Source organism: Hemiscyllium ocellatum, chromosome 15, assembly GCF_020745735.1.
Source record: "Hemiscyllium ocellatum isolate sHemOce1 chromosome 15, sHemOce1.pat.X.cur, whole genome shotgun sequence".
Taxonomy (NCBI): Eukaryota; Metazoa; Chordata; class Chondrichthyes; order Orectolobiformes; family Hemiscylliidae; genus Hemiscyllium; species Hemiscyllium ocellatum.
In genome coordinates, this window is record NC_083415.1 from 27,877,074 (window position 1) to 28,010,758 (window position 133,685).

Sequence of the window (133,685 nt, forward strand, 5' to 3'; positions counted from 1 at the left end):
AATGTTTTATAATGCAAACTATGAATGAGCAGCTCCTGTACCTTATACAGATATTAGGAATTTGGCAGGTGTTTGTAACTTTCACAATGTGAGTGAATCTTTCCAGACAGCAATATATTGCTTGTGCTTCACAGCCAGTAGTAGGATTGCTTCCTGATACTGCACTATGTAGTCAAGAGTGTCTAGGCCAGAATTTGTACTCCACGTGGTAGGTGAATGCCTAAGGTTTAAATAAGCTCAGAGGTAAGGGTCAGAGGTGTCTCTCACCAGTATTATGTGAGCATCTGTTTAATGCTATTGCCCAATGGAGGGCCTCCCATCACTTGAAAGCAGCATCCTCTCTCACAGAAGGAAACACTTAGCCTGCCTTCTCCATGTGTATGGCAGCCATTTCCATTCCATTTGAGCATTTGCTTAATGCAGTGAGTCTCAGGCTCAGCCTCTTATCCTTGGTGAACCCCCAAATCTACACGTTCCCTTTTTTGTAGCTATTCATATTCACCCTTTGGCTTTGAACTTTCCTATATTCCCAACCAATCCATCGATCTAATGTTCGTCTCTCTACTTTACCCCCTGAGCCCTAGGTACATCAAGTCAATGTGCCTTGTATAATTGTGTACTGTCTCCCCATTTGAAGTCAGGGTAGCTTGTTGACCATCAGTGATCCCCACTCCTCTCTAAATTACTCCTTTCCCTCCCATGCTGCACTGTCTCCCCTCCATATGTGTTGAGCTATTGCTTCTGCTTCTCAGAGGCTGCCTCCAATCACCACAATTCAGTTCCCCGGTTTCCTTCCCACACTTCTCTTGATGACTAGTCCCTTTAAAATTTGAGGCATGATCACTTGTTTGAAGCACATTGTGTGTTTGCTGCATAAGCTGTTGACACATGCAGCAGGTGTGACATGCATGTAGCACATTGCTGTACAGTAACATGTCTATACCCTTGAACAATCTCTGCTGACAACCAAGTCAAGCTGCCTGGCTTTGTGTCTATGTGTTTAACAGCTTAGCAAAACAGATGTACTGTAAACATTTAAGTTCTGGCGGAGGGAGCAAAGTGAAAAAGACAAGGGAAGGCATGGATGCTGTGAATATCAAAGCAGGTACACATTGAATGAGAGCTAAGAGAGCAATCAACAATTTGCGTGTCTGTTCTTGCGTACAAAGCACCCTGGTAGCAATGTTGTAATGAAAGGTACCAGTGCACTCCAATGTGCAACATAAAAGTTCAGAACCATCTTGGAAGTGGGTTGGGAATATGTTATAAGGGTATGGTGAGGTTGGTAAATGTTAAATGCCAGCATTTATGGATATGGAGTGCAGACAGTCACTACCCTTTGAGAAAATCCTGGGATTCGGTGACTAGTATCTGTGATAATGGTCAAGAAAAGCAAGTGGTAAACTGGATCATCAAGTAACTGCTCAGACTTCCATTCAGAATTGTCACCATCTCATCTCTATCCAGTGTATGGGAGAATTGAAAACTGCATTTAAATAAGGCACAATTGGGTGATAATGAGACTGTCATGTAGTAAACGGGCCTATAGCTGCTCATAGGAAAAATTCACCTCTCGTTCAAAGCTTGGTTGGAAAGTAGAACATTTTGCTTGATCTTGAAAAAATTCTTGCTGGCCATCTCACCTGATCTTCCTTCCTACGCACCAGTGCCCAGATTGTTCAGTCCCTAGGAAGATTTGACACATTTGTTTAGTTCTTGGCACAACAGCTTAGAAATATAATGATCCTGGCTGATTTCATCATGAATTTCCAAAGCAAACTGGATAATTACCAGAAGAGAGGAAAAATGCCAGACAACAGGTGAAACAAATATCAGTCAGTCTGGCTAAGTTGTGTTTGCTGTGAGCTAGAATGAAGAACCTGGTGGACTGAATGGGCCTCCAGCACTGAAACCATTCTTTGATTCTAATGGAGGGACACCCCAAATTTCAGCAATATCTTCAGTAGCAAATCTATGAGAATTGCAAAGATGTACCCAATAGAGAAGCAGGATATCCATAAAACTAACTTCCAGATTGTTATGTTTAGTTCTGCATGTGCAAATGACAAAGGTGTAGCCTGAATTACCCTGTTATAAATATTATATACGCTTGGAGCTCATTATTCTTCTTATCACAAAATTTGCATCATGATATTTTATGAAAGGTTGGTGTGAAACGTAAACTCAGGATGATTGCAATATTCTTTGGTATGCCAACAGTTAAAAGGTCAAACAGCAATATTGCTGTTGGACCTTTAGTTACACAATAATGTTGCTCTTGGAGTTCGATACTTTGCAAGTAGATAATGGAAGTAAGGTATCACCTGACCTTAAACCAGTATAAGTGATTTTCTGGTGTCTGAGTAAATTATATGCTGATCAAGTTGCTTTGCCAACCTTGTTGCGTTAAAACCTAAGTAGGACTTGAGTAAAGTGCAATTGGTGATATAGTAATCTAAGAAAATGTTTAATCATCAGAAACATGATTCCCTACCTGCAAAGTCACTGAAACCGGAAGGTCACCTAAATAAATCAATGTTCAAAATATTTAAATGAGGATGCGTGTGTAATAAAGTAGATTAGATTACCTACAGTGTGGAAACAGGCCCTTCTGCCCAACGAGAAACCCGTCCCCTATATTTATGCCTGACTAATCCACCTAATACTACAGGCAATTTAGCATGGCCAATTCATCTAACCTGCACATCTTTGGACTGTGGGAGGAAACTGGAGCACTCGGAGGAAACCCACGCAGACATAGTGAGAATGTGCCAACTCTACACAGACAGTTGCCCGAGGTGGGAATTGAACCTGGGTCCCTGGTGCTATGAGGCAGCAGTGCTAATCATTGAGCCACTATGCCACCCCCATTGCAAAATAGACTAGTAGGATGCATGGGCAGATTGGAGACAGTTATTCAAAGTCCATGAAAGAATGCATCCTGCACAAGTCATAACAGTCAGAAGCAGAAATTCTGCTAAAAGAGATTGATGCAGCAGTCATGCCTAGTAGACATGCCTACACCTTCTACAAGTGACTGAGAGCTGAACATTTCTAGACTCTAGGACTCTAAGATGGAGGTGGATATTGAAAATGAATAATGCATATCAACATTGATATGAAGACACTAACAACAGTAGAAAATAAATTTCAATCAAGTTGATCAGCCTGCAACACTAATGTAAAGAACAATCTTTTACAGCAACAAAGAGGCAGGCCAGATGAAAAATTCATGAGGAACGAACCAGGATTTGTCAGCAATTTGATAACAAGGGAACACCTTGCAAATAATGGCCACAAACTGGTTGGATAAACAAATGTAGCTACGTCAAACAAATGTAGCTGATAAAAATGATCTAGGAACTAATTAAATTATAAAATAAAGTCAGGACTGAATTGTTAATTTTTCTGCTTCAAATGAGGATTTTGAGCCATAAATCAAATTTAGATTTAAGTGAAGCAGTTTCAAATGAATGAGAAATAAATTGATCACCTAGCTACTCTGTTAATGTTGTGTCCAATTGAGGAATCTGAATTGGCTTCCTCATGTTTTAATCACCCTCTTGGTCAGTCACAACCCTTTTTTCTAGCATACAGCCATCCCACGTCTTGCTAATCAAAATTAAGAAGATAATTACAAAGTTTTTTTCAGTGTTGGGAAGAAGTTTTATTAACTACTGACTTAGAAGATAAAAGTAATGAAAATGGGACATTAACTACATAGTCGAGAGTGCGGTGCTGGAAAAGCACAGCAGGTGAGGTAGCCTCTGAGGAGCAGGGGAATCATCATTTCAGGCTAAGCCCTCCATCAGGGCTGATGAATGGCTTATGTCCAAAACATTGATTCCCCTGTTCCTTAAATGCTGCCTGACCTGCTGTGCTTTTCCAGCCCCACGCTCTAGGCTCTGATCTCCAGCATCTTCAGCTGTCCATCAAATACATACACAATCACAGGTTATAGGTTTAAGAAAGACAGAAGAAAAGATGGGGCAAAATTTGGCCACACAACTTATAAGTTCATAGAATCTTTGATACCACCATTGTTTAATTGTTGCCTTGTAGATGAAACACAGCATAATCTACACATATCATTGCGTTTCATTAAATAGTTGTTTTCCCAAACATTTTTTTCCAGTGCTATTTTTCAAGACAAGGGGGAACAGAGACAGAGAGAAACCACATTCTGCTGTTATAAATCTATGGGCTGAATTTTACCAAAAATTGGTAAATGTCTATTTCGAGGAGTTTTATGAAAGTTTTCTCTCCATGATGTCTACTATGTAATTTCATGCAATTCTCTGCTGCTCACCCATTATCAATGCAACATACCTTTCAGGTGCTGCTCTGAGCTTTCATGAACTCCTCAAGTATTGGAAGTACTCTATGCTGCTGGAACTTTTGGGGTTTTCATGGCAGATGCCAGACATTTAAAGCCAGGCTACAAACCAGGTTATCCACTGTCAGCTATGAATAGCCATTCATAGTACATGTAGTCAGAGAAAACCAGAAAAACACAGTTTCTGAGAGAACATGTGTGGCACAAGTGACACTACATTGGAAATAGAAGCTCATATTTGTGAGTGTATTGTTACTTCACATTATCATCTGTCTGATTGGCTGTCATTATAATTGCAGCTACAAGAATGAAGCTGGATTGGGTACCCATTCACAACAACATACGATTGTAGAATCCTGTCTAAGAGAGGTCTACTCTTTTCGTAATGCTCAGTGTATCATGACATCTTATCTTTGTTCAATGTTGAAGACAGATTCAAATGTTAACTGTTTTTGAACAACAGGAAAAAAAGTGAAGGGAAAGGATCCACAAAAAGCTTTGTTTGCTCCTGAGATCAAACAGGACCTGCTTGCCTTTTGGCAATAACAAATTTACAGTCAATAAATGATCACACAGCTCCCATCTGCAAATATTACAAACGCACTATATGTGCATCAAACAAATGACTATGTTTCAACATCTCAGGGGAGTAGTCCTCAGTCAATTCATAGGAAGCACCCTTCAATTGTGGGGGGTCCTGCCACAATAACTCAAGGGCATCACCACTGGTCAATCCAGAGCTTGGACATCATCAGCAGGTGGCTGAAAGTGGTCAAGGTCAGGGAGTATGTATCATGACACTCTGGAGAATGGTCCACGGTCAGTCCTGCAGGTTCAGTTCAACCCATTTATTGCAAATTAAGCTATTAGGAGATCAGTTCTGTATCCTTGTGCAGCTTTTGGGATCTTGCATTATCTTTGTGGTTTGTGGCCCAGAGGTACCACTTTTAAGGTCACCTTAATCCAGTCTGCTTTATATCAATCTACAAAGACCAGTGATTTGAGGCTGAGTGTAGATACGATGCAGCCCTTCCTTCCATGAGAGCCTTCACGGAGTAACTGGTTCCAGTAGATGTCAGCTGGGTGCAGTGATCACTCATAGTTGTATGTTTATTGATGTTCGAAAAGTAAGCAGACCCTATCTGTTCCCAGAGGCAATGCAGATTCTGTCTGTTTTAGCTGTTGCTGAATACCCAGAGAAAAGTTGAACATAAGTCAGTATAAAGAGTGAGATCAAGACCCATGGTGACACAGGACTTTAACGATTAGGCTTAAGAAGAGAAGGTACTCAATATAGCAGTATGTCTAGTGAAACATAAAAAGTGCAATGATGCACTAAAGGAAATGAGGAAAGCAAAGGGAGTGTAAAAGAAAACATTAGTGGGTACAATAAAGGAAAACCCAAAACAAGAAAATGACTCAGGAAAGAGTAGGAAACATGAAAGATCTTCGAATTAATCTGCATGTTGACCTGGAAGGCATGTGGACAATACTCAATGAATAAGCTACAATGATCTTCACAATAGAAAAGGACAATTCGGTACAGACATCATGTGGAGGATTGCAAAATACTTTTAAAAAAATAATGGAGAGAGTGAGCGAGAGGAGAAACTAGAAGACCTTCTCTTCTTTCACATTGGCAATCTAGTTTTACTGATTGTGTCATACTTTCTCAACTGGCTAGCCATTGCCTATGGAATTCAAGGGCTGGGAACATTCTATCCCATGTTCTTCTCTTTGCTCTCTTTCTCAAAATTCAGAAATTCAAATATAATTCAATGTGTATTCTGGTGTCTATCTCCTTTGAAGCTGGCTAGCTGTCAAATGAGTCTCTCATCTCCAAATAATATGAGATTATCATACACATGTATGGAAAAGGAGATTCAAATTGCTTGACACTCACTCAATTATCTGGTTTCATTGTCTTTTGATACAAATCATAATTTCAATGCAGACAGCATTATTTATTCCATATGGGTGACCTGGAGATTGCCTCAATTTGTGTTCTGGTGACCATGGCAGCCATTTTAAATGGTCCACATTTCTTCCTCTTTTTAATGGAAACTTCTTAGTGTTTGAAAATTCTGAGATATGACAATCAGATGATGGAAGTTGAAATTTGATTGTCCACATTTATCACTGTTGTATAATGGATTAATGTATAAACTGTGGGAAATATTTAAGAAAATATTTGGCTCAATACAAATCCAGAACCTGACACAAAAAGACAAAGGCTCCACCTTCGAAGTTCAGTAACAATAGACAACAAATGAGGTTAGAGAAGGTGTCAGCTAAAAGGCAAGTCTTACATCAAGGCACAGAAAGTTTGAAATCTTGGAAGAGAGATACAAAGAACAAAATAATAAAAAAAACGAATTAGCTGTAAACAGGAATATGGAGGATAAAACTTAATACGTCATTCACGGGATATAGGCATCACTGGCTAGGCCCGCATTTATTGCCAATACCTAATTTTACAGAGAGTACTTAATAGTCACCCACATTGCTGTGAGCCTACAGTCACATGTAGACCAGAGGAGGTAAAAATGTTAGATTTACTTCTATAATGGACGTTAGTGAACCAGTTTGTATTTTTCAACAACGGTTTGATGTTCATTATTAAACTGTTTATTGAATTCAAATACAACCATTTGCTATGGTGAGATTTGAATCCAGGTTTGAGTAAGAGTACAGTACTATTGCCACTAGGAAACTGTGTCTCCTAAGGATAGCAAAGCCAACAGCATCAATTGTTAATACTTTGAGAACAGTAGTAAAGTGGATACTGACAAAATGGTAATGACTAATAAGAAAGAGCAGTTTTTAAAACAAATACTTACATTATAAAAAAATAGGCAAATTAGTAGCATTATAAAGTAGTAGCACTACAAATGAACTTGAAGTAAGTCATGGAGAGAAACTTAGCAAATTTAATGCAATATTTTAAATTACTAATGAAAAATATTCAGGACATCATGATTGTCATATCAGGATATTAAGGACATGAGAAATTGAACATTATTAATCAAATTTTTGGAATTGGGAAACTAGAAATACAACTATATTATTTTTAAAAGAGTGAACATACTGAATCACTCTGCCTGATTAACATCAAATGTAGGAAAGATGCTGGAATCCATCAGCATAGGATAAACATAAACTGATCAAAGACAATTACCACTTATTTATTAAACATCGGTCTGTGATTAATGTCTTTGATTAAAATGTAATGCAAGGGGTCATGTGTTCTGAATTCTGTCTGACAGCAAGCCCAGCTTGAATTTTAGAGATTAAATGGGGGCCCAGATTATTTTATTAGGAGGAAGGTGCAATATATTTGCATATAGTGACAGTGGCATCAGCCTGTGTGGTAGAAAAGTGTTGAGAATGTGTTTCAGGTTGTAAATAATGCTGCTTTAAGCTGCATCCCGGATACTTACTGAGCATTGAAATCTAAATCCAAGGTCCATATGATGCATGTTCCCACAGATAATTGGCTTTGAGAGGGGATATGTCTAGGATAGAGTCATGCAATATAAAAACAGACCCTTCGGTCCAACCAGTCCATGCTGAGTATAATCCCAAACTAAACTAGTCTCACATGCCTGGTCCTGGCCCATATCCTTCCATGCCTTCCTTATTCATGTAATGATCTAAGTGTCTTTTAAATGGTGTAATTATGTCTGCATCCACCATTTCCTCAGGAAGTTTATTCCCCACGTGAATCACCCTCTGTGTAAAACATGTGCCCCTCATGTCTTTTTTAAACTCTCGCTCCTCTTACCTTAAACATATGCCCCCTTGTCTTGAATTTCCCCTTCCTAAGGAAAAAAGACACCTCCTATTAACCCTACCTCTACCCCTCATGATTTTATATATCTCTCCAACCTCCCATACTGCAGTGAGAAAGGTCCCAGTCTATTCAGCCTGTCTTTCCAACTCAAACCTTCCATACTTGGCAATACCCTGGTGAATCTCTCCTGAACTCTCTCTAGCTGAATTATATCTCAAAAACTCACAAATAAGGGCTATCTTTCAGGATCCAGGAAAGGGAGCGTGGTTATAGGTAGTAAGATATCATCCTTTGTCATTGGTTCATGGATGGGAGCACACACTTGGATTGAAAAGACCAAATTTGTGAACATTTGTAACAAAGCTGTAACATTCATTTAACTTAGTCTGGAGCGAGAACTACCAGGAAAAATCTGCACCATGAAAGACAACTTTTAGTTCCACGCAGTGAAAGAAAAAAAACAGAAGTATCATTGGTAGCTAAAAATAATTTGGATTTGGTTCCAGGAAAAATGAATGTCTGCTTTTAGGACAGTATAGCATTTGTCTATGAGGTTTCTTTTTCCATTGTGATACAGGGGAATGTTCTGTTTGTAATCTAAAGTATAGGTTTTGTATAAATAATAATAATAATTTTATATACTGTAATAATAGTCATTGGCAATTTTCATCTCTTGCAATCATAGTCTTCAAAAGTGGAATTTTGTTGGGTCAAGCTTACCAACTGCAAATTCTGATTCCTTTCTTTAAAGTTATCAGTCACAATGGAAAATGTAATATTAATCTTGTTGAATATTTTGAGGTGATCGCATGCATAACTAATAGGAGATTACCTATGTTCAAATTTGATAATTAGTAAAGAATGAAAATACATAGAATTAGAGATAACTTTGATATGCGATTTGGTAATTGATTGACAGATGAATGAGGCAAATGGATAAAGGGAGTCATATTTGGGATATGTTAATTGATGTTCCTAGTGATCTGTACTGGACCTTCACCGTGCAGGTTAATGATAAATTATTTACAGATAACACTGAGGTAGAAGATGCAGTTAGTTGTGTGGATGTGAGCCGTGAATTACAAAGAGACAGACAGAGTAATTAGTAGGTGGACAATATTATTACATTGAGATCAATTTAGGAAAATGTAATTTTATTCATGTAAGATACATTGGAAAATCAAGAATGAGACATCAGGAGCTGCAGAGGAACAACAGAATTTAGATGGTTAAAAAGCTAGCAGATAGATGAAATAGGTAATCAGAAAGGCTAATGGAGTATTGGCCTTTATCTCAAATGGTTTGTAGTAAGAAGTGAGGAGTAATATTTCATTTCTAGACTTAAGGTTATATCCCATCTGCTTATTGATCAGGTGATCTAACTGGCGCAACTGATTTGAGGAACTGAATTCATTTCTGTTTGTGTATTTGAATACTCTGAGGAGATTATTGTACAGTCAGAAGTCTTCTTTATTGTACACATGATTGGAAACTTTTCTCAGGCTTTGGGCTAAAAGAATTGGACTGTACTGAGAAAGCTGCAAAACAATGTGCAGCGCCACAACCCCACAATCTTAAGATACATTCTGCCATCTGCTGGTGAGTCTTATTATAGTTTCATATTTACTTGAGAATATGTTGTCTTAGTTTTCAGTTCACAGTTTTTCAGACCCTATAACAGCAATACTTTAGTCGCTTCTTTTTTGACCACAAAATTTGGGGGAATGCTATTTTGAGCATTGATTCTCAAATCCAGTATCCATGAGAGCAAGTTGCTCCAGAAATGGTGATATAGTAACAAAAAAAAGCGGCAGATAGAGTCTAATCAACCCCTTGAGCATGCTACACCATTCATTATGATCATGGCTGATCATGAAGCTCAAAAATTGAATCCTGTCCTCCCCTGAATCCCTTTAGCCGCAGGAGCTATATCTACCTCCTTCTTGAAAGGACTTTATGTTTTGGCCTCAACAACGTTCTGTGGTAGTGAATTCCACAGGTTCACTACTCTCTGGATCAAGAAATGTTTTCTCATCTCCATCCTAAAAGATTTAACCCTCATCCTTAAGCAACGCCAAATGGTTCTGGACCCACCCAAACATCAGGAACTTCCTTCATGCATCTAGTCTGCCTGGTCCTGATAGAGTTTTAGAGTTTTAGAGGTTTTTATAAGAAGCCCACCCTCATTCCTCTAAACACCCATGAATACAATTCTAACTGACTCAATCTCTCCTCATGTCAGTTCTGCCATCCCAGGAATCAATTTGGTAAACCTTCGCTGCATTCTCTCTATTGTAATAACATCCAAAACTGCACACAGGAGTTTTAGAATACTGTCTGCTGAACCTGCATGCCTACATGCAGAGGCTGGTGCACAAGGGCACCTAGATATTATTGAACATTCCCCTCTCTCAATTCACAACTGTTCGAAAATTAACCAGCCTTCCTATTCTTGCTACCAAAGTTGATAACCTCACATTTATCCACATTATACCGCATCTGTCTTGTGTTTGCCCACTCCCTCAGCCAAACGTTGCAATATTACATTTAACTTGCTCACCTAAACCATTAACAATATTGGAAGATGATCACTAATGCATCCATTATTTATAGAGCCATTTCCTTTAATACTTTGGGATGTAGATTACATTTATCAGTCTTCTATCCCATCAATTTCACCAACATTATTTCTCTACTAATACAGATTTGCTTCAGTTCCTCCCACTTACGAAATCTTGTGTTATCATTTCTGGTAAGTTATTTATGTTGATCTTTCAGCAGGCAGAAGTGAAGTGTAAATTTAGTTAGTCAGCTATTTCTTTGTTCTCCAATTTCTGACTGTAAGTGGTTTACATTAGTTTTCACCAATCATTTTTTCTTTAAATACCTAGAGAGATTTTTACAGTTAATTCTTACATTTTCTGCAAGCTTACTCTCCTTCTCTATTTTCTCTCCTTAATCAATCCCTTGGTCCTTATTCTCAATCCTCAGGTCTATTGCTGTTACTTGCTAATTTGAATGTCTTTTTTTGCATCCCATATGATCTCTAACTTTGTTCATAAGTCATGGTTTGCCCACTGTTCTCTTTGCATTCTTGCACCAGACATTCACTTTTTTAATGCTTGCCATTGCCTATTCAATTGTTCCTTTCAGTAACATTATCTAATCCATCAGAACCAACTAATGCCTCATACTATTGTAGTTTCCCTCAAGACCCTGGTCTCAGACACTTTCACTCTCCAGCTTGATGAAGAATTCTATCATACTATAGTCACTCAACCCCAAGAGGTCTCTCACAACTATGATATCAGTTATTCCTTTCTCACTGCATCATACCCAGTCGATAATGACCTGGTTCCTCAATGCATTGGTCTAGAAAACAATTCTGTATACACTCTAGGAATTCTTCTTCTATGGTGTTGTGACTAACTTGATTCACCCAATCTATATGCAGAATGAGGTCAGCCATAATTACACATATTTCTTTACTACATGCATCTCTGATTTCCTGTTTAATACCATTCCGAACATCACCACGACAATTTGGTGGTCTGTGTAGGAGCAGATATAGGCCATTACATCCCTATGAGTGATTTTTGCCTTTTGATATTTCTCAATTCTACTTACACAGATTCTACATTTCCTGAGCTGATACCTTTCCTCAATATTCTGTTTATTGCCTTTTTAACCAGGAATGTAACTCCACCACCTTTTCCTTCTTTCTCTGCCCTTCATAAATACCAAATATATCTGAATGTTCAGCACCCATCCCTGATCACTCTGCAGCCATGTCTTTGTAATCCCAACCTATATCATACTTAATTACATCAATTTGCATGATTAATTCACCAACTTTATTTTGAATGCTCTATGCATTCAGGCACAAAGTCTTTAGGTCTGTCTTTATAATGTTCCTCGTCCTATTCCACTATTTCTTAGAGTCATAGAGTCGTAGAGATGTACAGCATGGTAACCCATCCATGCCGACCAGACATCTTAACCCAATCTAGTCCCACCTGCCAGCACCCGGCCCATATCCCTCTAAACCCTTCCTATTCATATACCCATCCAAATGCCTCGTAAACGTTGCAATTGTACCAGCCTCCTGAACCCTTTCAAGTTTCACAACATCTTTCCAATAGGAAGACCAGAATTGCACGCAATATTTCAACAGTGGCCTTACCAATGTCCTGTACAGCCGCAACATGACCTCCCAACTTCTGTACTCAATACTTTGACCAATAAAGGAAAGCATACCAAACACCTTCTTCACTATCCTACCTACCTACGACTCCACTTTCAAGGAGCTATGAACCTGCACTCCAAGGTCTCTTTGTTCAGCAACACTCCCTAGGACCTTACCATTAAGTGTATAAATCCTGCTAAGATTTGCTTTCCCAAAATGCAGCACCTCGTATTTATCTGAATTAAACTCCATCTGCCACTTCTCAGCCCATTGGCTCATCTGGTCAAGATCCTTTTGTAATCTGAGGTAACTTTCTTCACTGTCCACTACACCTCCAATTTTGGTGTCATCTCCAAACTTTCTCACTGTACCTCTTATAATCGCTTCCAAATCAGTTATGTAAATGCCAAAAGATAGAGGACCCAGCACAGATCCTTGTGGCACTGCACTGGTCACAGGCCTCCAGTCTGAAAACAACCATTCACCACCACCCTCTGTCTTCTACCTTTGAGCCAGTTCTGTATCCAAATGGCTAGTTCTCCCTGTATTCCATGAGATCTAACCTTGCTAATCAGTCTCCCAAGGGGAACCTTGTCAAACGCCTTACTGAAGTCCATATAGATCACATCTACTGCTCTGCCCTCATCAATCTTCTGTTACTTCTTTAAAAAACTCAATCAAGTTTGTGAGAATTGATTTCCCATGCACAAAGCCATGTTGACTATTCCTAATCAGTCCTTGCCTTTCCAAATACATGTGCATCCTGTCCCTCAGGATTCCCTCCAACAACTTGCCCACCACTGAGGTCAGGCTCACTGGTCTATAGTTCCCTGGCTTGTCTTTACCACCCTTCTTAAACAGCGGCACCACATTTGCCAACCTCCAGTCTTCCGGCACCTCACCTGTGACTATCACTGATACAAATATCTCAGCAAGACGCCCAGCAATCAATTTTCTAGATTCCCACAGAGTTCTCGGGTACACCTGATCAGGTCCTGGGGATTTATCCACTTTTAACCATTTCAAGACATCCAGCACTTCCTCCTCTGTAATCTGGACATTTTGCAAGATGTCACCATCTATTTTCATACAGTCTACATCTTCCATATCCTTTTCCACAGTAAATACTGATGCAAAATATTCATTTAGTATCTCCCCCATTTTTTGTGGATCCACACAAAGGCCACCTTGAGGGGGCCTATTCTCTCCCTAGTTACCCTTTTGTCCTTAATATATTTGTAAAAATCCTTTGGATTTTCCTTAATTCTATTTGCCAAAGCTATCTCTTGTCCACAATTTGCCCTCCTGATTTCCCTCTTAAGAATACTCCTACTTTCTTTATACTCTTCTAAGGATTCACTCAATCTATCCAGTCTATACCTGACATATGCTTCCTTCTTTTTCTTAACCAAACCCTCAATTAGTCTTACTGTGGGTCTGTTTGATTCTAGCATTTGATTCCTCTGATCACTTCTGTTATTGCCTTTAATTTGTTCTTTCCCTTGATTCCTCTTCCTCTGACTTCTTGTATAGATCCCATTCTCTGTCAAGTTAGTTTAAAAATTCCCCTACCTCTCAAACTCTTAGTCCAAGTCCTGCCCAGGTATAACTGCCCAGTTTGTACTCATCCTCCCTTTTCCAGAACTGGTCTCAATGTCCAGGAATCTGAAACTCTCCCTCTTACACCCTCTCTTTAGTCACATGTTCATTTGACATATCCTGCTTTTTCGACTCTGATGAGCATGTAGCACGGGTAGTAATCCTGAGTTCACTTTGTTTACCGACCTACTTTTCAGTTTGCTTCCTAACTCCTTTTATTCTACTTTCAGTACCTTGTTCCTTTTTTCACCTACATTGTTCATATCAATGTACACATGATCACAGGCTGTTCTCCCTCTCCCTCCAGAATGTCCTGTAGCTGCACTGAGACATCTTTGACACTTGCATGAGCAAAGGCAACATGTCATCCTGAAGTCTCCACCGGAAAAATAGAAATGCATATCTATTGCCCTACAATTGAAACTCCAACGACTATTGCATTTCCACACTTTTTTCTCCTCCCCTGTGCAGCAGAGCCAACTATAATGCCACTGTTCCTGACTGTTGCTGTTTTCCCTGAGAGGCCATTCCCCTTGACAGCAGCCAAGGTAGGATATCTGTTTTTCATGGGAAAGGTCACATGGAGTTCCTGCGCTGCCTGCCTAGTCGTCTTACTCTGCCTGAACTGGGTCAGAATGACTGATATCCCAATTTTTGCTTTTTTAATTTTGATTAGATTAGATTATATTAGATCACTTAAAGTGTGGAAACAGACCCTTCGGCCCAACAAGTCCACACCGACCCTCCGAAGAGTAACCCACCCAGATCCATTCCTCTCCCTTTTATCCCTTCATTTATCCCTTCACCTAATACTACGGGCAATTTAGCATGGCCAATTCATCTAACCTGCACATTTTTGGACTGTGGGAGGAAACCGGAGACCCAGAGGAAACCCACGCAGACACGGGATGAATGTGCAAACTCCACACAGACAGTTGCCTGAGGCGGGAATTGCACCTGGGTCTCTGGCGCTAACCACTGTGCCACCGTAGAGAGTAGAATAAAAGGAGTTAGGAAGCTAGCTGAAAAGTAGGTCGGCAAACAAAGTGAACTCAGGATTACTACCCATGCTACATGCTCATCAGAGTCGAAAAAGCAGGATATATCAAATGAACATGTGACTAAAGAGAGGGTGTAAGGGGGAGAGTTTCAGATTCCTGGGCATTGAGACTGGTTCTGGAAGCGGGAGGATGAGTACAAACTGGGCAGGTTATACCTGGGCAGGACTTGGACTGATGCCCTAAGAGGTTGAGAGGTAGGTGAATGTTTATTCCAATGATCTATAATGCTGGACTATTTATTTCTTTACTTTTCTAATTTTTTTCTTTGTTTCCTAAGTATTTGATTATTATAAATAACTGCACCTGGCTAACTCTCTACCTAAGATGTAATGCAGCGACTGTGGATTTTTCATTGTTCTCATTTGAGTACATGTGACAATAAAGCTAATTCAATTCATTGGTGGTTGCCCATTCCTTTATTTGCCTGCGGTGTCTTAAACTGCAGTGTGATCATCTCTCTGTATGTGCTATCCGCACTGCTCTCAGCTTTGGAGATGGTCCACTGTGCTTCTAGGCATTGCACCATCTCTGAAACTGGGGCTTCCAGGAGCTGCAGTTGGACATATTTTCTGGACACATGCTGCCCCTGAGCACTCCGACATAAAGCAAGAGGAGCGTGAGATCATGGCTTTGAGCTGTCCTGCCATAACTTGCCCCTTTCAGGTGATGCTTAATATCAAATAACATCAATTTCTTAAGGAGTCTTCATTCCTATTCCTTGTTACTATAGAATAATGCCCTTAGAGACTATCAACCATAAAACACTTTTACATTATTAGCAATAAAGTTTCTAAATATTAATATTTCATTATCTAGTACTTACCAATCAACACTAACCCTTAGAACCTCTACTACTGAAGTAAGGTTAAACCACTCCAATTTTCCTGTGAGACCACTCTCTGTACACACTTCCCAGAATGCTTCACTGTGACACCGACTGTGAGGACACTCTTCCCAGACTGCTTCACTGTGATGCTGATTGCGAAAACACTTTTTCCAGAGGAAGTAGGTGGAGGCTGGTACAATTACAACATTACATCTTGATGCATTCATGAATAGGAAGGGCTATTCATGAATGGGCCAAGAGCTGGCAAATGGGACTAGATTAATTTCGGACATCTGGTTGGCATGGATGAGTTGGACTGAAAGGCCGGTTTCTGTGCTGTGCTTTTCTATGACTCTATAACTCTTTAAGAAATTTAGCATTGGAATACAGCAACAATATTTTGGACTAAGTTTGGGGACTAGCATGCAGAAAGATTTGCATTTTGTAAGAAATATTAATAATGTAAATCTCTTTATGGTATATATGAATCAGCGTGGTCATGATCCTTCTCTTTTTATTGTCACTTCCTCCTTCTTTTTGAACAATCAATAGGCTCAGAAGTTCAAACAATGGGCAACTAAGTTCAAGGAAGTGTTGTTTTGATTCCATGTTAAATGTTGAAGTTTTCCATGGCGTATTGGATAGAATGGCTCAGGTACTCACAAGGTGGTCATTGATGATAGAGTTAGCATGAAACCAGAAAGAAAAATCAGTCAAAGAAAAACAGCAATATTTGAAAATGAATGCGTTAGTCATACTGGAGCATTGTCCTGAGCTATACAGAACAAGTCAGACAAGTATGAGTCATTCATCAGTTTTACTGGATTTTCCTGCTGGGAGAATAATTTTGACAGGCTTGAAATAAGTTATTGTTTTGATTTTGATTTTTCTGTTACCCATGGTCTTAGAATCATAGAGATGTACAGCATGGAAACAGACCCCACGTTACAACTTGTCCATGCCCCTCATGAGTTTATAAACCTTTGTAAGGTCACCCCCCAGCCTCAGACTCTCAAAGGAAAATATTCCCAGCCTATTCAGCCTCTCCCTATAGCTCAAACCCTCCAACCCTGGTTCTTGAAAATCTTTTCTGAATGCTTTTGAGTTTCACAGCATCCAACTTGGGAAATAGCCCACCCTTGCTTGTCTGAAATCAGAATGAACAATGTAGCCCTTACACTTTGTGGGCTGCACCCATTGCAGTTATATTAGCTTTGCAACTATTGGAACATTTGAGTCCTCTAATGCTAACACTCTTTTATTAGCAGTTCATACATGGCCTGGTAAGTACCCATCACTAAGAATACATTTGATGCTCCATATCAACAATACAATGAATGTCTGACTGGCATGAGGAGAAGTGCTGAAACCCCATTGCATTTCCATGAGGTACAATGCATTCCATCCTCCCTTAACCATCCCATTTCATTGAGAATGATACATACTATTAAAAACAAAGAAACATTATTGCTCTCATGTAGTGTCCAAGCTGCTTCCCTTGCAAGCACTGCTTAAATAAAGGGCACTTCTTTTAATTTCAAAAATATACTTTATTCATAAAAATATTTTGATATCTGTACAATTGGTGATGCCATTCATATGTGTACATTGCATTTCTTTACATTCAGAGATCAGACTGAATCGTTTGTATATACAAGTCTTTATGTTAACCATCCAGGTGTTTAGCTGACACGTCACTTCTGGGAATAGACCAGACCTGTGTCACGTATAATAGCAATGACAGTGCCTCACACCTGATGATACTATACAGATAGTTGATTTCAATTTCTCTGGAGGAGTAATCTTTAAATCTAAGGTGTTTATTTTTCTTTTGACTCAAATAAATCCATTCCCAAGCAATTCCATGGCTTTTGTGATAATGAAGAGAGTAACAGTGGTTCCTTCAGGCTCGTAATTACCCACTGCAGAAGGTATGCAATTTGAAATTATTTTCTACACAATGAGTAATACCTGACCACCAGAATGATCATTGTGCCCTTTTGCATGAGACTTTTTTTTATTCTTAAATAACTTTGATGAAGTTGTTAAATCTCAAACTGAACTCTTGGTGTGACTGGTCTCATGAAGAAGACTAATGAGTCATCAGTAATAGTTTGAGCTGTTCAAAATCTTGGAGGACTATTGGATCCTGGGTGTCTAGTCTGGTCATCCTTCTAGACAATGTTTTCTGGATTTGAAGACATTCTTTATCCTCTTTTTGGACTTGTTTTCTCTTGCAACATCCTCTCAGTAGCTGATAAGTGCGAAGCGACTTAGCATGCAAGCATTTCAACTTTCTTGATGAAGTCTAAGTCCTCCTGCTCAGTTTTACTTGATGGTATTCCTGATAGTGTGTTTGTTGTTGTGTAGTACTTTTGTTTTACCAGTTTGGTGGAGTTATAGCTTGTGAATCTTAACCTGAATGAGGTTAAGATTGAGTGATGATTTGTGATCCGTTTCAATTTTGAATCGTAATGCTATCATGTAACCTAAAAAATGTTAATAATCTCACATTACTCGCGAAACCTGTTTCCTTATCATTGTCTGGTATTGTTCTGTGCTTTTTTACTGGTATAGATATGTAGTAGTCTGGTCTGCACTTACTGTTTCACTGCTTTTGAAATACTATTGCTGCTAGTTCTGTAGGTGATACATCTGCAGTCACTACAGTTGTTAAGTGTGAGTGCAATTTGCTAAGAGTTGTGAAGAGATTAAGAATTGTTTCAGAGTAGTTTGCTCGACCAAGTTCCAACACTATTATTGAGCTTGACTCAAAGGCTGTCTCACTGGCTTGATGACCTCTGTTAAATTCATTGAAACTTGCCAATGTGATTGACTAGACCAATGGGGAATTATACTTTTACTGTGCAGTTAAAAATATTTGAATTTATGTTATAACTTGGCTTATTCTACTTTATCTTCATTTCATTTGGTAAGTAACCTTCCATTTTATTGTTAAAATAAAATCTGCAACATTGCATACGTATGTTTCAAAAAGGGAACATCTCATTTAAACCAAAACAAACACAACATGATCTATCAAGCCAGGTTTCTGAATGGAATTTAAGTAGTCCATTAGTAAAATCAGCTGGGATCATAACAGTGAGGCAGCAGAAAGAAAGCGATTCCACTTGTCTTTGTGGAGCCTAAAAGGTCATTAATCTCTGGACAACATTGCTGAGCATCTGTCCAGACCACAGATATTGCACTGATCTGGATGGCTGTCTCTAACCAATCTGGCAGAGTTTGGAGAGATGTGCCCTTTTAGAGATCTGAAGGCTTCTTTTCCACTGGGACCTCCAGGTCCCTGTGGTGAAGTAGGCTGTTAACTTCACTCCTTCTTGCATCACCTCCTTCTGAAATGTGATATTGCAAATGATTTCCAATGGTAGGTCCTGGCTTGCAATGCTTGAACTGTTGACTCTGTGAGCATATATGGCTCATTGATTGGATGAGCCATATATGATTGTGTGAGAGGTGTCACCAGGCTCACAAAAGGAGATCCTCCATAAAACTTCCTGAAATTGTCATTTAGTCAAATATGAGAAGATGGAGCCCTATATCACTTCCCTCTTTTTGCATGACAGATGAAATATAAATTAAGCTTAAAAATACTGTGAATGTTGTAATAAACATATTTCTTATAGCATCATGACACATCTGTGCCAGCTTCCAGGCAAACACATCATGCTAAATGGAAGCTGCCACTTTTTGAAACCCAAACTTCAATTTCATTAACACCATTGTTACTATGAAACCCATTTATACAACCCATGAACATAAAGACATGCTAGGAATTGAGGTTAACATAATCTATTTTTTCCTAATCGTGGAACCCAGCTCACCAGTTAATTACAGTGTTAAATATTAACCTGTGGCAAGTCGCTTCTACAATTTTGAGATATGTTAGTCAGTCATGACATGGCAGCACATTTCAGGAAAACAGTACCTGACTGTTTCTGCAGTTCTACCATTTCAGAATTGAGATACTGCCGTATTATCTATAGTCTTTTGAAGGTTTTATTAATTGAGCTGAACATAAAGACTTTTTCCCTTTCTGGCATGTTAACTTAAACATACTTGACCCAATGATGGAAATATTATTGAAGTTTTCAGGCTGGTCAAATAGTTTAGGAAGTAAAACCACGTAACAAGCTACATATTCAAAATAAATTTCAATAACTGGAACACTTGTTAACCTTTTTATTTCATTTTGATTGCTTGATAATCTTTTTTTAAAAAACCGTTGACGCCTTTTTTTGGCGAAATGGTTGCATAGATAACTGAATCGCACTGATTCTCAATTGTAAGATGTAATAACCTATTTCCTTGAATTTCGCATAACTCATGCTGTCAGGTGCTTTCTTGTTCAGACAATGGTTTGAAAACATTATAATCCTGGTTTGATGTCAAGTCTAAGATATAATCTAAGATACCATCAAGATATGGTTGCAGTTAGTGTTGAGATGGGGGATGATGTTGTTGGGGAGGTAAAATAATGAAAGAACATGCCAGAATGGCTCTCTGATGTTTTTCGTCACTGGTCAAACTTCTAATCGCTGCCCAGAATGGGAATGGAAGCCCAATGGATGATATCCTGTTGAGAGTGTAAACAGACTCTTTAACAATGATTTTTAGATTAGATTCGATTACTTACAGTGTGGAAACAGGCCCTTCGACCCAACAAGTCCACACCGACCCGCCGAAGCGCAACCCACCCATTCCCCTACATCTACCCCTTTACCTAACACTACGGGCAATTTAGCATGGCCAATTCACCTGACCTGCACATCTTTGTGACTGTGGGAGGAAACCGGAGCACCCGAAGGAAACCCACGCAGACACGGGATAATGTGCAAACTCCACACAGTCAGTCGCCTGAGTCGGGAATTGAACCCGGGTCTCTGGTGCTGTGAGGCAGCAGTGCTAACCACTGTGCCACCCTTAAATATTTTTTAAATTAGATTCCCTACAACGTGGAAACAGGCCCTTCGGCCCAACAAGTCCAGACCGACTCTCCAAAGAGTAACCCATCCAGACCCATTTCCCTTTGACTAATGCACTTAACACTATGGGCAATTTTACATAGCCAATTCACCTTACCTGCACATCTTTGGACTATGGGAGGAAGCCCACACAGACACAGGGAGAACATGCAAATTCCAAACAGACAGTCACCCTGGAATTGAACCTGGGACCCTGATGCTGTGAGGCAGCAATGCTAACCACTGAGCCATCATAACATACTATTTTGAGCAGTTTTAGGCATTCGCTTGAAGATACATATCTCCCATAAGGCTTAAAAGGTCACTAGCTATAGTGGGGGAGAGCACCATGATTATTCCCAGAAGCAAAAGAAGTGGAGACGTCACCATCCAAAGCAGTCCTTCTGATATCATGCTCTTCCATTATTTTCCCACCTTACCACCCACCCCCCTCCTCAGCCCCACTGAGTTCAACCCAACTTTGACCCAATCAAGGGTGATGTCACAAATAATATCTTAGAAGTCACATCAAGTCAAAGATTGTCATTGTACCAATCTCAAGGGGACATTGCCTCAGCAAGAAAAGACATGTCAACACCACTGTTTCTCAAATGTATAATGCAAATAATGTGAGTCACTCATTCCATACAATAAAGATCACAACTATCATTGGAAGGAAGGACAATTTAAAGAAATTACAGCTGTGGGAACCAGTAACTGGTTCTTTTATTCCAGTATCCCTGTAGCAAAGCCAGTCAAGGGTTAAAAGGTACAAAGGGAGGTCTGTACCCTACATTCAGCAGCTGCCTTTCCCACTCAGGAAGAGAATGAAAGCAGAGGAACGTCAGCAGTTGTGTGGTGCGAAGCTATGCTACTACACATATAACATGCAGGAAATAATCCTGGGGGTTGGGGGTTGGGCGGGGGGAGCACTAAGACAGATGAATGCTCAAAGAAGGCACAGGGTATATAGATAATGGACAAACTGGTGACCAAAGTCTTGTTTTTGTGAGCAGCGCAGTATATAGGATTCTAGTCCAATAGTGCAAGTAAGGTCAGAGGGTCATCAGCTTTGCCATCATGGATAGATTCCCTCAGGTTTGAGGCTTATTGGCTGTGGCCATCTAGTATCTCTCAGCAGCCAGATGTTTATATCCCTCTCTCAGTGTTCAGCTCATATGTAATTGCTGCAAATGGATCCTCTGAGTGTGTGCTAGGTCTCCTGAAAACTATCATGATATTTTCATTCTGAGACAGTCCCAGGCACCAGGATGGTTTATCCCAGTGGAAAGCCATGATGGACGGATCCTAGCTGAGGTAGAGTAATGAGTTTAACACCAGAAGCATGTGTCATGTCAATGTAATAATCATGTCAAAGTCACACAAGTACATAGAAAGTCTGGAAGGGAGAAGAAACTCTAACTTGGTGCAAAGATATAGTGTTTGTGTAAAGGGCCCTTGGGACACAGTGGTAGAGCTGGAAGGCCTGAGTGCTCCAGGGGTGTGTCATATCCCAATTTTGAACAGCCTGAATAAACTTCTATAATGCTTGCATTGATCAAGTGATCTTGTATTTAAGACCAGGGATTTAAGCAGCATACTTTTCAGAAACCAAATATACCTGAACTTGGCTACACAGCAAACCAGGCAATGAGGGTTATCCACAGTTGGCGTGGATTACTGTGGAGCCTCATCTCTGAGACTCTTTTCATGAAAGAGGACATGAACTTAAAAGTGAGAGTCATTGTGCACTGCATGCAATTGGTAGACTCCTCAGTTGTTGTATGTTTGGGAGCAAACTCTAACAAATGTCCATACACTTCCCATTGCTTACTCTAAACTTCCTTGCCTCACTGATAAACATTTCCACAACCATTACCCATCCCAACTTAGCATCTACATGGAATTGAGCAGTCCTGGGCCTATCCTCAGTCCTCCAATAATGACTGCCTTCAGCTTTCAATATCTCCATCACCCTCTCCTGCACTAGTGTATGGCTTTGACCAATTTTCAGGGGCCAAATTCTTCTCTTACCTCAATACTAAATATAGACTTTGGTCATTACATTAAGCCAGGGAATATTAAGCAGTCACCATTTTCAGAAGACCACTTGGAAGACTACTCTACAGTTAAAATGTTAGTCAATATCTAATCCAACAGTTTTTGGCAAGAAATACAAAAAAATGTGTCTGTATGCATTGCCTATGACTTTACAATAACGTGATGGTGGTAACTTGCTGTGAAAGGCTTTATTTCAATAGCAGGAAGTGCCAGGCGAATATAAGTCAAACCAATTTCTTTGCTCCTGCATATTTAGGTTGCGGATTCTGTCCCAACCTAGGAAATGTTGAAGACACAATACAAAGCAGCAATACTTTGGATTCTTTCATTTCTTAGCATCATACATTCTGAACGTTTCCTTAAGCTAAAGAAAGAAACCTCTCCTGCGTTTTGAAACTGGAGTTTATTTATCTTGTTTGGTTATAAAGCTCCATCGATTTATAAGACCACATTCCTGTCTCACCTCTTCAAAATGTGTGGCAAATGCCTGAACAGGCTGCGTAAAAATATCTACAAAACTCCATTAATTCCAAAGCTAAGCCTCAAAGATTGTTTTAAACGAAATCACCATGGTTGCTAAAATACTTTCATGTTAATTATTAAATTAGCAGCACGGTGGCTCAGTGATTAGCACTGCTGTCTCATAGCACCGGGGTCCCAGGTTTGATTCCAGCCTCGTCAGCGTGAGTGTGCTCCAGTTTCCTCCCACATCCAAAGATTTGCAAGTTAGGTGAATTGGTCATGCTAAATTGCCTGAAGTGTTAGGTACATTAGTCAGGGGTAAAGGTAGGGGAATGGGTCTGGGTGGGTTGCTCTTCGGAGGGACGGTGTGGACTTGTCGGGCCGAAGAGCCTGTTTCCACACTGTAGGGAAGCTACATTTAGGCCCACAGAAAACCTACTGATTAGCAACATTCCAGAAACCCAAACTTACAATAGTAATATGAGAACAAATGAATCCCACAGTTTACATGACAAATTTATTACAGATAAGTTACAATTCTTTATTTGCACTGCTTAGAGCTTATTATTTAGAAGGCTATTTGAAGATGAACTCTCAGTCTTTGTTTTTTCAGTTGAAGACTGTTTCAATCAGAAATCCTTTCAATTCCATAATCACTTTTCATTCGAGATTTAAATGAGCACCTTTCTTCTGCTGAGTACCATAATCCCACTCCCTCCTGCATTACAATAACCTGGCGGAAATTCAAAGTTTACTGTACAAGAAATCATGGACATTAAGAACATACATTGCTACAAGTATCAGTGTGATAATACAATTATTCCATTATTTCAAAGGAGAGAAATTTTAAGGAGAAAGAAGAAAATAGTACTTTAAATATGTACTACATTATTCAATATTAACTTTTTAATAGTTGGGAGTAATTTCTAAAAAAAAATCAAATTGTACCAGTGTTAAGACTGTAAAATCCAGAATGAGGAAGCATTAAATTGATCTTATGAAGTGTATGAAGCAACAACAATATATAAGCATTACATAAATCACTCCAGATTTGAATGTTAATTTATTTCCATGTAATTGACTATTTCTACAAACTTCTGTTCTATGTTGTTGGAGTTATACAATTATTTGCGCATTCTACAGTTAGCTAAGATAGCAGCTGTGAATTGTTGACCATACCTTGAGCACATTAAAAAAAATACATTGTGATGAAATGGAAGTTGCCAACTGTTTGTACGTATTATATTATAATTTCTAAAGTTGCTTTTGTCATCTTGTTTTTGATGTCTGCATGTTTGAACAGATTGCAGAACAAACAAATCTTTGTTACATGTTCTAAACTCTATGATGACCTTTTTTAAAAAAAGCTCAGCTCACAGGTTGTATTGTTTACGATTTTAAATAACTCCCATTATGAACATATTTTGTAGAATTGCTCGTATAAGTATAGGGTGATGAAAGAAGTGACAAATGTTTCCGAGCAAACACACCTATATACATTTGAAGAGTTTAAAGATTATAAAGGAAATTTGATGCAATACTTTTCTCAGGTCTTTTAAAGTTCATGAATGAATGGATTTTATATGATCTCTAGAAGGATTGTCTGGATAGTTGTTTTACACACATTTTAAATGTTTTTTTATGCGACATGTAAACACTTGTGAATTCTGCTTATCGATGAGATATGTTATCCAAAATGTATATTAGCAGGAAAGATAAAAGTAGAGAAGTTTTAATGTAATCAATCATAATCATAGAAGAAAAAAGCCATCATAGTTAGTGCTTATTTTGTGATACTGCAATAGACAAAAATGATTGAAATATCCTAAGACCAGAAGTTGAATGGGCCTAAGAAAAGCATGATGGCTATCTTTGTTGATCCATCCTGAAAATATCTGCAGATTCATCACCGTGGTAGCCAAAGTTTCTGAAATTATTCTATTATGTTATTCATTTTTCCACTTGGAAGTTGCTGTCTTAATACAAAATTGCATTCAGAATTGTAGGTCGCAGAAACAACAAATGAGTTCATACAAACCAAAATGACTTTAATCTCCTCACTGTCCCTCTTGTCTCTACAGAGGGAGGTAATCAGTCACAGGACAGTCTTCCAGTTGGTCACTTTGGCTCTGTTAGGTGCTGGGATGTATCTAGGCCAAAGTGAGGGCAGCAGATTCTGGAGATCAGAGTCAAGATTAGAGTGGTGCTGGAAAAGCACAGTAGGTCAGGCAGCATCCAAGAAGCAGGAAAATTGACATTTCTGGCAGGAGCCCTTGTTGTGATGTACCCATCCACCTATTAACTATGTCAGAGCTTTGCTGGAGCGGCCTGTAGTTTCACCTTGTAGCACGGTGGTAATTAATGCAGACGTAGATGTAGAAATTTTTGGCAAGCTGGTTGCTAAAGGTTGGATAGTTTCATATTGCGCAATGTATTGTAATATGTCAATGTATAATATGCAAACTCTAATAATTAGATACAGAATGTTCCAATGTCAATCATTGTGTGGGACAGAGCGCTTAATTTCAGATTTGGACTTGTCTTTGATCTGTTTAAATGTCTGTCCTCTTGCACGATTTTTATGTTAGGATGGATTCTGAGTTGAGAACCCAAAAGTGGCTGTAGCAGATGCTTTGCCATTGGTGCTAATTAAGAAGTTGCCTTTGGGAGCACCAAGTGGCTAGGTTACCCCCTGTGGGCAGACTCATAGGTATCTTCACATTAAGGACAAAACTGAGCACCAGCAGGGGTGATAGCTATACCCTGATGGCACGTTGATTGGGAAAAAACTGCCATTGAAACACAATAATCAGACCTAAGCTTCCACGAACAAACACAGTAGATGCTGGGGAAACTCAGCAAGTTTGGTAGCATCTATGGAGAGTGGAAAACAAAATTAATGTTTCAAGTCCAGTATGACTCTTCGTCAGAACTGAACAGGGTTGGAAAATGTTTTTTTTAATGCTTTTCACAGAGGTGGAGGTGGAGGTGGAGGTGGAGGTGGAGGTGGAGGTGGAGGGGGAGGTGGAGTGGAGGTGGAGGTGGAGTGGAGGTGGAGGTGGGGTGAAGTGAACAGTTGGCTTGGAAGCCCAGTGCAAAAAGTAAAAGTGGTATTAATTATGGTGAAATAGAAATAGAGATGTAAAATTAAGATATGGAAGGTGGAAAATATGTTCTTTCTGTAAACAACATACAAGTAAAGACTGTAAGAGAAATGGAGATCATGTGTTCAAGCTCTGAAATTGTGAAATTCAATGTTGAGACTTTGAGGCTGTAAAGTGTCCAAGTGGAAAATGAGGTGTTGTCCCATGAGCTTGTGTTGTGCTTTGTTGAAATACTGCATCCTGCCCTGGACAGAAATATCAGCATGAGAGCAAGGGGATTTATTGTAATAGCGAGCAGCTGGAAGGTCAGGGTTATTACTATGGACAGAGCGGAGATGTTCTGCAAAGTGTTCACTCAGTTTGCTTTTGGCCTTGCCATTATAAAGGAAACCACATTATGAGAAATGATTACATAAGGGAATACTAATAAAAGCTTGCTTCCACTGTAAGGTGTGTTTAGGACTTTGGACAATAAGGAAGGAGCAGGTGAATGCATTTTATTTTTATGATTGCATGGGAAAATGCCACAGGGGAGTGAGAAAATGTTAGGAGTGATGGAGGTGTGGTCTAGGGTGTCACAGAGGGAATAGTTCTTATGAAATACTGGAGGGGAGGGGGGGTGTTTGACTGTGGCAGGAATGGCAGAATCCCTTATCATTATTCTGGGAAGGATGGAAGGTAATAAGGACAGAGAAGTGGGAGATGGGTTGGACATGGCTCAGGACCTTATCAATCACAGTCAGGCAGAATCTGCTTTTGATGAAATAGGAGGTCATGTTGGAATCAGCTCAGTGGAGTTGACATCATCAAAACAGATGTGATAGTGACAGAGAACCTGACAGAATAGAATAGAATCCTTCAAAGAAACGCCATGAGGAGGTGTACTTGAGGTAAATGTCAGAGTCATAGATATGCCTCTCCAGACAACCAGCCAGAGTTGCCATAGTTCCGGCTAAGATTCTGCCATTGGCAGCTGGACATTCTAGGTCCAGAGATATGTGAAATCACATTCCAAGATCATATGCATGCTATTTACCACATGCATGATCTAAAGCAAATAGCAAACAGTCACTAAAGTGACTGAGAAAAGATCTTGTGGAATCATTAGGACAGGCAAAGGTAACATTATTTCTGCCTGAATCATGGAATTAATTTATAAAATTAATTTTTTTGGATTGTCTGTTATTTTTGTGATAAGGCATCTTAGTTGATGTCATAGCTACTGACAAAGAAAAAGCAAATAATTTAGGACTATTAGTGAATGAGGAGTTAGCATTGATACCATTTTTCATAAATTATTTATTCACACACAATTTAGAGACAATGCAGCTTTCCAGGTTGCAGCCTCCCTTCCCCTTGTTTCTTCTGGCATCTTGTTTGAGCTCGCCAGTCCTCTGCACATTTGAAGGAGCAGAGATTAGCTTTGCTCCCACCACAGCCCTACCCCACTTCACTGATACCACAAAATGATGCTCCCCAGAAGGAATTACTCATTCCACTATGTTTAAGTAGTCTTTTTGGAAGAACTATGCATTCCATCTGTTGCTATTTTCCCATAGCCCTTCAAATTCCTCCTGCCAATTTTTATCTAATTAATTTTAAATGCTATTGTTGAATGTACTTCCACTATTCAAGCAGTACTTCCGTACAACCAGGTGATGAATACATTTTAAAGTTTCAGAAGGCAGCTCACCACCATCTTTTCAAGGAAAACTAGCGAAAGGCAAAAATACCCGATAAAAAACCAGAAGAGCTGTAGATGCTGTAATCCAGAAACATAGACTGAAGTTGCTGGAAAGGCCCAGAATGTCTGGCAGCACCTGTGAAGAGAAATTAGAGTTAATGTTTTGGTTCTGATGATCCTTTCTTAGAACTGCTGGTAACTAGGAAAATATCGGCTTGTATAAACTGATGATTTATGGTTAGCTTTTCTTAGAACTTTATAAGAACATAGGTAAAGACTATATCAGAACCTTTGACCGATTGTCATTGATAAGCTATCAGTAAAACATTTAAATATTTGCAATCATTGCTAAAGTATGTTTCCACCCACTTCTTTGTTAAAACATATTGAGACTTGTTGAACTGCATTTGTTTTGCAAATGAAGTCAAAACATCCTCCATAAAACTGTGTTAAGCTTAACTGATTTTCATAGTCCGGTTTGCATTCTTGCAGTATGGACACAACAATCTTGCTGGTTTTCCTTCTAACAGTAAGTAAAATATTGTGATTTTGTATTGCGATCTTAACAGGCAAGGAACAAGTGTAGAAGTAAATAAGTTCAATGCAAATATAGCAGAAATATCTTTTGTCATACTATTAGAATCTCCACTGTAGCTGAACTCCTGCTTGCTAGATCACCATTTTATTCATTGGTTTATGTCATTGGTTCTCCCATGGTACTGTTCTTGATGTGTCTGCAATAATTGTAATGCTGAAATGAAGCAGGATTAGCGACTATAGAAGTCAGCAGATGTAATTCAGTCCTTGTTTTAATTTTATGCACGTTTGTTATCCTACACCTGTATTTAATGGAAGCTATCTATGTAAATTTAACTGGCCATAAGATAAGTTTTCTGTTAGTAGCTGTGATTAAGCTTCCATTTGAAGAAACAATGTAATTATACTGTGATGAGTTCAGAGCATTAGTTACTCACATAAATATTGATATAGGAACACATATTGGAAATTTTTTTAAAAATCCATTCATACTTAAGCTTTCTCATATTTAAAATGGATGACATCATACCTTTAGTTGTTTCCTGCTCTCCTAGTTCTGTAGTATTTGCCTGGATGCATTAAAAAAAATAACCAACTGTCATTCATCTGTTGGAGCTAGGCCCTTAAATGGCTCAGGTAGAAAACCTCAACATTAAATGGAAAAGCTTTTGTTGTTTCTTATGCATTTGGTTTCCAGTTATGTTTTCATTTTTATTTCAGCTGTCCATTCCTAGTAACAACTGAACTACACATTTTTTACATTTTTCAATTTCAGCACTTATGCTTCAGATGCTAAATTATAAGAAGTGAGTACAGAATGCTTCCAATATCAGAGTGTATGCCAAGAGCAATTAAAATGCCGTGTTGCTGTCCACTTAAGAAAGTTGCAAACTGACTGACATATTTTTATTTTGCCTGGTGACTGGTTAACAATTCAAATGTTTGGATAGAGCCATCCGAATTATTTCTCTCTCTTTTCAAGTTTGGTAGCACATTTGGTTGAATTAAATAGTGGATCTCAAATTCTGTAACTTTTACTGTGCTTTCAACCACTGCATGCATCTCTGCTAGTTCACTAGCCTGGTAACACATTTCCCCCATTAGTAACTTAATGTCGATGGTCAATTTGCTGAATTCCCTCTCTATCTTGCTACTTTCTGGCATTGTTTTCTCTGTTTCAAAACTTTTATTTCATTTGTATTGTTGTGTTCTATCCATAATAGTTAAATTGCATTTGAAACTCAGAAACTCAATCCTTTACTTTTTAATACTTACTCAGGGGTCGTTGGGCATATTAGATTAGATTACTTACAGTGTGGAAACAGGCCCTTCGGCCCAACAAGTCCACACCGACCCGCCGAAGCGCAACCCACCCATACCCCTACATTTACCCCTTACCTAACACTACGGGCAATTTAGCATGGCCAATTCACCTGACCCGCACATCTTTGGACTGTGGGAGGAAACCGGAGCACCCGGAGGAAACCCACGCAGACACGGGGAGAACGTGCAAACTCCACACAGTCAGTCGCCTGAGTCGGGAATTGAACCCAGGTCTCTGGCGCTGTGAGGCTGCAGTGCTAACCACTGTGCCACCATGCCGCCCGACAGTAGCTGGCCAGCATTCATTACCTGTCCCTAATTGCCCTTGAGAGCTTAGTAGTGATCTGCTTTCATGAACAGCCAACAATACTATTAGGGAGGGAATTTCAGGACATTGAAGGAACAGCAAAATATTTCAAAGTCAGGAGGGAGAGTGGCTTGGACGTGTTCCCATGTATCTGCTGTCCCTGTCTTTTCAGATGTTAGTGGCATGGTATTGAAAAGAGCTGTCTAAAAATATTTTTTGAATTTCTGCAGCATGTCTTGTAGACCATAGGATCCCTACAGTGCAGATAGATGCTATTTGGCCCAGTGCATCTATACTAATCCTTTGAAGAACATCCCACTCTATCACGGTAACTCCACATTTACCATAGTCAACCCACCTAGCCTACACGTCCCTGAACACAATGTGACAATTTAGCAATCTAAATTGTCAATTTACTTAGTAGTCAATCTACCTAAACTGTTCGTCTTTGGACTAGCTCACTCACTCTCTTGGACGTGAACAGTGTGAGTCTTGCAGCTGCTCCTGAGATTGCAGCCTTACTTACACATTGGTTATGGTTTTATTGCAGTTATTATACTTCACTAATACAAGATTTTTATTCATTTTGTTTCTTTGAAATTCAAAAACACAAGTAAACTAAACAGAAACGATCACTTTCTTTACAAACTGACATTTTTTGTTATATGCATATCAGAAGCCTATGGTGAACAGCTGAAGTTTTTTTCTAAATGTAGAAACATAAAATGAAATTTTTTTTAAGGAAAGTGTATTTTTTTACTTTGCAAGAGTGTTTTTTGAACAGCGGAAGAGTTTTCCTTTTAAAATGGAATTGTGTTTTTGTTTTGGAGAACCTGATAAACAGTTGGCTCCAGAGAAGATCTTTATTTAATAGCCGAGGAATTTATCGAATCCACTAAGTGGTTGATTTTATTTGAGATTTATATGTCTGATTTCTTTTTATTTTGCATTTTCACATTATTTTCTGTGTAATGAAAGGTGGTTTATTTTATTGAAAGTTGATTTATTTTTAGGCTGACTGTTATTGAAGGCATAAAAGAGGTAAAGAGTGAGATGGCTAGTAAATTTAGAAAAGATTTTAGCAAGCAACCTGTCTGAAGGTGCTGGTCAAAGAAAGCTGCTGTGGGAGTTCCCGATTCATCAGGGATTTTCTGGCTGACTCTCTGTAATTTCTCTCCTGTAAGAATCAAATTCACTTTTTGTCAAGAGGTGTGTTGTGGGATGTTGCAGGAAATCGGAGCAGCTCTTTGTTTAGTTACGTTTTCGTGTTAGGTGGATTTTCAAATAGTTCTGTTATTCTAAATTTGATTTTCTTTTGTTTGTGTGTCAATAAATTCTGTTTGACATCAGGCTGAGTGGTTTGACCAGCTGCACCACTCCTGGGACATCCATTCCACATCTTCTTAAAACAACGAGAAAAGTTAGGTTTTGGGCTGCCTTCCTGAAATGTTTTGAGGGGGGTCTGTCCACAGTTTTACAGGTAAGGCTGTTGAACTCAGGGCATGTTTTGGAACTTGGGATTGGGGCATCATAGCAATTATAGATACTTGGCTGAGGCATACACAGGACTAGCAGCTCAATGCTCTGGGTTTTAGATTGTAATAATGGGAGATTTTAATTTTCCAAACATTGACTGGTGTTAAAGGTTTGGATGGTAAATTGTTTGTCAAACGTGTTCAATAAAATTTTCTTTATCAATATGTGGATCTTCCTACTAGAGATGGAGCAAAACTTGACCTTCTTTTGGACAATAAGGCAGGGCAGATGATCGAAGCGTAAATAGAGGAACACTTTGGGTCTAGTGATCATAATTCCATAAGTTTTAAAATGGTTATTGAAAAGAATAAGTCTTCCATGAAAGTTAAAGTTTTTAATTGGAGTAAGACAAATTTTAATGGTATGAGACAAGAACTTCCAGAAGTTGATTGGAGGTAAAAGGTAAAAGGATGTCTGACAAGTGGGAAGCCTTCAAGGTTTTGATCATATGAGTTCAGAAGCATTTTGTTCCTGTTTGAGTGAGGGTAAGGCTGGTAAGATTAAAGAACAATGGATGAATAAAGATATTGAGGTTCGAGTCAAGAATAAAAGAGAATCTTGTATCATATACAAACAACTGGGTTCAAATTAATCTCTTAATCAATTTAAAGAGTGCAGGGACATTCTTAAGAAAAAAACTTAGAAAAGCAAAGAAGGAATATGAGATAGCATTGGCAGATAAGGGTAATCCAAAGAGATTCTACAAGTACATTAAGAGTAAATAACTAGAGAGAGGGTAGGGCCCTTAAATGATCAAAGAGGTCATCTTTGTGTTGAACCCTTGTAGATGGGAGAGATATTAAATTAATGTTTCACATCAGTTTTTACTGTGAAGAAAGAAATGGAGGCTAGAGAGCTCAGAGAAATAACTATTATTTTTTAAAAACAGTTCTTAGAGAATATATAAGTAGATAAATCTCCAGGACCTGATCTCACATATTCCTGAATGCTATGGGAAGTAAGGGAGGAAATTGAAAAAGAAGAGAAAGAGAGAGAGCGAGAGAGAGGGTGGAGAGATTTATGGAGGAAATAGCTAGCAGTAATGGAGCAGCTCAAATTGAACACATTCCCGGAACAATGTGGGAGGTAAAGGAGGAAATTGAGAGACCCCTTGCAGAAATATTTGCATGACCTATAACTCTGGGTGAGGTGCCTGATTCCTGGAGGATGGCTAATGTTGTGCTTTGGTTTAAGAATGGTCATAAGGAGAATCTGGGGAACTATAGACCTATGAGTCTGACTTCAGTTGTGGGTAATTTGTTGAACGTGATTTTAAAAGATGGAATTTATAAACATTTAGAGAGGCAAAAATTGATTAAAGATAGTCAGCATGGTTTTCTGTGCGGAAAATCATGTCTCACAAACTTGACTGAATTTTTTGAGCAAGTTACCAAAAAGATTGATCAGGGCAGAGCAGCAGGTGTTGTTTACTTAAACTTCAATAAGTCTTTGACAAGATTCTGCTTGGTAGCCTAATTAGTAACATTAGATCATATGGGATTCAGGGTGAGTTTGCCAAATAGATGCATAATTGACTTAACAGCAGGAGACAGAGAGTAGTTGCGGAGGGTTGTTTTTCAGACTGGAAGCCTGATATCAGCGGTGTTCCACAGGGATCAGTGCTGGGTTTGTCCTTTATATAAATGATTTGGATGAGAATATAGAAGGCATGGTTAGTAAGTTTGTGGATGACTCCGAAACTGGTGGCATCGTAGACAGTGAAGAAGGTTTTCAAGATTACAAAAGGGTCTTGATCAAATGGGTCAATGGGATGATGAATGACAGATGGAGTTCAATTTAGATAACTGTGAGGTATTGGATTTTAGTACAACAACCAAGGGCAGAATACATAGTTAATGGTAAGGCCTAGGGTAGTGTTGTAGAAGAGAGAGGCCTAGGGTTCAGGCACATAATTCTTTGTTGTTTACGTCACATATAGACAGGGTGGTTAATAAGATCAGCAGTGTAGGGGTCAGTGCACCAAACTATCACTAACCACAACAAGGACAGAACCACCCTGGCCATCAGCCACTACCCCACCAACCTCCGCATAAACCGTATCATCTGCCGACATTTCTGCCACCTACAAACAGACCCCACCACCAGGCATATATTTCCCTCCGCATCCCTATCTACTTTCCACAATGGCCATTCCCTCCATGACTACCTGGTCAGGTCCACGGCCCCAATAACCCACCCTCCCCTCCTGGCACCTTCCCATGCTACTGCAGGAATTGCAAAACCTGTGCCCACATCTCCCCCTCACCTCCACCCAAAGCCTCAAAGAAGCCTTCCACATCCATCAAAGTTTCACCTGCACATCCACCAATGTCATTTATTGTATCCATTGCTCCCAATGCGGTCTCCTTTACATTGGGGAGACTGGACGCCTCCTAGCAGAGCGCTTTACGGAACATCTCCGGGACACCCGCACTAATCAACCGCACCACCCTGAGGCCGAACATTTCAACTCTCCCTCCCACTCTGCTGAGGACATGGAGGTCCTGGGCCTCCTCCATCGCTACTCCCTCACCGCCCAAGGAAGAACGCCTCATCTTCCGTGTCAGAACACTTCAACCCCAGGGCATCAATGTGGACTTCACCAGTTTCCTCATTTCCCCTCCCCCCACCTTATCCCATTTCCAAGCTGAAGAGATAGTGGAGGCATTAAGGTGACCTTTCACGACTGACTAGAATTAGGGAGGGTACCAGAGGACTGGAAAATTGTAACACCCCTGTTTAAAGAGGGAGTAAGGCAAAAAGGCAGAAAATTACAGACTGATTAGCTCAACCTTGGTCATGGGTAAGATCCTGGAATCCATTGTGAAGGATGAGATTTCTGAATACTTGCAAGTGTGTGGTAAAATTGGGCAAAGTCAACATGGTTTCATCAAGGGGAAGTCATGCCTGACAAATCTGCTAGAATTCTTTGAGGAAGAAATGAGCAAATTAGACCAAGGAGAGCCAATGGATGTTATCTACCTAGACTTCAAGAAGACCTTTGACAAAGTGGCACACAGGAGGCTACTGAGTGAGATAAGAGACCATAGTATCAGAGGCAAAATACTCACATGGATAGAAGATTGGCTGTCTGGCAGAAAGCAGAGAGTGGGGATATAAGGAACCTTCTCAGGATGGCAGCTGGTGACAAATGGAGTTCTGTAAGGCTCAGTGTTGGGACCACAACTTTTCACTTTATACATTAACAATGTAGCTGAAGGAACCAAGGACATTCTGGCTACATTTGCAGTCAATACAAAGATAGGTAGATGAACAGGTAGCATTGAGGAGGCAGGGAGGCTGCAGAAGGATTTGGTCGGGGATCATGGGTTACAGGGAGAAAGTGGGAGAATGGCATTGAGAAACATATCAGCCATGATTGAATGATGATGCAGACTTGATGGGCTGAATAGCCTAATTTCCGCTCCTGTGTTTTATGGTCTTATGATGTGTGGTGATCACTGGATTGATTGCACTGACCTGTACAGCTAACTGTGGGCTGGAGTGCAGGGACTTGGATCTCTGGATTTTGATTGGACCAAACTGACTGTAAGCATCACCCTGGCCTGGTATTGGATGAGCTCCTTGATTATATGTAACTGTACCTCCTGACCTCACTAAGGACTGCTGGCCTTCAACTTTTAGATGTGGCCATTTTGAGTCAAAGAATCAGAGAGATATACAGCACTGAAACAGACCCTTCAGTCCAATTTGTCCATGATGACCAGATATTTCAAATAAATCTAGTCTCATTTGCCAGCATTTGGCCCATATCCCTCTAAACCCTTCCTGTTCAAATCCCCATCCAAATGCTTTTTAAATGTTGCAATTGTACCAGCCTCCCCACTTCCTCTGGCAGCTCATTCCATACATGCACCACCCTCTGTGTGAAAAAGTCACCCTTTAGGTCCATTTAAAATTTTCCCCCTCTTATCCTAACCCTATGCCCTCTAGTTTTGGACTCACCCACCCTGGAGAAAAGACCTTGCCTATTTACCCTATCCATGCCCCTCAGGATTTTATAAACCTCTGACATGTCACCCCTCAGCCTCCAAAGCTCCAGGGACAGCAGCCCAAGCCTATATGGCCTCTCCCTATAACTCAGATCCTCCAACCCTGGCAATATCCTTGTAAATCTTTTCATAATGCTTTCTAGTTTCACAACAGTTTCCAGTTTCACATCTTGCTTGACGTACATGCAGTGGAAGTTGCTTGCTGCAGATCTGATTTTGACATTGTCCTGTACAGTGTGTTGTGGATAAATCACAAGTTACCTTTAATTCAGCTATTTGTTAAGAAATTTCACTGACTATCAAGTACTGAAACAATTATTTAAACTTTACTGCATGTAGCCACCAAGATAAGACCTCTCAAGTAAGCAAGTTTATGCTTCACCATTGTTATGGAGCAGAGCAGGTCTCCTAAAAATATATGAAGTGGATGGTCTATGCCCTGACTTTTCTTATTTTAAAGGCAAGTGCCAGAGATTTCATTTTGAATGCAATTTGATTGGTCAAGCTACCAGATTTGAAGCAAAACACACTTTATTCATACACTGTATGTAAAATACAGCAAAAGAGCAAGGACATTTGAATAACTTAACTCTATTAGAAAGATTAACCGAATAATAGATTATTTAACTACTAATCAGAAATGGTTCCAATATTGGAACATTTCATAAAGACACTCCCTGGCAAAGGCAAAATCAATAAACTAGAATGTCTCACATGCAATTCTAGCAGCTCAGGAGGAAAAATGTCAAGAGAAAACTCAGAGTGTGGCAGGGAGAGGTATACTGCAGCTTTTTTAACCCTGTTATGACCCCAGGAACAATTCCTACTGAAAATCTCAAAAAACCTAAACATCCTGGTTCTGTGGATGCTTGACCACACCAATGCAGGCTGCTTCTATTGTTGCAACTTTAAAAAAAGACAAGGCCTCACAAGCTGTTTATGAGTTTTTAAATTTTTCTTCTTTCTCCTTAAAAATAGGTGACCCCCTAGTTGTGCAATCCCCCACTCTAGAGAAAAGACACTTGCCATTTACCTTATTGATAACACTCATGATTTTATAAACCTCTACAAGTTCAGCCTTCAGTCTCCTATGCTCCAGTGAAAAAAGTTCCCAGCCTATTTAGCTTTCGCCCATAACTCAAACACTCCATTCCTGGTAACATCCTGGTAAATCTCTTCTGAACCTTTTCCAGCTTAATAATATCCTTCCTATAACAGAGTGACCAGAACTGGACACAGGGCTTCAGATGAGTCCTCACCAATCAACATGACTTCCCAACTCTTATACTCAAAGTCTGAGCAATGATGCCAAGCATGCTAAATGTTTTCTTAACCATCCTGTCAATCTGTGACACAATGTTTGAAGAATTATGTATCTGAACCCCTTGGTCTCTCTGTTCTTCAACTTTCCCCAAGGTTCTACTTATAATCGTATAAGTCCTGCCTTTGTTTGTTTTACCAAAGAACAATACCTGGCATTTATCCGAATTAAACTCCACCTGGCACTCCTCAGACCATTGACCCAACTGATCAAGATCTCTTTGTAATCTTAGATAAACTCATCCACTGTCCACTATTTACAAGGATGTTGCCAGGGTTGGAGGATCTGAGCTGCAGGGAGAGGCTGAACAGGCTGGGATTGTTTTCCCTGGAGCGTCGGAGGCTGAGGGGTGACCTTATAGAGGTTTACAAAATTATGAGGGGCATGGATAGGATAAATAGGCAAAGTATTTTCCCTAGGGTCAGGGAGTCCAGAACTAGAGGGCATAGGTTTAGAGTGAGAGGGGAAAGATATAAAAGAGACCTAAGGGGCAACTTTTTCACACAGAGGGTGGTACGTGTATGGAATGAGCTGCCAGAGGATGTGGTGGAGGCTGGTATAATTGCAACATTTAAGAGGCATTTGGATAGGTATATGATTAGGAAGGGTTTGGAGGGATATGGGCTGGGTGCTGGCAGGTGGAACTAGATTGGGTTGGGATATCTGGTTGGCATGGACGGGTTGGACCGAAGGGTCTGTTTCCATGCTGTACATCTCTATGACTCTATACCACCAAATTAACTTCTTGAGTTCTTCTGCAGGGTAATCCTTGTCCTTTGCAGCAATAAAGCATTCAGTTTCTCAAACAGGTGTCAAAGCAGTAAACTTGGCTCCCTGATATGGCTAATTGCTTCCAATTACTGTATTGTTTATTCTTGTCTTTAATAGTTTAATACAGACAGAGTTGTTGCTGTTTCTTTCCACGTACAACAGTTTATCTTTTATTAATTCATTCAATCCATGAACAATTATTAAGGTTCTGAAGTCTATCATATCACAAGTAACAAGTTCACCCCTTAACATTTAATTGCTCGCTACCTGCCCCTCCCTGGCACTATAATTAGACAATGTAGGCTGGCAGCCTCCAAGTAAATGCAAAGTGCTAAGAAAGCAAGTTAAAAGACACAAGATGAATTCTGTATCGATATGTCTGTCCCTGCAGGAAAACAAAATGGCAGAAGCATGCATGTGTAGGTAAACCTGAGCTCCAACATCAAGAATATGATTTGGTTTGAGAGCCATCATGATAGTATGGAGAGGCTGTGACTTGACAATGTCAACTTGGACAAAAGTTCGAGGAGCATGTTCACATTGTAGCATGAAGTACCAGGGTGCCTACATTGACTTTCATGTTTAGCATTTGCACCAGCTAGTTTCTCACAGAAGAAGAGAAATGGAAGTGGCATTAAAAAAAAGACAGGATAGGCTAATATGTGTTTCAAATGAGTGGAAATAAGGTAGTTACTATTTAACAGCAAGATTCTTAATTTGCTACTTAAAATCTGAGGAGAAAATCACAAATCTTCACAAGACAATCCTGATGCTTACTTACTGTATATCTTCAACAATCTGACCATTACTGAAGCCACACCAGGAAGGGCCATCATCTGTTCACCATCTCTGACTCTTTGTAAGTAACTTACCCTTGAAGCTGCCTGTGTTTTGGTGTGTGCCGATTCAGTAATCTCTTCCACTTCCAGAAGTCACTGCTGAGCATGGAGTTTTCAGAGGTCTGTACAGAGTGTGAGGATATGTGAGACTTTTGGCAGACAATTTGTTCTAACATTAGATAATGCTCAGTTTGGTTTACTTCATTACAAAGGTGTTTTGTTTGTACTTGTCTGACTTGAATGCTTAGCTTACAGAAGGAAAATTGTTAATGAATTTGAAAAGTAATTAAAATTAGTACAGGCCATACTGAAGAGAGTGTGGTGCTGGAAAAGCACAGCAGATTGAGCAGGAGAATTGATGTTTCGAGCATAAGCCCTTCATCAGGAAGAGTTTCCTGATGAAGAGCTTATGCCCGAAACATCGATTCTCCTGCTCCTTGGATGCTGCCTGACCTGCTGTGCTTTTCCAGCACCACATTCTTGACTCTTATCACCAGCATCTGCAGTCCTCACTTTTTCCTAGGCCTTACAGAAGGCCCAATAGCCAAATTTTCTTTTTTCACTTGTGAATCTATTTGTAAAAATATGAATCTTTCTTGTTAGAACATAGAACAAAGAACATAGCACATGACAGCTCTTTGGCCTTCGATATTGCATTGACCTGTGGAACCAACCTGAAGCCCATCTAATCTACACTATTCCATTCTCATCCGTATGCCTATCCAATGACCATTTAAATGTCCTTAAAGTTGGCAAGTCTACTACTGTTGCAGGCAGTAAAGGAACTACCTCTGAGTAAAGAAATTACCTCTGACATCTGTCCTTTATCTAGCACCCCTCAATTTAAAGCTATGTTCCCTTGTGTTATCCATCATCATCTGAGGAAAAAGACTCTCCCTGTCCACCCTATCCAACCCTCTGATTATCATATATGTCTCAATTAAGTCTCCTCTCAACCTTCTTCTCTCAAGTCCCTCAGCCTTTCCTGTAAGGCCTTCCCTCCATACCAGGCAACAACCTAGTAAATCTCCTCTGAACTTTTTCCAAAGCTTCCACATCCTTATAATGCGGTGACCACAACTGTAAGCAATACTCCAAATGTGGCCACACCAGAGTTTTGTACAGTTGTAGCATGAACTCATGGTTCTGAAACTCAATCCATTTACCAATAAAAGCTCCAATATGCCTCTTTAACAACCCTATCAACTTGGATGGCAACTTTCAAGGATATATGTACCTGGACATCTTTCTGCTCATCTACACTCCAAGAATCTTACCAATAGCCCAGTACTCTGCATTCCTGTTACTCCTTCCAAAGTGAATCACCTCACACTTTTTTGCATTAAACTCCATTTGCCACCTCTCAGCCCAGCTCTGCAGCTTATCTGTGTCTTTCTGTAACCTACAACATTCTTCATCACTATCCACAACTCTACCGACCTTAGTGTCACCCACAAATTTACTAACCCACTCTTCTATGCCCTCATTCAGGTCATTTTTATAAATGACAAACAACTGAGGACCCAAAACAGATCCTTGCAGTACCCCACTAGTGACTGAACTCCGGGATGAATATTTCCCATCAACCACCAACCTCTGTTTTCTTTCAGCTCGCCATTTTCTGATCTAAATTGCTAAATCACCCTCAATCCCTGCCTCCATATTTTGTGCATTAGTCAATCATGGAGAACTTTAGCAAAAGTCTTACTGAAATCAATATACACCACATCAACCACTTTACCCTCATCCACATGTTTTGTCACCTTCTCAAAGAACTCAGCAAGGTTTGTGAGTCACGACCTACCCTTCACAAAACATGTTAACTATCCCTAATCAACTTATTCCTCTCTAGATGATTGTAAATCCTATCTCTTATAACCCTTTCCAACATTTCACCCACAACTGAAGTGAGGCTCATAGATTCATAATTTCTAGGGTTGTCTCTACTCCCCTTCTTGAACAAAGGAACAACATTTTCTATCCTCCAGTCTTCTGGCACTATTCCTGTAGACAATGATGACATAAAGATTAAAACCAAAGGCTCTGCAATCTCCTCCCTAGCTTCCCAGAGAACCCAAGGATAAATCCCATCTAGTCCAGGGAACTTATCTATTTTTACATTTTCCAGAATTGCCAACACCTCCTCCTTGTGCACCTCATTCCCATCTAATCTAGGAGCCTGTATCTCAGTATTCTACTCAGCCCCATTGACTTTTTCTAGTGTGAATACTGACGAAAAGTATTCATTTAGTGTTTCCCATATTTCCTCTGACTCCACGCACAACTTCCCACTAATATGCTTGATTGGTCCTAATCTTACTCTAGTAATTCTTTTATTCCTGATATACCTGTAGAAAGCCTTAGGGCTTTCCTTGATCCTATCCGCCAATGACTTCACATGTCCCCTCCTGGCTCTTCTTAGATCTCTCTTTAGGTCTTTCCTGGCTAACTTGTAACTCTCAAGCTCTCTAACTGAGCCATCACATCTCATCCTAACCTAAGCCTTCTTCTTCCACTTGAAGAGAGATTCAACTTCTTTAGTATGTCACGGTTCCTAAAATAACAAGGTGAATTCACAGAAAATTACTGTGCTCGACCACTTCCTCCCTGCCTGACTGGTACATATTTATCAAGGACTTGCAGTACTGGTCTTTGAGTAAGCTCCACATTTCAATTGTGCCCATTCCCTGCAGTTTCCTTCCCTATCCTATGCATCTTAAATCTTGCCTAATCACATCATAATTGCCTTTCCCCCAGCAACAACTCTTGCCCTGCAGTATATACCTATCCCTTGCTATCACAAAAGTAAATATAACCGAATTGTGGTCATTATCACCAAAGTGCTCACCTATCTCCAAATCTAACACCTGGCCAGGTTCATTACCCAGTACCAAATCTAATGTTCTCCTTTTATTTCCTCAAGTTATTATCAAAGAGAATTTTCACCTCTCAGATCACTGTATTTGTCTGTCCATTACACACTGCAGCCATTCTGTGGTGCCCCCAAGCTTGCCAATGTATGCATACTGAATCTGACTGCATCACTATGTATGTATAACAACATTTGATTCCTGGTCCATCAGTAAAGACTAACCACCCAATTATTCCCTTCCAATAAAGTTACTGTGTGAGGATATATCTTGTGAGACCACGGTGATTTGTGTTTTTATAGCCGAAGTAACTTCTCAAGAATTTCATTGTATCCATTATAATATCATTTGTTTTACTCTAAAGCTCCATGAATTCATTTTCTCTTGGATATATTTCTCTTTTCAGTAAAAAAAATGCCTTGCATTGGGTATTCTGCCTTTCAAAATCTCAGGTTGCCTGAAAATGTGGTACAGCCAACAATGGACTTTAAAGTGTGTTAAAGTTGTAATGTAGAAAACAATTACAAGTTATTATCAAAATGTCTGTTATTTCTCTTCATAATTGGCAAATTAACATACAATTCCTTTTCCTGAACAAACAGGAATACCTAGAGTCAATTTTCCCCCATCTTAAACATTGAATGTTGGTCTTTTATTTCAAATGTTAAAGTCTTGTACACAAACACTGAGGAGCTATCTCATAACTTATCAAGAAAAATGCCATAGTAAAAAGGCTATTTGATTACAAATTCAAAAGGATTGTGATTGCTCTTCTAGTTTGCATTCCTTTTATTTTGTTCTAAAATAACAAGGTGAATTCACAGAAAATTATAATAGCCAATATTAATTATGAATAACAGTTCAATAACAAGGTGATTTATTTCAGAACTTTGGCTCTCAAGAGGCTAAAGAAGTAGAGCCGGTTGTACTGCACCGTCAGAAGAGAATGTGGGTTTTAGGTACTATCAATGTTGTGGAAGAAGATGAAGGACCTTTCCCTAAATTTGCTGTGCGAGTAAGTCACTGTTTTCCACAAATTTCTTTTTGGTTGATAGGTAGAGCTAAATGTAAAAGAATACAGTCACCTTATGTAATGTAGCTGTATGTGAAGATAAATTATTGGTATGCTTAAATATTTTTATAATATTTTTGTGGTGTTTTAAAAAAAAACTTCAACCCGTAACTATGCTATTTCTGTAACTAAAATGGTTGGTCAAATCCAATAATTGTGGAGACAGGTAACATATCTGTGGCTTGAATAATTGATTGGCTTGAAGATAAAGAATTGTATCTGCTCAAACTTTTGTTGACACCCAACACAGTTGAGATGGTATAACATGAAATGGCATTAAAAAGAAGGATTTGCTTACCATTTGAGATTATCTTCATGACTGAACTATGTTGCAAAACATTTGGAAAGAGATGGGAAAAGAGAGAAGAGAATTTAACTAATTTACACAGAGTTAAATTGGACCAGGGGAGGTAGAGCTGACTGTTAAAGCTGTTGAGAGTACCAATACCAGACATGTTGGCTCCAGTTGTTCTTGCACAGCTCCACATTCATCTTTCTGCCTCTCTGAACCTTCTCACTGGTACATCCAAACTACTCCTGGAGAATATTTTATGTAATGCAAAGACTCAATTTGAGAATTGAAAACCATGGTCAACCATGATCAGATAAGAGTCAGCATGAAATTAAAATAAAATTAAAAATAAAAGTATGTGCAAAATCGTGTTGCACCTTTGGCTGGATAGAATAACAACTCTGTCTTCTCCTAATGTTGTTCCTTCAATTCTCAATCATGAATATATGTTTCTTTTAATTCATTGCCTTTGTGTCTTCCTGTGTATTATTTGACCAGCCTGTGGTTCAACTTTTGCAGCTCCACTCTTTCACCTTTCTCCTTTGTTTCCCTTGCACTTTAATCTAGATGAAAACCAACTTAATTAATATGCAACAAGTCATTGAATTGTGTAAAGATTATGATCCCACCATCTATATCCTCTTGATCATTGCCCTCATTCTGAGATTGAAGAGCCAATGGCTGTGTATTGTGATCAAATGACCCTCTTATTTGTACCTCACATAATTTGATCAAATAACATTTAGTTTACTGTTATTTCAGACAAAATCGATTCTGTCATCGATGTCACCTAAAACTTACATTATCATGACATTGAGTCCACCGAAACATTACAATTGTTTGCTTGCTCCAGGCTGCCTTGTTAAATGTGGGTCCATACTTTAACCTATTTCTTTACACTACTCTTGGAATCAAACTTAGTATCAAAGTCTAAATTGTTCACTTTTACTATGTATTTTATCATTAACTTATACATGTTATTGCTGTTTTTGTTAATTGAATATTAATTACATAATTATACAAAATGATACAAAACATGAGTTAACATAAAATGACCTGATATCTACTGTGTTTTAACTAGTTTCCACCCATTAGCTTTGAGGCCAGACTGATCATTTGGTATTGTATGATAGCAAAGCAATGAGTTTAATTTATAGCAGTTTTATTTTGTTTTCACAGATCAATAATGACAAGACAGTTACAGAGAATATTGTATTCAGACTGAGTGGCAGTGGAGTTGACATCCCACCGGAGATGGGCTTGTTTTATTTAAACAGAAGCTTGGGATCAATAATGATTACTCGCAAAGTTGACCGTGAGAAAACACCACTGTTTGCAGTATGGTTCAATATTTTTGTAACTTTTCAGGATTCCCAAATCCACATCATAAAATTGTTGCCATAACCAAATATTTAAATGAATAATGTGGGTTAAGATTATGGGATGACTATACCTGCAACATTTCACCTGAACAATGTTTTTATTATCGATTGGGTTTTCAATTCATCATGATTGGAAAATATCTTTTTGATATTATTCAGACAGTGTTTTATACCATATTGTCTTGGCTTTCAGTGTACTATTACATTTTCTGATTTCTTAACTACAACTCTCCCTCAGCGTTTCTTGAACTCATCAAACGTTTGCACACTCAGTCTATTCTAAGACAAGATGCTAATCCTTCAATGAATGGTGCTCAGTGCGTCTTTCGTGGTTACATGTTAAAAGGTTTATGTTTTAGAAAGACAGCAGTTGGAAATATTATGAGGATGAATGAATAAATAATTTTTTTCTCAGACAAATTAACAATCAGTTATTTCTTTCTCTCCTGTAATTACCTTTAAAAGTAATCTACATTTAGATGGTCAACTTCACATCCTCAAGCAACTGAAGTGTTTTAAAGCTAATTGATTTGAAGTGTTGTTGTTTGAGTAAACATGACAGTTCATTCAAGCAAATCATCGCACTGTATTGTTCAAATCAATGATTTTAGTTTGCTGATTCTGAGCAATGCCAGCCTGGACAATATGGGAAATCTCTTTGTTCAGGTGTGATGTTTTAGCTCCACTTGGTCAGTTGGATGTGTTCTCAGTTTAAAAATTCACCTGAGAAAATCGCCTTCAGTCGCATTCTTGGCATCCTACACAGTCCATCTTTATTAAATACAAAGCATGGAAGTGGGCCTTGGATTTGTAACATTGCATCTCAGAATTAATGATCTTGCCTTACCTTGATGCTCTTCTTTAAGTTGTAAAATCCTTACACTTCTCTTCAGCTTTTCACAGTATTTATTGTAAAATTTACACAGATTATTGATTGAGTCTTGCAACATTATATTCAAAACATTACATTGAAATATGCTTTTGGGTCACCCTAAATGAAAGCTGTGCATTAATTCTTTAATTTGCAGACAAAAGAGACTTGGTAGCCCCAAACAGCACAATGGGCTTTATAAATTCTTCATGGAATTGACTTGGAAAATTCATTGCACTCCACTCCTGCATTCCTGAATTTTGAGTCATAGTCATAGAGGTCTGCAGAACAGCAAAAGACCCGTTGGCCCATCGAGTGTAGCCAGTCAAAAACAACCACCTAACTATTCTAAATCCCATTTTCCAATGATTGGAAACATTTTAACATTTCTTCAATATTATGAGGCTTTCTGCACCCACCATTCTTACAGACAGTGAGATCAAGATTCCCACCACCCTCTGAGTTAGAAACAATTTCCTCACATCACCTGTAATCCTTTCACCCCTCGCCTGAAATCTATGTCATCAATCCTCCATTAAGGGAGAAAGCTTCTTCCTCTCTATTCTAGCTGTGCTGCTCATAATTGTATCGATCTCAATCATGTACTCCATTGTTCCCCACTTCTCCAAGAAAAACAACTCCAGTCTATCCCATCTTTTTCATAATTTGTCATCATTTATGTTGGTTAGATTGCTTGTTACTTCCTTCTGAACCAGTGAAGTATCAGTAGTTACAAATGTGTTCACACTTCTCAAGTGGCTGATCTCAAACCTAATTAGTAATGAAATGGTGTGTTCTGAAATTACCATAGCAAAATTGTACAGTCCTGTCATTTTGCTTGGATGTTGTAAAAGTCTATGAAAAATGTAGTTGTTAATTTTCTGATAAAGCCTGGAAGTAGATTTCTAGGCTACAATGTACAGTATAGAAGACTTGGCTCAGGATAGTTTTACAACCTTCAAAAAGATCATGCTATGTTCCAACATTGCAAACAATTAAAACAGAAATTTAATCCAAAGTGTTGTGGTATAGGAATGAAAAATTAACTCATTAAGTTCATTATTCGAGAAAATTTTTCATAATATTTACATCAACTGTGTGCTAATATAAGTTTCTTCACCCCAATTTTTGTTTTTATTCAGTTGAATGTTGATGCTTTGAATGCAAAAACCTTAAAGAAAGTGGATCAAACCTTGAAGTATAGGATTAAAGTGAAAGATATCAATGACAATGCACCAATATTCAGTCGTTCAGTATATAAAGTAAATGTATCTGAAAACACTGCAGAAGGTAAGATGTTACTTTGTGGTGATCCTTTCAAATGTATAACTAAAATCAAATAAGCAAAAGTTTTAGAATAATGGAATTTTTAGTGTATAATAATGTGGCTTAATAGGCACCAAACACATTGTCTGGTTTTTTGCAGTTGTTCGCAATCTTGACATTAATCCAATTTTACGCTAGGAATTCAGAAGTAGCTGTGGTGGGATGTTGCTTGTGAACTTGCCGATAAAACTGTTCAAAAGTTGTGCCTGAGAACACAGTCCAATTAAGGATGGTTGGGGGATGATAGAAAGAGGAAGCAGAATGGGAGGCCTAAGAGCGATGTCTGACTAGCAGCATGACTGCATATATATATCTATATCTATATCTATATCTATATATATATATATATATATATACACACACACACAATCCCTACAGTGTAGAAGCAGGCAATTTGACCCATCAAGTCCACAAAAATCATCCAAAGAGCATCCCATCCAGACCTCCCTTATCCCTGTATTTCCCATGGGTAATCACTCTAAACTGTACATCCTGGACACTATGGACAATTTAACAAGGCTAATCCACTTAACCTGTACATCTATGGCCTGTGGAAGGAAACCAGGGCACCCAGAGGAAACCCATGCAAGCACCACACAGACAGTCACCTAGGACCTAGGCACTGTGAGGCAGCAGTGCTAACTACTGAGCCAAAGTGCCGTCCCTGGAGGTACTCCAGGTATGGGTCCACTAGAGGTAGGCAAGAGGCAATGGTTATGGTTAGATTAGATTAGATTCCCTACAGTGTGGAAACAGGCCCTTCGACCCAACAAGTCCACACCGACCTTCCAAAGAACAACCCACCCAGACCCATTCCCCTACACTTACCCCTTCATCTAACACTATGGGCAATTTAGCATGGCCAATTCACCTAATCTGCACATTTTTGGACTGAAACCGGAGCACCCGGAGGAAACCCACGCAGACATGGGGGGGGGAAATGTGCAAACTCCACAGATACAGTTGCCTGAGGCGGGAATTGAATCCGAGTCTCTGGCACTGTGAGGCAGCAGTGCTAACCACTGAGCCATTGTACTGCAATGAGGGAACTTCAAAGTGGAGGTGCTATCTGTAAATTGCAAAATGTTAAAACTTGATGCTGGGGAACAATTCTGCAGGATGGCCTGTGGATGATCTGAGGTGGGTGATGGCGAAGAAGAATTGATAGCTACCTGGTCTCCTAAATGACAGATTTGGCTTCAACAGGTACCTGACCACCATTTGAAAGACTAAAACAGCAGCAGCATGTCACCCCCACTTGGCCCAATGATGAGTATAACTGACTACTTGTTGCTGCTTGGTGGGTAGCTTCTGTAAGTGTCATTTCATGTTTGATAAAATGCTGGGAAGGAAGAGCCTGGTGAATGGCTAACCCAGTGTGTTCTTTTTCCATTTTGCTACTGGTACAGGCCCCTAACTGGGAATCTTTTCAGCCCACTGACCAGGTTCACAAATATGGAATAGCCAACACAACATACAAGAAGATATCAATGAAATTTGGGAGCTGACTTGGTTTACTGCCCATTTTTCTTCCCAAATCATGGCCAAGCTAAAGCCTGGGTGCGGGAGGGGTGGGGTGGGGTGGGGGGGGAGGGGAAATGGGGGACATAGAGAAACAAGTTTTCTCTCATCAGCCTTCTTATTAATCTGCGATGTTCAAAAACATTCAACTCAGTTTTGAACCACGTAGAGTTACAGGTCAAGCCCAAGATAATAAGAGAAAGTGAGGACCGCAGATGCTGGAGATCAGAGCTGAAAAATGTGTTGCTGGAAAAGCGCAGCAGGTCAGGCAGCATCCAAGGAGCAGGAGAATAGATTTTTCAGGCATAAGCCCTTCTTCAGGAAGAAGGGCTTATGCCCAAAATGTCAATTCACCTGCCCCTTGGATGCTGCCTGATCTGCTGCGCTTTTCCAGCAACACATTTTTCAAGCCCAAAATAATGTTGACCAAGGAATTTAATGTTAATAATATTTTAGAATAATTTAAATTACATCAGCTAGATGCTCTCCTGTCAAAACTGTGTCACAAATCTTAAGCTACACATGTATTTACAGTATCGGTTTAAACTACTTCTGCATTGACTTCAATAGTACAAGTTTTAAGGATATAAATAATAAGGTGCAAAATCTTTCATAGAATCGACACAATAAGCACAGAAAATATTTTAGTGCTGTTTAATCATAAAGACAGGAAAGCATGGATCTGGAATAGTGAAGAACAGGTTTAGGGCAGACATCAAGAAGAGCTTATTTAAACAGAGGGTAATCAAGAGTTGGATAGGTTGAAAGGAATAATTTTGAAAGCTAGGGCACTCATTTCAAACAGTTGATAGTCATGAAAAATGCCAGACTTGGCAATTATAGAAGCATGAAATCAATTAGATTAAAAATGTCTACCTTACACAAATATATCTTGTGATCATTAAAATCAGTATTGTCCCTTGATATCCATATCATTTTCATACACAGTGAAGAATGATATAGGGAAGTTCTGAGACCTAGAACAATCAGTAATTGTTTAAATAAACATAAATCTACTGCAATGAGGTTTCATGGACATGTGAAAGTAAATATTGACATCACAAAGCCTATAGTATATTCTTGAAATGCTCAACATAACATACTGTTATTAATGATAAATATGACTGAATTTCATACCAGCAACTGTTTTATAAAATCAATTGTGCTTTTTTTAGGCAAAGAAATTTTCAGGGTTAGTGCCACAGATGCGGATGAGAAAGACAATGACAATTCACTTATTTCATACTCACTGATTTCTCAGAAGCCCTCAAAAGATCTCAATCATTTTCACGTCAATAATACAAATGGAGCAATAAGTTTTACAGGATGCCTGAATTATGAGGTATGCTAATATTAAGTGAGTAATAAATGATTATTAAGTGAGGAAATGACATTGTTTAATATACTTGGTGAAGAGTATCCACATGATAGATCTACATGATTATAGAAAGATTGAGAAGAGTAAAGAAGATATAGCAATTTGGATTATATTCATCTTGGGGTTTAGGAGCTTGAAGATTGCATTGCTTGGGGGAGCTAAGGAATGCTTAATATTTCATTATGGGCAAGGCAAGTAAAGAGCTGCTTGAAATTACATGGACAAAAAGATAAAAATGCTCTTAAAAATGTAATCCAGACAAGAAAATGACAGCATTTTGGTATTTGATATACTATATCAGCAGATCTATATGAGCAGCTGCAAACAGAACAGGACAGAAGGAATTACACATGCAAAAAAGAGATTATTCTTGATGTTGGCATCACAGAAAAAAAAAAGATTTAATGAGATATAGTATAAAAGTTACAATATTCCTGTGGCATCTTTGACCTACTCAGAGAGTTTATGATTCAGAGGTTCAGGGATAGGTCACCTTTAATACTCCTACACTTTGATGCCAACGGTCACAGGTCTAATCATGAGGAACAGCAAAATTATATTTTTGGATAACATATTGCAAATTCCTCAATTGGTAACTCTTGGGAAATAAAATATTTGCAAAAGACATCAAAATAGGACTGAAAACCTTCCTATTTTAATCCATTTACATGGAAGGTCAATATACAAATTGCCTTCCTAACCGCTTATTGTGTCTGCATATTAACTTTTATCAGTATATCCAAGCCCTTCTGAAGGTCAGCATTTAGAAGTTTGACACCTTAAAAAAAGGTCAGCTTTTCTGTTTGTACTATTAAAGTAAATAACCACACCGCCCCATATCATACACTACCTGCTGTCTGTCGTTCACTATCAAATTTAACCTTGTTAATATCTTTATGTAGCTGCTTTGTGTTTTCCTCACAGCTGATATTCCCACCTATCTTTACATTGAAAATTGGATCATTATTTTCCAACTCTTTGTCTTGGTCTTTAATATTAATTGTAAATAGCCAAGGCATCAGCTCTGATCTTTGTAATAAACCATTAGTTTATCCTGCAAAATTGAAAATGCATTGCTCATTCCTAGTTGCTACTTCCTGTCCATTCACTATTCTCCATCTGTGAACCTTTATCTTGTATATTAACATGATTTATGGCCCCATATTGAATGACTTTTGGACATCCAAATATGCTCCATCTATTGGCTCCTATTTATCCACCTTATTGGTTGCATTCTCAAATCTAATACATACGAACATCAAAACATAAGGCGCATGTGATAAATTTGTCAAGCATTGTCTCCTTTTCATCTTTGTCCGATTATGCCATAATTTTCAAAAAGCATTGATAAAATGTGCTTAATGATAGTTTCTGGAATTTTCCTGAAGACTGCTGTATGAGAACAGTGTGCATGCAACTCAGTCCATCAGTTCATGTGTTTTCTTTAGCCATCGTTGCTGTCCACATTTTGTTCATCTGTTTACTTACAACTATCAGCTAACTCTTTGCCACGTCATTGTATCATCCCTGTGCAGACCTTCCCCAGCCTCTCCTGTGTTGGTCATTTGGCACACTGGGTGGCCAGTGAGGTGATGAGATATTGAGTCGGGGTGATGAGGGGTTGTTCAGGAAATGGACAAAAAGAGGTCGAGGTGACAGTGATAACTGAGAGGTATGAATTAAGGGAAGGTATGGAGAAAGCTTGGGATGTGATGTCCAGGGCTCAGGAGGATGTTTTGGATAGCTGAGGAGAGGGTGATGAGGGATTGGGAGATGAATAGGTTGAGCTTGGGAGTCAGACTAGGGTGGGGCAAGAGAATGGGAGAGCATGATGAGCATTCAGGAGAGAAGCAGTAAGGCATTAGGAGAAAGGTGTCAAAGCAGAAAGGGATTGTGTAGGGCATGGGAACGTGTCAGAGAGGGGTAGGGGGAGTATGAACTAGGATCTGGGAGGGGGTGGTAGGAGTTCAGAAGAAGACAGCAGGGCTTCAAAAGATGGCTGGCAATGGGACACAAGGGTTTGGAAAGGAGATAGTGGATTCTTAGGAGTGAGCAGTGAAGGGTCAGCTGAGGGACAGTGAGTCAAAGGAGGTGAATGGTGACAAACACACAGTAATATCATTACAGTGGAGAAACCATGCATGTGCTGATGACCAGATGAGTGCCAGCTGAACTGATGTAATGAGGCAGCTGTTAATGTTCATGACGAACAATGCTAACACTTGCAAACTTCCAATGCATTCTAGAATCCAGGGAAATCACAACCAGTATTTTCAATAATATCTGTGCAAATTGCAACCCTCTTAGTGAAGTAACTTCACCTGACTTCATTCCTCAATGGCCACCCTTATCCTGATAATATTGTCCCTAATTGTAAATCTCACCAGGGGAAATGACCTCTTGCTATACATCCAATAAGACTCTATGAGAATTTTATTCATTTTAACAAGATCATCCTGCATCCTTCAAAACTCCAAAAAATGTAGGCTTGTTGTGCTCACTCACTCCTAATCGGATAATATTCACGTCTCAGACACAAAGTCAGAAATGACTGGAAAAGCTCAGTAAGTCTGGCAACATCTGTGGAGAAAAATTAGAGTTAATGTTTTGGGTTGAGTGACCCTCCCTCAGAACACTTACACCTCATCAATTAGTGCAATGGTTATTCATTGCAACCCCTCTAAGGCAAGTATATCCATCCTTAGACTAGGAGGCCAAAACCATATGCAATTCTACCTATGCTGCATGGCTGTGAATCCATTCAGAACCTTTTCCATGCTCAGGTCATCTTCAAGTTACTCCAACATGTGAATTATGCAAAAGCCTTGAAGGACCCACATACTTAACTAAACTGGCTGCAGACTACAAAACAAAAGGATATATTGCATGTCAACAAAGGACTATGTATTTTGTATTTGTACTCATTCTATTTTCAATTCTGTGGATTTGTGGTTTGTCTTTTGATTGTGAATTTATCTTTTTTGAACAGGGGTATGTGAAAACATTTTTCAAAGTATAACACAAACACTGAGAATGCTGAAGAAACTTGAAGTATCATCATACTGGATTAGTTTCTCTCTCTACAGATTCTGCCAATCCTGCTGAGTTTCTCAAGAATTCTCAGTGCTGGTTTCAAATTTCTAGTATCTGCAGTATTTTATTCTTATTCAAAATATAAAACATTCTTTTGATTATTTGTATAACTTGTCTCTTTTAGAGGCTTAAATCCTACACTCTGACTGTTAAAGCAAGAGACAATGGCGTGAACATCCTCAGCAGCACGGCAATCGTGAAGATTAGTGTCACTGATGCTAATAGCTATCTCCCTACTTTTATCAAAACGGGCAAAGTAAGTAAAGTTTGTCAAGGAAGTGTGGCACTGGAAAAGCATAGCAGGTCAGGCAGCATCTGCGGAGCAGGAGAATCGACATTTCAGGCATAAGCCCTTCATCAGGAATGTAGTGGGGGAGGAGGAAGCTGAGAGATAAATGGGGTGGTAGGGCTGGGGAGAAGGTAGCTGGAAAGGCGATAGGTAGATGCAGGTGAGGGGTGATGGTAATAGGTTGGAGGGGAGGGTGGGGTGGAGTGGAAGGAAGATGGACAGGTGGGACAGATCACGAGGGTGGTGTCAGGTCGGAGGGCCTGGTTCTGGGATGAAGTGGGGGGAGGGGAGATGAGGAAATTGGTGCAATCGACATTGATGCCGTGTGGTTGGAGTGTCCCAAGGCCGAAGAAAAGGTGTTCTCATCTCTCTCATCTCCTCATTCTCCCCTCCCCCCACCTTATCCTAGATTTGACCCTCTAATTCAGCACTACCCTCTTGAACTATCCTGTCTATTTTCCTTCCCATCTATCTGCTCTACGCTTTCCTCCGCCCTTCATCATCACCACTCACCTGCATCCAACTATCGCCTTCCTAGCTCTTCCCCCAGCCCCACACCACCCTCCTATTTATCTTGCAGCTCTCTGCTTCACCCCCCCGCGCACCACACACACACACACACTCCTGATGAAGGGTTTATGCCCAAAATGGTGATTCTCCTGCTCCTCGGATGCTGCCTGACCTGCTGTGGTTTTCCAGCACCACGCCTTTTGACTCTGATCTTCAGCATCTGCAGTCGTCCCTTTCTCCTAGGTAAGGTTTGTGTCAAACGTGCAGTTATGACTTTGTCAGGATGTTTAATTAATGTTAGCATTTCTTATGATTAATTGATTAAAGAGAAATTATATGTTGAAATGATTTAATTGAACCAGGTGAGAGCTGATTTTTGTTCCCCTCCTCTACCTAAGTACATATCAAATTGCACCAAAATAATTTCCACTTGATCTGATCCTAGCCTGCTTGTATTTCTGGACTCAGGTCAATATTTTACTATGGCAGCTGCAAATGTGTTGCTGGTCAAAGCACAGCAGGCCAGGCAGCATCTCAGGAATAGAGAATTCGACGTTTCGAGCATAAGCCCTTCATCAGGAATAAGAGAGAGAGAGAGAGCCAAGCAGGCTAAGATAAAGGGTAGGGAGGAGGGACTAGGGGGAGGGGCGATGGAGGTGGGATAGGTGGAAGGAGGTCAAGGTGAGGGTGATAGGCCGGAGTGGGGTGGGGGCGGAGAGGTCAGGAAGAGGATTGCAGGTTAGGAGGGCGGTGCTGAGTTGAGGGAACCGACTGAGACAAGGTGGGGGGAGGGGAAATGAGGAAACTGGAGAAATCTGAATTCATACCTTGTGGTTGGAGGGTTCCCAGGCGGAAGATGAGGCGCTCCTCCTCCAGCCGTCGTGTTGTTGTGTTCTGCCGGTGGAGGAGTCCAAGGACCTGCATGTCCTCGGTGGAGTGGGAGGGAGAGTTAAAGTGTTGAGCCACGGGGTGATTGGGTTGGTTGGTTCGGGCGGCCCGGAGGTGTTCTCTGAAGCGTTCCGCAAGTAAGCGGCCTGTTTCACCAATATAGAGGAGGCCACATCGGGTGCAGCGGATGCAGTAGATGATGTGTGTGGAGGTACAGGTGAACTTGTGGCGGATATGGAAGGATCCCTTGGGGCCTTGGAGGGAAGTGAGTGTGGAAGTGTGGGCGCAAGTTTTACATTTCCTGCGGTTGCAGGGGAAGGTGCCGGGGGTGGAGGTTGGGTTGGTGGGGGGTGTGGATCTGACGAGGGAGTCACGAAGGGAGTGGTCCTTGCGGAACGCTGATAGGGGAGGGGAGGGAAATATATCCTTGGTGGTGGGGTCCGTTTGGAGGTGGCGGAAATGGCGGCGGATGATACGTTGTATGCGGAGGTTGGTGGGGTGGTAGGTGAGAACCAGTGGTCCAACCACAAGGTATGAATTCAGATTTCTCCAGTTTCCTCATTTCCCCTCCCCTCACCTTGTCTCAGTCGGTTCCCTCAACTCAGCACCGCCCTCCTAACCTGCAATCCTCTTCCTGACCTCTCCGCCCCCACCCCACTCCGGCCTATCACCCTCACCTTGACCTCCTTCCACCTATCCCACCTCCATCGCCCCTCCCCCTAGTCCCTCCTCCCTACCCTTTATCTTAGCCTGCTTGGCTCTCTCTCTCTCTCTTATTCCTGATGAAGGGCTTATGCTCGAAACGTCGAATTCTCTATTCCTGAGATGCTGCCTGGCCTGCTGTGCTTTGACCAGCAACACATTTGCAGCTGTGATCTCCAGCATCTGCAGACCTCATTTTTTATTCGAAGATTTTACCATGGCAGGCCAGGCAGCATCTCAGGAATAGAGAATTCGACATTTCGAGCATAAGCCCTTCATCAGGCTTATGCTCGAAACGTCGAATTCTCTATTCCTGAGATGCTGCCTGGCCTGCTGTGCTTTGACCAGCAACACATTTGCAGCTCTGATCTCCAGCATCTGCAGACCTAATTTTTTACTCAATATTTTACCATGCCCATTCCTCCAGGGTAAGTTCACATGTTGCCAGGAAAAGGAGCAAAAATCACTGAAGGCAAAATGGCAATGTCACTGCACTATAAATCGTGTATGCTAAGGGCTGTTCTGGCGCAATGCTAATGGCCCCTACCTCTGAGCCAGAAAGTCTGAGTTCAAATCCCACCTACTCCCGCCCACCCTCTGACGACCCCTTCTCCCGCCTCCAACACACCCCATCCACCTGGACACCCCGTGCTGGCCTCCTACCCGCCCTCGACCTCTTTATAGCCAACTGCCGCCGTGACATTAACCGACTCAACCTGTCCACCCCTCTCACCCACTCCAACCTCTCACCCTCAGAACGTGCAGCCCTCCACTCCCTCCGCTCCAATCCCAACCTCACCATCAAACCCGTAGACAAGGGAGGCGCGGTGGTAGTTTGGCGCACTGACCTGTATACCGCTGAAGCCAAACGCCAGCTCGCGGACGCCTCCTCTTATCGCCCCCTTGACCACGACCCCACCTCCCACCACCAAACCATCATCTCCCAGACCATCCAGGACCTCATCACCTCAGGGGATCTCCCATCCACCGCCTCCAACCTCATAGTCCCACAACCCCGCACTGCCCGTTTCTACCTCCTGCCCAAAATCCACAAACCTGCCTGCCCCGGCCGACCCATTGTCTCAGCCTGCTCCTGCCCCACCGAACTCATCTCCCAATACCTCGACACGGTCCTGTCCCCTTTAGTTCAAGAACTCCCCACCTACGTTCGGGACACCACCCACGCCCTCCACCTCCTCCAGGATTTTCGCTTCCCCGGTCCCCAACGCCTTATTTTCACTATGGACATCCAGTCCCTGTACACCTCCATCCCCCATCACGAAGGACTCAAAGCCCTCCGCTTCTTCCTTTCCCGCCGCACCAACCAGTACCCTTCCACTGACACCCTCCTTCGACTGACTGAACTGGTCCTCACCCTGAATAACTTCTCTTTTCAATCCTCCCACTTCCTCCAAACTAAAGGAGTTGCCATGGGCACCCGCATGGGCCCCAGCTATGCCTGCCTCTTCGTAGGATATGTGGAACAGTCCATCTTCCGCAACTACACTGGCACCACCCCCCACCTTTTCCTCCGCTACATCGATGACTGTATCGGCGCTGCCTCGTGCTCCCACGAGGAGGTTGAACAGTTCATCAACTTTACTAACACCTTCCATCCCGACCTGAAATTCACCTGGACTGTCTCAGACTCCTCCCTCCCCTTCCTAGACCTTTCCATTTCTATCTCGGGCGACGGACTCAACACAGACAGCTATTATAAACTGACTGACTCCCACAGCTACCTGGACTACACCTCCTCCCACCCTGCCCCCTGTAAAAACGTCATCCCATATTCCCAATTCCTTCGTCTCTGCCGCATCTGCTCCCAGGAGGACCAATTCCAACACCGCACAGCCCAGATGGCCTCCTTCTTCAAGGACCGCAGATTCCCCCCAGACGTGATCGACGATGCCCTCCACCGCATCTCCTCCACTTCCCGCTCCTCCGCCCTTGAGCCCCGCTCCTCCAACCGCCACCAAGACAGAACCCCACTGGTTCTCACCTATCACCCCACCAACCTCTGCATACAACGTATCATCCGCCGCCATTTCCGCCACCTCCAAACGGACCCCACCACCAAGGATATATTTCCCTCCCCTCCCCTATCAGCGTTCCGCAAGGACCACTCCCTTCGTGACTCCCTCGTCAGATCCACACCCCCCACCAACCCAACCTCCACCCCCGGCACCTTCCCCTGCAACCGCAAGAAGTGTAAAACTTGCGCCCACACTTCCACACTCACTTCCCTCCAAGGCCCCAAGGGATCCTTCCATATCCGCCACAAGTTCACCTGTACCTCCACACACATCATCTATTGCATCCGCTGCACCCGATGTGGCCTCCTCTATATTGGTGAGACAGGCCGCTTACTTGCGGAACGCTTCAGAGAACACCTCCGGGCCGCCCGAACCAACCAACCCAATCACCCCATGGCTCAACACTTTAACTCTCCCTCCCACTCCACCGAGGACATGCAGGTCCTTGGACTCCTCCACCGGCAGAACACAACAACACGACGGCTGGAGGAGGAGCGCCTCATCTTCCGCCTGGGAACCCTCCAACCACAAGGTATGAATTCAGATTTCTCCAGTTTCCTCATTTCCCCTCCCCCCACCTTGTCTCAGTCGGTTCCCTCAACTCAGCACCGCCCTCCTAACCTGCAATCCTCTTCCTGACCTCTCCGCCCCCACCCCACTCCGGCCTATCACCCTCACCTTGACCTCCTCCCACCTATCCCACCTCCATCGCCCCTTGCCCTAGTCCCTCCTCCCTACCTTTTATCTTAGCCTGCTTGGCTCTGTCTCTCTTATTCCTGATGAAGGGCTTATGCTCGAAACGTCGAATCCTCTATTCCTGAGATGCTGCCTGACCTGCTGTGCTTTGACCAGCAACACATTTGCAGCTGTGATCTCCAGCATCTGCAGACCTCATTTTTTACTATAAATCGTGCATGTCATGTTCAGTCTTGAGAATGATTCAGCCAAGTTTCTTTGGTCAAATCATGTCTTACATGTCTTACAAACTTGATTGAGTTTTTTGAGGAAGTAACCAAGGAGATTGACGAGGGCAGAGCCGTAGACATTGTTTACTTTAACAAGGCTCAAAGTAGTAGACTGAAGTGAGATCACATGGGATTCAGAGTGAGCTCGCAATTGGATACAAAATTGGCTTAATGCAGGAGACAGAGGTTGATGGTAGAGGATTGTTTTCCAGACCAGAGACTTATGACCAGCAGTGTTTCATAGGGCTTGGTTATAAAGATTGAATCATGAGGGGTATAGGTAAGGTGAATAGCAAGTGTCTTTTCCCTAGGGTGGGGGATTTCAAGAATTGGGAGCATATTTTTAAGGTGAAAAGACAAAGATTTGAAAAAGACAATGGGCAATTTTTTTTACACACTGTGGTTCTTGTGTGGAATAAACTTCCAAAGGAAGTGGCGATTGCAGATAAAGTTACAACATTTAAAAGACATTTAGATAAGCACATGACTAAGAAATGTTTGGAGGTATATGAGTCAACCGAGGGAAGGTGGGGCTAGTTTAGTTTGGGATTGTGGTTTGTTTCTGTGCTGTGTGACTCTATGATTACCACAAAACGATCAACTCAAAAAAATGCAATGATTATTGATGAAAATTTGGATTATGTAAAATAAAATAAAATTAACATGGATAGAAGCAGATGTGTCTGAGTAAAAATCAAACATTAAAACTCTGTAGATTGTTGACTTTAAGGTACTTTTATGAATTAATAGTTTTTCTCATGAAAAAGAAACTATAAGTCATGAATTGCCCCAAATGGCAATCTAATCCTGGAGGTATACTGTATACACAAGCTGCTGGTACTGGGTTACCTTCCAAGAACAGTTGCAGCTAACAAAATTCCCTTGACTGGAAACTATCAAATTTCAATACATCACCTCCAGGAATATTCCATAAGTGGTGAAGATGACTTCAGGAGTGTTTTCAGCTCTCACATTTTGCTGAGAACAGTTACAAAAAAAGACAAAGGAAGCATTGGGCTGTTGCTCTTCACTGAGTTCAAACATTTAAGACTCTTATTCCAAAAACTAAACAATGTGACCACTCTCTGAAACTCTTCCAAATTATATGACTCCATATCAGCTTTTTGCTGCTTGCAGGTATAAGGTTGTTGCAATTGATGTTTTGTTCAGTACACCAAGTACATCTTTAAGAGACATGCACATGATATCATTGTGATACAATAACAGTCATAGAGTCATGGAGATGTGCAACACAGAAACAGATCAATCATTCCAACTTGTCCATGCCATCCAGATAACCTAAGTTAATCTCGTCCCATTTGGCCCATATACCTCTAAACCCTTCCTATTTATATACCCATCCAAATGCCTTTTAAATGTTGCAATTGCACCAACTTCCACCACTTCCTCTGGCAGCTCATTCCATACATGTACCTCCCACTGTATGAAAACATTGCCCCTTAGGTCCCTTTTAAATCTTTTCCTTCTCCCCCTAAACCTATGCCCTCTAGTTCTGGACTGCCCCAACCCAGGGAAAGGACCATGTCTATTTACCCTATCTATGCTCCTCATGATTTTATAAAAGTCTGTGATGTCACCCTTTCGCATCTGACGCTCCAGGGAAAACAGCCTCTCCTTATAGCTCAAATCCTCCAACCCTGGCAACATCATTGTAAATCTTTTCTGAACCTTTATAAATTTCACAACATCCTTCCAATAGGAGGAAGACTAGAATTGTATGCAATATTCCAAAAATAGCTAAACAAATGTCCTGTAAAGCTGCAACATAACCTCCCAAATCCTGGAAACAATACTCTGACCAATAAAGGAAAGCATACTAAACGCCTTCTTCACTATCCTGCCTACCTGTGATACCACTTTCAAGGAGCTATGAACCTGTACTCTAAGGTCTCTTTGCTCAGCAACACTCCCCAGGACCTATCCATTAAATATAGCAGTTCTGCCCTGATTTGCCTTTCCAAAATGCAGCAGCTCACATTTATCTAAATTAATCTCCATCTGCCACTCCTCAACACATTGGCCCATCTGATCAAGATCCCATTGTACTCTGAGGCAACCTTCTTTGCTGTCTACGACACCTCCAATTTTGGTGTCATCTGCAAACTTACTAACTATACCTCCTATGTTCACACCCAAATCATACATATAAACAATAAAAAAATTGGACCAAGCACCGTTCCTTGCAACACTCCACTGGTCGCAGACCTCCAGTCTGAAAAGCAACCCTCCACTACCACCCTCTGATTTCTCCCTTTGAGTCAGTTCTGTATTCAAATGGCTAGCTTTAACTGTATTCCATGTGATAATGTGTGACCTGTGGATATAAAAGTCTCATATGACATCTTACAGGACTTTTAGTATGCACAAATCTTGGTATGGTTGCTAGTCATGAACTTTAAACCACATCTGCTGTGGCAAAACAGACCACATGTTGCAATTTAATTAGTTTATGATGTCCAATAATAAAACCTATCCTCACAAAGACCACATATCCTTTTTGATTTACATGTTGATGATATCGATTGTGAGGCTGAATATATTCTCAAGGTTGATCGTTACACTTTGGCCAAAGTCCGTTTGAACAGTTTCAATCTGGAACTGTCAAAGATGAGCAACTGCAAGATTTGCAAAAGATCATTATCTGGGGATGACCTAACTGTTTTAAAGAACTCCCAGGGAAGATTTGTTCATTTTGGGCATATATAGATAAAGGATATATATCACAGATAGTCATTTATAATAGAAAAGATGTTCTAATACTAAGATACCATATACTGTACACCAGGGACACGTGAGTATTGAATGCATCAGACTACTGGCACGTGACACTGTGTACTGACCAGCGGTGAATCAGGATTTTAAACAATTCATGTTTGCAAATGAGATATGCCAAATGTACCAACCCTAGAAACAAAGGAAACCACTACGTTTACATGATATTCACATTGGATGGGCGTAGCAACAGATCTATTCACAGTGCATGGAGAAAATTGTATCCTTATGACAAATTGCTTCTTTAAATTTTACATTGTTCACTGATTTAGCAACACAAAGAGTAAAACCATTATCTTTTCAGAATCCAGATTAGATACTTTCTGACAATAGACTGTGGTACAGTGGTAAATGGTTTTAAAAAAATCTGTATTAAGCAGCAAGTGACCAATATTACATCATCACCCCACAATCCTTGTTGAAATCATTTAACAGAATGGATAGTTTGCAATGACAAATGAATGCTCTTTCAGTGTCAAGGAGCAAAACAAGATTTTCATATTGTATTGCTACATTTTTGTGAAATTTTAAGCAAGAAGAGATTTCCATCCACCGCATAATTTATGCTAGGAAGGCCATTCTGAATATTCTTGTCCCACAGCAGGAATGGGTGGCTAAGAAATGTAATGTTTGTATAAAGCTAGCTGGAATAAATGTTTATGGATTCTTCAAAATTATGATATCTAATTCAAGTTTCTTATTTTATGAGGATAACAGTTATTTCTACAAATGGTAAAATACGCTGCTAGAGGTAAAATTACATCAGTTGTATCCAGTGCCTTTTCCTTAGCAGTGACCTTTGTTTGAATACACAGGGCTTATACATGTGAGTCCACATTGACATTAAAATAAATAATATTGTAATTACAAAAAATTACAATTCATTTTGTAATTGAACAATAACAATGCTAACAGACTCTCTGGTGCCATTACTGGGAATTGTTAATATCTAGCCAGCTTTTATGGTGGAAAATCCTTCAGAAGCTTTGTAAACATGGTAAATGGATCATGCTGTTAGAAAGAACACATGAGATGAACATGTGCCCGTGTTGTCTACTTGGCTATCCTAATCAAAATATTATCAAATGTATTCACTTCTACATTTACAAGCCAATGATTTGGGGGTCTGTTTTCTCTACATCAGCAGAAAGGCATAAAGTGGTGATGGCTTTAACTCTTCCAAAGTTTTCTGAATTTTTGAGCCCTATTAGAATGCACATTATAAATTGTTGTCTGCTTAAATTTCACTTGAATGTTAGCTTTACTCAGCCATCACATATCACCAGATACATAAAAGAAAAACACCAGATACTTCTGAGTTTACACCTGGAATGATGCAAATAGTTTTCTGTTTGAAAATTGAGTAGTAATTTTTTTGAGAGTTGCAGTTAATATTCACATTTGAATATCAAAATTGTGTTGAACAGATTCAGGTCTGAAGAGAAAGGTTTGATGAATAAATCTGATGTATAAATATTTGACAAATGTTTATTGCAATCTTCAGTTTTCAGGTAAAGTCAATGAAAATGATGAACAAGTAGATATTCTTAGAGTAAGTGTTACTGACAAAGATGTTCCCTATACACCAGCCTGGAGAGCAAAGTATAAAATTGTAGAAGGGAATGAACGTGGGAACTACAAGATAGAAACGGACCCTGAAACAAACGATGGAATTCTGTCTCTTGTTAAGGTAAACAATTAACATTATTTAACAGCGATGATATTTGCTAATGTCTATTATCAATGCTCGCCTCAACTGGGAATGGTTAAGGCTGGGCAAACAATGAACCTGGTCTCACCGAATTGCTTTGGAGCCCTCAGTCGGAACTTAGACCTGGAGTTTTGCTCTGAACAAGAGCACAAACTAGGGATGTTTGCTGACTTTGCAAACTTGAGTCAGGGAAAAGTTGCCAGGGAGTTGGATTTTAGTTCTGGAGTGCTTGGGTTCCCTAGGAATCCGGCTGAACAATGCTGAAACAAGAATGGAAAATGCTGGGCGCAGGAGAAGGCTGAACGCCGATCTATGTGCGCGGGCACTTACTGCATTTCTTTAACAAAAAGTGAATAAGACAAAAAAAAAGCTCCAACATTCATTCCTCATGGACTTGATGTTCTCCATACCCAATAAAAAACCAGCTTACACCACTTTATGTCCCCATCTATCAAACCCCTCATGCATTCAACACCAACCTATGCTCCTATACTTATTTCACATTTAATCCCGATGCCAATATACACTCATTTACTCAACCTCCATGGCCCAGAAGAGACCTATGTTGAATTAGTGCCAGGTCTTGCCACCCACACATCTATGTTCCCTCTAACATTTTTCTTCTCTGTGGAATTCTGAGATCTGTCTGCAGCAGTGACATCCAAAACCTGGTGCACTGATTGATGTGTGTGGACCCTCAGAACGGACTCATAGCTTAAGGGAAATGTTGCCACCCATGCCTCTTTGTCCTTACATTTGCCAAGTTATCCAGTATCCATCATGGGTAGACCTCAGGAACCATCAGGGATGAAATAAGTTATTAGCGACTATTGCAAACTTCACTATATTGAAAAAAAAAGCTCATTCACGCAACAAATTTAATACATTTTTATTATTTGCTTTCCCTCAACTACATAATGTCTTAGGATAACAAAAAAGTCAGGTTCATATTCCCTAATAACACCAGTTACTGGCATTCATAACCCATTTTAAGAAGCCTTAAACTACTTGTTACTGTCAATATAAACTGAAATGTCAGGCATCTATTGTGACAAAGGATGGAGTTATGGAGCATTAATCAAATCTTGACACCTCACAAACCTATTCGCAACACACACAATGAAATATCAAACAATGTTTTTATTAAAAATAACCTCGTGATATTTATTTCAAAGATTTAAAGGGCGGGATTTTTAAATGTCTTGACAACTTTGACAGCTCCTTTTGATATTTTGACAGTTCTAATGAGCATCACAGTTCTTTGAGTTTATGCACTTTTCACACATTTATGGCATCTTTTAGCAATCCTAAAGAGCACTGATCTTCCCCAACGGTGTTCTGGGACAATATCCAAAGGGATACCTTGGCTATCCAACAAAATATCTTGGCTATCCAAACAAATTCACTAAGTTCAGACCTCTACTGTCTAGTGACTAAATTTCAGATCCCAAAAATGGAGCCAGCTGCTAATTCCTATGGGTGGCTGCCTCTACGAAACACACTCGTGCAAATTTTGACCTGCTCCCATGAATATGGTAGGTACCTTGCTTGAGGGTTGGTCCAATATTTAGACTTGGCCACCAATTTCTCCAGAAATTTCAGGCACAAGTCTTCAAGATGCTTTGTGTGAAAAGTTCTTTTGATTCCTCTTTCCTCCAGAACATAGCTGTCCAAATGCACTTCATAGCCCATTAATCACTTAAAAAATATAATCAGTTATCATATTGTAGAGAAAGTGACAGCTAAAGTTTGCATAACGGGTTTTCGCAAACTTGAATCTGAAAGTGAGCAGAACAACTAGATTTAGTTATAAATTGAGTTATAAATTTTGGCCAGAATTTCCTCTATTCCTCTTGAAAGTACTACCAGGGAAATTTATATGTCTACCAGTTGTAAGTTAACTTATCATCCCATCAGAAAAATGGGACCACAAGAAATGTAGCATTCTCTTGTTAATACACTGGGGTATGCACGTGAGTTACAGGCTTGGATCTACAACCTTCTGGCTAAGATGTGAGAGAGCTCAGTTTTTTTTTATTCATTCACAAGATGAGGGTGCCACTGGCTAGGCATTTTATGTTTCCTAATTGCCCACAGGGGCAGTTAAGAGGCAACCATGTTGCTGTGGGTCTGGAGTCACAAGCAGTTTAGAGCAGGTAAGAATGGCAGGTTCCTACTTCAAGGACCTCAGTGAACCAGATGGGTTTTTTCCTAACAGTCAACAATGGATTCATGGTCATCATTAGAATCTTTGAGTTAATTTTATTGAATTCAAATTCCACCATCTGCCATGGTAGGATTTAATCCTGGGTCCCCAGAACATTATCTGGGTCTCTGGATTAATAGTCCAGTGATAATACCATTACATCATGACTTCCTTTAACTAGTAGATATAGGGAGGCAGCACTGTAATGGTAAAGTTACTGGACTAGCAAACCAGAACCGCAGTTAATGTTCTAGAGACAAGTGTTTGAATCCTACCATTGAAGTTGGTGAAATTTGAATTAAATAATGCCCTTTAAATAATGCTCTTTAAGGAAATAAATGTCCTTTAAAGGGCCCTTTAAAGCCCTTTCCAAAACTGGCACATATATGATGGGTCAAATGGCTGCCCAGTATGCTGTACCCAGTCAATGAGTCTATGATTATAAACTTCATTTGACATGGTTAATTATCCTTACCTTCAGTTTGAAGCTTGGTGCTGTGCAATCTGAAATATTATTTGGTGTATGAGGAACAAGACCATCACCCAACATTTCAGTTTATCTCGTTGGCTAAATACGTACTCTGCTGCCACAACAAGAAATCTGAGAAATCTTATAATGCCTAATATTCACATTAGATGCTACACTCAAAAATCTTCATGTGCAGATATCTTAGAGTTACTTGAACAGATATTGTTTAGTGAATTTGTTACCTCATGTTTACAGCATTTGGATTATGAAGGGGGTTCAAAGAGACAGCTGAAAATCCTTGTTGAAAATGAAGAACCATTTTTTACCTGTAAAGAAATGACTGACGAACAGAAAGCTGAGGCACTGGACAGTGTATATGTTGTTATCAATGTTCATGATACGAACGATGCTCCTGTGATTGACCCTTCAGAAGTAACTGTTCATCTTTTAGAAGGTCAAAAGGCAAATGTTATATTGGTGAAATTCAATGCTACTGATCCTGATAAGTACAACATAAATAATATCAGGTAAGAAGGAACTAACTCTAAGCTATACAATATGGCAAAGTTAACATTTGAGAAGTAAATATTTTACCTCTTTTTTTAGTGTTTTATCTCATTTTTTTCCCATTCCTTCCTTGTTAAACTTACCACAGCTGTAAATTCTTCCATCTGAATCAGAACCCAAGTTCCTGTACTGCTTGTTTTTAAATGTAATTAATCAATCACAGATCAGTGAACAAAATTATTGGTTATCCGATTGGTAATCATATATAAAAATTAACGCATTCCCATAGAAATGTAGGGAGAGTTTGCTTCAGTTATACAGGACACTGGTGGGACCACACCTGGAGCACAGTGTACAGCATTGATGTCTTATTTAAGGAAGGATATAAATAAATTAGTAGCTGTGAAGAGTTTTACTCGACGCATATCTAGAATGTGCAGATTGTCTTATGAGGAAAAGTTGTATATAGTGGATAGAAATGTAAAAGGCAATGTGGTACTTTGATAGGGCGAATGTGGAAAGGATATTTCTTCTGAAGAAGAAGTTAAGAACTAGGGCTCTCAGTTAAAAATAAGGGTATTATCCAATTAAGACAGAGCTAATTATTTTCTCTGATGTTGGAATTCTGTTCTTCAATAGGCAGTGGAAACAGAGGATTTGAATATTTTGGAGACAGGGCTAGATAGATTCTTGATCAGCAAGCAGGTGGAAGGCTATTGGGGTATGTGGTAATGTGGGGTAATCAGATAAACCAAGATATTAGTGAATGGCGGAGTAGGCTGCACCTCCTGCTGCCAATTTGTACGCTAGTAATTGGCTGCACAAAATATGTTTTTTGAGTGCTAAATTATTTTATCAGAACTGCAATATATTGGGGCAAGAAATATGTGCATATTTCTGGCCAGACGTATACATCCCTTCACAAATTAGGATATGATAGGGGCACAAATCAGGATATGATAGGGGCACAAATCAGGAATATTTTTAACACAAAATAATTTGGACAGCAAAGCAATTATGAATTTATGCATACCCAAGTAGCATAAATTCATAATTCCTGAAGCCCATGATCTTTAACCATCCTGTGGAGATTGCAGAGGTACAGAAATTTTCGACCATGAGAGCTGACATATTTTCCCATATACAATACACAACTGCTCTTGATTTTCTGTTGCAGTTCAATATTTCACTGATCTGCAGACGAGTGTAGTTCCTGAGCACACTGTATCAAATGTAGCTCCAATCTAATACTTCTAGCCTGTTCAAGTTCAGTCAATGACTTGTAAGAAATTCCTGTACTAGTAATTGCCACCATATCATTCAATGTGTTTTGAAAGCTCTCTGATAGGTAGTTCAATATTTTCAGAAATTACAATTGAGAACAGAACTCACCCTTTTATTTAAATATTAGGTCATGATGTTTCTAACTCTGCTGTGTTCAATGGGATATGAACTGGATTTCTGCTGTGTTCTTCTTTTGGTCTTTCTTAACACCCATGTTTAGTGAATTGTCATTATGCTAAATTATATGGGTGACAATTTGTGGGCGGCACGGTGGCACAGTGGTTAGCTGTCACAGCACCTGTAGACCCGGGTTCAATTCCCGACTCAGGCGACTGACTGTGTGGAGTTTGCACGTTCTCCCCGTGTCTGCGTGGGTTTCCTCCGGGTGCTCCGGTTTCCTCCCACAGTCACAAAGATGTGCGGGTCAGGTGAATTGGCCAAGCTAAATTGCCCATAGTCTTAGGTAAGAGGTAAATGTAGGGGTATGGGTGGGTTGCGCTTCGGCGGGTCGGTGTGGACTTGTTGGGCCGAAGGGCCTGTTTCCACACTGTAAGTCTAGTCTAATTTAATCTAAAAAAATTTCCGTGTTGGTACTCAGCATAGTCAATATGAATAACGTTGCATCACGTATTAGACTCTAATTTTCACTTTGTTAAGTTTCTAGTTTGTCTAGCAGACATCAAAAGTGGTAGAAGGTGAAATAATTAAGTTGTGATGTCACTGTCAATTCAACGGTTTGCATGGGGTTGTTCTGTTCAGGAGATGATTGAGAATCAAGCAGCAACAGAGAAGATAGGAACAAATACACCAAATACTGATTTCTACAAAACTGAATGCCCTGTCTCTGCCAAACGTCACTGTAGAATGGGAGTCCAATAAACTGTACTAGTTGTCTCCCTCCTTTGTGTGCTGCCTTCTCCTGCAAAATGATTTGAAGTTGTTAAATGTGTGCTCCGAACAAGGGCATTTTCCTTGCAGCACATAAACTAGTCTATCATCAAGTACATGTTGCCAGAAAAAGGCAGCCAAATGGGAGTCACATTTATGAATGGAGTATCGGCTTTCATCAGTTGAAGAAATGGGATATGAAGTTTTCCCAGTTGATATATTGACAATCATGGAAGTAGAGAAAGAAAGGATGAATATGCAGTGACTAAGGTGTGTTCAATGGGGTCAAACAGACTAAGTAAGAAATGTGAAGAAATATATTACATTGTTTGCCTTGGTGAGACTATTCAATTTCTTCCTGCAGCAAGGTACTAATGTATATATTGATCCCATTCACATGTTGTAACACTTCTTGGCAGACCCATGTACCAATCATGTTGCAACTTGCTGAGGGAGACAAAATACCTTATTCGCTCGTGAAATTGCTCCACAAGCATCTCCGAAATTCAAAAACTCATGGAATGCATAGAAACATAGAAAAAATATAAAGCAAAAGAAACCATTTGGCCTTTCAAATCTGTTCTGTCTTTCTGCAAGAACAACACACCAAATCCAACACTTCCCCTTTTCAATCTATCCCTTTAAATTTCTTTATTCTTTAACAGGATGAGGGCATCACTGGCTAGGCAGCATTTATTGCCCATCCCTAATTCCCAGGGGGCAGTTGAGAGTCAACCACTTTTCTGTGGGCCTGGAGTAACATGTAGGCCAGACCAGTTAAGAATGGCAGTTACCTTCCCTAAATTGCGTTAGTAAACCAAATGAGTTTTTCTGACAATTGGCAGTAGATTTATAGTAGTCATTAGACTATTATAATGTATTCTCTTAGGATTTTAATCCAGTTTTCTGTTAAAATGAATGACCCAATCTACATTCATCAGATACTAAATCAGTACATTGCAGATCTTAACGCAATGTAAAAACAATTTTCTTCATTTTGTCATTGTTTCTTTTTGGCAATCATTTTAATTCAGCGCACTCTGATTCTCAATCTTTCTGCCTGTCAATGGGAACAGTTTTTTTGTCTGCACTCTGTCCAGTTTCATGAGACATCATCCTGCAGCAGCAAAATGTCCTCCCTCCCCACACTTTGATCAGAAAACACGGACTTTACCTTTGTATTGCTGTAGGTCTCTAAGGCTCTGCACTGACACTTAATTTACCATTCTTAATTGGTGAATTTGGAGGAGCTTGTGTTGTTTTGGCTTGACAAATAGGCAATGTCTGACTCCATTTACCAGCATTAAATTTGCTTATTCTTCCTTGGGAGAGTAAAATCAAATCCTAAGTTTCTTTGCATGCGTAGTCTTCCCCAGTTATCATGTTGGACACGGGTAGCACGTACTTACTGTTTTAATGGTAGATATGATCAGCCAACATTGTGTCTGTTAATACATTCTATCTTGATAGGGGAGGGGAGATGAAACAGAGGAAATTGCAAAACTTTGATTATATAATTCATAATTTTATAATTCAGAACATCATAATTCATTTAATTCTGTCAGTATTTTTTCGTTCTCTTGCTTGCATGAATCTTTTTTTGTCTGCTTTACGATTGTAAGTGTAAATAACGGTTTTATTAGAATGCAAAAACAAGAATGCATCTATTGCATTTGATCCACTCTATCCCCAAATCAGTGAGCTGTCTGCAGTATTCATATTGCTGACAATATTTGATGGAGGCCTAATTACACATGGTAATCAAGCTTCACACTAACTCCACGGGGCTCACAATTCCTTCTACACATCAAAGTAGTTCATAAAAAGTTATTGTCTTAACTTGCTTTAGGAAAACAATCCTCACTAATTGGTGAATTCTCCATGGCAAAATTTACCAACCAGAGTTCACTGGGCAACCATTCAACACACCCCTTTTGTGCAGTATGAGTGTTGGTTTTCTCTGATATTTGATATTTTTGTGAATTGTCCTGAGGAGTGGAAGCCAAAAAGCTTTGACATAGAGTCATACAGCATGGAAACAACACTTCAGTCCAACCAGTTCATGTTGAATGTAATTTCAACCTAAACTAGTCCCACCTGCCTGGTCCTGGCCCATATCCCTCCAAAGATTTCCTATTCATGGACCTATCCAAATGTAAACAAAATGAATAAAAATCCTATATTAGTGGAATATCATAACTGCAATAACTGTAGTAAAACTATAATAAATCTTTAACTAAGCTTGCAATCCCAGGAACAGCTGCAAGATCCACATAATGTCTCTTGTCAGTTATACTTAAATTCTATGCTCCTAGAACATAGAACATAGAACTGTACAGCACAGTACAGGGCCTTCATCCCCTGATGTTGTGCTGGCCTTTTATCCTCCTCTAAGATCAGACTAACCTGCATTCTCATCAATTTACTATCATTTATGTGCCTATCTAAGAGTCACTTAAATGTCCGTAATGTATCTGACTCTATGACCACCGCTGGAAGTGCATTGCACACACCTACCACTCTCTGTGTAAAGAACCAACCTCTGACATCTCCCCTAAACCTCCTTTTAATTACCTTAAAATTATGCCCCCCTGTGATAGCCATTTCTGCCCTGGAAAAAGTCTCCAAATATTCACTCTATCTATGCCTCTCAATATCTTGCACACTTCTATCAAGTTGCCTCTCATCCTTCTTTACTCCAATGAGAAAAGCCTTATCTCCCTCAATACTCTTCAGCAAAATAAGTTGTAGCCAACATTATTTTCCAAACTGAATGGCTGTGCCTCAGATTTTTTTAGATTTAGGTTTAGATTTATTGTCATACGTATAAAAAATACAGTGAAAAGTGTTTTTTTTATGTGGTATATACAAAATATTGCCAAGCTCCAATGCCGTCTTAAAACACTGAATATAATGAATTGTTTTATTATAATTGAGTTAATCTTTCTCTCTTCTTCTTGTCCCTCCTCTGCCGACCCTCCAGTTACTGCTTGACATCAGCTGGTGTCTCTGAAATGGGCTCCTGAGTTTCTGTAACAGACTCTGGGTTCTTGGTTATGGGCCTCTGCTGCCGACACAATCAGGATTGCTGAGCCCAATCTGGATCCTTGACCCAGGGGATGCATGGGTTCCGCACTGATAGCTATCAATGTGTGGCACCTGGGTGCCATGTATGGAATCCAAGGGCAGAGACTGGAAGATGTTTGAGCAAACTGACACAGGGAAGGACAAGGTGCGGATGATCCAGAGGACTGGAGAACAGCTAATGTGGTTCTGATTTTTAACAATGGTTGTCCAGATAAGCCAGAGAACTACAGACCAGTGAGTAGGGAAACTATTGAAGAAAATCCTGAAGGAGAGCATCTATCTCCACTTGCCAAAGCAAGCATTTATCAGAGATAGTCAACATGGCTTCATCAAACTTGATAGAATTTGACAGAACTTTTTGAGATGGTGACCAGTTGTGTTTGACGAGGGTAATGGATTTATGCCATTTATATGGATTTCAGCAAAGCCTTTGACAAGATCCCACATTAGAGATATATCAAGAATGCAATATATGGGGGCATTGGGTAATTTGATAAAGTGGATTCAACATTAGCTCTGGTATGGAAAACAGAGGGTGATGATAGAAGACTGTTTTACTGACTGGAAGCGAGTGCCAAGTGGCATAACATAAGGATCAGTGCTGGGTCTCCTATTTATCATCATTTATATAAGTGACATAGATGATTGTGTCAGGATTGGATTAGTAATGAGTGGACTGTAAGAATATTTCAACAGGATGGTCAAAATTACAGATAAGTGGCAGATGGAATTTAACCTTGAAAAGTGTGAGGTGGTACTCTTTGGAAAGAGTAAATTGACAATGAAGTTTTCTATGAATGGCATATCATAGGGATTTCTGTGGAACAAAGTGACCTTGAAGTGTTTGTCATAGAGTCATAGAGATGTACAGCATGGAAACAGGCCCTTCAGTCCAACCCGTCCATGCCGACCAGATATCCCAGCCCAATCTAGTCCCACCTGCCAGCACCCAGCCCATATTCCTCCAAATGCTTCCTATTCATATACCTATCCAAATGCCTCTTAAATGTTGCAATTGTACTAGCCTCCACCACATCCTCTGGCAGATCATTCCATACATGTACCACCCTCTGTGTGAAAAGGTTGCCCCTAAGGTCTCTTTTATATTTTTCCCCTCTCACCCTAAACCTATGGCCTCTAGTTCTGATCTCCCCGATGGATCTCTGAAGGTCAAAGGGCATGTTAGTAGGGAGATGAGAAAGGCACATGGGATATTTGCTTCAAAGCAGAGATTACAAAAGCAGGTAAGTCATATCAGAGTTCTATAGAACTTTGGTGACATAACAGTAGAGTCATGTGTGCAGTTCTGGTTGCCACATTACAGGAAGAATGTGATTGCATTGGAGAGGGTGCAGAGGAAATTCACCAGGATGCTGTCTGGGATTTCAAAATTAAATTATGAAGAAAAGTTGGATAGGCTTGGGTTGCTTTCATTAGAGTAGAGAAGACTGAAGGCTGATCTGATTGAGGTGTACAAGGTTATAAGGGGCATGGGCAAAGCTGTTCCCCTTAGTCAGTGACAATGGGACATAGGCGAAAGTGAGGACTGCAGATGCTGGAGATCAGAGTCAGTATCAGAGTGGAGCTGGAAAAGCACAGCAGGTCAGGCAGCTTCCAAGGAGCAGGAAAATTAACATCTCAGGCAAAAGTCCTTCATCAGGAATGAGGTTGGGAACCTCTGGGGTGGAGAGATAAATGGGAGGGATGTGGGGCTGGGGAGAAGGTGGCTAACAGTGCAATAGGTGGATGGAGGTGCGGTAAAGGTGATAAGTCGGAGAGGAGGGTGGAGCGGATAGGGTGGGAAGGAAGATTAGCAGGTAGGACAGGTTATGAGGATTGGTGTTGAGCTGGCCTGATGAAGGGCTTTTGCCCAAAACGTTGATTTTCCTGCTCCTCGGATGCTGCTTGACCTGCTGTGCTTTTCCAGCACCATTCTAATCCTGACTCTGATCTCCAGCATCTGCAATCCTCATTTTCACCTAGTCAGAAATTGAATTCTATTCACATGCAATGATTGCTTGCAATTTTGAGGCAATTGGAACATAGATGATCTTTACCACTTAACTCAAATAGCTGGAAATTCTGAGAAAGTAATCAAAACAAATTTGCTGATCCTTCGGTTCATGGTCTTTCAGGCTTTCATTTCTTCCAATTTTCCATGAATAATTGCAGTCTTAGGAATAACATAAAATTTCACTGCAGGAGAAAGAATATTTCACTCTTCCTTATAGTCAAGGAAATCAAGTCTGATGATCAGTGCATTTTAATACTGCAGTATTGAAGAATTCATTCTGTTCACACCTTTGTCTAAAAGGTTTGTCAAGGCATATGATCCAGAAGGTTGGGTTACAGTAAATGAGGAAACTGGTGTCGTTACAACTGTCCATGAATTAGATCGTGAATCTCCTTATGTGAAAGAGAACATTTATAAAGTTATTGTTCATGCCATTGATGATGGTAAGTGTGTAATTACCAAATGTCCTGCAATATGTGTTACAATATTTAATCCTGTCTTTCGTCTTTCACTGCAGAAAAGTCTCTGCCCATTTCTGTGAAGATAGCCATTATTACATTTAACTTTCCCACAATTATATTAGTTTATATTACTAGGTGTATCATGTGCTCATTACAGTGTGAGATGTCAGCAATAAGGATCAGATCGCTTTTATATTATCACGGTCTTATTTTCTCAACAACATTGGTTATTCTTAATAGTAGTTCTGACTCTGCCAGTGTGACATTATTTTTCATGGTATTTTGTTGTTCTCTGGGACCTCAGTTTCTGCAGAATGGTTGGCAATTTGAACAGTTGAATTTTATTACTTGATATTTATTAAATTTTACAAGGCCTTACCTGATTTGATGTAAATCAATGCAATTTTATCCCACCTGAAGTCCATATATCTTCCCAATCAATATTCTTTTATTTTCCACATTTCTACCTCAGGAATTACACCTCAAACTTTGGAGTTTATTTATTATAGGTTGAAATGTGGTGTGACGATGCTGTGTTTCAAGAAGTTATTTTGAGCTGTTTTTTTAAAAAGAGAGATTGAACAAGAGGTTTCGAGCAGTCTATAAGAAAATAAACAGCTTGTGAGACCTTGGGTTTATTTTGAGTTGGAACAATAGAAGCAGCCTGAATAGGTATGGTCAAACTCTCACAAAACCTGGGTTTTTAGTTTAGATTTCAGCACTTACTGTTAGGGTCTGGAAGAAGTGAAAGCTATTTTTTCCTTCTCTTGGTGACAGCCAAAGGTAGGGAATTCTCTGCTGGCTACAGGAGTTGCATGTGAGACAATGTTTTCTGAAGAGGACTTTTGCCAAGGATGAGTTCATGTTACTATATTAGAACGGTTAATTAGTAATAGTTACTGTATCTATTATTCTGTTATGTTTTCCAATAGTGTTAAATTATTCCAATTTTGTCCTTTGTTTTGTTTATTAACGATAGTCAATGAAGAAACCGTGTTTTGCTTTAAATCCAGTAATTTGACTCATTGAATTGTATCTGGATGAAATACCTTAAATTTACCTCAGATAAGAAAAGGTTAGGGTCCAGGTTATCTTTGGAATATTTTGAGGGGGTTATGTCTGATCCATAACAGTGGGTTGTTTTCTTTATTTTTAGATCTGCTATTAGATAACAACATTTTTAGTGCTCAGATTTAGCTTCTTGCAATGTTTTTTTTCTCCATTCCTATTATGTTTGACACTTGGAGTCATGATGTGTATTTCTCATTTTATGTCAGAATAGGGAATCATGGGAATTTATTAGTGGATTCTAGTTTTAGATGTAGAAAATAATGTTTCTATAGTGGGATAATACAGACAGTGGGATTATAGCTGAGACACTTGTCACTGACATTCTATTCACTCTTGACCAGAGGCTTCACATCAAGGAATAAATTCCTGAGTGCATCTGGAGAAACCTTTACATTTCAACAGGACCAATATTTGTCTTTAAACCTGGCCCGTGGATAGATTTCACTGTAGAAAAGACTCTGCCCAATGCTGTGGATGTGACCATTATTACTTTTCACTTTGCCACTATTTCCCTCCAAATCAATCAGACATTCTCATTATGTACATCAAAAAGTGATGGAGCCAGCAAGTAGCAATGGCAGGGCATCTCAAAAGAAGTTGTCCTATTGTACAGGCACAGCATGGGTTCATGAAGGGCAGGTTATGCTTTACAAATCTTTTGGAATTCTATGAAGACATTTCAAGTAAGGTGGACAATGGGGACCCAGAGGATGTGTTGTACCTAGATTTCTAAAAAGCCTTTGACAAGGTGCCGTACATGAGGCTGCTGCATAAGGTAAGGATGCATGATGTTAGGGGTAGAGTATTAGCATGAGTATAGGATTGGTTGACTGACAGGAAGCAAACAGTGGGGATATATGAGTGCTAATCTGGCTGGCAATCAGTGACTAGTGTTGTGCCTCAGGGATCGGTGTTGGGACCACAATTATTTACAATTTGTATAGATAATTTGGAGTCGGGGATCACATGTACAGTGTCAAGATTTGCTCGATGAGATGAAGACGAATGGCAGAGCAAAGTGTACAGACGACTATCAAACTTTGCAGAGGAACATAAATACATTTAGTGAGTGGGCAAAGGACTGGCAGGTGGAATGCAATATTAGAAAACGTGAAGTTATACATTTTAATAGGAGAAACAGCAAAATTGATTATTACTTGAATGGTAACAAGTTGCAGCATGCTGATTTACAGAGGGATCTGGGTGTCCTTGTACATGAATCACAAATGATTGGTCTGCAGGTACAACAAATTAATTAGGAAGGCAAATGGAATTTTGAACTTTGTTGCTAAATGGGTTGAGTGTAAAAACAGAGAGGTAATGTTACAGCTGTACAAGGTGCTGGTGAGGCCACAACTGGAGTATTATGTGCAGATTTGGTCTCCTTACTTAAGAAAGGATGTACTGGCACTGTAGGAGGTGCAGAGGAGGTTCACTAGGTTGATTCTGGAGTTGAGGGTGTTGGCTTATGAGGAGAGACTGAGTAGATTGGGATTATATTAGTGGAATTCAGAAGAATGAGGGGGGATCTTATTGAAACATATATAATTATGAAGGGAATCAATAAAATAGAAATAGATAGTGTGTTTTCATTGGTAGGTGAGACTAGGACAAGAGGGCGTGGCCTCAAGATTCAAGGAAGAGGTTTAGAACTGAACTGAGAAGGAACTTGTTCACCCAGAGAGTTGTTAATCTGTAGAATTCCATGTCCAAGGGCGTTGTTGACGCTACTTCAGTAATCACTTTTAAAGCTAAGGTAGATACTTTTTTGAAAAATAAAAAGAATTAAAGGATATGGTGAAAATGCGGGTAAGTGAAACAGAGTCCATGAAAAGATTAGCCATGATCTTATTAGTGACAGAGCAGACTCGAAGGGCTGGACGGCCTGCTCCTGCTCCTAGTTCTTATATTCTTACGTTCAAATGCATTGCTACCTCATTGAAAAGTGGCAACAGGGTTAGAGAGCCTGGACCATCTGGAAGATTTCCTGAATTCTGATCCACATTGATTGCATAAATGATCACCTTGAGCTGCAGAAAGAGGATATAAGCTCTGGTTTTTTTTATGATGTATAGTATTGCAGCCAACTGAGCCAAGGTTGACAACAACCCTATCATCACTTACTGGGATTGTTAGGTATTTCCAATTTATCAGTAATATACTAATGATACTGTAGACATGGATAGGACAGTTCTGCAGTTTTTGGAACTTGAGTAGTGTCATCTAATACTGGAAACATGAAACTTCAACATAACATTGGCTGAGGTTTTCTAGCTCCATTCTGACAGGTATAAAGGTGAGGGCAACAAAATTAGAAGCGAGTATCGATGGGTTGGCTTTCTAACACAATCCTGTCACCTGAGAAGTATTGGCCACTTCGCGTATGGAAGTGGGATGCCTAATTATGTATGTCAAGCCCAATTTGGGGTAATGTTGCACCATTGTTATCAGTTTGCCAGTGTGCTTTGCCAGATTGGGAAGCTTTGATGTGGAGGTGCTGGTGTTGAACTGGAGTAGATGAGTCAGACGTCACATGATACCAAGTTATAGTCCAACAGGTGTATTTGAAATCACAAGCTTTTTGGAACACTGCTCCTCCATCAGGTGAAGTGAAGGGAAATACACACGCTCAGAATTTATAGGCAGAGAAATGGAAAGATAGCACAAATAGTGTAAGTGAAGAGTCAACAGGCTGAATAACAAGTTTCTGCAGGTAATCAAAAGTGTCAGGTGGTGACTCATATCTATCATGTTATTCCAGTCATTTGGTTTGTCTCCAGCACCATCTTATTTTTAATTCATTGTAATTATCACCCTGCCTCAATTAATTAGATCACTGGTCTTCCCTTCACTTGCTATTTAGTTGTTGACACTTTACTTACACTGTGTCACTTTTGGAGATGTAGTGGACAGTGAAGAAGGTTACCACAAAGTACAATGGGACTTTGATCAGATGGGCTAATGGGCTGAGGAGTGGCAGGTGGAGTTTAATTTAGGTAAATGTGAGGTGCTGCATGTTGGTAAGGCAAAATAGGACTTATACACTGAATGATAAGATTTTGGAGAATGTTGCTGAACAGAAACATTGGAGTGCAAGTTCATAGTTCCTTGAAAGTGGAGTCACAGGTAGACAGGATAGTGAATAAGGCATTTGGTATGCTTGCCTTTATTGGTCAGTGCATTGAGTGTAAGAGTTGGGAGGTTATGTTGCAGCTGTACATGACATTGGGGGATTAGGCCACTTTTGGAATACGGTGTTCAAGTCTGGTCTCCCTGCTATAAGAAGGATGTTGCGAAACTTGAAAGGATTCAGAAAAGATTTACAAGGATGTTGCCAGGGTTGGAGGTTTTGAGCTATTAGGAGATACTGAATAGGTTGGGGCAGTTTTCCCTGGAGCATCGGAGGCTGAGTAGTGTCCTTTTGGGGGTTTACAAAATCATGAGGGACATAGGTAGGATAAATTGATAAGGTCTTTTCCCCAGGGTGGGGAAGTCTAAAACTAGAGGGCATACATTTAGTGTGAGAGGGGTGTTATGAAGTTGAAGGCGTGTACTATAACTTTAAGAGAGAATGAAGGCTGTTTTGTATTGAGAACTTGCAGGCACCTGTTATGAGATTGACTAGCAGTTTCAGAGTGTACTGGAAAATTGAAAATACATTACATTTGGCTGTGAAACAAATACCTCAATTTTTGTTGTTATGTTTTCCCAACATTTCACATTTAATCAATCTGTTTAAATTATGCCCCAAGATATTAAAACCCAATCAAATTTGAATATATTGTTTTGGACAACATCGAACCAATGAGATGATCCAATGTTTGGGGTTTTGAAGCTGGCATTTTGAGTGTTAGTCAGAGAACGTGACCAACTGCCATCATCAGAGAAGCTGCTAGCAAAACACTCTTTGTCAAAGGTACCTTTTCATATGAAATATCTTTGCAGCAAAAGACCTAAGATGACCCAGGAAGATCTATAGCTGAGGAAGACAGATACCAGAGATGCCAGCTGCTGTGCATTTTTGAAAATTATGTGGATGTAATTTTAAACAGGCATTTATTGAAACAGTACATTGTTACAGAGTTGGAGGCAGATAACAAGCAACTAGGAGAAATGAGGCCTAGAGTTGTAAATAGTTGTTGTTTAATGTTCACTTTTAGAGTTAAACAATACATTGATATTTTTTCTTTCAATAGTGGAAGTTGGGAGTTCTCTGTCACTCATACTTTAACAGATTGCAAGGTGAGGTGAGCTTTTCTGGGTGTTTGCTTTAATTAACAGAATGGTTTACCACCGTGTTGTAACAGGGGAAAAATTTAAGGGACAACTTTTTCACATAAAGGGCGTTGTGTGTATGGAGTGAGATATCAGAGCCAGTGATGGAAGCTGGTACAATTATAACATTTAAAAGGCATCCTGATGAGTATATGAATAGGAAGTGTTTAGGGGGACATGGGCCAAATGCTGGCAAATGGGACAAGATTAATTCAGGATATCTGGTCAGCATGGACGAGTTGGACCGAACTTTATTTGCATGCATCTCTATGACTCCATGACTCTACATTCATTACCCCATTTCAGGTGGCCCAGTGGTTAGCACTGCTGCCTCACAGCACCAGGAAACAATGGGGAATCCAGCTTATCAATGTTAAAGATAAGACCAAAGCATTTGTACCAACATTCAGCCAGCAGTACCAAATAAATAATCCATCTTGGCTTCCAACTCAGGTCTCCAGCATCACATATATCGCTCTTCAACCAAATTCATTCAATCCATACAAAATCAAGAAATGTTTAGAGGCACTGGATCTGTAAAGCCTATAGTTCTGACAGTATTCCACTAGTATTATGGGTGGCACAATGGCTCAGTGGTTAGCACTGTTGCCTCATAGCACCAGGGTCCCAGGTTTGATTCCAGCCTCGGGTGACTGTCTGTGTGGAGTTTGCACAATCTCCCAGTGTCTGCATGGGTTTCCTCCGGGTGCACTGGTTTCCTCCCACAGTCCAAAGATGTGCAGGTCAGGTGAATTGGCCATGCTAAATTGCCCATAGTGTTAGGTTCATTAGTCAGAGGGAAATGGGTCTGGGTGGGTTACTCTTCGGAGGGTTGGTGTGGACAAATTGGGCCGAAGGGCCTGTTTCCACGCTGTCGGGAATCTAATCAGAATAGTACTAAAGACATATGCTTCAGAAATTGCCACACCATTAACCAAGCTTTTCTAGTACAATTAACAACATTGGCTTTCTTCTGCCAATGTGGAGAATTGACCAGGTATATCCTGTGCACTAAAAGCAGGACAAATCCAACCCGACCAATTACCGCCCCATCAGTTTACTCTCAATGATCAGTAAAGTGGTGGAAGTTGCTATCAAGCAACATCTACTCAGCAATAATCTGCTCAGTGATGCTCAGGTATGATCACTCAGCTCCTACCTCCATTACAGACTTGGTTCAAACATGGACAAAACAGCTGTATTCCAAAGGTGAGGTGAGAATGAGTGCCCTTGACATCAAGACTGCAATTGACCTGAGTGTAATATCAAGAAGGCAAAACAAAATTGGAGCCAAGAGGTATTGGAGGAAAATTCTCGGCTGTTTGAAGTCATACTTGGCACAAAGGAAAATGGTTGTAATAGATGGTGGTCAGTCATCTCAGTGCATAGAGTCATAGAGATGTACAGCATGGCAATAGACCCTTCAGTCCAACCCGTCCATGCCGACCAGATATCCCAACTCAATCAAATCCCACCTGCCAGCACGTTCCATACATGTACCACCCTCTGTGTGAAAAAGTTGCCCCGTAGGTCTCTTTTATATCTTTCCCCTCTTACCCTCAACCTATGCCCTCTAGTTCTGGATTCCATAGCCCCAGGAAAAAGACTTTGCCCATTTACCCTATCCATGCCCCTCATAATTTTGTAAACCTCTATAAGGTCACCCCTCAACCTCCGACACTCTAGGGAAAACAGCCCTAGCCTGTTCAGCCTCTCCCTACAGCTCAAATCCTCCAACACTCGCAACATCTTTGTAAATCTTTTCTGAACCCTTTCAAGTTTCACAACATCTTTCCGATAGGAAGGAGACCAGAATTGCATGCAATATTATAGCAGTGGCCTAACCAATGTCCTGTAGAGCAGCAACATGACTTCCCAACTCCTGTACTCAATACTCTGACCAATAAAGGAAAGCATGCCAAACACCTTCTTTACTATCGTATCTACCTGCGGCTCCACTTTTCAAGTAGCTATGAACCTGCACTCCAAGGTCTCTTTGTTCAGCAACACTCCCTAGGACCTTACCATTAAGTGTATAAGTCCTGCTAAGATTTGCTTTCTCAGAATGCAGCACCTCACATTTATCTGAATTAAACTCCATCTGCCACTTTTCTGCCCATTTGCCCATTTGGTCAAGATCCTTTTGTAATCTGAGGTAACTCGCTTCACTGACCACTACTCCTCCAATTTTGGTGTCTTCTGCAAATTTACTAACTGTACCTCTTATGCTCTCATCCAAATCATTTATGTAAATGGCAAAAAGTAGTGCTGCCAGCACTGATCCTTGTGGCACTCCACTGGTCACAGGTCTCCAGTCTGATAAACAACTCTCCACCACCACCATCCTCTGCCTTCTACCTTTGAGCCAGTTCTGTATCTAAATGGCTAGTTCTCCCTGTATTCCATGAGATCTAACCTTGCTAATCAGTCTCCCATGGGGAACCTTGTTGAACGCCTTACTGAAGTCCATATAGATCACATCTACTGCACTGCCCTCATCAATCTTCTTTGTTACTTCTTCAAAAAGCTCTATCAAGTTTCGAGACATGATTTCCCACGCACAAAGCCATGTTGACTATCCCTAATCAGTCCTTGCCTTTTCAAATATATCTACATCCTGTCCCTCAGGATCCCCTCAACAACTTGACCACCACTGACATCAGACCCACTGGTCTATAGTTCTCTGTCTTGTCCTTATCACCCTTGTTAAAGAGTGGCACCACATTAGCCAACCTCCAATCTTCCGGCACCTCACCTGTGACTGTCGATGATACAAATATCTCAGCAAGAAGGATTTTTTCAGGATAATGTCCTTGGCTCAACAATCTTCAGCTGCTTCATCAATGACCCTCCCTCTCTCATAAGGTCAGAATTTCAGTGTTTTATTGATGATTACAGAAGGTTGAGCACAATTCACAACTTCTCAGATATCGAGGCAGTCCATGTCCAAATGCAGAAAGACCTCGATAATATCCAGGTTTGAGATGACAAGTGGTACGTAACATCTGTTCTAAAGAGTGACTATCTCCAACAAGAGAGAATTGAACTGCTTCCCCTTGATATTCACTGGCATTGCTATCGATATTCTAAATGTCACCATTCACCAGAACTGAACAACGTAATCCATAAAAATGCTAAGGATACAAGAACAGTTCAGGAGGTAGGAATTCTGCAGTGAGTTACTTGTTTCTTGACATTTTGTAATTCATTCATAGGACATAGGAATGCTGGCTGGGCCAGCATTTAAACCTACCCCAAGTTGTCTTTGAGAACAGTGGTGGTGAACTGCTTATTTGAACCATGCAAGTCTATGTGCTGTAGACATCCCAAAGTCTATCCACCATCAACAAAACATAAGTCAGGAATATAATAGAATACCTCCCGCTTGCCTGGATGAGTACAGCTCCAACATCACTCAGCAAGCTAGACATCATTCAAAGCAAAGCAGCTAGCTTGTTTGGCACTATATCCATAAACATTCACTCCCTCCACCACTAACATATAGTAGCTGCAGTGTGTACTATCTATAAATGCAATGCAAAATTTCACCAAGACTCCTTAGACAGCACCTTTGAAATTCATAACCCTTACTATCTAAAAGGACAAAGGCAGCAAATGCATGGGAAAATCATCACCTGCAAGTTCCTCTCCAAGTCACTCATTATCCTGACTTGGAAATATGTCCAGTTCCTTCAGTATTGCTGGATCAAAATCCTGGAACTCCATTCTGAAGGTCAATGAGAGTAAACCTGCTCAAAATTGACTGGAATCGTTCAAGAAGGCAACTCCCTGCTGTCCCCGTAAGTCACTAGTGACAGGCAACAAATGCTGGCTGAACTGATGATGCCCATGCATCATACATGAATAAAAGAATTGTGAAAATTGATTTCCTTAGCACAACCCCGCACCGCCCGTTTCTACCTCCTGCCCAAAATCCACAAACCTGCCTGCCCCGGCCGACCCATTGTCTCAGCCTGCTCCTGCCCCACCGAACTCATCTCCCAATACCTCGACACGGTCCTGTCCCCTTTAGTCCAAGAACTCCCCACCTACGTTCGGGACACCACCCACGCCCTCCACCTCCTCCAGGATTTTCGCTTCCCCGGTCCCCAACGCCTTATTTTCACTATGGACATCCAGTCCCTGTACACCTCCATCCCCCATCACGAAGGACTCAAAGCCCTCCGCTTCTTCTTTTCCCGCCGCACCAACCAGTACCCTTCCACTGACACCCTCCTTCGACTGACTGAACTGGTCCTCACCCTGAATAACTTCTCTTTTCAATCCTCCCACTTCCTCCAAACTAAAGGAGTTGCCATGGGCACCCGCATGGGCCCCAGCTATGCCTGCCTCTTCGTAGGATATGTGGAACAGTCCATCTTCCGCAACTACACTGGCACCACCCCCCACCTTTTCCTCCGCTACATCGATGACTGTATCGGCGCTGCCTCGTGCTCCCACGAGGAGGTTGAACAGTTCATCAACTTTACTAACACCTTCCATCCCGACCTGAAATTCACCTGGACTGTCTCAGACTCCTCCCTCCCCTTCCTAGATCTTTCCATTTCTATCTCGGGCGACCGACTCAACACAGACATCTATTATAAACTGACTGACTCCCACAGCTACCTGGACTACACCTCCTCCCACCCTGCCCCTGTAAAAACGTCATCCCATATTCCCAATTCCTTCGTCTCCGCCGCATCTGCTCCCAGGAGGATCAATTCCAACACCGCACAGCCCAGATGGCCTCCTTCTTCAAGGACCGCAGATTCCCCCCAGACGTGATCGACGATGCCCTCCACCGCATCTCCTCCACTTCCCGCTCCTCCGCCCTTGAGCCCCGCTCCTCCAACCGCCACCAAGACAGAACCCCACTAGTTCTCACCTACCACCCCACCAACCTCCGCATACAACGTATCATCCGCCGCCATTTCCGCCACCTCCAAACGGACCCCACCACCAAGGATATATTTCCCTCCCCTCCTCATCAGCGTTCCGCAAGGACCACTCCCTTCGTGACTCCCTCGTCAGAACCACACCCCCCACCAACCCAACCTCCACCCCCGGCACCTTCCCCTGCAACCGCAGGAAATGTAAAACTTGCGCCCACACCTCCACACTCACTTCCCTCCAAGGCCCCAAGGGATCCTTCCATATCTGCCACAAGTTCACCTGTACCTCCACACACATCATCTATTGCATCCGCTGCACCCGATGTGGCCTCCTCTATATTGGTGAGACAGGCCGCTTACTTGCGGAATGCTTCAGAGAACACCTCCGGGCCGCCCGAACCAACCAACCCAATCACCCCGTGGCTCAACACTTTAACTCTCCCTCCCACTCCACCGAGGACATGCAGGTCCTTGGACTCCTCCACCGGCAGAACACAACTACACGACGGCTGGAGGAGGAGCGCCTCATCTTCCGCCTGGGAACCCTCCAACCACAAGGTATGAATTCAGATTTCTCCAGTTTCCTCATTTCCCCTCCCCCCACCTTGTCTCAGTCGGTTCCCTCAACTCAGCACCGCCCTCCTAACCTGCAATCCTCTTCCTGACCTCTCCGCCCCCACCCCACTCCGGCCTATCACCCTCACCTTGACCTCCTTCCACCTATCCCACCTCCATCGCCCCTCCCCCTAGTCCCTCCTCCCTACCTTTTATCTTAGCCTGCTTGGCTCTCTCTCTCTCTTATTCCTGATGAAGGGCTTATGCTCGAAACGTCGAATTTTCTATTCCTGAGATGCTGCCTGGCCTGCTGTGCTTTGACCAGCAACACATTTGCAGCTGTGATCTCCAGCATCTGCAGACCTCATTTTTTATTCCTTAGCATTACTTCTAGTCAGAAATGCCTGCATGGTACATTTTCCTTCAATTTGAACGTGACCAAGAGGGAAGATTTCCCAGGACATGTGTCTAATGTTAAAAAGACTGAGGAGGAAATTCAGATGAATACTGACACAATATTTCATTTTCAGCATTTACAGTTTTCTGCATTCCAGTTGGTGATGCTATATTCTTGTTGGTTAAAATATGAAGAGTCAAAGATGTGACCGACTATTTGCTGCACAGTTGTTGCAAACACAATTTGTTGTTCACACATTTTTCTTTTCTTTAGGGATACCCCCTCAAACTGGAAGTGGCACTTTAAATATTGTGTTGAGTGATATTAATGACAGTGAGCCATATTTGGTTTCTACATATGAAGAAATGTGTGACGATGGAGTTATTCAGCACATCACTCTTACAGCAAAAGATGATGATATGATTCCATTTGGTGGCCCGTTTCACTTTGAACTTCTAGACAATGAAGAAAATATAAATGAAAAGTGGAAATTAGAACAAAAAAGTGGTAAGTGGTGAATCCAAGTCTATTAACATACTTTTTACTTCAGAAATTTAGTGAGAAATTGATTTTGGTCAACTAGTAATGGTAAGTAGAGTTTAGAAGACTGAGAGGGGATCTGATTGAGACATATAAGATTATGAAAGGATTGGACACTCTGGCAGCAGGAAACATGTTTCCGCTGATGGGTGAGTGCCGAACCAGAGGACACAGCTTAAAAATATGGGGTAGACCATTTAGGACAGAGATCAGGAGAAACTTCTTCACCCAGAGAGTGGTGGTTGTGTGGAATGCTCTGCCCCAGAGGGCAGTGGAGGCCCAGTCCCTGGATTCATTTAAGAAAGAGTTGGATAGAGCTCTCAAAGACAGTGGAATCAAAGGTCATGGAGATAAGGCAGGAAGCGGATACTGATTAGGAATGATCAGCCATGATCACATTGAATGGCGGTGCAGGCTCGCAGGGCTGAATGGCCTACTCCTGCACCTATTGTCTATTGTCTATTGTAATTTGTTACATTCAGAGAATTTTTTGTAATTTGTAGAAACATTAATACAGTTTGGTGACTTTATGGCAGGTTATTCAGTTAAACTTGAAAGAACGAAGAAAATTCCTGTTGGAAACTATACCATACCTGTGCTAATAAGAGATAGACAAGGTGTAGCGACAAAGAATACGTTGCATCTATGGATCTGTCATTGTCAAGATGGAAATACCTGCCCTATGTCAAGTCCACCTCTAGCTATCTTAGCTCCATCTGCAATTGGTCTTCTCTTTGGAGCATTACTGCTGCTGTTGTGTAAGTAAGCATAAGCTCACATGTAATACAACCATCCACACAAAAGCAAAGTAGTGCAACTTTATGCCATTCATTTTAAAACTTGACTGAAAAAGAAAAAATCTTTACTTTTCTGATATAATTTAAACCATTGAAATTTTGAGTTTAGAGCTGTATGCTTTAAAATGTTTTAGGTATATTTAGCAAAATTTACTGATCTCTACTGATTCTTTTATCTACACTCTCATTGACCAAGGTTCCATGTCCAGAAAATGAGCTTGCAAAATTTACTCTTTTACATTTTGAAGAGGTTAATGTTGGGGTTTCACAAAGATGATCCTTCTATAGACACCTTCTAAAACAGCATTCAAATGCCTCTTGAAAGATTGTAGATTTTTTCCTAGAACTACATTTGCTGATTTTTTTTTTCAGTAATCAATGATACTGCAAAGATGAATTGTTCCTGAAATCCATCTTAACAGTTATAGTAATTTAAGGGATTTGTTAGAATAATAGAGGTTGTTGCCACATTTAGAGAGATGGCTAGCAACAAGGGTTTGATTCCTATTCCAGCTAATGTAGACTTGACACCTCCTTCCTCATATTACCCTTGAGAGTGAAAAGTAATGGCAAACCACCACTGGCAAAACAGCCAAGTAAGACATTTCAGGAAGAAGCATCAGCAGACAATATTTTTAAAATTATTTCATGAGATCTAATCATTGTGGCATATTTGCTTCATTTCACTTCAAATAGCAATTAAGAATCAAGCACATTGCTGAGAGTCTGGAGTCATGTGTAGGCCAGACCAAGTAAGATTGCAGATTTCTATCCCTAAAGGACAATAATGTATTAGATTGGTGTTAACAACAAGAATCAACAATGATTTCATGACCACCATCACTCAAACTGATTTTAAATTGCAGATTTTATTATTTTAATTTACATTTTAACAGCAGCCAATTGAATCCACTTTCCCAGAGTATTAACTTAAATCTGTAGATTACTAGCTTTGACAAAGGTCAGTTAGACTCAAAATGTCAGCTCTTTTCTCTCCTTACAGATGCTGCCAGAACTGCTGAGATTTTCCAGCATTTTCTCTTTTGGTCTCTAGATTACTAGTCAGGTGACAACACCACAGACAAGGCCCTATCTTCAGAAAAAAAACGCACAAAATTATGATCAGAAAAATAAATATTCTTTAGTTAATTTTTTTGTAGCAAAAACCAAAAATGCTTCTTTAAGAGGATATTTAATTATATGTATTGTCCTCTTGCATAGATAGTTTTTTTATTACAGCTTGGAGGTCAACCCCTCTGTTAATTAAACTAAACACTCAGAAAAGTTCACCTTGCCTCATAATCTGTTAAAATAAGAGTAACAGAAAACTCCCAATTTATTAAAAGAAAATAACATCAACTTTTTAACTCAAAAAGTGAAAATTGAACTATTCACAACTCCAAGCCTTCCTTTCCCTTAACTGCTTATTACCTGCCTCCAACTCTATAACAATATGCTGCTCCGATAAGGCACTTATTAAAATTACATCAACTTAATTTCAAAACCACACAGCCATTGTCATCTTCTGTGTCTTTCTTTTTCCAGCTGAAGATCTCTCTGGATTGTCTTCTTCCTTTTTACTGTGAATATGTTTCATATAGCATAAGAGGTATTTTTGGTACGCTTGCAGAAAACACCAAAACTGGAGGTATAGTGAACAGCGAAGAAGGTTACCTCAGATTACAACAGGATCTTGATCAGATGGGCTAATGGGCTGAGGAATGGCAGATGGAGCTGAAAATGTGTTGCTGGTTAAAGCACAGCAGGTTAGGCAGCATCCAAGGAACAGGAAATTCGACATTTCGGGCCAGAGCCCTTCATCAGGAATTCTTGATGAAGGGCTCTGGCCCGAAACGTCGAATTTCCTGTTCCTTGGATGCTGCCTAACCTGCTGTGCTTTAACCAGCAACACATTTTCAGCTCTGATCTCCAGCATCTGCAGACCTCACTTTTTACTCGAATGGCAGATGGAGTTTAATTTAGATAAATGTGAGGTGCTGCACTTTGGGAAAGCAAATCTTAGCAGGACTTATACACTTAATGGTAAGGTCCTTGGGAGTTTTGCTGAACAAAGAGACCTTGGAGTGCAGGTTCAGGTCTCCTTGAAAGTGCAGTCGCAGGCAGATAGGATAGTGAAGAAGGCGTTTGGTATGCTTTCCTTTATTGGTCAGAGTATTGAGTACCGGAGTTGGGAGGTCAAGTTGCGGCAGTGGTTAGGCCACCGTTGGAATATTGCGAGCAATTCTGGTCTCCTTCCTATTGGAAGGATGTTGTGAAACTTGAAAAGGTTCAGAAAAGATTTACAAGGATATTGCCAGGGTTGGAGGATTTGAGTTATAGGGAGAGGTTGAAAAGGCTGGGGCTGTTTTTCCTGGAGTGTCGGAGGTAGAGGGGTGACCTTATAGAGATGTATAAACTCAAGAGGGGCATGGATAGATAAGTAGACAAAGTCTCTTCCCTGCGGCTAGAGAGTCCAGAACTAGAGGGCATAGGTTTAGGGTGAGAGAGGAAAGATATAAAAGAGAACTAAAGGGCAACATTTTCTTGCAGCGGGAGATACATGTATGGAATGAGCTGCCAGAGGAAGTGGTGGAGGCTAGTACAATAGCAACATTTAAAAGGCATTTGGGTGGCTAAATGCATAAGAAGGGTTTGGAAGGATATGGACCAGGTACTGGCAGGGGAGACTAGATTAAGTTGGGATATCTGGTTAGCATGGATGAATTGGACAGAGGGTCTGTTTCCATGCTTTACATCTCTGTGACTCTATGACTACATGACTCAATATGAAAAGGTACCTTTGATAAAGAGTGTTTCCTAATTTCTTAGAGAGCAAGATATCAGCTCTGTCTCAATGGCAGTTGTTCTCCGACCAATTTTCAAAGGTCTGTATTTTATAGCCCCCACCAACTTTGGATCATTTCATTGGTTCGATGTTGGCAAAATAATAAATTCAAACTTGGTTGGGTTTTAGTATACTGGAGCATAGTTTAAGCTGATTGGTTAAATTTGAATTGCAGTCAAAACAGCAACCAAAACTCAGGTATCTATTTCACAGCCAAATATTACATGCTTTCAATTTTCTAGTACACTCTGTCATATTCACAGGTGCTTGTAATCTCTCATTTCAGAACAGCATTCACTCTATCTTAAAGGGACGGTACACACTTTCAACTACCTAACATTACCATGAGTGACCCAGACGTTTGTATAACTATTTTATGTAAAGTTTGTTGTTGCCGTCTTAGACAGAGACTAATTCTGTTTTGCCTTGCTTTTTTTTATATAGTTGGCTTTTGTCTGATTTTATTTATGACACAGCAACATTTTCAGATTTTACCTTTAGAGAATTCCAAAGGAACACTGATAATGTACAATCAAGAACAGCCTTGTATAGAAATGAAAGTAGGTAAAATCTTATTATAGCTTGAATCTTTTGTGAATGAACATCTGAATTGGCAGACCTATTAAAATGTTTGTTAGCAAATATTTTTTGTGGAAGTGAAAAGCTATGGTGCTGTCCTTCGTTTCCCATTTGTGTATTAGGCAGCAACTCACTTTTCATTTTTTCTCTTCAACTTTATTAACTAAAAGATCTTACAAATTCTAAATACAACTATTTTTCTGATAAATTTAATTATAAGTACAATTTAGTCACACATCATTAAAAGAATTAAGCCAGAAAAATATTGTATCTGTAGCATGATAATTGTTAGGATGTACTTTAGTTTAGATTTGTCTAAGCTTTATTTGTCTAACTTTTCAATGACAAAAAATATAATTATACCTCCAACAACTAAGGATGGACTATAGAGCATTTCCTTAAAATAACATCAGGATTAATTATTCTTTCTTACTTTCAGGATATTCCAGAGAAACTATGTATTGTAAAACAACTAGCTTGTGGCAGTGGAACAAATGGTTCCTTCAGTAACTTAAATCCTGATTATCAGTTCAGTGTAAGTCAAATAAATAAATTCTTTTCTTCAAAGAAATAACAAGATAGTCATAAATGGAAGAGAAAGGGTATTTATTAGATATTTCTGTATAAACGTACCTTTTAAGTTTGACCAGCTAGTACTGGAAAACCATGAGACAAACACATTATTACTGCTCACTTTTAAAGACCAAAAACTTTTGGCTCTGCTTATTATGAGGTTAACTTTGTTAAACTGCACCATATAGTATGACATGCAGCATACGTTTATGACTGTTATAAAGGGCAATTTCCTATATGTAGCCTTCACAGCACTATGGATTCTGTGAAAGCAGAGGCCACCTATTTTTTTATGCCCCTCTCCAACCCCTGGTAACAACCCCACCAACTGGGATCCATAAAATCCTCATGAAATTCCTAACCCATCTAACTTCCACCCCACCACCTCAGCCATGTGACATCCTACTCCTCACTCAATTCCCATTGAACCATCCTTGCCCACCTTCCACCTTACTCATCTTCATCCACTTCCCATTCTACCTATCCACCAAAATACTTGCCTTCTTACTCCTTCACCCACCTGTCACCTAAACCACCTCAAACACCTGCCACCCTACCCCTTCACCCAACTTCCCCCTCACCCACTTACTTGGCACACTGTCCGCTCACCCACCTACCTTCTCTCTATGGCATTTTAATTAGGATTTGGGACCTTTAAACTCTTTATGTACCAAATCACAGCAGAAAGATCTGTAAAAGTAGGGTGTTGCTTGGCTCTCCCAGATGATCATACACTATTAGGATTAAGCTTGGCTGAAACTAAGCCACATATTTTTGGAAACTCTGGCATTGGAGTCCAGAGCCAGAAGTGTGGAGTGCAGATGCAGGATGAGGAAGCATGTCAGAGAGCAGTAATTGATGGTGATTGTTACCCTTGGATGTTTGAACCATTGTTCTTGCAGTAATGCATAATTATGTATGCTGTGAGCCCATACTCACTTCTTCACTTGATATCTTTTTTTTAGAAGATTGGAACAAAGTCCATAGCTTCAAGGACACAAAGAAGCAAGCTAAGTGTTGAAACAGATGTGTCAGTCGGCAGTTTCCAAAATACGTCTGGAACTTGGAAAGAAAATGTAAGTATAACCACTTGGAACTTTGCCTTCTCTTTTATATAAATAAATGATGGAAATTAAATAGAAGAGTTTTGAATTTGTTTGAATGCACTACAGTAGTTTCAAAACTTCTGTTTTCATTTTTGTAAGTGGACAACAGTTCGATTGGCTTAGTCTTTCCTTGCTTTAGCCCATTTTGGATTTTTATGTTTATCATACCTCAAAAGCATTACATTTAGTTTTACCTCATGGAGTGACAGGAATGAAACCAGGGCAGTTGTTTTATTTGTCATTTGAATTATTAATCATAGAGAACATTACAGCTTAGATGAAATGATATTGTTTCTTTAATGCAAGTAACTATAGATTTGGAACAAGGCAATGATTTCTTGGGTGGGGACGTCAATAATATTTAAAACCTCAAAATGGATTGGTTTCCTGTCAGTAGATAGCTATTCTGAAGGAATTGAACAATGTCTGTTATGTCATGTGTGTTATGATTCTCGATTGATTGTAATAAAGGAAAAGTGAGATTCCAAGGTGGAACTTAGCGTTATAAACCACAAAGTTTTATTTTTCTTTTTGTTTTCCATGGTGATCAGTTACTGAGTATATACTCAAGAGGCTGCCAAAGTATTTTTAAACAAAGTTATCAAACTGAAAAGGGGGAAACAAACATAATCACTTTACAACATATAAGAAGTGGTTGAAATGGACTTATTACAAACGTTAGAAATACAAATTCAATCCTTTTACTCTCAACAATATCTTTACAGACACTCAAGCCTCAGGGAAGCATTAACCTGTCTCAATTTTAAAGTTCCTTGTTCAGCTGGCATGGCTGTAATCAGTCTATGCAATGTTCTTCTTACTGACTTCTAAACAATTTCAGAGCTAGCACATAGCCTTTCCATATCATCAGCCACCAGTGATTTTCTTCTTCTGAATTTAAGTGATTTGCCTGACACCAATTTTTGGACATTACCTAACCAGCACCACATTTTGTCTTAATGAAACTGCACACATTGCCTGGCCTACTGGATGTTTGTCTTTGGTGATACTAAATTCCTGATGTCAGGCAATATCAGTTTGTTTTCACTCCCACCGTAGTTGCTAATAGAATAAATTACTCACCTCAGGGTTTTAAAATGACCTCTGTAACCATAACAGAACTCACAGAACTCAAAAATGAAACTATAATTATGTTTTCCCCTTCTTACTGCTCACAATATAAGAAAACAAATCAAAGGTTAGGGGAGTCTAAAGCTAGAGGGCATTGGTTTCGGATGAGAGGGGAGAGATTTAAATGACACCTGGGGGCAACGTTTTCATGCAAAGGGTAGTGCATGTGCGGAATAAGCTGCCAGAAGAAGGGATGGGGATGGATACAATTACAACATTTACAAGGCAACCTGGATAGATGGGTTTAGAGGGATATAGACCAAATGCTGGCAAGTGGAACTAGATTAATTTAGGATATCTGGTCAGCGTGGACGAGTTGAACCAAAGGGTCTGTTTCTGTGCTGTACATCTCTATGACTCCATGACTCTATAATTAATGCATTGTTCTTCCGTGTTAGAATGGATTTCCAAATAATAAGATGTTATTAATCTTCATTGTAGTTACTCTTAGTTTAATGGCAATGTCCCAGTTTTAGAGATCCAATCCCCTCTCTGTCTTTCTCTCTGTATCTTCTGTAAGTCTTGCTCCAAGAGGTGACACAATTCTGTGACGGTGTCCTGGGACATTTTTGGTCTTCATTGGCATTGGGTCTTACTTATCTGGAGGAAATGGCATTGAGGCTGTTTGATGTTGAGTCTCTAGTACTTCCATATCCTGAGGGCACCTTTAGCTGTGATTCCTTCATGTGAAAACTGTTCAGCAGCCACTGGAGTTTGCTGGTCATCTTGGACGCACTGATGTTTTGGTTCCTTCTCAACCTCTCTGTGCTTTCATTGTATTGAGGCCAAAACTGTCATGGTGTCATGGTGTCCATTGATCATGGTTCCAGTGGATGTGTATGAGAAATATCAAACACAAAACAGTTTCTTCATAATATAAGCAGTCAGCATTTTCATAACTCACAAATGGCAGTTTACCTAGTCCTGGATATAGTGGGACATGGTGGACTCTGATAAAGAGGGCCATAGAGTGCTCGTCTGTGTACATTTGACACATTGGAATTTATTGTAATGTATGCAACACAAACCACACTGCACAAATATAGTGGGAGACTACTGATGTAGTAGGACTATTGAAACACTGTTCCGATCACCTATCACCTATCCCTCACAACGCTTTAAAAAGGAGAATTTCATGCAGGAGAATATTGTCAAATACTTACAGAGGAAATAAATTCTGTCCCCTTATGCAGTCTGAGATCTTGCATTATCTTTCTGAATTATGGCTCACAGATGACACTTTTCACATCATGTGTAATTACTTCTGCTTTGCAGGGATGGCTCTGATCAACGCCTAATGAACAATGATGTGCTCAAGATTGCTTATGACCAGGATTTGCATCCCATTTAATTGGTCACTATATGTGTATGATGTGTATCCCCTCTCTGTCTTTCTCTCTGTATCTTCTGTAAGCTTACTTTTAGAGGGATGGCAGTGCAGAGAGGGCAATGTTCCTCTTGCAACATGTATGAGGTGAGGGAAGCCATTAGCGTCCCTGCTGAGTACACTTGTAAGAAGTGCACCCATCTCCAGCTCCTCCAAACCCGTGTTAGGGAACTGGAGCTGGAGTTGGATGAACTGCGGATCATTCGGGAGGCAGAGGAGGTCATAGATCGGAGCTTTAGGCAAGTAGTTACTCCGAAAGTTCAAGATAGATGGGTGACAGTGAGGGGGAGTGGGAGGAGGAAGCCAGTGCAGGGACCCCCTGCGGTCATTCCCCTCAAGAACAAGTATACCGTTTTGGATACTTGTGGGGGGGATGACTTACAGGGGCAAGCAACAAGGTTCAGGCCTCTGGCACGGAGCCTGGCCCCGTTGCTCAGAAGGGTAGGGTGGAGAAAGGTAGAGCAATAGTTCTTGGGGACTCAATAGTGAGGGGTACAGACAGACGGTTTTGTGGGGGCGACAGGGACTCACGTTTGGTATGTTGCCTCCCAGGTGCAAGGGTACGTGATGTCGCTGATCGTGTTTTCCGGGTCCTTAAGGGGGAGGGGGAGCAGCCCCAGATCGTGGTCCACGTTGGCACCAACGATATAGGTAGGAAGAAGGGTGAGGATGTCAGACAGGCTTACAGGGAGCTAGGTTGGAAGCTCAGAGTTAGAACAAACAGAGTTGTTGTCTCTGGTTTGTTACCCGTGCCACGTGATAGAGAGTCGAGGAATAGGGAGAGAGAGCAGTTAAATGCGTGGCTACAGGGATGGTGCAGGAGGGAGGGATTCCGGTTTCTGGACAACTGGGGTCCTTTCTGGGGAAGGTGGGACCTCTATAAAAAGGATGGGCTACACCTGAACCTGAGGGGCACCAGTGTCCTTGGGGGGAGGTTTGCTAGTGCTCTTTGGGAGGGTTTAAACTAACTCCGCGGGGGCATGGGAACCAGGACTGTAGCTTTAGGGTACAGGACCTTGAGTGTAGGGAGGTTAGGAATAATGCAGCGATCTCTAAGGAGGGTGCCTGTAACCAGAAAGGTGGATTGAAGTGTGTATACTTCAATGCCAGAAGTATAAGGAATAAGGTAGGTGAACTTGCAGCGTGGGTTGGTACCTGGGACTTCGATGTTGTGGCCATTACAGAGACGTGGGTAGAACAGGGACAAGAATGGCTGTTGCACGTTCCAGGGTTCAAATGTTTTAGTAGGATCAGACATGGGGGTAAAAAAGGGGGAGGCGTGGCATTACTTGTCAAAGACAGTATCACAGCAGTGGAATGGACGATGGAAGAGGACTTGCCATCTGAGGTAGTTTGGGCTGAGGTTAGAAATAGGAAAGGTGAGGTCACCCTGTTAGGTGTTTTCTACAGGCCTCCTAATAGTCCTAGAGAAGTAGAGGATAATATTGCGAGGATGATTCAGGAAAAGAGTGAAGGTAGCAGGGTGGTTGTTATGGGGGACTTTAACTTCCCAGATATTGACTGGGAGAGCTATAGCTCGAGTTCATTAGATGGGTCGGTGTTTGTACAATGTGTGCAGGAGGGTTTCCTGACACAATATGTCGACAGGCCAACAAGAGGGGAGGCTATATTGGATTTGGTTCTAGGTAATGAACCAGGCCAGGTGTTAGACTTGGAGGTAGGTGAGCACTTCGGGGACAGTGACCACAACTCGGTGACTTTTACTTTAGTGATGGAGAGGGATAATCGTGCGCCGCAGGGCAAGAGCTATAGCTGGGGGCAGGGAAATTATGATGCAGTGAGGCATGACTTAGGTTGTGTGGATTGGAAAAACAGGCTTCAAGAGAAGAACACTAATGAGATGTGGGGATTGTTCAAGGAGCAGCTACTGCGTGTCCTCGATAGGTATGTACCAGTCAGGCATGGTGTAAAGGGCCTTGTGAGGCAGCCGTGGTTTAGTAAGGAATTGGAGTCCCTTGTGAAAGGGAAGAAGGCGGCATATGTAAAGATGAGGCGTGAAGGTTCAGTAGGGGCGATTGAGAGTTATAAGGTAGCCAGGAAGGAGCTAAAGAGGGAGCTAAGAAAAGCGAGAAGGGGACATGAAAAGTCTTTAGCTGGTAGGATTAGGGAAAACCCAAAGGCTTTCTATAGGTATGTCAAGAATAAAAGGATGACTAGGGTAGGTATCGGTCCAGTCAAGGATAGTAGTGGGAAGTTGTGTGTGGAGGCGGAGGAGATTGGAGAGACATTAAATCAGTACTTTTCATCAGTATTCACTCAGGAACAGGACACTGTTGCTGATGTGAATATGGAATCACAAATAATTAGAATGGATGCCCTGGAAATATGCAGGGAAGAGGTTTTGGGAATATTGGAAAGGATGAATATAGATAAGTCTCCTGGGCCTGATGGCATTTACCCCAGGATCCTATGGGAAGCTAGGGAGGAGATAGCAGAGCCATTGGCCTGGATTTTTATGTCGTCATTGTCAACGGGAATAGTACCAGAGGACTGGAGGATAGCGAATGTGGTCCCATTGTTCAAGAAAGGGAGTAGGGATAGCCCTAGTAACTATAGGCCAGTGAGTCTGACTTCAGTGGTGGGCAAAGTCTTAGAGAGAATGGTAAGGGATAAGATTTATGAACATCTGGGTAGGAATAACGTGATCAGGGATAGCCAGCATGGTTTTGTGAAGGGCAGGTCGTGCCTCACAAACCTTATTGAGTTCTTTGAGAAGGTGACTAAGGAAGTGGATGAGGGTAAAGCAGTAGATGTTGTGTATATGGATTTTAGTAAGGCGTTCGATAAGGTTCCCCATGGTAGGCTAATGCTAAAACTTCGGAGGTATGGCATTGAGGATACATTAGAGATTTGGATTAGGAATTGGCTGGCTGGTAGGAGACAGAGGGTAGTAGTTGATGGATTATGTTCATCTTGGAGCGCAGTTACTAGCGGTGTACCACAAGGATCTGTTTTGGGACCATTGCTTTTTGTTATCTTTATAAATGATCTAGAGGAAGGACTTGAAAGCTGGGTAAGCAAGTTTGCGGATGACACGAAAGTCGGTGGAGTTGTGGATAGTGAGGAAGGAAGTGGTAGGTTACAGCGGGATATAGATAAGTTGCAGAGCTGGGCGGAAATGTGGCAAATGGAATTCAATGTAGCTAAGTGCGAAGTCGTTCACTTTGGTAGGAATAACAAGATGATGGATTACTGGGCTAATGGTAGGCTACTTGGTAGTGTGGATGAGCAGAGGGATCTTGGTGTCTATGTACACAGATCTCTGAAAGTTGCCACCCAGGTAAATAGTGCTGTGAGGAAGGCATATGGTGTACTGGGCTTTATTGGCAGAGGAATTGAGTTCCGGAGTCCTGAGGTCATGTTGCAGTTGTATAAGACTCTGGTGAGGCCTCATCTGGAGTATTGTGTGCAGTTTTGGTCGCCATACTATAGGAAGGATGTGGAAGCTTTAGAACGAGTGCAGAGGAGGTTTACCAGGATGTTGCCTGGAATGGTAGGAAAATCTTATGAGGAAAGGCTGAGGCACTTGGGGCTGTTCTCATTGGAGAAGAGAAGGTTTAGGGGAGATCTGATAGAAGTGTATAAGATGATTAGGGGTTTAGATAGGGTAGATACTAAGAACCTTTTACCGCTAATGGAGTCAGGTGTTACTAGGGGACATAGCTTTAAATTAAGGGGTGGTAGGTATAGGACAGATGTTAGGGGTAGATTCTTCACACAGCGGGTTGTGAGTTCATGGAATGCCCTGCCCGTATCAGTGGTGAACTCTCCTTCTTTATGTTCATTTAAGCGGGCATTGGATAGGCATTTGGAAGTTATTGGGCTAGTATAGGTTAGGAAGGACTCGGTCGGCGCAACATCGAGGGCCGAAGGGCCTGTACTGCGCTGTATCCTTCTATGTTCTATGTTCTATGTTCTATGTGGTTCACATGCAGAATTCAATGATTACAGATGTCTTTAAGCTATACTGTGTGAAGGCCTGATAAATGCAATTGACTTTTGAAAGACACCTCATTACTGACAAACAGAGTCCACTTCCTCAGAATGGAAAATAAAGACTTTCTCTGTCCAGTCAGGGTGTGGTTGCAGCCAGTTTTCATTTATTTTGTGCAATTCAGATCAGGATAGAAAACTACAAATGTATCACTTTGCAGAGAAAGCTGGAGGCTCTGTCTGTCAAGCTAGGGGACACTCCCCTCACCTGTTCCCCGAAAAGATTTTTAATTTTTAAAAAAAATCGTTCATGGGATGCTTTTTGCTGGCTGGCCAGTATTCATTACTTGTCCCCAATTGCCCTTGAGAAGATGGAGGTAAACTATCTTCTTGAATCACTACAGTACATGTGCTGTGAATTGACTCACAATGTCCTTAGGAAGGGAATTCCAGGATTTTAACCCCAGAGACAGCGAAGGAACAGTAATATATTTCCTGTTCAAGATAGTGAATGGCTTGGAAGGGAATTTACAGGTGGTTGTGTTCCCAGGTATTTGCTGCTCTTGTCCTTCTCAATGGAAGTGGTCATGAGTTTGGAAAATGCTGTCTAAGAGTCTTTAGTTGATTTCTGCTGGGAATCTTGTAACATGGAGGAATTCAGTGATAGTAACACCATTGAATGTCAATGAGTGATGGCTATATTGTCTCTTATTGGAGATGGACATTGCCTGGCACTTGTGTGGTGCAAATGTTACTCGCCGTTTGTTAGCCCAAGCCAGGATATTGCCCAGACCTTGATGTATTTGAATGTCGACTGCTTCAATATCTGAGGAGTTGCAAATGATGCTGAACCTTGTGCAATCTTCCATTAGTGAGGTTGGGGATATTTGTGGAGTCTCCTCCTCCAGTGAGCTGTTTAATTGAACACCACCATTCACTACGGGATGTGAAAGGGCTGAAGAGCTTAGATCTGATTCTTTGGTTGTGTGATAGCTTAGCTCTATCTCTTGCTTTCTGCTTATGCTAGTTGGCATACAAGTTGTCCTGTATGGTAGCTTCACCAGATTGATGCTAATATTCCTTTTACATGTTTCCAGCTAACACTTTCATTTAAGTATTCATCACTCTATGTTAACCTTGGGTCCCATGTTCATAGCTTACTTATGCAAACCAATGAGGTTCATTGTCCAAATGTCAACGTAATAGTCATGGTTACATTTGGTGTTCCACTTCCTGTAGTAACTTCTGCCTTCCCATGCTTTACTGTCTGCCATCCTTACATTTTTATTTGCCCCTTCACAGTTATTGTGGTACTGGAAAAGCACAGCCGGTCAGGAAGCATCCAAGGAGCAGGAGAGTCTGGAAGATGAAGAGCTCATTCCTGATGAAGAGCTCATGCTTAAAACGTTGACTCTCCTGTTCCTCAGATGCTGCCTGACCAGCTGTGCTTTTCGAAGACTAGATCATAGAATCCCTACAGTGTGGAAATTTTAGTCCAACAAGTCCACACCAACTCTCCAAAGAGTATCCCACCCAGACCCATTCCCTTACCCTATTACTCTACATTTCCCCTGATTAGTGCACTTTACCTACACATCCCTGAACACTATGGGCAATTTAGCATGGCCAATTCACCTGACCTGCACATCTTTGGACTGTGGGAGGAAACCGGAGCACTCGGAGGAAACCCACACAGACATGGGGAGAATATGCAAACTCCACATAGACAGTTGTCCCAAGGCTGGAATCGAACTCATGTCCCTGGCACGGGGAGGAAGCAGTTTGAGATTGAGCAATAGTGTGGGAAAATCTGCTGGACCCAGAGAAGCAGGTCCAGGCTGATACTCTATCGCTGACATCTCTGCTGTAAGACCCCGTCTGATTTTAGCTTTTGTGGCAAGGGATGTTTATGGGGATTGTTGCAAGTATTAGGAAAGCATCATTAAGTGGGGATAATCTGTTGGGTTTTTGGTTAGGTTAAATTATTCTGTATTCTGTTCTCTTTTGTTTGTGCTTCATTTGGTAATCTTGTAAATAAATTCTGTTTTGTTTAAAACTAAGTGGGTTGACTAGCTGCATCCATCCTGGAATATCCGTGTTACACCTGCTTAAAACAGCAGCAAAGTTCGGCTCTTGGTAACTTTCTTAAAATGTTTTGAGGGTCCATAACAATATAGCTACCCTGCCATTGCATTGGCAGTGGATTGCTTTTGCTTGTCCATGTGCACAGAAGCCACTCAAAGATGGTGCGGGCGGGAGGGGTGCTGCTCTTTTGGCAGATATCTAGTAAGTGCTGAATTATTTCAAGAACAATGCCTGGTAAGATAGGATTGGTAGGATAGCAACTTAATGCAGTGAATTTGCTAAGATATAACAATTGATCGCATAAGGCTGTGTGACAAGAAGACCTCCAAAAACAAAGATTCACCATTTAACCAAAACAGTGTAAGGTTCAGCCCTTTTTTATATATATATATATACAACATGACTTCATAAAATGCAGAAGTTAAAACACAAACAACTGTGCCTTAGTTGTTAGGAATGAATGGTGGCACAACAATAAGTATCAATGCTTCTATTGGCAGTTCAGATGGACAATATAATGAGGTGTTTTCTGAGAGAAGAATGAAGGGAGTTAGATAGTACAATGGTCTGTGGAGTTTTCTGCGGGAGATTGAGGAAATCTCAAATTTTATCAGTCACGCTTCATTCAAGTTGTCAATTTTGTTATATGAGGTTGGGTGGTGCTTGTTGCTTGCCTAGGTAGAAAAGCAAACAGAATTCAGTTATGTTTAAACCTGAAATCCATTTCAACATAGTTTACTGACAGGGACTAATGATCAATTTTCCTCCTGCTATCATAGTATGCCAACTATTGTAAATTATCGTATATACACATGGAAAAGTCAAATTTTTAAAATTACTTTTTAAGGTTAAATTTATGGGGTCAACTATTACATGAGGGGCTAAAATTCATGCTACAGTCCAAAGTACCACATCATTAGCAGAAGCCCAACTGATCTTTAAACAAATAAAAAAAAGAGTTATGGTAATTACTGGATAAAGACAATAGAAACAAAAATGAATTATTAAGCTTTTATTTATACATACAAAAAGTGAAGTAGAAATATAATACGGCTTTAAATTATATTAAATGGTACGTCCTAACTTAAAATTGCCGATTTCTGATTACAAACCAGTAAAACTGCAATATCTTACCATCTAGTTCAGCAGGCAGCTTTTGTGCAATCTGACTTCTCTGCCGAAGCACTAAGCCATGCCTTTTCATGGATCTTGTGCACCACCCAGCACTTGCTTTAAAATCCGAAATTCCATCCTTCTTTGATTTGTTTCGTGTATGGATTCAGATGGCTTCATGACTAACACATTTTCCATTTTGATGATTTTCAAGTACCCACTCAGCAACGTTTTTCTCCAATTGTGGCCACTTGCTAGGTTTACCTCTGTTGGCACACTTTCATTTTAGCATTGTCTGAATTTGGTTTGATATTTTTCTCCAGTCTCTCACAAGTTTCTCTGAAACATAAAGTTCTCTTGCTGCTACACAGTTATTTGTTTTCTCTGCAACTCCAATAACTTCCAGTTTAAATGCTGTTGCATATTTTTTGTTTTTTTCTGGAAGGTATTTTTACACAAAATGATGAAGAAATTTCAAAACCTCAGCAGGGTATACGACTGTATTCCATGAGGAACTGAGCTCAGTTGAGCTGCACACAAACAGAGATTGTCACTTAACTCTGATCTGATGTGTTTTAAACTTTTGCGCTAAATTAGTGTGAATTAGATTACTTACAGTGTGGAAACAGGCCCTTCGGCCCAACAAGTCCACACCGACCCGCCGAAGCGCAACCCACCCATACCCCTACATTTACCCCTTACCTAACACTACGGGCAATTTAGCATGGCCAATTCACCTGGCCCACACATTTTTTGGACTGTGGGAGGAAACCAGAGCACCCAGAGGAAACCCACGCAGATACGGGGAGAACTGCAAACTCTGAGGCGGGAATTGAACCCGGGCCTCTGGCGCTGTGAGGCAGCAGTGCTAACCACTGTGCCATCGTGCCGCCCACTACATTGTACATCAAAACACATAACAACACACAACAATTCATTTCCTTATTGTAGCATTTATGTACAGGATAATACTTGACTCACATATGTTAATCTGATATCTGTGAAGAACTCGGGTCGACTTTTTCATGAGCTATGTGGAAAATTCCAGATCTTTCGGCCAAAAATAAGAGGTTGACTTTTACATGAGATCAACTTCTACTCGAGTTTATTATACGTTAGTTAATTCAAGACTAATTGAAAATCAAATCTTCGGCACCTCTGGTGCAGCAACAATCTTAAAATAAACAAATAGATGTAATTAATGAAGAGTAAATGAATGATGTGAATAGGTCATGGTGCACATTTCTTTTTGGGAGCAAAACCCAACTGTCCTAAAAAAATGGCTACAAGGATTATGTCTGATATAAGAGTCCTCATCAGCTTGGATGAGGGGGCAATGCAGTTTGCAGACCAGCAAGGGAAAGGCCCTGTGCAGAAGCTGTGGTTAGATATGTCCAGCCATCCAGTCATAAATCTTTCAACAACTAAAACCAGTTGCCCATCAGTCAAATATGTCTTAATAAACGTGAAGATCCCTCAGAGGATCAAGGCCAACCACCACACCCTCCACTAATTCAGAGGCATTCACTTTAGTGACTAATATGCTGAGAGTGTGCTTGAGGTCACATTCTGGCTGACATGTACCTGCAACTTGAGGTGGAATAAACAGCTAAGCACTCTGACATTCAGGGGACATGATAGAATAAGCGCTTGCTAAGGTAAGTATAGCTAATGAGACTCTGGACTAGTCATTAATGAGATGTTGGAGGTGCATAGGCAAGCAGGGAAATATCTGCCTGTTTATCCGCAGACTGTAGAGAGTGCAGGAGAGGCTGCCCAAGTTCCATCTGATGATCTGGCTTTGGCATGTGACTTCATAGCTGTTTCATGAACTGGGCAGAGGCTACTTGGTGACACAGGTGTATGGCATCATAGAACAATCCACATTTGCGGGATATGCATTTAATTGCAAGAACTCCATATGAATGAGATTTCTCGTGAGTTTCTTGAACAGGTGAGACTTCAGTCCTTATACTGAAAGTATTTACACAAAGGTGTATTCTGTTCATAAAGGAAGTAATTTAGAGAGTGTGTACTCACCAGAGTTTAAAAGACGCAATCCAGCCTGTCAGGGACATGCCTCATACCATTAGATTTGTGAACATGAATGCTTTTTGGTTTTGGCTAACAGAATTGTGTCCGTGATCACAACTCCAGTAGCTGGGGTATTAATAGGTATTTGTGACATGCTAATTAATACAAAACAGATTGACAATTTACGATCAGGAAACTGAACCACCCTGAAAGACTCTGAGAACTTAATAGCAAAACTTTAACCTACTGTTTGATAATGAATTTTTGCCTCCCATTCAATTAAATCCCCTGTTTACCATTCTAAAAGCTCTGGGCATGTTTGAAAACTCTGCCCATTGTGTGTGTAGATCAAACTGTACGTAAAGAGTTCTTGCAGAAAATTCCATGGACTTCAACACCTTTATTTAGATAGCAAATACATAATTAAACAGAGGAGAAATGAGTCCATCCCCAAGAAGGTGGATTCAGTGTCACAAATACTTCAATGATCTGACATGAATGGTCACAGTCAGTGCACGTAAATGCCCAACCCATAATCTGCATGACTGCTTTCAGTGTACCATTCTCCTTCTCAGTCATTCACTAACCAAATCTATCAGCCAGTGCTCACACTTGACATTCAAGTATTTCACCACTCCCTCCTACATTTAGGAAAAGATAAATATCACCTTTGCGGCTCGCAGCTTGCAAATATGGGCAACTATTGAATAATAACGATCACAGTACTATCAGCACAATCCCTGACAGGTTATGTCCTGAAATAAATGTTGATACATGAAAAGGGGCAGGAGAAGATGGTACACTGGAGTACCAATAACTGAGACTGGGACGAGCACTGGGTCTGAAATATTGAAGGTGACACTGTCATCACATTTAAGTCCAATTATTACAGCTTATTTTCCCTCCCATCCTGCATTTTCTGACTTACAAGCTGCAAATGATATAAGTGGATACTTTAACATAATTCTGGTCTCGTGTGAATCCAAGGAAAGCGATGGGACCAGGCAGAGTACCAGGCCGTGCACTCAGAGCATGCGCAGGTCAACTGGCAGAGGTCTTCTCGGACATCTTCAACCTCTCCCTGCAGCAGGCCACTGTCCTTGCCAGTTTCAAGAGGGCCAACATCATCCCTGTATCTAAGAAGGCCCATGCAGCATATCTCAATGACTATCGCCCAGTGGCCCTAACTTCAGTGGTCATGAAGTGCTTTGAAATGCTGGTCATGGCATTAATCAACTCCAGCCTCCCCACTACTCTTGACCCACTCCAATTTGCCTGTTGGACCAACAGATCCAGGTCAGATGCCATATCACTTGCCCTCCATTCCTCCCTAAAACATCTTGACATCAAAACAGCTACATAAGAATTCTACTCATTGTCTACAGTTCAGCCTTCAACACTATCATCTCCTCCAGACTGATTACTAAACTTAGTAATCTCAGACTAAGATCCACTCTATGCAACTGAATCCTTAGTTTCTTGACCCACAGGCTACAATCAGTGAAGATTGGGGACAATATTTCATCCTCACTAACACACAACACTGGAGAGCCCCAGGGGTGTGTACTCAGCCCCCTACTGTACTCACTGTATAACCATGATTGCATCACCAAATACCAGACTAATGCCATTTACAAGTTCACTGATTACACCATCATAGTTGGTCAAATCCCAGATGGCGACGAATAGACTATAGATGGGGGGGTGAAAGATCTGGAAAAAATGGTGCACTGAGAACAATCTAGCTCTCAATGCTGGCAACACTAAGGAACTCATTATTGACTTTCAGCAGGATGTTACTCATGACCCCCTACAATTAACAGTGCAGAGATGGAACGAGTGGAGAGTGTCAAGTTTCTGGGAGTGGTCATCCACAACAAGTTTTCTTGGACTCTTCAAGTGGATGCACAGGTTACAAAGGCTTGACAACGTCTCTTCTTTCTCAGGCAGCTGAGGAAATTTGGCGTGACAGTGAAAACCTTTGCCAGGTTGTATGGGTGTGCCATTGAGAGCATTCTGTCTGGATGTATCACGACCTGGTATGGCAACTGTACCATTCAAGATCGGAGATGGTTACAGAGAGTGGTGAACTCGGTCCAGACAATCACAGAGGCCAACCTCCCATCTATAGAATCCATCCACCAGGCCCGTTGTGAAGGAAAGGCCGCCAGCATTCTTAAAGATCCATCCCATCCTGGCAATATTTTTCTGCCAGCTCTACCATTGAGGAGAAGGTACAGAAGTCTGAACACACAGCCACACACACACACACACACACACACACACACACACACACACACACACACACACACACACACACACACACTAGTTTCACAACAGTTTCTACCCTACTGTGCTCGGCACATATGTCAATAAATTCAACACAATCCAATTCGATTTGATTCAATTCAATTCAATTCACTTCAATACTCCTTTCTCCAAGAACTGTAACACAGTGGATTTGCAAGAGCGGAAGGGGACCAGGACTGAAACACTTTTATTATGTCTCACACTGACAGCAGCCAGCTCTGAATATGACACTGCTGCAATTTCACAAATAGTGTAGAGGTGAGATCTGCACCTGACGAGACATCAGGCAGAGGTGTGCTGCAGCTAGACCCAGGGTTCAAGTGCCCAAGTATGATCTCATCAAAAGAAGGAAGTTACATGAGTTGTGTTGTAAAAGTAGGGTCAGCCATTCAATAGTTGAGTTACAAGAAGAAAGCTAATGGTCACACAACCAGAGATGCGTGGCACATTGGAAAGTTGCTGAAATCCTGTTGTTGTCATTGAGGAGCATTTAGAATCTGGCACCAACCTGGCATAGGATTTTGTGCAGAGATTGGAAACCATCTGTATGTGGCCAACATCATCAGAACCACAATGTCATGTGTGATAGTTGATAGCTCTACTTTTATAACATAGAACACACAGGGAATTGCTCAGATTCTGAGTGCAGTAATGGAATGTCTGAAGTCAGGAAAGATCAACTTTCTGCCATGGCTGGCTCTCACGGATGTGTAAAGTGTTGCTGCTTTTGTTCCTGGTACCAGTGTTAAAAAAATGAATTTGCATAGTCTCAAAGCAGTCCAGCAATCTCCACCCAACAGATTACCAGCTTTGCTAAAGTACAATTGCAGGGATATGGCAGTGGCCACAAATTACAAATCTGTAATGCTCTCCCAAGAATTTAGTTATAATCCTCTCACCAGTTAAACTCATCTGGTGCCCTTACTATTGCCTGTCAGCTTACCTAGAAAGCTGCTACTCATATCAAGATGATGCAGTCCATTTGCACTGTTTCAGTTTCCAGTAAAAAATGATTACATGAATCAGATGCAGTTAGAAGTATATTTACTTCTGCACATGTTCTTTAATGAAGAATACAGCAAAATGGAGAATCCAAAGGGATTTTACACATACATTAAGGACAAAACGGTAACTAGGGAGAGAATAGGGTCCGTCAAAGATCAGCAAGGCAGCCTTTGTGTGGAGCCGCAGAAGTTGGGGGAGATACTAAATGAGTATTTTGCATCAGTACTTATTGTGGAAAAGGAGATGGAAGATACAGAATGTAGGGAAATGGATGGTGACATCATGAAAAATATCCATATTACAGAGGAAGAAGTGCTGGATGTCTTGAAATGCATAAAAGTGGATAAATCCCCAGGACCTGATCAGGTGTAACCCAGAGCTCTGGGGAAGCTAGAGAAGTGATTGCTAGACCTCTTACTGAGATATTTGTATCATCGATAGTCACAGGTGAGGTGCCGGAAGACTGAAGGTTGGCTAACGTAGTGTCATGGTTTAAGAAAGGTGGTAAGGACAAGCCACGGAACAATAGTCCAGTGAGCCTGATGTTGGTGGGGGGCAAGTTGTTGGAGAGAATCCTGAGGGACTAGATGTACATGAATTTGGAAAGGCAAAGACTGATTAGGGATAGTCAACATGGCTTTGTGTGTGGGAAATCATGTCTCACAAATTGATTGAGTTTTTTGGAGAAGTAACAAAGAAGATTGATAAGGGCAGAGCAGTAGATGTGATCTATATGGACTTCAGTAAGGCATTCGACAAGGTTCCCAATGAGAGATTGATTAACAATGTTTGATCTCATGGAATACAGAGTCAACTAGCCATTTGGATACAGAACTACCTCAAAGGTAGAAGACAGAGGGTGATGGTGGAGGGTAGATTTTCACACTGGAGGCCTGTGACCATTGGAGTGCCATAAGGATAGATGGTGAGTCCTCTACTTTTCATAATTTATATAAATGATTTGGATGCGAGCATAAGAGATACAGTTAGTAAGTTTGCAGATACAAGATCTGGATCAGATGGGCCAATGGGCTGAGAAGTGGTAGATGGAGTTTAATTCAGATAAATGCGAGGTGCTGCATTTTGGGAAAGCAAATATTAGCAGGACTTTTACACTTTATGATAAGGTCCTCGGGCGTTTTGCTGAACAAAGAGATCTTGGAGTAAAGGTTCACAGCTCCTTGAAAGAGGAGTCGCAGGTCACTAGGATAGTGAAGAAGGCATTTGGTATGTTTTCTTTTATTGGTCAGAGTATTGAGTACAAGAGTTGGGAGGTCATTTTGTACAGGACATTGGTTAGGCTGCTGTTAGAATATTGCTTGCAATTCTGGTCTCCTATCTATCAGAAAGAAGTTGTGAAACTTGAAAGAATTCAGAAAAATAAACAAGGATGTTGTCAGAGTTGGAGGATTTGAGCTATAGGGAGAGGCTGAACAGGCTGTGGCTGTTTTCCTTGAAGCGTCAGGGGCTGAGGGGTGACTTTGTAGGCATTTATAAAATCATGAGGGACATGGATAGGATAAGTAGACAAAGTCGTTTCCCTGGGGTCAGGGAGTCCAGAACTGGAGGGCATAGGTTTAGGGTGAGAGAGGAAAGATACAAAAAAGAACTCAGGGGAACTTTTCATGCAGAAGTTGGTACTTGTATGGAATGAGCTGCCAGAGGAAGTGGTGGAGGCTGGTGCAATTGCAGCATTTAAGAGGCATCTGGATGGGTCTATGAATAGGAAGGATTTGGAGGGATATGGGCTGGGTGCTGGCAGGTGGGATTAGTTTGGGTTGGGATATCAGGTCGTCATGGATGAGTTGGACCGAAAGGTCTGTTTCCATGCTGTACATCTCTATGACTCTATGACTCTAATACCTTTCTCTTTGAAATGTTTTTCTTAATTTTTTTGTAGCAGTTCTAAAATCATACAAGTTGGATAATACATGATGAATTATAATTTAGGATGTGCTGTATTTTGTCATTTTCTCAAAAATAATTTGCATTTAGAAATCATTTCCCTTCTAGTGAAAGCAATACAACAGCAGCCATAGTGTGGAGTCTTTACTGTTTACACAAGTTTCTTGGTTAAAACTTGTATGAATTTAACCCATTCATACCCATTTCACTTCTACAAACCTATGTGATGGATATTGTAAATCACATTTGGCTCTTCCCCCATGGCTGGGTTTTCACATCAGGAGAGACCAAACTTTGAAAATACTTTAGGGATCTGAGGAAATTGACTGTTCTCATCAGCAAATTATTTTCATTATGTTATATAATGTTATATTACATATTTCATAAAATACTCCAGCTTATAATTCTAAACCTTCTACCAATCAAGTTATTAAGAGCTTGAATTATTCAGGTCAAATATTGGTCGAAAATTGGTGGGACTACCACTTTCAGAGAATTATCTGCAGTTCCTGTCAGTACAGAATAAGCACCTTATTATAACTATTGAAGGATTTCAGATGACAACAGATATAACTCGGCTAAAGTGAGGACTGCAGATGTTGGAGATTAGAGTCAGATTTAGAATGTACTGGAAAAGCACAGCATTTCAGGCAGCATCCGAGGAGCAGGAAAATCAACGTTTTGGGCAAATGAGGGCTTTTGCCTGAAATGTCGATTTTCCTGCTCCTTGGATGCTGCCTGAACTGCTGTGCTTTTCCAGCACCACACTCTTGACTCAACAACTATAACGAGTTGATGGAGGAATAGGATATTAAGGGTAGTTTATGTGGATGTGTTCAGACTATAAAAGAGAAGATTCAATGTAAAATGTTTGCTCATTTTAGTGCTTTAGATGGATTAGATACTGCAAACCTATTTCAGGCTATTTCACCTCATCCAGAACAATGGGACAAAAGGACTTGGGCTCTACTAGAATTTTAAATGGAAGGTGTACAGAAATGGAAATGGGTTTGGATGTTGGCAGAGGACTCACATGATGTCAGGTCATCAACTGAGATGTTTCCACTCACTTCCCAATTTAACCCAGGAGTGTTTTCAGGTCAATGGGAAATCCCCAAGGAGCTGTCAGGTTAGTGATTAAAAGTTTAAATCCCCAGTTAACTCAGGATTTTACCAGCAATACTGCATTTAACATCGAGGGCACAGATTTCCTGAACTGTGTGAAAATAACCTGGGTAAACCAATAGGAGCATAGCAAGGAGTTTTGTTCAGTGAAACTGATGGGTTATGAGGTCTAGAAGGAATTAAACTGAATGCCTACAAGTAGATGGTACGTAATTGGTTTGTATTGTCTACAAAGAGAAAATCTGTACATAGTAGTTATTGTAATATTACAGGACTTAATTAATGTGAACTTTGGTTATGCAACCCTGGATTAAATGCTGTGATTCTGAAGGAGTAATTCTGATCGTAAAGAATGTGTAGTCTTTTTAATGTGGTATCTGGTGATGCTGAACGCAAAGGATTCTTGAAAAAATCATCACATCTATGTTCATACCATTTCCCTAGGACAGGAGGGAAAACAGTCATTTATAATTAATTCTGGAATCCCTTGTCAAAGTTTGTTTTTTGACCACAGAATGTGGTCAGTCAAGTTCCAAGGAAACACATATCTATCAACGACGTTCCTAAAAATCTTTCTCTTGTCTTCTGTAAATGCTGCATTTGCTCTTTTCCACATGTGAAGGTCATTATTAAATTATAATAGAAGACTAGAATCATTTTCTTAAGTCAATTACAAACAATCAAATCATATCTTGTGAGTATTAACTTTAATCTGAGAACATATTGGAATCATGAATTGTATGACAAATAACATGTATCTTGCTTTTACAATACGAGTGACATCACTGTAAATTGTTAAAATCCTTGAGGCTAACATTTCACGTTATATAGTGGATAATTTATTCTGTACTGCACCAGTATTCAACAGTATGAATATGTTCTGTTGTTTGCTGAGTTTAGTGTCAACCAATAAACATGATTGATGAGTCAAAGTTGAGGGTATATCTGTTCTTCTTTATGCACTAGTTTTAACATAAAGTGTCAAATAGACCTTACAAGCATTCCAAGTATTTATCTTGTTGGCCAAACCCAGCAGGCATCCCTTACATAAACCATCTGTAGACCGGGTAGATCTGCAATTCAATATGGCAAGGAATATTTTGTCCAGATGTTAAGCTCTTTATTTAAAAAAGCAACACCTTTTTTTGTGTCTATAAAATACAATTAGTATCTGACATCTGGTTCCTAATAATCATGCTTTTTTGAAGCACTAGGAGAACATGTACCACATAAAATATGGACTGTAATCTATCTAAATTAGTAACTTGGCCGATTCTTGGAAGATATAATCTTGGGTAGGAGATGGTTAAATTAAGTTAGATTTCAGCATATCGTTTGGGAGAACGCTAGTTATATGGAATGAGATGATTAAATTATTTTGAAATGTATATTTCAGGATAACTTAACTCGTTGTGATACTTTTAAGACAAGATTTGAAGAGCTTCTGTATCAGGTAAGGGAACAGGAAAAAGAACTATTGGCTCTTTATGAGAAATGGCGATATTTTCAAAGTTCCACAGCACTGAACCATTGGTATATCAAAACATATTTTTGTAATAAACAAGTTGTATCTAACAAATTAAGGTCAATGCTTTCAACATATTACACTAAACCATTTTACTCAGTTTGTTTAAGCATTTTATATATTAAAGATTGTGGTGGTAATGTTATGGACTAACAATCCAGAAATCCAGGCTTAGGCTTTGGAGACATGAGTTTGAATACAACTATTGCAGATAGTAAAATTTTTTTTTTTAATCTGGAATTTAAAGTTAGCCTAACGACAACCATGTGACCACTGTTGATTGGTGTAGAAATGCTCTAATTCACTAGTATTCTTTAGGAAATAAAATCTGCCACCCTTACTTGATTTGGCCTACATGTGACTTCAGATCTATAGCAGAGTGGTTGTCTCTGAACTGCCATCTGGGCAGTTTGGGATGGGCAATGAATACTGGCCTGGCCAGAGACACCCACATCCCTTAAAAATAAAACAAAGGCTTTACCTTCCTGAAATATTACACCTTTCATCATTGCTGACGACAACATGTCATTTAACTCATTACAAACAACATTCAAGGATATCAGTAACAATATATGTTGCAATAATTTATACACCTTCATCTTTTCACATCATTTGAGTTATTAAATTTACTTTTTAGCCAATTCTGAAATTCTCCAACAAAGTGATTTAGCAATTTATTGCGTTGCTTGAATGTAAGCAAATGTTTCTAATCACGTGTCATTGCCTTCCTATGTATTGGTTGCAGATTCTTTTACAGTATATATACATGCCTCTGTCTTTTGAGTCACCCCTCTCCCAGCAGCACCATTGATTAGAACCTAAGATTGTCCAATTGATGGCATCAGGGAGAGAAATGAAGTAAATGGTGGCACTTTCCAATGGTGAAATGTTAAGGCAGGCAGTGCCTTAAAGATCAGGAAGTCCTCAACTATAATTGAGGTTGCATTCTTGAATATGGCAACTTTAAGTGAAGCATTTAATTCCCAAAGGAATCAACATAAAAATTCAGAATTCTGACATTAAAAACCATAATGTAAACAACACATGATCTGTTCATTGTTGCCATTATTGAGAAAATGCACTTTTTGGATCATAGACTTGAAGTTCCTTATCAGATTATTTGTTAATATTTTGCTTCTCAGAGTTGTTTTGATTTGGTGGTTTATTTTATGTCGCAGAAACCATAATGTTATTGATTGAATATATTATAATTGTACTGTTTAGAATTCTGTCCACCCAGCATAAACCATTGCTGTTTGAGAGGTGTGAAGAGAGTTTAACGTAACATATACACATTTCGAATAGCAAAATAATCTTGATGTTCAATGATTAAAATGTATTATTTTACTTCAATTTTTTATTTGCTTTATTTGTCAGAAACTGAATGATTACAATGCCAGGGAAGATCGGCAAGGACATGATCAGCCCCATGTTTATCAGTATGACGGTGGTGAAAGCATAGCATCATCTTTTGATTCCATTGTTATGGCTGAAAATGATGCTGGATTCTTCTACCTGGATAATTTGGAAAATTGTTTCATTCCACTGGCCAAAATTTGTCAACAAAAAAATTTAAAATGAATTACTGCTAATCTTTCTCCAAATTAAATTTCATTCAACTCAGCAAATACCATATTACTTCATATCACGGTGAACATTTGTAAAGCAAAAGCCTTAAAACATGAAGTCTAGGTATGTCATCCTTTCTGCCACATTTTTAAAGTGATTATTCTTTACAAAGATCAGAACATGACAACAAAAATCCACAGCTTATTTTAACTGGAGTACAAGTTAAATATTGGTGAGAAGAAGGTCACATTGCAGAATCACTAACACAATCCAAACAAAATGCTTGCTGTTGGATGTGATTCCCTAGCACTTGCTAAACAATCCTGTGTGTGCTAATAGCTATTTAAGTTAATCAGCAAGTTTGAAATGTGGCTCATTTTCACGTGATGGAAATGATGCAGAGACCATTCTCTGTAAACAAAAATAACTCTTGCTTTTTTAAAAATTATCTAATAACATGGAGAGTCTATTATTTACTACTGTTTTCTTGATGTCAGTCCTTCGGCTAATAAGAGGGCGATGTACTACCTAACTGTTTGTCTCTTGTGGTATAAGTTTTGATGACCTGAAATTTCACATTCTTACATTTGTCCTGCTAAGTCCAAGACCAAAAGCTTCTGTACTGTGTCTCTATTTTCGATAAGAATGAAGGAAAGCCCCAACTAAATATACTTCTTAAAGGCCTTCATTACTTTAATGTTTTAAATATTTCTTATGCAGTGGCGTTTGTTAGCTTTACTCTGTATTTCTACAATTTTTATTATTAAATGTTAAAGAAATTTTTTTTGAAATTTTGATTTAGTTTTAGGCAATTTTCTCATGGCTGTGTTGATTAAAGGTGAATCAGGCATATCAAGCAAGTCACAAGCTATTTTTACAGAGCTTGACACACCTGCATATGAATGACCTGGATCAAGTACCTTAGCTTACTGTACCAGATAATAGACTGTTACTAACCATATCAATGTGGTCTCCTCTACACTGGGGAGACAGGACGCCAACTCGCATATTGTTTCAGAGAACATCTCTGGGTCACACGCATCAAACAACCCCACCCCCTTGTGGTTGACCAATTTGACTACCCCTTCTGCTCCGCCAAGGGCTTCCTCCATTGCCAAATCCTAGCCACCTGACCCCTAGAGGAAGAATGCCTCATCTTCCACCTTGGCACCCTCCAACCATGGGGTATCAAAGTCAATTTCACCAGTTTCTTCATCTCCCCTCCCCCCCCTCAACCCAGATTTAACCCTCCAACTTGGCACCGCCCTCTTGAACTGTCCTACCTGTCCATCTTCCTTTCTAGCTATCCGCCCCAGCCTCCGCTCCAACCTATCACTACCATCATCCCACCTGCATCCCCCCATTGCCTTCCCAGCTACCTTTGCCCCCAACCTCGCACCCCTCCCCTCCTATTTTTCTCTCAGCCCTCTTCCTCCCCCCACATTTCTGATGAAGAGCATCACACTTTTCAACTCTGATCTCAGCATCTGCAGTCCTCACATCCTGCCTGTTACATTGTACTTTGCTCAAAAACTGGATGAATCCATGAAAGACTCTGTTAACTCATTTTTTAGATTATAATCGGTCTAAATATTATGGCACAGACAACAGAACACAGGGGGCTAATACCTCCAACATATTATCTGGGCTGACACTAATTGTTAAAGTTTAGATTAGGGTGGTGCTGGAAAAGCACAGCAGGTCAGGCAGCATCCGAGGAGCTGGAAAATCAATGTTTCGGACAAAAACCTTGAATCAGGAATTGAACCTGAGAATGTAGAGTCATAGAGTCATAGAGATGTACAGCACGGAAACAAACCCTTCGGTCCAACCCGTCCATGCCGACCAGATATCCCAACCCAATCTAGTCCCACCTACCAGTATCCGGCCGATATCCCTCCAAATCCTTCCTATTCATATACCCATCTAAATGCCTTTTAAATGTTGCAATTATTCCAGCCTCCACCACATCCTCTGGCAGCTCATTCCATACATGTACCACCCTTTGTGTGAAAAAGGTGTTACTTAGGTCTCTTTTATATCTTTCCCCTCTCACCCTAAACCTATGTCCTCTAGTTCTGGACTCTCCGACCCCAGGGAAAAGACTTTGATATTTACCCTATTCATGCCCCTCATAATTTTGTAAACCTCTATAAAGTCACCCCTCAGCCTCCAACGCTCCAGGGAAACAGCCCCAGCCTGTTCAGCCTCTCCCTGTAGCTCAAATCCTCCAACCTTGGCAACATCCTTGTAAATCTTTTCTGAACCCTTTCAAGTTTCACAACACCTTTCTGATAGGAAGGAGACCAGAATTGCATGCAATATTCCAACAGTGGCCAAACCAATGTCCTGTACAGCCTCCCAATTCCTGTACTCAATACTCTGACCAATAAAGGAAAGCATACCAAATGCCTTTATCACTATCCTATTTACCTTTGACTCCACCTTCAAGGAACTATGAACCTGTACTCCAAGGTCTCTTTGTTCAGCGACGCTCCCTAGGACCTTACCATTAAGTGTATTAGTCCTGCTAAGATTTGCTTTCCCAAAATGCAGTACCTCACATTTATCTGAATTAAACTCCATCTGCCGCTTCTCAGCCCATTGGCCCATCTAGTCAAGTTCCTGCTGTAATCTGAGGTAATCTTCTTTGCTATCCACTACATCTTCTATTTTGGTGTCATCTGTCAACTTACTAACGGTACCTCTTATGCTCGCATCCAAATCATTTATGTAAATGACAAAAAGTAGAGGACCCAGCACCGATTCATGTGGTACTCCACTGGTCACAGGCCTCCAGTTTGAAAAACAACCCTCCACCACTACCCTCTTTCTTATACCATTGAACCAGTTCTGTATCCAAATGGCTAGTTCTCCCTGTGGTCCAAGAGATGTAACCTTGCTAATCTGTCTCCCATGGGGAACATTGTTGAACTGAAGTCCATATAGATCACATCTACTGCTCTGCCCTCATCCATCCTCTTTGTTACTTTTTCAATAAACTCAATCAAGTTTGTGAGACATGATTTCCCATGCACAAAGCCATGTCGACGATCCCTAATCAGTCCTTGCCTTTCCAAATACATGTATATCCTGTCCCTCAGGATTCCACCCAACAACTTGCCCACCACCAACATCAGGCTCACTGGTCTATAGTTCCATGGCTTGTCCTTACCACCTTTCTTAAACAGTGGCACCACGTTAGCCAACCTCCAGTCTTCCGGCACCTCACCTGTGACTATTGTTAATACAAATATCTCAGCAAGAGGCCCAGCAATCACTTCCCAGCTTCCCACAGAGTTCTAGGTCCTGGGGATTTATCCACCGTTACCCATTTCAAGACATCCAACACTTCCTCCTCTGTAATATGGACATTTTTCACTTTTAAAAATGTTTTGTGATTTGCATATGAAAGAAGTCAAACTAACATAGTCATTCTAACAGATAAGAGAATTAAGAAACAATCAAGGCATTTTTCAATGTATAATTTCAGTTAAATCACACTGTAAACCTTTGCTGTAAATTCAGTGTCTTGTAACTGTGTACACCAAAACCACTGATGAAGGAGCAGCGCTCCAAAAGCTAGTGCTTCCAAATAAACCTGTTGACTATAAACTGGTGTCATGTGATTTTTAACTATGTTATGGGAGAACTACCTGTATCGGAGATACAACTAATGCAATGGTTGTTGACTTCAACAATATACTTGGAGTTTTCAACTTCTTCTCCTTACTACCATCAGTTGAACTGTCTTATAGAATACATTACTTGTTCCATAAAATCACTGATTGTTAAATGTCGAGTGACCTGCCAAATTTTTCAGATAGCTAAGTTAAATCTGCATGTTACTCCTCTAGGAAATGGTGTACCTTCAATAACAACTTTCATGTTTCAGAGACAGATCCACACTGCTTATTCTTTCTGTACACTCACCATCCAACCATAACAGTGTGGTACATTGCTGAGTAAAAAGGAGAAACTGGTACAAAAACATGATCAATGAGCATGTAGACAGTTATTTGAACTTGACCCAGAATAAAATATACGAGTTTAAGATTTTTCTCAAACTCATAGATTTATCAAAGATATTACATCTTTCGATCCAGTTTCCATTATATGATAAAATAATGAACAATAGTCAAGTCTTTCAAAGAACTAATCAATACATCTGAACTGGATAACATCAAGTATACATTACCTTGGACGATGACTTGGATATTAATAATATCATGCCAAAGAACAACTGCTCATCTTTGGCAAATGATACATGTCTATCTGTGACGGTAGACAACACATTACAGAGTGAAGCTGCACTGCCAAGTTATGATAATGGTACAAAGAGCATTTCTGGTTATTATAAATGTTAATTCAGGTATTATTTGAATCTATAAAGAATGCTATGTATATAACTGTATATCCATTTTGGTTCCTTTTATCCGAAAAAGATTTCCATGTTTTAAAGAAAAAATGGGTGTTGTACACTGGCATAAATTCAAGATCATACAGGAACTGTATTTTGAAGAGTGTATTGTGATTCTTTTTCACTTGTCAGTCATGGGCATTGCTATCAGGCCAGTATTTATTGCCTGTTCCTAGTTGGCCTTGAGAATATGGTGGTAAACTGCCTTCTTAAACCACCGCAATCCGCATGCTGTTGGTAGACCACAGTGCTGTTCAGAAGAAATTCCAGGATTTTGATCCTGTAAGAGTGAAGGAACAGTAAAATATTTCCAAGTCAGGATGGTGACTGGCTTGGAGGAAAACTTGCAGGTGGTGGTATTCCCATCTTCTGTCCTTGTCCTTCTCAATGCCATTGTCGTGAGTTTGGAATGTGCTGTTGAAGCATCTTTGGTGAATTTCTGCAGTGCATCTTGTAGATGGTACACAATGCGGCTACTGAGAATTTGTGGTGCAGGGAATGGATGTCGTAGATGTGGTGTCAATCAAGCAGAATGCTTTGTCCTGAATAGTATCAAGCTTTTTGAGTGTTGTTTGAGCTGGACCCATCCAGGCAAGTGGAGAGTATTCCATTACACTCCTGACTTGTGCTTGTTGGTGGTGGGCAGACTCAGAGCTGTCAGGAAGTGAGTTACTCACTGCAGTTTTCCTAGTCTTGACCTGTTCCTATAACCACTATGTTTATATGGTTCACCTGGTTGAGATTTTGGTCAATGGTAACCTCAACTGTTATTCAGTGATGGTAATGCCATTGAATGTCAAGGGAAGATAGGTAGATCATATCTTCTTAGAGGTGGTCATTACCTGGTGCACATGTTACTTGTGACATTCTAGGACAGAGGTACTTTCACTTTCACTCACTGTCTGGGTAATGGAGTCAATGTAATCAGTTATTTGTGTATAATTTTGGATTAGTGGTGCTGGAAGAGCACAGCAGTTCAGGCAGCATCCGAGGAGCAGTAAAATCGATGGTTCGGGCAAAAGCCCTTCATCATGAATTCCTGATGAAGGGCTTTTGCCTGAAACGTTGATTTTACTGATGTGCTCTTCCAGCATCACTAATCCAGAATCTGGTTTCCAGCATCTGCAGTCATTGTTTTTACCTATTTGTGTATAATGCATAGTAACATCAATTAGAGCAGAACCAGTCTGTGTGTTAGTCTGTGATACCATAGCCTTCTAAACAGTTTGTGTTGTAAATAAACTTCTACATACCTGATTCAAAAAGAACCTAAGTTTCATGGTTTATATTTCATCAGCTAACAAAATGTAAACTACAAGTGGAATTACTAAATATTACATCATTATCTAGGAAACAGGATATTTAGGCCTATATAAAGCACTAAAAGCAAAGATCTACGGTTGCTGAAAATCTGAAACAAACTCAAAAATTGCTGGAGAAACTCAGCAGGTCTGGCAGCATCAGTAGTGAGAAAGCAGGGTCAATGTTTTGGGTCCAGTGGATGTTGCCAGGGTTGGAGGATTTGAGCTATAAGGAGAGGCTGAACAAGCTGCGGCTTTTTCCATAGAGCGTCAGAGGCTGAGGGGTGACCTCAGAGAGGTTTACAAAACTATGAGGGACATGGATAGGATAGGTAGACAAAGTCTTTTCCCTGGGGTCGGGGAGTCCAGAACTAGAGGGTATAGGTTTAGGGTGAGAGGGGAAAAATATAAAAGAGACCTAAAGGGCAATTTTTTCACACAGAGGGTGGTACATGTATGGAATGAGCTGCCAGAGGAAGTGGTGGAGGCTGGTACAATTGCACCATTTAAAAGGCATTTGGATGGGTATATGAATAGGAAGGGTTTGGAGGGATATGGGGCAGGTGCTGGCAAGTGGGACTAGATTGGGTTGGGATATCTGGTTGGCATGGATGGGTTGGACCGAAGGGTCTGTTTCCATGCTGTACATCTCTATGATGCTGGCTCTTTAAGTGTGACTGGATCAGAAAGTTTGAATCTGCTTTCTCTCTCTACATGCTGCCAGACCTGCTGAGCTTCTCCAACAATTTCTGTTTTTGTTAAGCCCACATATTCAGTTCAACAGTTTATATTACCTTGGCAATCTGCTGCAAAGGTAAACATTAATCAATATTTTGAGAAGCTGAGAGAGCATTAAGATTCACTGCATCTGTGAGAAGAAAACTTTTCACGTGCTTTTCTATGGATTAGGCAGATAAGATTGAGTTGTTATTGTCAACAGGTAGACCAGCTGCCTTCATGAACCCATTTTGGTTTTTATTACTATGATTATGAGAAAACAAAGCTGCAAAGTTGTCAAGAAGCAGGGAGTAGCAAGCTGATTGGAGTACAAGTCAAACACATCCCCCCTGAAAATTCTGGCAAAATGAAAGTTCGTAATTTCAGAAGGTTCAGCTTGAACCTAACATCAGACTTCGTGCAGAGCTTGTCGTACATCCTTTCCAACATTGTTCTGTGCTAATAAGACTACAGCTTTACCCGTACCATCTCTTTATTAAAGTACTTGTAAGAGCTCCTATAGAGAGAGAGAGAGTGTGTATGTGCATGCGCGCACACTTGCATGCTTTATGGGATAGGTCACATAACTATGCAGAACATGAAGGACATTTATGTGATCGTATTACAATTTAAAAATCTCCCTTTTCACATCAAACAAAAGAAAGCAACTTTACAAGCATTATTTATAACTGTGAGTTCACCAAATTACATACAAAACAAACAATGGTTTGCAGTGTCCATCTTAAAACATAATATATTCAAACCAGTTCACGCATAACCTGTTGCCAGTTTTAAAGTTATCACATGTATTATTAACTTGTTACTAGTGAGCAACATGTACAATCTTCTGTTTCGAAGATATCAAGGGTTAGAGTGTAGTGTAAGGCTCAAAAATTTCTATCTTTAAACCACACCATTAAGGGTTAATCATGAAGGTGTAATTGGACATGATAATGAACAATTGAAGTAAAGTGGAAAACTACATGTGAAACAGGCCTAATTAAAAAAAAAATCAGAAGAACTACCTGACCGTGAGGGCTAGTGGGAACTGTCCACTTGTGTGGTTTACATGGGGCCATGGACTTTCCCCATTTGGCCAGGTACGTGAGATCTGTGCCATGGAACCTGAGGTAGAACTATGAGTGCCAGCTGTTACCCAGGACTCCAGGATGGGCAGAAGGCAGTGACATTTGCTTGTTGAACATGTCTAAAGTAGTTTAAACTAATAGATTCACTCATTAGTTTGTATATATCTAAATTGATTGAGCTGTCGCACAAATGTCTATAGAATTCATTTTGTTCAGATGTTAAAGAACCTATTAGGCACTTTCAACTGAACAATACACTGTTCTCATGCACTAACTGTCTGTACTACCTAGACCCACTTTGGTCTGCTTTTTACACACATGATCTTGAAAGTGCTTGGGGCTTGTGATGGATTGGGGGGGAGTTGTCAGCTTTTTCTCCAGTGAATGAAATGCATTTGAGTTCGGTTCTGATATCTTCTCAGCTGACACAGCTAATTTATGCCTTTGCCGGAGATACCGCTTTCCTTCAGTTGCCCTCACTGTGTTCAACAAGACAATCTTTTCACTCTTTTGATTTCAGTGTTAAATGTCTTTTGGATTTCTACACTTTGACGCACTTCATCCTTGTGCTGTTTGTACTGACATGACCTGCTGAACAGCCTTCATGGTTATTAGTTCAAGTTTTTGACTTGCTTCTCCTGAGACAAGTGGCTTCAGCAACATGATTTAGACTTGGAATTCCAGATCTTCGGTCTTGCCATTGAATTGGGTTCTCAGCCTAACTTACCCTCTCAGACTGGGCATTGTTCCATCACAGGGCCTCAATTTTGCCTTTGAGAATTCAACCTTTGGATCTAGTGTAACTTTATGCATGTCTGTAAAGCTCATAATATTGGAAGAAATCTACCTTGCATTTCATATTCATCGATCATTTTCTGCTCTTTTCGTCACAATGGTTAGAAATCATTTCTCCCCTTTAGCCTTAACATTGCCAATGTATTCTAATGTATAGATTGCATTGTCCAATGTTTTTCTGGCACCAATGCTTGAGATTTTAGAATAGATATCCAACATCTCTTTAACATTCATCTCGAGAGGCCTTGTTGGCTTACTTATCTGCTTCTTGGCTAAAAACTTGCATGCAAAGCAGTTTAGCTTCTTGCAGTTAAGACGTTCTTTTTCTCAGACTGGATGTGCTTTCTTTTATATGATGACCTTAGCAATAATTGCAACATGTTCTACAGCCTTGATCATCTAGCTGTACTTCTGTGGATACCCTTTGCTTTTCTCAATGTGCTGCACTTTAAAGATCTAGTCCGCTTTTCAACACAGTGAACAGAGTTATTTATCAAATCAATGTACAGGTATGGGCTGCTTCTCTCCATTGTGGATAAACTCCTCTGTTCTCCTGTGTGTGATTGCTTGTTAATTTGTAAGCTTTGAGATTCTGCTCATGCTTATAACTTCATTGAGAATCAAATTCTCTTCCCTTAGTAATTGCACTGACATGTAGAATATCTTATGCATAAGTTAATTCTATCTTCAATGATCTCATCTTACTAATGCCTGAATTCACAGGCTCACTTTTACTTTCAGCTTTAACAATGAACATCTACTATTCATAGGTTACATTCACTTAGATTTCCAAGACTGCCTCAAAGCTTTCAAAGTCTTTGAAGTTAGTCTTGTTTTCATTCTTCAGAAAGATTTAGGGTGGAATATACTTTGGAACAGTCTCTTTCCAACAGTGATAAGATCATAGCTATTCTGGTCTCTTAATTAAAACTGACACACAATCTTGCAGTTATGCTTGGCTTGCTTCTATGTTCCTTTCTTGTTTATTTCAGTGATTTTTAGCAGCTTTCACAATTCTGAACTTTCATTCCTGTTTCAGAAGCTGTGTTTCAATGCAGCTCTTCAATGATCAATCTCACCTTCCACTCCTAACACCATGCTATGATCTCATGGAATTCCAACCTTGTGATTACGATGTCTTTCCTAAAAAGATCAACAGACCAGGAAAGACATTTTCATTAATTGCATTTTAATCCAAACGTATACAGTCATTTCAATCAGCATACCTGTAGAATCCACTGTGTTATAGCATTTGATGACCATTGTCTCGGCTTCCACTGTGGGACAAAGATCTGTCTGTGACACTGGAATTGCAGACTGCTGCCTTGTAAGTTCTGCTGATGTCACCATGGCTCCAGATAGCAATATTCAAAGGGATTTTTGGGGTGTTGGAACAATCCATCTATCTGTTCTCTAGCAAATGAGTAGAACGCTGAAGCCTAGGCGAATGGCTTCATGAACTAGAAGTCTGCACTGTGTTTCAGTCTTTAACACTGCTGCCTCACAATGCCAGGGACCCGGTTCAATTCTGCCCATGTTGAGTTTGCACATTCTCCCTGTGTCTGTTTGGTTTTTCTCCGCATGTTCTGATTCCCTCCCACAGTCCAACGATGTGCAGGTTAGGTGGATTAGCCATGCTAAGTTGCCTGTAGTGTTCAGGGATGGGCAGGCTAAGTGGATTAGCCATGGTAAATGCAGGATTATAGGGATGGGGTCGATCTGGGCTCTTCAGAAAATTGGGGTGGACTTGATGGGCCGAAAGGCCTATTTTCACAGTGTAGGGATTGTATAATTTTGCCTGAGGATTACAGCATTCCTGGTTCTACACTGCCAGTATTTGGGTTCTGAAGAAGAGTCATATTAAACTTGAAATATTAACTCTGTTTCTCTCTGCACAGATGTTTACAACCCTAATAAGTTTCTCAAGCACTTTGTGCTTTTATTTCATATGTCTATCATCTGCCCTACTTTGCATTCATTTGAAAGGTTACTTCACTGCAACTTCTCTTTTAGGTATGCCTTTGAAGAAGTTCTGCTTTTCCATTGAGATCTACAATTGAATATTTCAGCTCGTTCATCCTCATTGGTTTTATTTCCCTCTTAAAGTTTGCTAAAGCATTGATCAAAACTGTTCATAATCACATTTCCTTATTTAGTGACTGTATTTGGCTGCAACTTAACTCTACATGGGTTTCAACAGAAGTTCCATTCTCCATATTCTGAATCCATTCAGAATATAAGAATCTATGAGACATACAATGCTCCTCAGTCAGCTGTTCTCACTTCACTCTGAGATCCATGCATGGTGCCATTGTCCACCCCATGCACACTCTTGACCTCTCTCTCTCTGTCTCGCTCTCTCTCCACCAGTACCATGCCATACTATCTCTAAGCTATCCTGGTCCTCAGTTTCATGTCATTCTTTGTTTACTTCAGAAGAAACTTTTTCTCTTCCTTTCAGATGTTAAGGAACTCAAGTTCCTTTAACTCATAGATATTGGCACCCTTCCGACCCCATCCCCTCTAATCACACCTCTCATTGTGCAGTCATTATTTCTATGATGTTCTGCTGCAATGCTAAATCATTTGTGCTTAACAAAGGACTCAGATACATCTCTTTGCATACACACCTCAATGAATTACAAGCAAAATATAAAGTTGAATTCTTTTTCTATTGCCTTCACTCTGTGAACCACTTCACCTGTCTTCAATATTCTCCCTTCATCAAGACCCTTCCTTCTGGTGTCTCATCTGTTCTTTATCTTGTAGTCCTAAACTGCTGATGTGATGTTGGGATCCATAATTTCTCTGCTCCCTTTTCCTCCTTTGACTTATCAACCTATGAATTTGCTGCACTCAATCTCTTCTGTTTAACCTATCTTTGTTATGAAATGAATTCTGAAGAAGAGTCTTTGTGAATTTGAAATATTCACCTCTCTGCATAAATGCAGTTAGAACTCCTGAGTTTCTCCTGCATTTCCTGTGTTTGCTTCACTTTGCCAGTGTTCTAGCTGCTGCGGGTCAGCGCAGATAACTGAAGCTGAGCCCTCCCAGCTCAGAAGCTGCTTACATGGCTCTCCAAGACCTTCTGCAATCTCCTCAATGGAAAACAATCAGCTACCTCTCCTCGATTGTTACACCCAGTGGGAAACACTCACAGCAGCATGACATTCCAAAGAACGTGGATGAAGAAGCAACTCAAAATTGCACAATGATGACCATTTTCAACATTTGCCATTATTTAATAAGTACTGTTATAAATTTGATTTGGTTTAATTTGATTTACTATTGTCAAATTTACCAAGATACCATGAAAAGTATTGTTTCTGTGCTAACTAGACAGATCATACCTTACAGAAATACATCAGGGTAATAGAACAGAATATAATGGTACAGCTATATAGACAAGGTGCAGAGAAAGATCAACTCCAATATATGAGATCTGTTCATAAGTCTGATAACAGTGGGCAAGAAACAGTTCTTTACTGTATTGGTAAATGTTTTCAAAGTTTGTATCTTCTGCTGAATGATTCTGAAAAAGTTAGGGCAGCATTTCCCATTTTCCCTTCAAGTATTTTCTCTTGTGAGATTCTTAGTACCCATCTGTCATGGCTCAGAGTGATATTTTTAACATAGCCTTTTGCTTTTCACCTCATTAATGATGAGTCTGGTCTCTTCAATGGATTCTCATGGATTCATGCAGTAGGAGAAGTGAAGGTGCTTACAACTGCTGGCACTTTGAGATTTTTATTGTGCTTGAGCATATTTAAAGATCAACTGCATACCATATTAGACATTGCAAGCCAAAAACTACCTGTCACATTGTGGTGTTCTTACCAGAGACATGATTCAAAAAGGGAAGTTTCATGGACAGGCACCTGGGGTGCTGGTCTATGAGGTGGTGGAAAAGTCCTTTTTTAAGCTAACCACTGCGGGAGATCATCTTACTGGAAAACCCAGACTGGACAGTACTATGCCTCTGGTTAAAAATAATACCCTGCAAGCAGGAAGAAGGTCAATGATTTCTCTTACTCTGCAGGGCAACTGCCACTATCTGCTCTCACAGCACAATTACCATTAACTGCATAGGCCTCTTATCAAGTAATATGATCTCCTGCAATGGTTAGCAGTATAAAGGACTTTTCCACCACTTCATAGACCAGCACCCCAGGTGCCTGGCCTGAAACCTCCCTTTTGAGTCATGCCTCTGGTAAGAACACCACAATGTGTGAGGTAGTTGTTGGCTAGCAATGTCTAACGTGGTGTGCAGTTGATCTTTAAATATGGCCTCATGCACTATAAAAATCTCAAAGTGCTAGCAGTGGTAAGCTCTTCCACTTCTCCTACTGCATGAATCATGGACTACAACTCTCACTATTTTGAATGCATCATGTCTACTTAACTCGTCCATCTCATCCTGCTACACTACTGACTCTTACAAACTTCTGCTTTTCCACTCAACGGGGCCACATAACCACTTCTCCTGGTCCTGCATTACCTTTAGCCACTCTCCCATTGACTTGCATCATATTCAAACCCTTCCTTACTTTCCCTTCAAAGCAGAAAACATGGACTTACAACTGCACTGAGGAGGCCAAGATCATGAATGGAATTGGTGGTGGATGTTAGGATCCTTACCCATTTTAAGGAGAAAATTTTAAAATTGGCTGGAGATGAGCACAGCTCCTATGTGGGGATAGGAAGACTGTAATGTGAACTAACCTCATTAACTTCATTGTGTGTAGTGCTCTTCTTTGCCATTACTGTCAGTGCAAGCTAGTTCTTAACCCACATAAGCTTTCATCCTTCCTGCACGGGATCCCTCTCTTCCCTTATGCAGGCATGAGTGGCACCTAACAAATCTCCTCCTGGAGATGGCCTGAGTCAGAGATCCTCAGCTCTACCTCCACCTCTGAGGAGCATGCAACTGACCATCAGGGATTGAACTAGCAAAGTTTCTGCCTGTAGCCTCTACTGGCTCAGTGATTGCCAACTCACTGATTTCTCTGCCTATATTAGTTTTGGAAGCACAGTATGGTGAGTGCATCACTGACATATCACTGCACTTAATCAAAGAAGAAATATCTCGAGTGTCTGAAATTCAAATGACTGTCAGAGAACAGGCTCCTCCTGAGCCATAGGCAGAGTGGCTGCGATATCAGCCACTAATGATTTTGTCAAAATACACTGACAGACTTTAAGAACATCTGGTGCATCCTATGTAGTGTGTGTGTGTGTGTGTGTGTGTGTGTGTGTGTGTGTGTGTGTGTGTGTGTGTGTGTGTGTGTGTGTGTGTGTGTGTCCTAGTGCGCAAAGCTATCTGCCAAAAGCATACAATCTGAGGTGTTGCTGAACTCCAAAGTTAAATTCTGAAGGGCTGATGTGGTGCAAACATTGACCTGAGAGCAGGCAGTGATGATGTTGTGCAGCTGGTAGTTTGCCATTGTTGACTTGTGCAGATGAAGAGTCCATGAGGATAGTGTCCATGGAGCACGCAGGGACAATGTGCTGAAAACACAATTGGATGACGGCCAGTCCAAGCATTCTGCCAGTAGCAGCCGCCACATACAAGCTTTGACTTACCTGTCCGAAATTTGCTCCACCCACTTTCTCAGTGAAGGAGAGGAGAAGTGGAAGTAGTGCATAAATAAGGCGAGCTGTGGTATGATTAAGATGAAGTGCATGAAGATAAGGCAGTTGCAGTTCAATAGCAAGATTCCAAAATTGCAGTTTAATGCTCAAGGGCAAAATTGCAACATTTTGTTTGACATTGAGACAAGATTATTAAACATTAGATTCAGTACAAAATTGAGACTGTAGACTAACAACATGCCTTTAAAGTCAATGAGTAGAATGGGAAATAAATAGATGCACAGAAATTCTGCCATCAGTAGCAGTCAGCAGTGAATACTTTAATCGTAATTTTCTAAAACCCATTGGATTTTGAAGAAGTACCAGAGGATTGGAAAACTGTTAATTTGACAACCCTATACTGAAAGGGAGAAAAGCAAAAGCAAATAATTATAGGCCAATTAGCCTAACTTCTAGTGTTGGAAAAGTATTAGATTCAATTATTAAGGACATAATGAAAAAAAATCATAATCTAACTAAGCAGAGTCAGCATGGCATCAGGAAAAGGAAATCAAGCCTGACAAATTTATGAGAGCTTTTTGAAGAGGTCTGAATGAAAGTGGAGAGAGGGAAGCCAGATGTGTTGTATTTGAGATTCCAGAAGGCACTCAACAAGACAGCTCACAAAGGATTATATCAAAAAGATAAGCACCCATGATATTAGAAATTGTATATGGATTTAGATAGAGAATTGGCTCATGGGCAAGAAACAGTGAATGGGGATAAGGAATTCTCTTTCAGATTGACGACACATATCCAGTAGGAGTCCATATGGAACAGTGCTGGGACACCACTGTTTTCAATAATGGCAATTTCAATAATGACTTTGAAATGAATTTACAGACGATACAAAGACAGGTGTAAAGGCAGGTTGTGAGTGGAATACAGTTTACAGAGAGGTATTGTAATGTTAAATAAGTGGGCAAAAAAGTTGGCAAATAGAGTATAATATGGGAAAATGCAAAGTTGTTCATGTTGGAAGGGAGAGCAAAAGAACAGAGAATTATTTAAATAAAGAAAATCTACAGAAAGCTGACGCATAAAGGGACTTGTATGCTTGTGCTTGAAATCCAGAAAGATAGCTCACAAGTGCAGCAGGTAATCAGGAAGGTTAATGGAACGTTGGTCTTTATTTCAAGGAGATTAGAGTCTAAGAGTAAGATAGTTTTACTGCAACTCTACAAAGTGCTGGCGAGATTACATCTGGAGTACTGTCAGAAATTTTGGCCCCCTTATTTAAGGAAACATAGCATTTCATTGAAGACAATTCAAAGATGGTTCACTTGGATGATCTCTGGTATGGAGGGATTGTCTAATGACCAAAGACTAAACAGGTTGGGACTCTACTCACTGAAATTTAGAAGAATAAGAGGCGATCTCATTGAAGCATAGAGGATTCATCAGGGGCTTGACGGGGTAAATCGCGAGAGGATGTTTTACTTCATGGGAAAATCTAAGAGTGGAGGGCATGGTCTCAGCACAAAGGGGTGCCATTTTAAGAGTGAGGTGAGGAGAAATTTCTTCTCGGAGGTGGTTGACAGTTCTTGGAATTCCGTGTCATTAGAAAAAGGTGGGGCAGAGTCCTTGTGTGTATTTAAGGCTGAGATTAGATTAGATTAGACTTACAGTGTGGAAACAGGCCCTTCGGCCCAACAAGTCCACACCGACCCGCCGAAGCGAAACCCACCCATACCCCTACATTACCCCTTACCTAACACTACGGGCAATTTAGCATGGCCAATTCACCTGACCCGCACATCTTTGGACTGTGGGAGGAAACCGGAGCACCCGGAGGAAACCCACGCAGACACGGGGAGAACGTGCAAACTCCACACAGTCAGTCGCCTGAGTCGGGAATTGATAGATGGATTCTTGATCAGTGAGGGAGTCAAGGTCTTGATCAGTAGGGGCAAGGGCAGGAAAATGGATGTATAAGTGAGGAATGTTGTATCAACCACAATTTTATTGAATAGCAGAAGAGGCTTGGGGGGCTGATCAGCTTAATCCTGTTCCTATTTCTCGTGGTTTTATATGGAAAGAAACACAGAAAACAGTAGTCTGCCGTTTTTCGAATCTTACAGGACAGAGAGACCAGGATTAATTCCTCTTTGTACATTTAGCATTTACTCTCAACAATTATTGGTACTCAGATGTAACAGAATCACAAAAGCCACATAGCAAATCATGTGGTATTCAAATCTTGAGCCACAGATGTTCACAATCAATGATTTGGAATTGAGGATCAAATATGATATTTCCAAATTTGCAGATAATATAAAGTTAAGTGGGAATATATGTTGTGAGTATAGTGTGGAAAAATGTGAGTCATAATTATAGTCACACAGCACAGAAACAGGCTGTTAGGTCCAACCAGTCCATGCTGACCATAACCCCAAACTAAACTAGTCCCACTTGCCTGCATGTTACCCATATCCCTCCAAATCTTTCTTCTTCATACACTTATCCACATGTCTTTTAAATATTGTAACTGTACTACATCCATCACTTCCTTTGGAAGTTCATTCCACACACAAGCACCTTTCTGTAAAGAAAAATTGCCTCTCATCATTTTAAAATCTTTTTCCTGTCACTTTAAAAAAATATGCCTCCTAGTTTTGAAATCCCCCACTCTAGGGAAATAATACCTGACATTCACCTTATATGTACCCCTCATGATTTTATAAACCTCGAGAAGGTCATCCCTCAACCTTTATGCTCCAGTGAAAAAAGTCCCAGCCTCTCCAGCCTCTCCTTATAATTGATAAGGTTATCTACTTTAGTAGGAGGAACAGGTATGCACAATATTCCTTAAATGATAAGACCTTGGAAATTGTAGATATATCAAGGGACCTATTTTTCTTGATGATACGTCACCAAGGACGAACATGAAGTGCAGCAAGCTACAACAAAGGTTTGTGTAATGCTAGCCTTTATCACAAGGGGACCTGAATACAACAGTGGTGAAGTCTTCCTTCAGTTGTGTGGGAGTTTGGTTAGATCATACCAGAGTACTGTGAGTAGTTTTGGTCTCCTTACCCTGGTAAAGATATTATTGCTCCTGAGCTGGTGTTTAAAATGGCGAGATGAAGTGAGATTGGATGGGTGGACTGGTCTTGTATTCTCCAGAATTTCTGAGAATGAGAGGTGATCTCACTGAAACTTAGACAGTGTAGATGCAGATTAGATATTTCCCTTGTCTGGAGCCTCGGGAACCCTGGCACAAATGAAAAATGAGATGAATACCTCTTAGTTCCAGATTGTTTTTAATCATTCTGTTCAGATAGGTTATGACACATCTTTGAAGTTGATGGAACTTGAATCTCCATTTCATGGCTTCGACGTAGGGACACTACCACTAGAAGTGCTACTTAGATGCAAGTTTAGGAGAAATTATTACTCTGAGGATTGTGAATCATTGAATTCTATACCCTAGAGAACTGTGAAGGCTCAGTCTTTGAGTAAGATAAAGATTAATAGAATTTTGACACCAGTGGTGTACAGGGTAATCAAGATGACATGATGTGTTCAGTCAGCCATGATTGGAAAGAATGGCAGGGCAGACTCAGCAGGCTGAATGGGTAGACTTCAGTTCTTGTTGTCTAGCTATTCAAAACACATATCAACAACTTCAATGATAGAATTAAATGTCATATTTCCAGGTTTACTGATAACAAAACTCAGAGGAATTGTAAGTGGTGAAAAGGAATTAAAGAGGCTTTAAGCAATTTAGATAAGTAGAGTGCTTAGAAAAATGCATGGAAGATGTAGTGTAAAATGGAAAGGTATGATGTTATCCAATTGGTAGGAAAAAAAAGACCATTATTTAAATGGTCATAAAAATGGGAAATGATGTTGTACATAGGGAGTTATCTCAGTGTCCTTGAACACCAGTCATTGAAAATAAGTATGTATGTGCAGTTAAGAAGGAAATTGTAAGTTAGCCTTTATTTGAGGATTTGAGTACAAGATCAAGGATGTCTTGTTGCAACAGAACAGGGTTTTCATGAGACCACACTTGGAATGTAGTATGCAGGTTTTGTCTCCTTACCCAAGAAAAGATATCCTTACTACAGAGTTTCATGCAGCTGATTCCTGATTCCTGGGATTGCAGTTTGTTGTCTGAGTAGAGATTGCATTAACTAGACCTATATTCACGTAGGAACTTCGTTGAAATGCTTAAAATTCTGATGGGTTGGACAGACTGGATGCAGGGTTTATGCTCCCTTTGGCTGTGAGTGATCTAGAACATTTTGGAGTAGGCCATTTTGGATTGGGATGAAGTCAAATTTCTTCACAAAGCAGGTGTGTAAGATTGAGCAAAAATCCCCAATATTTAAAACAAGGGACAAGCCCTGGACTTTTGACAACTGAACTGAATTATGTGTAAAATAAATAAATACAACTCACAGAACGGAGATGCATGTCTGGAAGCATTATTCAACCTGGAATTCCAATTTATACCTCCTATGTAAAAGGACAAGCAACCAAAGCCACACACTCTAGCCCAAGATAACCTTTACACCTCAGGTTACCCAACACAGACAGTATGGGGTCTACAGGGATATAGAACATTCAAGCTCAATCAAAATCCATTCACACATACTCTAACAATCGGAAAATCAATTAAGTCAAGAAGCAAACTCCAGATATACAAAGAAAATCACAAATTTGACATGCAAGTAAGGGGCCCGATCTCACTTGGAAGACCAATCCCAAACCTTCCCAAATGAGAGCTACCAGACGTCGCCTGTTCTGAAGCAAGGGAGCCAACTGCAACCAATAATGACCAAAGATCAACAACTCTGCAAACCAACTAACTTGATTGACACCACGGATCCCTAGACACATCCTGAGGTAAACACCGGGCCTGCAAAACCAGCAGAAAGTAAAGAAAACCAGGCCCTTACCCAATAGATTCAATATGCACCTTATTCCATCAGCGGACTCATCCCAAATTGAAAAACTTGCGCAGTCTAAAATCTAATCCAGACTCAAGATACAGCAAACCCAAACATCCAGCAACATTTCAAAACCATATTTTCTCAGTGGTTAGCTTATGAGACTGTGGGAAAAGATTTGCTAACCCACGATAGGCCCACAAAAGCAAAATTGGCCAAACTGTACCAGAAAACCCATCCTATCCATCCCAGAACCTAGGAGGCCAGGAAAGTGGCACTTTGTCCAAGATCTCAGAGCCATAAATGCAATTGTAATTCCCTGCTCCCCAGTGGTCCCGGAGACTAACACCATCCTCACCAGTATCCCTGTTTCTGCCACTTGTTTCTGTGTAATCGACCTCTGCCCAATCTTTTTCTCCATCTCAGCAACCAGTCTTATCTTGCCATGCTATTCTGTGCAATGCATGCCAGTGTAGACACACACTAGACAGCTTGTCTAGCTGGTCAGCAGTCTTCAGTCAAGGAGATGGGCATCTTGCTGTATGGCACTTTACTATGTCGATCTCACACATGCATCAGTCAGGGGTTCTAGCACAGGATGTCAGGGCAACCTCTCACACCACTTGCTTGGATTGCCCATGGCAGGCATCCTGTTCAGGTATTCTTGTTCAGGAACCTACTGCGAATCCTCTTACAAGGATGCCTTCCTTGAAGAAGCTCTCTTCCTCCCTCTACAAGGATTTCAGTGAGTCTCTCTGTCACTGCACACCCCAGGTCATCTCCTCTGCACCTCATTTCCCCTCCCCCCACCTTGTCTCAGTCGATTCCCTTGAACTCAGCACCGCCCTCCTAACCTGCAATCCTCTTCCTGACCTCTCCGCCCTCACCCCACTCCGGCCTATCACCCTCACCTTGACCTCCTTCCACCTATCACATCTCCATTGCCCCTCCCCCAAGTCCCTCCTCCCTACCTTTTATCTTAGCCTGCCTGGCACCCTCTCCTCATTCCTGATGAAGGGCTCTGGCCCGAAACATCAAATTTCCTGTTCCTTGGATGCTGCCTGACCTGCTGTGCTTTAACCAGCAACACATTTTCAGCTCTGATCTCCAGCATCTGCAGACCTCACTTTTTACAGGAGGGTCATTGCTTCTGCAGTCCAGGAAGTGGCTCATAGTCAGTGTCAGTCCAGTGGTAAGGTCAATGAGTTTGAGGATATGTACAGTCATCCGTCAGAGATCTGGGAACTTCATGTCCGGGGCTGTCCAGTTACGTCGCTCATGGAGGTGGGTTACAGTCAGTCCATTCACACCAACTAAAGGATTTTGTTGGTGAGCAGGACTCAGGGGATGTTTCCTGTGGGAAGGGGCTCAGAAACCTATTCAGGTGACTGGAGGCTGCAGGGTCAGGCAAAGGGGATTAACAATTGTGAAGGGGAGGAGCTGTTTTTGTAAGGTGGGGTGATACAGTAAAACATGGATGATAATTATACACATGGATGAGGGTTAGGAACACCAGGCTTCAAGGGACATGCATGATCACATCTCAAGCCCATCGATCCATGTTACATCCTATATGGATATGGATTTAGGTATCGCTCTGGCATAGTTACAGCTGGAGCTACACTGGGAGCTGAACAAACTTAGTCCAAAAACAATCAAATTTATACAAATGCAATACTTCATATACTGTGGAATGTCACTTACACGACCAAAGTGCCATCAGTAGGTATTTTTCTTTCTCTACCTTCCATAGTGTCTCACAGCAGTTCCTGGTTTCATTGTTGGGCTGCAGAGAGCCTGCTCAGCAGTGGAGCTGGTTAGACCTGGCAAATTTGTTTGGGTGATCTTTGTCAGCAAGTTGACCCTCCATGGCCTGAACTTCTGAGGTTTGGAGGGTGCAGGCAGGGTAGAGGTGGAGGGCCTGTCTACCACTGGAGTGTCCTGAGAAGAGACTTCTGAGGGAACAGACTGTAGTTCCTCATCTTTTTGTGTGCCTGCTGGCATTGCTCTGTCTCCTTGTGAGGATTTGGGGCACCTGCCTGTGGCCCTTTGGCTGGGGAGATAAAATACCGGTGTGGATGGCTCTCGAGCAGACCCTGAGGATGCTGGGCCTGGCTCTCCATGCCATCTTGTCTCTGGAGGTAGCTGGACAGTTTGTATACATGAACAGAGGGGTCTGTATAGTGTAGCTGCACTCCTGCAATCTCTGAACAAAGCCTGTTGTCTCTCCCATCGCTGTCTGCCTCTCCTGTTCCTTTGTGGATGACGTTTGTGATTGCTGACAACACTGGGTTCTCTCCTGTTTGGGGCTGATAAAATGCTCGGTGTCCTGCAGTATTCTGAGTGCCAGTTGCTTGGAGCATTCCATCTTTGGCCAGCATGTGGCAATGAGGTGCTCACCACCTGCTCCCAACTGACATTCCTATGGGGAGTCAGTACCTGAGCTGGTGTTGGGAGCAGGAAACAAAGTTATCAATGTTTCCCCTGAGGCCTCTGTACTCATGTCCTCAGAGTTTCAGAAGGTGGCTTCTCATGGAGCAGGTTGTTTCTCTGCAGAGATAATGGGCATCCCACTTAAACCTGCAAGATTAAGTTTAAGGCACCATGACATGAGTTTAGAAGTGGTGTAGAATGACTGAGAATGACAGTAGGATGACTGTGAGAGTAGTACTGGAATGAACAGTGATACCTATTTGATTG

General features: G+C 40.6%; 1 protein-coding gene across 1 annotated transcript; it reads left to right on the top strand.

Annotated features, from left to right (window-relative positions):
• Positions 1-17,076: 17,076 nt before the first annotated feature.
• Positions 17,077-112,147, top strand: LOC132822653 (cadherin-like protein 26). Its single transcript, XM_060835900.1, has 17 exons — positions 17,077-17,084; positions 31,633-31,744; positions 42,501-42,629; positions 44,158-44,316; positions 46,374-46,521; positions 49,254-49,420; positions 52,674-52,805; positions 62,237-62,422; positions 65,374-65,645; positions 73,199-73,341; positions 84,826-85,059; positions 85,629-85,850; positions 89,179-89,294; positions 89,753-89,848; positions 90,852-90,962; positions 110,438-110,494; positions 111,944-112,147. Exons 1-17 carry the CDS (start codon positions 17,077-17,079, stop codon positions 112,145-112,147), a joined length of 2,496 nt encoding a protein of 831 aa, XP_060691883.1.
• Positions 112,148-133,685: the final 21,538 nt, after the last annotated feature.

Bases quoted from the DNA above. Each gene is read 5' to 3' on its own strand.
- LOC132822653 (XM_060835900.1), top strand. The intron at 65,646-73,198 runs GTAAGAAGGAAC...TTTGTCTAAAAG, and splicing joins TACAACATAAATAATATCAG to GTTTGTCAAGGCATATGATC. The intron at 89,295-89,752 runs GTAGGTAAAATC...TCTTACTTTCAG, and splicing joins AGCCTTGTATAGAAATGAAA to GATATTCCAGAGAAACTATG.